This window comes from Manis pentadactyla, chromosome X, assembly GCF_030020395.1.
Source record: "Manis pentadactyla isolate mManPen7 chromosome X, mManPen7.hap1, whole genome shotgun sequence".
NCBI classification, from domain to species: Eukaryota; Metazoa; Chordata; class Mammalia; order Pholidota; family Manidae; genus Manis; species Manis pentadactyla.
In genome coordinates this window covers 150,489,532-150,633,710 of record NC_080038.1, presented here as the reverse complement: position 1 = coordinate 150,633,710, position 144,179 = coordinate 150,489,532, and positions in this window count along the sequence as shown.

The following is a 144,179-nucleotide window of genomic DNA, read 5'->3' as shown; positions in this document are numbered from 1 at the left end:
GACAAAAGTGAGAAAACAGATACATAAACAGACAGATGATTTATACACAGATTGGACTTATATACATACATATAGATGATAGATTAATGAGATAGATACACAGATGATAGTAGATAGATGAAAGACCATAGATAGATATATGACAGATATATAGACAGGTAGATAGATTACATAGATAGATAAAGAGATAGGTAGGTAGGTAGATAGGAAGGCATCATACTAAACAAAGCTATCTTTCCCTCAAGACCATCTACATGCTCCCTTACAAAGACTCACTTGAGATCCAAGGACACACACAAACTACAAGCTGAAGGGCCTGGGAGAGGTACCCAACACAAGTGAAACTGAGAAACAAATAAACAAACAAATGGATTCTGTCTGAGTCCTTAGAGACAGTTAGTAGAAAAAAGCCCTATCTAGCCACTGTGAATTCTTTTTGTTTGGTTTCAGCAGTGCCCAGCCATATATATAGTGGTACAGCAACGTCCTTCTCATTTTTTCTCACCTCAATAAATGAATTGCTGTAATAATATTCATCTGGGCTTTTGAAATCAGTGCGTTTTATGATGTTCACGAAGGTAAAGGAGTAATAGACACCTAAAGAGGGAAGTTTGGACATTCAAATAAACACATCACTCCACTACACACTCTTTGTTCCCAACTACTCCTGTCTAGAAATAGGTGTTCCTTTTTATTTGTCCCTCCTCCTATCAGCGATGATCACGCCAATGTCCCTCAAACTTGGTGTTGAGCAAAGCACCAAGTATACTTCTCTGTATTCAACAGGCCCAGAGGAAGGATACTTGTGGTCTTCAGTGTGGACTTAGTCAATTAATGCGGCTAATTACAGTCAGCAAGCGAGAAGGAGGTAAAAGAGGACAGAGGACAGAGATACGGGTTCACATCCCTGCACCACAATTTACGGGTTTTGTAAGCACAAGTGGCTAACTCGACCTGCAAGTGTCTCAGAGAAGCCAGTAATCTAACTACGGCATAGTTACCTTGAAAAATTTTTGGAAGCATAATGTAGGGAAGTGATGTAGGCCATGTTGTTAAATGTTCTGTACGTAAGGGTAGATAGGCAGACAAAAAGATGATTGATTCTTAGATAGATAGATAGATGACAGATGATAGAATGACAGATGATAGACATGATAGGTAGATAGGAAGATAGATTGATAGACAGATAGATGATAGATAGAAAGATAGATAAATAGAAAGATAGAAGGATAGACAGATAGATAGATAGGTAGATAGAAAGATACATACAGATACATATCAATTAACACAAAGCTATTGCTCATAACCAGGAGATCAATGGTGAAAGCACATATCGAAACTACAAACTAAAAGGAAGAATGAAGTCCAGTTTAAAAACTGCAGTTTTCAGCCATAAGAAGAAAACAAATGCTACCATTTGCAATGACGTGGATGAATCGAGACGGTAGTAGGCTCAGTGAAATATTCCAGGCGGAGAAAGACAAGTACCAAATGATTCCACTCATGTGTGGAGTATAACAACAAAGAAACACTGAAAAAAAAAACAGCAGCAGACTCACAGAACCCGAATGTGGAGTAACAGTTACCAAAGGGAAAAGGACTGGGAAGGGTGGTTGGGAAGGGAGGGATAAGGGTGGGGAGAAAGAAAAGGGTGATTAGGATAAGCATGTATAATGCGTGAGGGCGGGGTCGCATGGTGAGTGCTGTACAACACAGAGAAGACAAGTAGATATTCTACAGCATATTACTACACGCTGAAGGACAGCGACTGTAATGGGGTGTGTGTGGGGGTACATCGTGAACGGGTCTACAGCATTCAAATCTGCTAACTGACAGCAACTGTAAGAGGTTTTTGGGAGGGACTTGGTGAAGGGGGGAGTCTAGCAACCATAATGTTCTTCACGTGATTGTAGATTAATGATAACAAAAACAATTTTTTAAGTGCAATAAGGGCACAGCTCTGAATCATCAGAATAAAAGGACAGGCTTTGAGTGCTCCAAACAAATGACACTGGGTTAAAAGAAGGGATGAAAACTCAAGACCACCTACGTGCTCCCTTACAGGAGACTCTCTTGTGATCCAAGGACACAGACAATCTAAAAGCCGAAGTGGTGTGAACAGGTACCCAAAACAGTGAAACTGATAAACAAACAATCCTAGAATGGATTCTGTTTGAGTCCACAGAGACAGTCAGTAGAAAATAGCCCTATCTGAACAACGTGAATTCTTTTTGTTTGGTTTCAGCATTGCCCAGCCATAGATTTAGTGGTACAGCAACGTCTTTCTCATTTTCTCTCAACTCAACAATTGAATTGCTATAATAGTATACATCTGGACCTTTAAAATCAGTGGGTTTTATGAAGTTCGTGAATGTAAAGAAGTAATAACTATATAAAGAGGGAAGTTTGGACACTGAAATAAACACGTCACTCCACAACACACTCTTTGCTCCCAACTGCTCCTGTCTAGCAACTGGTGTTCCTTTTCATTTGTCGTTCCATCCTATCAGCGGTGATCACGCCGATGTCCCTCAAACATGGTGGTGAGCAAAGCACCAAGTTTATTTTCTGTTAAAAACCTGCCCCGAGGAAGGATACTTGTGGTCTTCAGGGATCCCTTAGTCAATGAATGTGCCTAAATACAGTCAGCAAGTGAGAAGGAGATAAAAGAGGCAGAGGACAGAGACAAGGCTTCATGTCCCTGCACCACAATTTCCTGGTTTTGTAATTTCACGTGGCATACTCGACCTGCAAGTGTCCTGGTGAAACCAGTGCTCTGCCTATGGCCTTGTTAACTTGCAAGATTTTTGGAAGCATAATGTAGGGAAGTGGCATAGGCTATGTGGTAAACTGTTCTGTACACAAGGACAGATGGGGAGAAAAAAAGTTGATTGATTGATTAATAGATAGATAGATAGATAGATAGATAGATAGATAGATAGATAGATAGATAGACAGATAGACAGATAGATAGATATAGGAACATATTGATTAACACAAAGCTATAGCTCATAACCAGGAGAGCAATGGTGAAAGCACATAGCGTAATTAAAAACAAAAAAGAATAATGAAATCCAGTTTAAAAAGTCCACTAAGCAGATATAAAAGTAAACAAATCCTATCATTTGCAAAAACATGGATGGAGCTAGAGGGTATTATGCTCAGTGAAATAGGCCTGGAGGAGAAAGTCAAGTACCAAATGATTTCACTCATGTGTGGAGTATAACAACAAAGAAAAACTGAAGGAAAAAAACGACAGCAGACTCACAGAACCTGACAGTGGACTAACAGTTACCAAAGGGAAAGGGACTGGACAGGGTGGTTGGGAAGATAGGAATAAGGGTGGGGAAAAGAAAGGGGTAATTAGGATTACCATGTATAATGTGTGGAGTGGGGGTTCATTGGGTGGTCTGTACAACACATAGAAGACAATTAGTGATTCTACAGCATATTACTACATGCTGATAGACAGCGACTGTAATAGGGTGAGTGTGGGGGTTATGGTGAAGGGCTTTAGAGCATCCAACTATGCTGATGGGCAGCGACTATAGCGGGATTTTTGGGGGGACTTGGTAAAGGGGGTAGACTAGTGAAAATAATGTTCATCATGTGATTGTATATTAGCGATAAATAAATATTTCATACTGCAGTAACAGCACAGCTCTCAAATATCAGAATAAAAGGACAGGCTTTCAGTGCTCCTATCAAAAGACACAGGGTTGGAAGTAGGGATGAAAATTCAAGACCACCTACGTGCTGCCTTACTGGAGACTCACTTGAGATTCAAGGACAAAGACAAACTACAAGCCGAAGGGGTGGGGACAGGAACCCTGCACAAGTGAAACTGAGAAACAAACAAACAAACATATGGATTCTCTTTGATTACCCAGAGACAGACAGTAGAAAATAGCCATATCTAGCCACCGTGAATTCTTTTTGTTTGGTTTCAGCAGTGCCCAGCCATAGATTTAGTGGTGCAGCAATGTCCTCCTCATTTTCTCTCACCTCAACAACTGAATTGCTGTAATAATATGCCTCTGGGTCTTTGAAATCAGTGGGTTTAATGATGTTCCTGAATGTAAAGATGTAATAACCAGACAAAGAGAGAAGTTTGTACACTCAAATATACACTTCACAACACACTCTTTGCTCCCAACTGCACATATCTAGAAATTGGTGTTCCATTTTATTTGTCCCTCAGTCCTATAAGCGGTGTTCATGCCGATGTCCCTCAAATATTGTGGTGAGCAAAGCACCAAGTTTACTTTCTATGGACAACAGGCCCATTGGATCAATTCTTGTGGTCTTCAGGGAGCACTTAGTCAATGTATGTGGCTAAATATAGTCAACCAGTGAGAAGAATATAAAAGATAATACAGACAAAGGTTCAAGTCCCTGCAGCACCATTTCCTGGTTTTGTAGGTACACGCGGCTAACTCGACCTGCAAGTGTCTCGGTGAACCCAGTGCTCTCCCTATGGCCTAGTGACATTGCAAGATTTTTGGAAGCATAATGTAATGAAGTGACATAGGCTATGTTGCTAAATGTTCTCCACAAAAGGTCAGACAGGCATTCTAAAACATGATTGATTGATTGACAGAGATAGATAGATAGATAGATAGATAGATAGATAGATAGACAGACAGATGGATAGATAGATATAGGTACATATCGATTAACGTAAAGTTATTGCTAATAACGAGGAGAGCAATGGTGAAAGCACATAGCGAAACTAAAGACAAAAGAGAAGACAGAAATCTAGTTTAAAAAGAACAGTAAGCAGCTGTAAGAAGAAAAAAATCCTTCCATTTGAACAACGTGGATGGAGCTAGAGGGTATTTTGCTCTGTGAAAAAGGCCATGCAGAGAAAGACAAGTACCAAATGATTTCACTCATATGTTGAGTATAACAACAAAGAAAAACTGAAGGAAAAAAACAGCAGCAGACTCACAGAACCCAAGAGTGGACTAACAGTTACCAAAGGGAAAGGGACTGGGCAGGGTGGGTGGGAAGGTTTTGATAAATGAGGGGAGAAAAAAAGGGGGCATTAGGATTAGCATGTATAATGTGTGGGTCGGGGGAGCATGGGGAGGGCTGTACAACACAGAGAAGACCAGTAGTGATTCTACAGCATCTTACTACACGCTGATGGAAAGCGACTGTAACGGGGTGTGGGGGGGCATGGTAATGGGTCTACAGCATCCAACTATGCTGATAGTCAGCTACTGTAACGGGGTTTTTGGGGGGGGACGTGGTGTACTTGGTGATCATAATGTTCTTTGCGTGATTGTGGATTAATGATAACAAAAAAAAATTTTTAAGTGCAATAAGGACATAGCTCTCAATTCTCAGAATAAAAGGACAGGCTCTTCAGGACTCCAATGAAAAGACACAGGGTTAAAAGAAGGGATGAAAACTCAAGACCACCTACGTGCTCCCTTACAGGAGACTAACTTGAGATCCAAGGACAAAAATGAACTACAAGTTGAGGGGGTGGAAACATAGCTCTCAACGCTACTATTCCATTTCAGATAGACCTCACTCACATCTAAATGCGTAAATGCACTGAAATTACACCTCCACCTTGACAGCAGAGGGGAGCAGTTTCCACAGAAGCTAGCTGGGCTGCCACCTCAGCAATCCATGGGCCACTGGCCCAGAAGAACCCCGTGTGTCACCAAAAGGCAGTTCCCTTAACCAGTGACTACACGCATACTCTCTGAAGATGGGCCACCAAGCAGGGCCACCGAGGTAACATCGGTGCACAGGCAAAAAGACATACTACTGGGCATGTACCTACCACGGACCCGCAGGCCCACCAGGGTGCTCCCTGCGTGTGGCCTCGTATATTCCCTGCAGCTCATGCAGCCGCCAGAGCAGGAACGGCCCAGGGGCAGAGCAGCTGGAGGGCACTGGGCTTCACAGTTTCAAGAGCGCAGCCCACCAACCACACTATCCACACCCAGCAGACTCGTGCCACCTACGCAGGAGATGTTCAGACCCAAGACCACTCCTCTCAAGACCCATACACACAGCTAACTCACAAAAACAAACACAAGGAATTGAGACTGAGAAGGAAACAGAGGAATCAAAGTGCACCTCGGGACAGAAAGTTGACAAAAGTGAGAAAACAGATATATAGAGAGACAAATGATTGATACATAGATTCGACTGATATACATACATATAGATGATAGATTAATTAGATAGATACACAGATGATAGTAGATAGGTGACAGACCATACATAGATAGATGACACATAGATAGATAGAAAGATTACAGAGATAGGTAAAGAGATAGATAGGTAGGTAGATAGGAAAGCATCATACTAAACTAAGCTATCTTTCACTCAAGATCATGTATGTGCTCCCTTACAGGAGACTCACTTGAGATCCAAGGACATGGACAAATTAAAAGCTGAAGGGGCGGTGACAGGTACCCAAAAAAAGTGAAACTGAGAAACAAACAAAAAAACAAATGGATTCTGTTTGAGTCCCCAGAGACAGTCAGTAGAAAAGAGCCCTATCTGGCCACCATGAATTTTTTTTTTTTTCGGCAGTGCCCAGAAATAGATTCCGTTGTACAGCAAAGTCCTTCTCAATTTTTCTCACCTCAATAACAGAATTGCTGTAATAATATGCATCTGGGCTTTTGAAATCAGTGCGTTTTATGATGTTCACGAAGGTAAAGGAGTAATAACCACTTAAGAGTGAAGGTTGGACACTCAAATAAACACGTCACTCCACAACACACTCTTTGTTCAAAACTGCTCCTGTCTAGAAATAGGTGTTCATTTTTATTTGTCCCTCCTCCTATCAGAGGTGATCACGCCGATGTCCTTCAAACTTGGTGATGAGCAAAGCACCAAGTATACTTTTCTGACTACAACAGGCCCAGAAGAAGGATACTTGTGGTCTTCAGGGAAGACTTAGTCAATTATTGTGGCAAATTAGAGTCAGCAGTCGAGAAGGAGATAAAAGAGGTCAGAGGACAGAGATACGGGTTCAAGTCCCTGGACAACGATTTACTGGTTTTGTAAGGACACGCGGCAGACTCGAACTGCAATTGTCTCAGTGTACCCAGTGCTCTCCATACGTCCTAGTTACTTGGCAAGATTTTTGGAAGCATAATGTAGGGAAGTGACATAGGCGATGTTGTTAAGTTTTCTGTACATAAGGATAGATGGGAAGACAAAAAGATGATTAATTCATAGATACATAGGTAGATGAGAGATTATAGATAGATGATAGACATGATAGATAGATGATAGGAAGATAGATAGATAGATAGATAGATAGATAGATAGATAGATAGATAGATAGATAGAAGGATAGATAGATAGGTAGACAGATAGACAGACAGTTACACAGATTCAGATACATATAGTTTAACACAAAGCTATTGCTCATAACCAACAGATCAATGGTGAAAACACATAGCGAAACTACAAACAAAAAGGAAGAATGAAGTCCAGTTTAAAAAGTGCAGTAAGAAACCATAAGAAGAAAACAAATTCTACCAATTGCAATGACGTGGATGGAGCAGGACGGTAGTATGCTCAGTGAAATAGGCGAAGTGGAGAAAGACAAGTACCAAATGATTTCACTCATGGGTGGAATATAACAACAAAGAAACTCTGAAGGAAAAAAACAGCAGCATACTCACAGAACCCAAAAGCGGACTAACAGTTACCAAAGGGAAAGGGACTGGGCAGGGTGGTTGTGAAGGGAGGGATGAGGGTGTGGAGAAAGAAATGGGAGATTAGGATTAGCATGTATAATGCGTGGGGTCAGGAGGGTTTGGATAGCGCTGTACAACACAGAGAAGACAAGTAAAGATTCTACAGCATCTTATTACACGCAGATGGACTGCGACTGTAATGGTGTGTGTGGGGTGGTTCATGGTGAAGGGGTCTATAGCATCCAACTCTGCTGATTGACAGCATCTGTAAGAGGTTTCTAAGGGTGCATTGGTGAAGGGGGGAGCCAAGTAAATATAATGTTCTTCACGTGATTGTAGATTAATGATAATAAAAAAAATTTTTAAGTGCAATAAGGGCACAGCTCTGAATCATCAGAATAAACGGACAGGCTTTGACTGCTCCAAACAAAAGACACAGGGTTAAAAGCAGGGATGAATATTCAAGACCACCTACGTGCTTCCTCACAGGAGACTCACTTGAGATGCAAGGACAGAGACAAACTACAAGCCGTAGGGGTTGGAACAGGTACCCAACACAAGTGAAACTGATAAAGAAACAATCAAAAATATAGATTCTGTTTGTGTCTCCAGAGATAGTCAGAAGAAAATAGCCCTATCAAGCCACCGTGAATTCTTTTCTTTTTTTTCATCCGTGCCCAGCCATAGATTTAGTGGTACAGCAACGTCCTTCTCATTTTCTCTCACCTCAACAACTGAATTGCTGTAAAAATATGCGTCTGGGCCTTTGAAATCAGTGGGTTTTATGATGTTCACGAATGTAAAGTAATAACCAGATAAAGAGGGAAGTTTGGACACTCAAATATACACTTCACTCCACAACACACAATTTGCTCCCAACTCCACATGTCTAGAAATTGGTGTTCCTTTTTATTTGTCCCTCCCTCCTATCAGAGGTGATCATGCCAATGTCCCTCAAACATGGTTGTGAGCAAAGCAACAAGTTTTCTTTCTGTGGACAACAGGCCCAGAGGAACAATACTTGTGGTCTTCACGGAGCACTTAGTCAATGAATGTGGCTAAATAGAGTCAGCCAGTGAGAAGAAGATAATAGAGGATACAGACACAGGTTCAAGTCCCTGCACAACCATTTACTGGTTTTGTAGGTACACGTGGCTGACTCGACCTGCAAGTGTCTCAGTGAACCGAGTGCTCTTCCTACATCCTAGTTACCTTGAAAGAGTTTTGGAAGCATAATGTATTGAAGTGACATAGGAAATGTTGTTAACTTTTCTGTACATAAGGACAGATGGGCAGACAAAAAGATGATTGATTCATAGATAGGTAGATAGATGAGTGATGATAGATAATAGAAATGATAGATAGGAAGTTAAGCAGATAGATAGATAGATAGATAGTAGGAAAGATAGGTAGATAGATAAATTTATAGATAGATAGATAGATAGATAGATAGATAGGTAGGTAGATAGATAGGTAGATAGACAGATAGATAGATAGATAGTTACAGATACATATCGATTAACAAAAAGCTATTGCTCATAACTGGGAGATAAATGGTGAAAACACATAGTGATACTACAAAACAAAAGGAAGAATGAAATGCAGTTTAAAATGTGCAGTAAGCAGCCATAAGAAGAAAACAAATCCTATTATTTACAATGATGTGGATGGAGCTAGACGGTAGTATGCTCAGTGAAATAGGCCAGGAGGAGAAACACAAGTACCAAATGATTTTACTCATGTGTGGAGTACAACAACAAAGAAAAACTGATGGAAATAAACAGCAGCAGAATCACAGAACCTGAGAGTGGACTAACAGATACCAAAGGGAAAGGTACTTGGCAGGGTGGGTGATAAGGGAGGGTTAAGGGCAGGAAGAAAGAAAGGGAACATTATTATTAGCATGAATAATGCATGGGGTCGGTTGGGCATGGGGAGTGCTGTACAACACAGAGAAGAGAAGTAGTGTTTCTTCAACATATTTCTACACGCTGATGGACAGCGACTGTAACGGGGCTTTTCAGGGGGACTTGGTGTACTTGGTGATCATAATGACATTCACGTGATTGTATATTAATGATAACAAAAAAATTTTTTATGTACAATAAGGACACAGCTCTCAATTGTCACAATAAAAGGACAGACTCTGAGTGCTCCAATCAAAATACACAGGGTAAGACGTAGGGATGAAAACTCAAGACCACCTATGTGCTCCCTTAGTGGAGACTGACTTGAGATCCAAGGATTCAGAAAAACTACAAGCTGAAGGGGCGGGGACAGGTACCCTACAAAAGTGAAACTGTGAAACAAACAAATGGATTCTGTTTGAGTACCCAGAGACAGTCAGTAGAAAAAAGCCCTATCTAGCCACCATGAATTCGTTTGGTTTCAGCAGTGATCAGCGATAGATTTAGTGGTACAGCAACGTCCTACTCATTTTTTCTTAAATCAACAACTGAATTGCTCTTATAATATGCGTCTGGGCTTTGGAAATCAGTGGGTTTTATGATGTTCTTGAATGTAAAGAAGTAATAACCACCTAAAGAGGTAAGTTTGGACAATCAAACAAACACGTAACTCCACAACTCTCTCATTGCTCCCAAGTGCTCCTGTCTAGAAATAGATGTTCCTTTTTATTTGCCCCTCCTCCTATCAGCGGTGCTCACGCCGATGTCCCTCAAACTTGGTGGTGAGCAAAGCACCATGTATACTTTTCTGTCTTCAACAAACCCAGAGGAAGGATACTTGTGGTCTTCAGTGAGCACTTGGTAAATGAATGTGGCTAAATACAGTCAGGAAGCGAGAAGTAGTTATAAGAGGACAGAGGACAGAGATATGGGTGCAAGTCATTGCAGCACCATTTACTGGTTTTGTAAGGACACGTGGCTGACTGGACCTGCAAGTGTCTCAATGAACCCAGTGCTCTCTCTACGGCCCAGTTACTTGCAAGATTTTTGAACGCATAGTGTAGGAAGTGACATAGGCGATGTTGTTAACTGTTCTGTACATAAGGATAGATGGGAAGAGAAAAAGATGATTGATTCATAGATAGATAGATGGATGGTAGATGATAGATAGATACATAGATAGATGATAGACGTGAAAGATAGGTGATAAGAAGATAGATAGGTAGATAGATAGATAGATAGATAGGTAGATAAAAGATAGATAGAAAGATAGAAAGAAAGATAGAAGGATAGATAGATAGTTAGATAGATAGATAGATGATAGATAGATAGACAGATAGATAGACATATAGTAAGAAAGATAGAAGGATGGATAGATAGACAGACAGACGGATGGATAGATAGATACGGATACATATTGATTAACACAAAGCTATTGCTTATAACCAGGAGATCAATGGTAAAAGCACACAGCGAAACTACAAACAAAAAGGAAGAAAGAAATCAAGTTTAAAAAGTGCAGAAAGAAGGCATAAGAAGAAAACAAATCGTACCATTTGCAATGACGTGGAAGAAGCTAGAAGGTAGTATGCTCAGTGAAATAGACCTGGAGGAGAAAGACAAGTACCAAATAATTTCACTCACGTGGAGTATAACAACAAAGAAACACTGAAGGAAAAAAACAGCAGCAGACTCACAAAACCCAAAAGTGGACTAACAGTTACCAAAGGGAAAAGGACTGGGCAGGGTGGTTGGGAAGGGAGGGTAAGGGCGGAGAGAAAGAAATGGGAGATTAGGATTAGCATGTATAATGCATGTGTTCGGAGGGCCATGGGTGGGGCTGTACAACACAGAGAAGACAAGTAGAGATTCTACAGCATCTTACTAAACGATGATGGACAGCGACTGTAACGGGGTGTGTGTGGGGGGACATGGTGAAGTAGTCTACAGCATCCATCTCCGCTGATTGACAGTAACTGCTAGAGGTTTTTGGGGGGGACTTGGTGAAAGGGGGAGCCTAGTAAACATAATGTTCCTCATGTGATTGTTGATTAATGATAACAAAAAAAATTATTTAAGTGCAAAAAGGGCACAGCTCTGAATCATCAGTATAAAAGGACAGGCTTTGAGAACTCCAAATCAAAAGACACAGGGTTAAAAGAAGGGATGAAAACTCAAGATCACCTATGTGATCCCTTACAGGAGACTCACTTGAGATCCAAGGACACAGACAAACTACAAGCCGAAGGGGTGTGGAAAGGTACCCAACACAAGTGAATCCGAAAAACAATCAATCAAATGGACTCTGTTTGTGTCCCCAGAGACAGTCAGTAGAAAATAGCCCTATCTGGCCACCGTGAATGCTTTTTGTTTGGTATCAGCAGTGCCCAGACATAGATTTAGTGGTGCAGCAACATTCTTCTCATTTTCTCTCAACTCAACAACTGAATTGCTGTAATAATATGGGTCTGGGCCTTTGAAATCTGTGGTTTTTATGATGTCCACGAATGTAAAGAAGTGAAAACCAGATAAAGAGGGAAGCTGCACACTCAAATAAACACTTCACTCCACAACACACTCTTTTATCCCAACTGCTCCTGTCTAGAAAGTGGTTTTCCTTTTTATTTCTCCCTCCCTCCTATCAGGGTTTATCATGCCGATGTTCCTAAAATATGGTGGTGAGCAAGCAGCAAGTTTACTTTTCTGTCGACATCAGGCCCAGAGGAAGGATTCTTGTGCTCTTCAGGGAGCGCTTAGTCAATGAATGTGGCTAAATACTGTCAGCAAATGAGAAGGAGATAAAAGAGGAGAGAGGACAGAGACACGAGTAAAAGTCCCTGCACCACCATTTTCTGGTTTTGTAGGTACACTTCTGACTCAACCTGCAAGTGTCTCGGGGAACCCAGGACTCTCCTTACGACCTAGATACCTTGCAAGATTTTTGGAAGCATAACGTAGCGAAGGGACATAGTCTATGTTGTTAACTGTTCTGCATACAAGGACAGATGTTCAGACAAAAAAATGACTGATTGATTGATAGATATATAGACATACAAACAGACAGATAAATATAGGTACATATCGACTAACACAAAGGTATTGCTCATAACCAGGAAAGGAATGGTGAAAGCACATAGCGAAAATACAGACCAAAGAGAAGATAGAAATCCAGTTTAAAAAGTGCAGTAAGCAGCCGTTAGAAGAAAACAAATCCTACCATTTGCAACAATGTGGATGGAGCTAGAGGGTATTATGCTCAGTGAAATAGGCCAGGCGGAGAAAGACAAGTTCCAATTGATTTCACTCATGTGTGGAGTATAACAACAAAGAAAAACTGAAGGAAAAAAACAGCAGCGGACTCACATAACCCGAGAGTGCACTAACAGTTACCAAAGGGATAGTGACTGGGCTAGGTGGGTGGGAAGGGAAGGATAAGGGAGTTAGAAAGGAAGGTGGCATTAGGATTAGCATGTATAATATGTGGGGGCCGTTGCACATGGCGAGGGCTGTACAGCACAGAAAAGTCAATTAGAGATTCTACAGCATCTTACTACATGATGATGGACAGCGACTGTAACGTGGTGTATGGGGGGGGACATGTTGAAGGGTTGTACAGCATCCAACAATGCTGATGGATAGCGACTATAACAGGGTTTGGGGGAAGGACTTGGTGTACTTGGTGATCATAATGTTCTTCGCGTGATTGTAGATTAATGATGACAAAAAAGATATTTTATGTGCAATAAGGACACAGCTCTCAATTGACAGAATAAACGGACAGGCTCTGAGTGCTCCAATCAAAAGACACATGGTTAAAAGAAGGGATGAAAACTCAAGACCACCTACGTGCTCCCTTACAGGAGACTCACTTGGTATCCAAGGACGAAGAATAACTACAAGTTGAGTGGGTGGGAACAGGTACCCTAGACAAGTGAAACTGAAAAAGAAAAACAGAAAAAAGATGTGCTGATGGGATTAATGACCCCGGCTCACATGAGAGTGGATGTGGAATCCTCCTCCCAAAATCAAAATCACATACATATGTACTATTTGGAAATAGAACAACTACATCAAATCGTGGAAGAACAGCAGGGAGGAAAGCTGCTGTGGCAGCCTGTCACCTCAAGGAGAAGTGTGACGTACAGCCCTGGAGATGTGCTCTCTGAGCACGAACCTACTGTACATGTGGTGTGCACAGGAGGATTGGTAGGGTTGGATAGCAAAGAGAGGCAGAAGACTTCGAGAGTCTTGAGATTCCAGCCACTTGTGGAACAACACAGGGATCCACATCCGGCCGCTGTGGGACAAAAGAAAGGTGGACAGTCTGAGAGACTTCCTAACAGCGAGAGAACTGCTAAAGTGGAAAGGCTTCCACAGGGCTCGCCACTCAGTAGAAAGGACAGGTGCGCCAAATTGCATGGGTGCACTCTGCCCGGCAGGCGATGTAGTTTTCAGGAGCTCCGGTCGCTCCATCCCCCTGGCTGCCCTCGCAGCTCTGAGGCCCCTTACTGTGCTGTAACTGGTACATGGCCTGACTCCCCGCCGTCACTGGCCTGCAAAACGCCACCCCCACCTACGGCAGCTTCTCCCTGCATGCTCCACACTCTGGCCCTGGCAGTGGAGATGGGCACTGCAGCTTGGACGCAGGAAAGACCTCTTACCTCCCAGCGGTTCTGGGCACCGGTACCGCGCCCCTAGGACCCCTACCATCCAACCAAGGGCTGTGCATCTCCAGAGACTAAAGCTTCTGGTAGCTAGAGTGCACCACCTACAAATATGAACCTTCAAGGGAACGTGGTAACTGAACTCAAATCAATCTTCGTTAGAAAGAGATCTCAAAATTAACATCAGGAGCATGCTCAGGGAGCTACAGAAAATAAAACAGTCAATGTCACTCGAACGAAATTCTCTCTCTCACTTTCTCCCAGGAGCGCTGCTGAGGCCCTGTTCTGAGAGGGGTGCTGCGACTGCAGAACAGGAATTTCACAGATCTCGGGTCCACCCCAGCCAGTGCCAGGACACTCCCACATGGGCTCTGACTGAACTGCAAAGGGGGGACGCCGCACGTCTAACTCCGCAGAAAAGACAATAGTGCCGCATGCTAGCTTTCCCATCAATGGCTAGAGGCTACATGGCTCCACCGATACCAGGTGAAATCAACACCCCGGGATTCATCTCCTTGGCAATTTTTTTTACCTATGACCCTTGAAAGCAGCACATGGAAAGATACAACCTACCAGTCTCCACAAAACCTCACCTCTCAGTTTTACGCTAGATGTTCCTGCATCACAGCTTCTCTTCATTCCAGTTTTCTCGGCTCGTTGGTGTTAAAAAAAAATTAGTTAGATTTGGAATGAAGTGGTAGGGGGTTTAGTAAGATTCTCTTTGTCCACCATCAGTAGAACCAAAAGACATCCTTCAGTATGGGAGAATATATTCACTGAAGACAGATTTGATAAGGCATTGCCATCCAAAACATGTATGAAGAGCTCATGGACCTGAACATACAAAATGCAAATGAATCCAATTACAAAATGGGCAGAGGATCTGAACAGACACTTCTCCACAGAATCAATTTCAAGTGGCCGACAGGCACATGAAAAGACGCTCCACATTGCTAACCATCAGAGAAATGCCCATTAAAACCACCATGGGGTATCACCTCACAAAAGTTAGGATGGCCACCACCCAGAAGACAGACAACAACAGATGTCGGCAAGGGTGTGGAGAAAGGGGAACCCTCCTACACTGCTGGTGGGAATGTCAGTTAGCTCAACCATTGTGGAAAGCAGTATGGAGGACTCCCCCCCAAAAAAAGAACAAATACCATCTGACCCAGAAATTCCTCTCCTAGGAATTTACCCTAAGAGTGCCGGTGCCCAGTTTGAAAGAGACAGATGCACCCCTATGTTGATCGCAGCACTCTTTACAATACCCAAGAAATGGAAGAAACCTAAGTGTCCATCAGGAGATGAATGCATAAATGCCCTGGCCAGTGGGGAGTTCAACAAGGGCTCGAGGGGAAGTTAAACTGGATGAGAGACAAACCACACACAAAGAAGGAGACCAAGTCGAAAGTCTTATCAAGGTCTCAAAGTTTATTGTTACAAGGTAGATTATATAAGAGCTGGGAGGAGGAAACTGCCCCGGCTGAAGTGGCAAGGATTATCTAGGTTGCTAGGATACCTAAATGAAGAATGTTCTCTGGAAAAGATCATGTGTGGGGGATTACTGAGAAAAGACAGAATGTTTTACTAAGGAGGAGATGTTATCACAGCAGCTGCTTAATCTCTGTCCCAGTGTCTAATCTCAAGCTGGTCAATTGATCTTTCCTAAACGGGGCAGGCTTGAGAAACTAGAAGTCTAGGTGAAAAGGGCGAGACCATTGTTTCTATCGCCTACGGTTCCGACATCTCCTCCCTTCTTTTATACAAAGGAGGGGGAGAGCCGCTATTTAGCGGTGGGCATTAACCAATTGGGGGAGTAGTTACCTGGCTCCTCCAAGACTCCCAATTGACGGGGGTCAACTTTGACCCTTGGTATCTTTTGTTTAGGGGAAAAACGGCGTATTTATTTTAGATACCAACCTCCATGCAAATTAGATTTTTCTCTCAGGGAATTCAGAGGCGGTTCACGGAACTTCCCTTGCGATGCTTACCTTCGCAACCACATTGGTGCCCATATCGCACTCACTTTATTGTGAGCCGATATGCATAGGTCTGAATCCTATGCAGCTTCTAAAGGAGGGGCGTCATCTGGCACATCTTAGCCTTAGTACGCCAGGTCAAGCCAGTGATAGTGGACTTGTATCTGTCTTCAGAAGGCAGTATTGATCTGTTCTCTAATGAAGGTGGTAATTCTCAGGAAGGCCCAAGTTCCAAGGGAGAGCACAAGCATGAGACTAAGGAAGAGTCCTAGTATAGGGAGAAGATAAGGACGAAACCCGCTCATCCCAGTCCATAGGGTATTTTCAAACAATTTTTTCTTTCTTTGCACGAGATCTTTTCGAAGTCTTTTTATTTTGTCACGAACTACTCCGGACTTGACTGCATAGAAGCAGCATTTCTCTTCTAAGGCTAAGCAGATTCCGCCTTGTCCCGTGGTGAGAAGGTCTAGGCCACGCCTGTTCTGTAAGACTACTTCTGCAAGGGAATCTATTTGGTCTTGAAGATCTTGTAAGGTTCTGCGAAGAAGGTGAAAACGCGAGAGTTGATGGGCTTCATCTTTTTATAAAGTGCTGTTAAGAAGTGTGAATATGCCAAAAAGGATCCAGTAAGTGGTAACAAGAATAGTCTGCTGTACAAGGGTCCACTGGGGAGGGGTGGAGGCAGCAAGTCCTATGCCTAAGATAAAGGAAAGGACTAAACCGGCGGCCAGAATCTATGGAGAGACGTAAAAGGATATCTCGGGGGGTGTCACCACCCTGAACATTTGGATAAGATTTTTAAAAATCTTCTGGTAAATCTTTTGGTTTATTCAACCACTCTGGCAGCCAGTGAGCAGCTCCTTCTCTGGTGACGAAAACACAGGCAGATCACCAGCCCCATATTAGTATGGGATCGGGGCCATTCCAATGGGAAGTGAGGGGATCTCTCCACATGACAGTGACATAGTTTTAACAGTTTGTGGGTGCCAAAGGCGATCAGCTGCAGATTTGCCATGAGCGTCCAGAGTTAGAAAATTAAGAATAAACAAGGCATGATGAAGAATATTTCTTGGAGAGCCTTTCATGGGATATAAATCTCCCATTTTTAATTTGTGGAAGGTATCTTTAATAGTTAAACGGGCTCGTTCGACAATCCCTTGACATTGGGGATTGTATGGTATGCCTGTAAAATGCTTAATTTGTAATTGGCGACAAAATTCTTGGAATTTTTTTCCAGTCTATCCAGGACCATTATCAATCTCGATAATCTCGATTTTACCCATGACTCTAAGACAATTGAGTACATGAGCAATAACATTTTTTGAAGCTTCTCCAACATGGAGGCTGGCAAAAATAAATCCACCAAAGGTATCTACAGTAACATGAAGATATTTAAGATTTCCGATGAGGGGACGTGTGTTAAATCCATTTGCCAGATCTCATTGGGAACCAGTCCCCTAGGGTTCACACCCAAGTGAGGAACAGGCAGGAGAGTGACACAATTTGCACATTGTTTAACAATCTGACTGGCTTGTTCTGTAGTAATTATTAAAAGAACACGTAAGGTTTGAGCATTAAGGTGGTGTAAAGAGTGAGCTTTTTTGGTTTGAGCCGCAGGGACAAGCTCAGCGAGAAGGGCAAGTTGGGTAGCTTTATCAGTCACAGCATTGCCTGTGCCTAGAGGTCCAGGAAGACCAGAATGGGCACGAATATGGCTTATATAAAATTTATGTTGCCTGGAATGTATGCACTGCTGGATGGAAAAAAACAGAGGGGTGGCGTTTGTAGTGGGTTTTATATAAGGCATGGTCTCTAAAAGGGGAATGGATTGAGCAATATAAGCACTGTCAGTGTATAGGTTAAAAGGAGTATTTGGGAGTTGTTGAAAAACTTGTAAACTTGCAAAGAGTTCAACCAATTGAGCGGAGTGGAATGGGGATTGTAGGGAAGTGGTTCGATTATCTATGGGTAGGCTGCCACTCCGTTGGAGAAGCCATCAGTGAAAACTAGGGGGCCATGAGGAAGGGGTTGGGAGGAGGTCAATGTAGGGACAACAAATGGTTGGGTCCTTAAAAAATGGAGAATCTTCTTAGCAGGGTAATGATTGTCAAGGGCTCCCTGAAAAGAGGTGCAGGATGTTGCCCATTCATTGTCATTCTCTATCAACCACTGGATTTGGGTAGGGTAGGATAATTTTGTCGACGTCTTTACCGAATACTTTCCTGCTGTGGTGGCGTCCGATATTTATCAGTTCAGCCACCCAGGAGGTATAGGGGATAAGACTTTGGGTGGGGAGGCAGGTAAATGGACCCAGAAAAGGGGCCCCTCTTGCCAGAACACTCCGGTGGGTGTAAAATCAGTAGCACAAATGACTAGGAGAAGAGGCTTCTCGTAAGAGATAAAGGTGACCGTTTGGTTTAGAATTGCGGCTTCCACTGCCTTTAGGGCTTCTAGGGCGGGGGCTGTTAATGAGCGACTGGAAGTAGTATCTGGGTCCCTTTTAAGTATATCAAACAAGGGGTTAAGCTCTCCAGTAGTTAGCTTGAGATAAGGCCTGAGCCCATTATTTTCTCCTAGAAATTTTTTAAAATCATTTAAAGTTTTTAAGCAATCGGTTTTAAGTTGAACCTTTTGTGAAAGAATCTTTTTATGAAAGATTTCAAAGCCTAAAAACAAGTAAGGGTTTTTTAATTGAATTTGATCTGTGGCTATCTGAAGACAGCTCTGGTAAGGGCCCTAGAAAGCTATTGGGAATAAGCGAGGAGTTCAGTGGGGTTAGGACCAGCCATGAGGATGTCGTCCATGTAGTGAATTAAATATGTAGAAGGCCATCTTTGTCTAAATGGGTCTATAATTTGAGCTACAAATTTTTGGCACAGCGTAGGGCTGTTTGCCATTTCTTGGGGCAGAAATTTCCATTGGAATCTTGGCATCAGGCCTTAAAAATTAATCACCGGCAAACTAAATGTAAATTGCTTGCGATCTTTAGGATGTAGGGGGTTTGTGAAAAAGCGATCTTTTAGGTCAATAATGATTTTACAGTATCCCCCAGAAATCACCACAGGAGTGGGGAGGCCTGTTTGAAGGGCCCCCATATGTACCATAGCTTTATTAATTTCTCTAAGATCTTGAAGTAACCTCCAATTTCCTGATTTTTTCTTTATGACAAAAATAGGAGTATTCCAGGGTGAGGTCGTGGGCTCGATATGGCCTGCAGCAAGTTGTTCCTTTACTAACATTGTGGCTGCAGCCAGTTTTTCAGAAGTTAAGGGCCATTGATCAATCCATACAGGCTCTGTTGTTTACAGGATATTTTATCTGCATGGTGTACAGGTATGTCAACGGCAGTTAGGGTAAATTTTCATAGCCAATTCCAGCATGATCAGTTTTTATGGTGACCGGGACTGGCTCTTTTGGGCCGTGAGAGTGTTTGCCCAACCTTTGTCCAGGGCGATAGCCTTGATTGAGCATCTGGTGAGTGACCAGTTCATTAGGGCTGCACATAATAAGCTTCACTTGAGAGAGAATATCTCTGCCCCAGAGGTTGATAGGTAGGCCTGGAACCACGTAGGGCTGGACAGTACCGTTATTGTCTTCTTCATCTTCCCACTGAATAACTTTGGAGCTTTGTAGGGGGTTGGAGTTCTGTCCAATACCTCTAAGGTGAGTCATGTAAGCGGTGAGAGGCCAAGATGTAGGCAATCCTTACTGGAAATAATTGTGGCATCTGCGCCAGTATCTATAAGGCCTTCAAAGTTTTTTCCTTTTAATTTTAACTAAGAAGGGGTCTTTTTTGAGTGATCTCTTGTGCCCGATAAACATCTGATGATCCAAAAGCATGGGGGCCTCTCTTTTGCTTATAGCAAGGATTTTTTTATTCGAGGGGGAGTAATATTAAGAGAGCAATCCATTGGCCAGAGGAAATGGTAATTGGTCCCTGATAGGCTGTAGCCATAAGTTCAATTTCTCCAGTATAATTGTTGTCAATGACTCCTGGAGAAATAGTGAGGCTCTGAATAGTGGAGCTGGCGTGACACAGAATAAGACCAAAGGTGCCTTGTGGCAAATGGCCAAACATCCCCGTTGAAAGAATTTGACTCCCCATTTCTGGGGTCAATATTGACTGGGTGTTGGAACAGAGGTCCAGTCCTGTGCTACCGGCGGTTGCTCGAGAGAGGATAGTGACGCTGGATTTTTGACTGACTGGGAGAAGAACCTGACGACCCCAGGGTTCTGTCCCGGGTAGGTATTTTGGGCCCTGGGGTGGGTCCTGTAACAAGTTTCCCTGCTTCGGAGGCAGAGGATTACCCTGTATATCAGCGTTGGAGCGGTATTCGGAGGCCCAATGTTTACCCCGTTTGCATCGCAGGCACAGGAATGATGGGAGCAATCGTTCGGTCCTAGGGGCTGTGCACTCCCTTGAAAAATGACCTGGTTGCTTGCAATTAAAGCAAGTCTTGGGCCTGACTCCCTGAGTAAACTCTTTAAGAGCTGTTCCTATGGCTATTCCTGTATTGCGAGAGGTTTGGTCATCGGCACAAAGTTTTATAAAAACAGAGACATTTTTGCTGCGGCGATCATGACGCATAACCGCCGCGTGGCAAGCTGGGTTAGCATTTTCAAAAGCAAGATGCTTAATGAATTCATTATCTGTTTCCTCCCTTCCCATGAGGCGTTTGGCGGCCTCTGTAAGGCGGCCTATGAATTCACTGTAAGGTTCCTGCGGCCCCTGTCTAACCTCGGCAAGAGAGGTGACAGCCGACCCGTTAGAAGGGAGGCTCTTCCAGGCCTTAAGGGCTGCATGTTGATTTGTGTGAGTAAGCCTGGAGAAAACTTAGCCTGTTTTTCATTTGTGTCATAGGGGCGATTGCCCAGAAGTTTGTCTAATGTCCAGGATTTGGAAGGACCGCCAGCAGCCATATTGTGGTGGACAGTATCCTGGCATCTTTCAGTGTAACCAGCTTTACATAAGAGAAAGTCACCTCTTCTTAAGATGGCTTTAGTTAACATGCTCCAATCACTAACTGTAAGCCAGTCTTCGCTTAGAGACTCTAACAATGAAATAATAAAGGAGGCAACAGGGCCATATGAGGAAACAGCATTCTTTAAATCTTTCATACTTTTAAATTTAAGGCGGCGGTTCAGCTGAGTCCTAATGGTTGAAGTTGCATTCTCGTCCTCTCCCTAAGTGTTTTCTGACTCAGGCTGAGCTATAGGCTCTTCTGCATCCGTATCTGTCCCTTCTGATTCTCGGGGTTCAGCCTCATTTGACTCTCCCTCAGTCGGTTCTCCCTCGGTCAGTCTAGTTTGGGATCTGGTCACCGGGAAGACATGAAGGGTTATAGTTTCGGTTTTAACTTTCTGAACGGGGGGAGCAGAGGGGAACTTACTTTTATTTTCTGAACAAGGGGGACGGGGGGTAGCTTATTCCTAAGTCAAGGAGACGTAATTGCCTAAGCATTTGTGATATCTCCCTTTTGATGTGAAGCAGTGCCTCAAGGGACTGCACCTCCCGAGAGAGTTTAACAGTGGCTTGTTAAAGGGTGTGGTATGTTATAGGGCGTGGTATATTATAGGGAGGTGGACCTGAACCTAAAGATGATTGAGGGGGCCAATCAAGATTATGCAGCTTAGTGGCGGCATCTTTTAGTTCGGCCTCCTCTTCAGGACAGAGGGGATCATCATCAGGGATGTTGGACTTGAGACCGGACAGCACTGGGTAAATAGATTTTGGGGGGTCTGCTAGACGGCAGATCATTCTTAACCTCGGGCATGGGAATGGAGACAGAGGGACAATAAGAGGCTGGGGAGGAGGGATGAAGTTCCTCGGGGACCTCCTTTTTGTGGAGAGAAGTCTGACTGGTTTTAAACTTTCCCTTCAGATAATTTTCACTATCATCAACAATCTTTGAAACATCTGGGTGACAGTGGCGGACCTGCAACACATCGTTCATGAGATTCCAATAAGAAAATGCCTGTACTGGAACCTTATCAGGGCCAAAGGAATGATAATAGTCATTGTGGCAGTTGCCAACTCGGCGCCACTGTTTTTCATCTATAGTTCCTTCCTGGGGGAACAATGGGCAGACATCCTCTAGCAACATAAGGAAAATAAACTAAATCATTTTTCTTAACCCGTATTCCTCGTGTCTTGAGAGAAGCCTTAAGTCCCTTAACAAATAACTCATGCTTATTTAGTGTTTGCCCCATGATTGCGTCGCTTTCCTTACCTTTATCAATCTGTGTCACAGGCGTGTAATCCTGTGGTGATCTTCATGCGGATCTTCACTCACCGCTGGTGTGCCGATCCAAAGAAAGAAGGACGGCCGTCCATATGAGCGACGTCCAGATCAGGCTTCGTACCTCGAGCCCCACGTTGGGCGCCACATGCCCCGGCCGGTGGGGAGGTCAACAAGGGCTCGAGGGGAAGTTATCCTGGATGAGAGACAAACCAGACACAAAGAAGGAGAACAAGTCGAAAGTCTGATCAAGGTCTCAAAGTTTATTCTTAAAAGGAAGATTATATAGGATCTAGGAGGGGGAAAAAGCCCCAGCTGAAGTGGCAAGGATTATCTAGGTTGCTAGGATACCTATCAGAAGAATGTTCTCTGGAAAAGATCACGGGTGGGGGATTACTGAGAAAAGACAGAAGGTTTAACTAAGGAGGAGATGTTATCACAGCAGCTGCTTAATCTGTATCCCAGCAGTCTAATCGCAAGCTGGGTCAATTGATCTTTCCTAAACGTTGCAGGGTTAAGAAACTAGAGACCTAGGCAAAAAGTGCGAGACCATTGTTTCTATGGCCTACATCTCTCGACAGCTAAAGAAGAGATTGTATATACACACAATGGAATATCATTCAGCCATAAGAAGAAAACTAATCCTACCACCATTTGCAACAACACGGACGGAGCTAGAGGGTGTTATGCTCAGTGAAATAAGCCAGGTGGAGAAAGACAATTATCCAATTATGTCACTCCTCTGTGAGGTATAAGAACAAAGCAAAAATGGGAAGGTAAAAAACAGCAGCAGACTCACAGAACCCAAGAATGGACAAACAGCTACCAAAGGGAAAGGGACCTGGGATTATGGGTGGGAAGGGTTGATACAGGGGTAAAGGGGGCATTACGATCCACACACATAATGTAGGGTGTGGGGTCCACGGGGATTGCAGTATAACACACTGAAGACAGGTAGTGTTTCCATAGCATCTTACTACATTGATGGACAACGACTGTAATGGGGTGTGCGGAGTGGACTTGCTAATGTTGGTAGGGGGGATTAGGGGGAGTCTAGTAAACAAAATGTTGCTCATGTAATTGTACATTACTGACACCAAAAAAAAAAGTGATACTTCTTGAGTGCCCAGAGAGAGAGTCATTAGAAAATAGCCCTTCCTGCCACCGTGGATGCTTTCTCTTCGGATTTGGCAGTGCTCAGTCATAGATTCAGTGGTATAGCGAGGCCCTTCTCATTTTTCCTCAGCTCAACAACTGAATTGCTGTAATAATATGTGTCTGGGCTTTTGAAATAGCGGATTTTATGATGTTTACGAATGTAAAGAAGCAATAACCAGATACCGAGGGAAATTTGCCGAAGGGGCGGGGACAGGTACCCTACACAAGTTAAACTGAGAAACAAACAAACACACAAATGGATTCTGATTGAATCCCAAGAGACAGTCAGTACAAAATAGCCCTATCTAGTCACAATGAATTCTTTTTGTTTGGTTTCAGCGTTGCCCAACCATAGATTTAGTGGTACAGCAATATCCTTCTCATTTATTCTATCCTCAATAATTGAATTGCTGTAATATTATGCATCTGGGCTTTTGAAATCAGTGCATTTTATGATGTTCATTTATGTAAAATAGTAATAACCACCTAAAGACAGAAGTTTGGACACTCAAATAAACATGTCACTCCACAACACACACTTTGTTCCCAACTGCTCTTGTCCAGAAATAGGTGTTCCTTTTTATTTGTCTCTCCTACTATCAGCGGTGATCACACAAATGTCCCTCAAACTTGGTGGTGCTAAAAGCACTAAGTATTCTTTTCTGTCTACAACAGGCCCAGAGGAAGGATACTTGTGGCCTTCAGGGAGGAATTAGTTCATGAATGTGGCTAATTACACTCAGCAAGCAAGAAGGAGGTAAAAGAGGACAGAGGACAGAGATACAGGTTCAAGTCCATGCACCACCATTTACTGGTTTTGTAAGCACACGTAGCTGATTCGACCTGCAAGTGTCTGAGAACCCAGTAATCTAACTATGGCCTAGTCACTTCACAAGATTTTTGTAACCATAATTTAGGGAAGTGACGTAGGCCATGTTGTTATATGTTCTGTACATAAGACAAGATAGGCAGACAGAAAGATGATTGATTCATAGATAGATAGATAGATAGATAGATGACAGATAGATAGATAGATACATAGAGAGATAGGTGATAGACATGATAGACAGATGATAGGAAGATGGATAGATAGACAGATAGATAGATAGATAGATAGATACTTAGATAGATAGAAAGATAGAAGGATAGAGAGATAGAAAGATAGAAGGATAGATAGATAGACAGACAGACAGACAGATAGTTAAATAGGTACAGATACATATTGATTAACAAGAAGCTACTACTCATAACCAGGTGTTCAATTGTGAAAGCACATATTTATACTACAAACAAAAAGGAAGAATTAAATCCAGTTTAAGAAGTGCAGTAAGCAGCCATAAGAAGAAAACAAATCCTACCATTTGCAATGACGTGCATGGAGCTAGATGGTAGTATGCTCAGTGATATAGGCCAGGCAGAGAAAGACAAGTACCAAATGATTTCACTCATCTGTGGAGTATAACAACAAAGAAAAACTGAAGGAAAAAAAACAGCAGCAGACTTACAGAACCCGATAGTGGACGAACAGTTACCAAAGGGAAAGGGACTGGGCAGGGTGGGTGGGTAGGGAGAGATAAGGTCGGGGAGAATGAAAGGGGATACTAGGATTAGCACGTAAAATGCGTGGGGTCGGGGGGCAAAGGGAGAGCTGTACAACACAAAGACAAGTAGACATTGTACAGCATCTTACTACACGCTGATGGACAGCGACTGTAATGGGGTGTGTGGGGAGGGACATGGTGAAGGGGTCTAGAGCAAAGAACTATGCTGATGGACAGAGACTGTAAGAGGTTTTTTGTCGGGCTTGGTGAAGGGGAGAGCCTAGTAAACATAATGTTCTTCACATGATTGTAGATTAATGATAAGAAAAGAAATTTATTAAGTGCAATAAGGGCACAGCGCTGAATCATCAGAATAAAAGGACAGGCTTTGCGTATTCCAAACAAAACATACAGGGTTAAAAGAAGGGATGAAAACTCAAGACCACCTATGTGCTCCCTTACAGGAGAATCACTTGAGATCCAAAGACACAGACAAACTACAATCCGAAGGGGTGGAGACAGGTAACCTACACAACTGAAACAGAAAAACAAATAAACAAATCGATTCTGTTTGAGTCCCCAGAGACAGTTAGTAGAAAATATTCCTATCTGGCCACAATACACTCTGCACGGAAGGCAGGGGAGCTTTCAGGAGCTATGGGCGCTCCATCCCCCTGACTGTCCTAGCAGCTCTGAGGCCCCTTACTGTGCTGTGACTGGTACACGGCCTGCCTCCCCACTGGGACTGGCCTGCAAAACGGCTGACCCCAGCTATGGCAACTTCTCCCTGCATGCTCAGCAAACTGGCACTGGCAGTGGAGACCGGCACTGCGGCAGGGAAGCAGGAAAGACCTCTTTCCTCCTGATGGGTGCGGGCACCGGCACCGCTCCCCTGTGACCTGGACCACACCCCAAGGGCTGAGCATCTCCAGAGATTAAAGCTTCTGGGAGCTAGAGGACACCACCTACAAATATGAACCTTCAAATGAACCTGGTAACTGGACTCCAATCAATCTTCCTGAAAAAGAGATCTCAAAATAAACATCAGGAGCATGCTTAGGGACCTACAGTAAATAAAACTGTCCCTGTTTCCTGAGCGCAATTCTCTCTCACTCTCGCTCTCCTGTGAGCGCTGCTGAGGCCCTGTTCCAAGAGAGGTGCTGCGACAGACCAGCAGTAATGGCACAGCTCTCGGGTCCACCACTTCCGGTGCCAGGACAATACCACACGCGCACTGACTGAACTGCAAACGGGGGATGTCGCCCATATAACTCTGCAGGAAAGGCTACAATGCCGCATGGTAGCTTTCAAATCAATGGCTAGAGGCTACGTGGCTCCACCGATAACAGGTGATGTCAACACCCCGGGCTTCATCTCCTTGGCAATCTTTTTTCCCTATGATATTTGAAAGCAGCACATGGAAAGATACAACCTACGATTCTCCACAACACCTCACCTCTCAGTTTTATGCTACATGTTCCTGCATCAGAGCTTCTCCACTTTGTTCCAGTTTTCTCGGCTGGTTGGAGTTCTGGAAAGAAAATAAAATTACTCAGAGCTGGAATGAAGTGGTGTTGGGTTCAGTAAGATTCTGTATGAACACCATTAGTAGAATCAAAAGACATCCTTCAGTATGGGAGAATATACACACTGATGACATATTTGATAAGGTGTTGCCATCCAAAATATGTATCAAGAGCTCAAGAACCCCAACACACAAAAAGAAAATGAATCCAATTACAAAATGGGCAGAGGATCTGAACAGACACTTCTCCACAGAAGCAATTTCAGGTGGTCGACAGGCACATGAAAAGACGTTCCACATCGCTAACCATCAGAGAAATACACATTAAAACCACAATGGGGTATCACCTAACACCAGTTAGGATGGCCACCAAACAAAATACAGAAAACAGCAGATGTCGGCAAAGGTGTGGAGAAAGGGGAACCCTCCTACACTGCTGGTGGGAATGTCCGTCAGCTCAACCATTGTGGAAAGCAGTATGGAGATACAACAAAAAACCAAAGAACAGAAATACCATTTGACAAAGGAAATCCTTTCCAAGGAATTTATCCTAAGATTGCAGGAGCCCAGTTTGAAAGAGACAGATGCACCCCTATGTTGATCACAGCACTCTTACAATAGCCAAGAAATGGATGCAAACTAAGTGTCCATCCAGAAATGAATGGATAAAGAAGAGGTGGTACATACACACTATGGAATATTATTCAGCCATAATAAGAAAACAAATCCTATCACCATTTGCAAAAACACAGACAGAGCTAGAGGGTGTTATGCTCAGTGAAATAAGCCAGGTGGAGAAAGAAAAGTATCCAAGGATTTCACTCCTCTGTGAGGTATGTGAACAAAGGAAAACGGGAAGGAACAAAATAGCAGCAGACTCACAGAACCCAAGAATGGACTAAAAGGTACCAAAGGGAAAGGGACATGGGAGGATGGGTGGGATGGGAGGGATAAGGGGGTAAAGGGGGCATTACGATCTGCACACATAATGTAGGGGGTGTAGGGCCACGGGTATTGCAGTATAACACACAGAAAACAGGTAGTGATTCTATAGCATCTTACTACATTGATGGACAGCGACTGTAATGGGGTGCGGAGAGTGGACTTGATAATGGGGGGGAGGGGGAGGCAGAGGGAGACTAGTAACCATAATGTTGCTCATGTAATTGCACATTACTGACAACAACAACAAAAAAAGTGATTCTGTTGACTGCCCAGAGAAAGATCAGGAGAAAATATCCCTTCCTGCCCCCGTGGATGCTTTCTGTTTGGTTTTGGCCGTGCCCAGGCATAGATTCAGTGGTATAGCAATGCCCTTCTCATTTTGTCTCACCTCAACAACTGAATTGCTGTAATAATATGCATCAAGGCTTTTGAAATCAGTGGATTTTATGATGTTTACGAATGTAAAGAAGCAATAACCAGATACCGAGGGAAGTTTGGATGCTCAACCGAACACATCACTCCACAACACACTCTTTGCTCCCAACTGCTCCCATCTAGAACTCGGTGTTCCTTTTTACCTGTCCCTCCTCCTATCAGCAGTGACGCCGATGTCCCTCAAACATGGTGGTGAGGAAAGCACCAAGTTTCCTCTTCTGTCTAATACAGGCCTGTGGTACAGGTCCACCCAGAGGAAAAGCAGTAGCAGTGGGAGAAAACCCAAAGACGTAGAAATACAAGATGGTACTGTACAATGAAAACTGACACAAGGGACTTCCGAGACCCATACTTAATTCCATCAGAGACGCGAAAGGAGCCGTCCCCATACAACAAAACTACACCACTACGGAGAAAGCACAGGCAAAGAACAAGAAGAGATCAGGAATCTTACCCCACTGGGCCAGAGAGAGGAGTTTTCACAGCAGCAGCAGCAGTAGCAGTAGCTGGGGCCTGCCCCACACGCTCTGCGCTCATCGCCGTTAAAGATAAGTTCGTGGGCTTGGCTCGCTGAGCCTCTCCCTAAGCACCCAGAGGCATACACAGTGGGGACTGAGGGGTCATCAGTGGCATCTCGCCCACATTTATGTTCCGCATGGTTTGGAACATAACGAACGGTTGGTGGGCGTGCGATCAGCACCAGGTACAACTGAACGGGCAGCTGAGCTTTGAAGCTGAGTACAGTCATTCACTGTCACCACTGTTCAACAGATCCCGTGACCGGAGAAGTGATGTGCACGAGCTGACACACTCACATTTGATAAGGGACGTTCTCACCAAGGACGGAGAATGGAGAGGAGGGCACGCAAGTGAGAGTGCACGGGAAGCCTCCAAGAGGATTTGAATAGAGAGGTGGGTCTTCAACGATCCATGTTCTTCTGCTGGGGTGAAATGTCTTAAAAACCAGAGGCAAGAGGTGGAAACCCCCAGAGGAAATAATTCAGAGGCAAAAAGACACGAGACAGGATCTTTTCAAGGAGCAGGGAGGTTGGCTCATAGGGATGGAAATGTAGACAATGTGAAGACCTGACCCTGAGTTGGGGCTGGAGAATTTCACATTTTATTCTGTAACAACGTCAGTGCTTCCACAGTGAAGCAGTGAGCAAGCAGGGCTTAGGTCCAAAAGGAAAGACCTGAGAACTAGAAGCAGGGTTACTGACACGGGACACGAGCTTCATAGGTTATAACATAAAGGATGAACAGTCAGGATCGCAAATGGACAGGCTGACTACTGAGAGGAGGCAAGGTTGCCCCACAAACTTCCAGCTTGGCTGACGGGCAAGAAGAACGATGCCATCAAGACCAAGAGTCAAAAGGAGAAGTATTTTAAAAATAAAAGTGTTTCCCAGTTTTCTGTGTTGTGTTATTTACGTACGAGACACAGGCCCCCAAAACTAGATCAGAGAGAAAATCTGGGCGGCCAGGCCCAGTCAGAATGCGGGATGTGTCTATGCTGAGACCCGTTGGTCCCCGACCTACGCTTTCTGTGAGAAGCAAAGAAAGAACCTGCCCGCTAGCTAGAAAGGCAAGTTATGGGGTCTGCTCCTTCCTCAGAAGTCAGCCACATGGCTGGCCATGGCCGAGAAGGTTTGCCTGGCTCCAGGTGTCCCAGAGAAGCAGGGAAGGCCCAGGAAAGGGTGGGCCGCGCCCCGGGCAGCCTCTTGTTGGCTCCATGCCGGGCTGTGTTCAGGACATGGTCACCGCGAGCAAGGGGGAGTGGTGGAGGCAAGGAGCTTGCCGCCCGCAACACCCCGGGTGCTGAGCCCATGCAGAGCTTGCAACCGGGCAGGCTGAGTTCTGACAGACACGGGCACTGCAGCCCTCGACTGTCCACATGGTGGCCTCGTTGGTCCGAACACCTGCACTTCCCTCAGCGGGCAATTCCGGGGGCTAGGGATTCTTCTGGGGTTCGCCTTGGGGATGCACCGTGGCTTTGGCCTAGTGTCTCCTCTGGGTGTGGCCAGTGTGCTTACGGCAATGGGGGCGTTGTGCAGCAGCCCCTGGGTGACATCACAGCGGCCCAGGGCTCTTTGTAATTCATCACCTGGCTGACATACATACCAGGCTCGCCCTACCTGGGCAGCTCAGTGCGTGCTTGGCCTGAGAAAGAGTTAGTGGCAAAGGAGACCCTCTCCCTAGATTCAGACCCTTTCTTCAGATCGTTTGGCACACACCACAAACCGTTTTTCCGTGTGGACAGTTTCCTCCTTCCTTAGGATCGTACCCCACCCCGCCGGCCACCTCCCCAGCCCCACCTTCTTTGCCCGCCGATACTTCCGGTCCTCGGGGAGCTGCTCCCTCTCCCTCCTGCCAGGGAGAACCATGCACATGCCCGTTGCCCGTGTCACAGGCTGTTCCACCGGGATCCTGTGCCTTTAGCAGCTGGCTTTTCCCACTTTAACCAGCAGAGATCCCACTACCACTTGGAGCAGTCCTGAGCCTCTTGACCATCCTAGGCTCCCAGCAGACGGCTGGAGAGAGACCACCCAGACGAGCTCCTCCTCTCCAGGGCACATGGGAACCACTACCAGCCCGCCTCGAGGTGTCCTATCTCTGCAAAACCGCCATACAGAGTCAGTCAAAAGACCAGGCCTTTTGCAGCACAAGCACCGGCCCGATGGCTGGCACTGATGCTCTGGACAAGCCGATAGACACGACTACACCACCGCTAGCCATCGTCTTCCGTTTCCCCTAGGCACCGCACGAGACCATGGGCAGCACCACCGCCGGCCTCCTGTGGGCCTCAGACGACCACCACATGGGCGGTCTTCATCTGGTCTTCCCTGGCCCCATACGATGCCGTGGGAGGCACAGATGATGGCCTCGGCTCTCCCCGCAAGGCAGACGATGACCCGATCTGCAAGCCACCGCTTTCGGGAGAGGCACCTACAACTGCCCCCTGGCCCTGGACAAGTCCGTGGGCTACACAGGCGCCATTCTGAAGGCTGATGCTCAAAACGAGCCGATGGACATGATACCATCCTCGATGGCCGTCATCTTCCATTAGCCCCTGACCACACATGAGGCCGTGGGCAGCTCCACCTTCGGCCCAAGGGCCGGCAATGACGCTCAAGGTAAGCACATTCACACGACAACACCCTCGATAGCCGTCATCCTCCGTTGGCAACGGCTCTGCAAGGGACCGTAGGCAGAAAAACCTCCGGCCACCTGTGCACCTTAGACAACTACCACATGAGCGGTCATCGTCTGGTCTCCCCTGGCCCCATATGATGCCATGGGAAGCACAGAAAACTACCTCGGCCCTACCTGTAAGTCAGCCTCGGACCGGATGGGCACTCCACTGCCCTCAGGAAAGGCACATACAACTGCCCTCCGGTCCCAGACAAAGCACAAGGCAGCACAAGTGCCTGCCCGAACACTGACACTGATGCTCAGGATGAGCCGATGTGACACAACACCTCCCTCAATGGCTGTCATCTTCCGGTCACCCCCCAGCCACACACGATTCCGTGGGTAGCTGCACCGCCATCGTCCTGCGCACCTCAGACACCCACAGGATGGGGAGTCATCCTCCCGGCTCCCCTGGACCCACAGGGTGCTGTGGGAGGCACAGACGATGGCCTCGGTCCTACCCGCAAGTCGGACTAGGACCCAATGGCATTCCACCACCATGGGGAAAGGCACCTACTCTATCCCCCGTGCCCCAGATGACGCAGTGGGCAGCACAAATGCTGTCACGAAAGCTCACTCAATCTCTCTATACAAGCCAATGGACACGACGCCACCATCACTAGCCGTCATCTTCTGGTCCCCACCAGGACCCACACTAGGCCACGGGCATCACTACTGCTGGCCTCCTTTGCACCTGAGAAAAACACCACGTGGGCGGTCATCATACGGTCAGACCTGGACCCATACGATGCCATGGGAGGCACAGCCGATTAACTCGGCCCTACCCCTAAATCGGCCTCTGACCCGGTGGACACGCCACAGACCTTGCCAATGGCACCTACAGATCTCCCCTGGCTCCAGACAAGGCCTATGTCCTCCTATTTATTTAACAAAATCTTTCCCACAATATGTGTGTATATTATATACTCACACTAAACCCTGCTCTTGCTAGTATGCCTCTGCTCTGTTTACTCTTTGACCCGGGGACAGTGGAAGAACATACATACATGAGTGATAATGTTCTGAGCCACACTTAAATATGCAACATGTTCCATGCCCCAGTGACTGGGATGTGGAAGTAGCCACGTTTTATGACTGTGCGTGCTCACCGTGAGGTCTGTGTGCTGAGCGTTTAATGGATGACAACCCAGGGGGAGGCAAGCCCAGAGGAAGGAGACCCGGTTGGCTTATGTGGCCCCTTCCCTCTCCTCTCCCACTGCTCTGAGATCACTGGAGGCTAGGGAATCCTGGCTGTGACACAGGAAACCACTCTTATCATTTTGGTTTTTAAACATGCTTAATTCTGTATGTGTGTGCCTTGTGTAACTTAAGACTTTGGCCGATCTTCCTCACACATTCCCACTTCCCAATGAGAGATTGGATTTGGCATCCAGGTCCTCGAGGCTGGAGGAATGACAGAAGGAATTGTTTCTCACTGCTGTGTGATAATTGAAATTTGAAGCTTAGAATTTATCAAGTAGCTTAGTAATATCAGAAAAGGCCCTCCTTAATAACTGCCTGGCCTGACTCTAACCTATACTGCTAACATGTCAAACCACTTTGAGTTACAACTGTGCCCACTTCTCGCTGATCCTAGAGTCTGCAGGGTCTCCACCAGACTTAATACACGCAGAATTATTAACCTGTGAAGACCACGTTCTAGTTGGAGGGGAGGAAAGAGACTATAAACATCTGTAAGTTCTCTGGTAGCTAAGCCAGTAACAAACACTATGAAGAATATAAAGCAGGTTATGGAGGACTGAGATTATAGGCAGAGAGAAGCAGGGCTTTCAAAATAAACAGTGGACAGGGTAAGCCTCACCAGGGAGGTGGGACTTGAACAGTCTAGAAGGAGGTGACAGAAGCAGGTATCTGAGCGTAAAGCATTCCATACAATGGGATAAATTACTGAAAAAGTCAAGAGGAAGGATGCTTGTGGTCTTCAGGGAGCAGTCAGTCAACAAATGCGGCTAGAATACTGTCAAAAAGGTGGGAAAAGAAGACCGGGGACAGAGATATGGGTTGAAGTCCCTGCACCACCATTTACTAGTTTTGTAGTCACATGCTGTTGATACGATGTGCAAATGTCTCAGTGAACCCAGTGCTGTCTGTCTCTAAGTCCTAGTTACCTTGCAGGCTTTTGGAAACATAAGTAGGGAAATGACATATAAACCATCTTGTGAACTGTTCTGTGCATATGGATAGATGGGTAGAAAAAAAGATATTGATAGATAGGACAGATAGACAGATAGATGACAGATTAGATAGGATAGATGATAGGTATAGATAGATCGAATAGATAGATAATAGATAGATAGATGGATGGATAGATAGATAGATAGATAGATAGATAGATAGATAGATAGATAGATAGATAGATAGATAGCCATAATAGATAGCCATGTTGTTAACTGTGTGTAAGGCTGGGGTTACTGATGGGAGGAGCAAGCAAATCGGACACTGATGATGTGACAATGTCTCCGGCTGCTGCCTCCTCCCACATGGGACACTGATTATGTGCCCAAGTTCTTGGCAGTTGCCCACTCCCAACCTGAAAAATATGCTTTGGGCTAGCAAATCCTCATGCTGCTGTAAATCTTTAGCTCTGCCTCCCCCTACCTTCTTTAAAATCTCGCTGCCTCTCTACTTATGTGTGAACTCCCCAGCCTTAATTGCTATAGACTGGGGAAATCTTGCCCAGGTGTTTGCGTTCAAATAAACTACCGGGCCCTTTGTTGCCTCTCTTCACCTTCTTATTTCAGCTAGAATTTATCTTACACTGTTCTATACATAAGGATAGATGGGTAGACAAAATGATGACGAAAGGTAGATGACAGACAGATGACATGTGATAGATTGATTGGAAATAGATACATTAGATAGATGTTAGATATTCATAGATTAGAAGAATAGATTGACAGAGATGACAGATAGATAAGATATATAAAGATGACAGATGATAGACTAGATAGGATAGATGATATAGGTAGGTTAGATTAGACAAATGGATGATATATAGATACAGAGTTATGAACTGAATTTATGGGCCCTCACCTCACCATCTTTCGCTCCTCCTAACACCCCACCGCCACCACACACACACAAACACACACACACACACAAGTTCATATTTGAACTCAGTCAGGGTTGAAGCCCTAACCCCCACTGTCATGGTATTGGGAGGTGAGGCCTTTGGAGGTAATTAGGTTTGGAAGATATCATGAGGGTGTGGGTGGAGCTGCCATTATGCAATCAGTGCTATTTAGAGGAACAGAGGACAGAGCTTTCTCCCTCGACCCTGTGAGGACACAGCAGGAATGCAGCCATATGCAAGCCAGAAGAAGGGACCTCACCAGGAACTGAACCTGACTTGATCTAGGACTTCTGCTTACAGAATTGCGAGAAATCAGTGTCTATCGATTAAGCCCCCACTCAATGACACTCTGGTTATCAGCTTGAGTAGACTAACATAGATATGTAGGTAAACAGAGATGCAATGAGATGATGGATGGAGAGAGCCTATGCATAGATATCTGTGCTTAGGTGCCTGCATAGGTATCTGTGTTTAACCACGTCAGCACTTTGAAGTCTGCTCCCTTTGGGGGGAACACCAGGTGCACAACTTATGCACGTTTCTTTTTTAAAGTGTGGGCTGCAGTTTCCAATAACTTGGGTCTCCGTTAACTCTCAGCCGTGTATATGTGTCTGTGAGTGTGCTTGTGTGTGTGTACACCACTGCCCCTATAGGTCTACTATCACAGGAGTTTCAAAAGTAACAAAAGAACGCAGAATAGGGCAAACATCTTGCAAACTATGACCAGAAAGAGTAAAATTTTTCCACTAGACTCTGGGGATATCTTTGCCAAGTGTTTCTATGCGATTTTAGAAAGATCTTGCTGGAAATGTTGCTGGGACCACTCTGAACCGTCAAGTTAGTTAAGGTAAATAGCGAGAAGAGGAGAGCAGCAAAGACCACCCTCGGTGTGTCTCCTATGCATCAGGCCAAGGTGTACAGGATTTAATTCTACTACACCACTTCATCTCACCATGGCTGACGTGGGATGACCTTATACATCACCTTCATCCGTTAGTAAAAAGTTACTTCAGAATCACCTCCCTTAACAGAAATTAAATAAGTGCGTGGACATAAACATTCCTAGAATTCCTGCCACCATCACCCAACACTTTATACTCAGTACCCTTTTCATATGAACAGAAACATAGCTCTCAACGCTACTATTTCATTTCAGATAGACCTCACTCACATCTAAATGCCTAAATGCACTGAAACTCTACCTCCACCTTGACAGCAGAGGGGAGAAGTTTCCCCACAAGCTAGCTGGCCTGCCACCTCAGCAAGCCCATGGGCCACAAGCCCACAGGAGCCCTGCATGTCACCAATAGGCAGTTCACTTAAACGGTGACTACACGCATGCTCTCTGGAGATGGGTCACCAAGCAGGGCCTCCGAGGTGACATCGGTGCACAGGAATGAAGACCTACTACTGGGCATGCACATGCCCTGGAACACGCAGGCCAGCCATTGTGATCCCTGCGTGGGGCATCGGATATGCTTGGCAGCTCACGCAGCCGCCACAGCAGGAATGGCACAGGCAGAGCAGCCGGAGTGCCCTGTCTTGCACAGGTTGAAGAGCGCAGCCCGCCAATCACACCATCCACACCCAGGAGTCTCGTGCCACCTACGCAGGAGAAGTTCCCACCCAAGGCCAATCCTCTCAAGTCCCAAACACACAGCTAACTCACATAAACAAACACAAGGAATTGAGACTGAGAAGGACATAGAGGAATCAAAGTGCACCTAGTGAAAGAACGTTGACAAAAGTGAGAAAACAGATAAACAGATGATTGATATATGGATTGGATTGATATACATACATATAGATGATAGATTAATCAGATAGATACACAGATGATAGTAGGTAGATGATAGATCATAGATAGATAGATGACAGATAGATAGATAGGTAGATAGATTATATAGATAGTTAAAGAGATAGGTAGGAAGATAGATAAGAAAGCATCATACTAAACAAAGCTATCTTTCACTCAAGACCATCTATGTGCTCCCTTACAGGAGACTCACTTAAGATCCAAGGACACAGACAAACTAAAAGCTGAAGAAGCGTGGACAGGTACCCTTCACAAGTGAAACTGAGAAACAAACAAACAAACCAATGGACTCTGTTTGAGTCACCGGAGACAGTCAGAAGGAAATAGCCCTATCTGGCCAACGTGAATTCTTTTTGCTTCTTTTCAGCAGTGCCCAGCCATAAATTTAGTGGTGAAGCAACATCCTTCCCATTTTCTCTCACCTCAAAAACTGAATTGCTGTAATAATATGCGTCTGGGCCTTTGAAATCAGAGGGTTTTATGATGTTCACGAATGTAAAGATGTAATAACCACATACAGAGGGAAGTTTAGACACTCAAATAAACACGTCACTCCTCAGAACACTCTTTGCTCCCAACTGCTTCTGTCTAGAAGTTGGTGTTCATTTTTATTTTTCCCTCCTCCTATCAGCAGTGATCACACCGATGTCCCTCAAACACGTTGGTAAGCAAAGTACCACGTTTACTTTTCTGTCTACAACAGGCCCAGGAGAAGGATACTTGTGGTCTTCAAGGAGCACTTAGTCAATGAATGTGGCTAAATACAGTCAGCAAGCGAGAAGGAGGTAAAAGAGGACAGAGGACAGAGATACGGGTTCAAGTCCCTGCACCACAATTTACTGGTTTTGTAAGCACACTCGGCTGACTCGACCTGCAAGTGTCTCAGTGTATCTAGTGCTCTCCCTAAGGCCTAGTTACTTTGCAAGATTTTTGGAAACATAATATAGGGAAGTGACATAGGCGATGTTGTTGACTGTTCTGTACATAAGTATAAATGGGAGGACAAAAAGATGAGTGATTCATAGATAGATAGATAGATAGATGACAGATGATAGATAGATGATAGACGTGATAGATAGATGAAAGGAAGATAAATAGATAGATAGATAGGAAGATAGAAGGATAGATAGATAGATTGATAAATAGAGAGAGAGACAGACAGACAGATAGATAGATTCAGATACATATCGATTAACACAAAGTTATTGCTCATAACCGGGATATCAATGGTGAAAGCCCATAGCGAAACTACAGACAAAAACGAAAATGAAATCCAGTTTAAAAAGACAGTAAGCAGCCATAAGAAGAAAATAAATCCTACCATTTGTATTGATGCGGATGGAGCAAGATGGTAGTATGCTCAGTGAAATAGGCCAGGTGGAGTAAGACAAGTACCAAATGATTTCACTCATGTGTGGAGTATAACAACAAAGAAAAACTGAAGGAAAAAAACAGCAGCAGACTCACGGAACCCGAGAGTGGACTAACAGTTACCAAAGAGAAAGGGACTGGACATGGTGGGTGGAAAGGGAGGGATAAGGGTGGGGAGAAAGAAAGGGGACATTACGTTTAGCATGTATAATGCGTGTGCTCAGGGGGTATGGGGAGGGCTGTACAATACAGAGAAGACAAGTAGATATTCTACAGCATCTTACTAAACGCTGATGGAAAGCGACTGTAACAGGGTGTGTGGGGGGGACTTGTTGAAAGGGTCTACAGCATACAACTATGCTGAAGGAGAGAATCTGTAAGAGATTTTTGGTGGGGAATTGGTGAAGTTGGGAGGAGCGTAAACATACTGTTCTTCACGTGATTGTACATTAATGATAACAAAAAAACTTTTTTTAATTGCAATAAGGGCACTGCTCTAAATCATCAGAATGGAAGGACAGGCTTTGAGTGCTCCAAAGAAAACACCAGCTATGTGCTCCCTTACAGGAGACTCACTTGAGATCCAAGGACACAGACAAAATACAAGCCAAAGGGGTGGGGACTGGTACCCTACACAGTGAAAGTGAAAAACAAACAGTCAAACAAATGGATTCTGTTTGAGTTCCCAGAGTCAGTCAGTAGGAAATAGCCCTATCTGGCCACCGTGAATTCTTTTTGTTTGGTTTCAGCAGTGCCCAGCCATAGATTTAGTGGTGCAGGAACATCCTCCTCATTTTCTCTCACCTCAACAACTGAATTGCTGTAATAATATGCGTCTGGGCCTTTGAAATCAGTGGGTTTTATGACGTTCACGAATGTAAAGAAGTAATAACCAGATAAAGAGGGAAGTTTGGACACTCAAATAAACAAGTCACTCCACAACCCATTCTTTGATCCCAACTGCACCTGTTTAGAAATTGTTGTTCCTTTTTATTTGTCCCTCCCTCCTATCAGCGGTAATCACGCTGATGTCCCTCAAAGATGGTGGTGAGCAAAGTACTAAGTTTACTTTCTGTGTACAAGAGGCCCAGAGGAAAATTACTTGGGGTCTTCAGGGAGCACTTAGTCAATGAATGTGTCTAAATACAGTCAGCACGTGAGAAGAAGATAAAAGAGTACAGAGACACAGGCTCAAGTCCCTGTACCACCATTTACTGGTTTTGTATGTACACGCGGCTGACTTGACCTGCAAGTGTCTTGGTGAACCCCGTGCTCTCCTTATGGCCTAGTTACCTTGCAAGATTTTTGGAAGCATAATGTAGGGAAGTGACATGATCTATGTTGTTAACTCTTCTGTACACAAGGTAAGATGGGCATACAAAAAGATGATTGAATGATTGATAGACAGTTATATATGTAGATAGATAGACAGAAAGATGGATAGATAGATATAGGTACATGTCGATTAACACAAAGCTATTGTTCATAACAAGGAGAGCAATGGTGAAAGCACAAAGCGAAACTACAAACCAAAGAGAAGACAGAAATCCAGTTTAAAAAGTGCAGTAAGCAGCAGTAAGAAGAAAACAAATCCTACCATTTGCAACAACGTGGATGGAGCTAGAGGGTATTATGCTCAGTGAAATAGGCCAGGCAGAGAAAGACAAGTACCAAATGATTTCAATCATGTGTGGAGTATAACAACAAAGAAACACTGAAGGAAAAAAACAGCAGCAGACTCACAGAACCCGAGAGTTTACTAACAGTTACCAAAGGGAAAGGGACTGGGCAGGGTGGGTGGGAAGTGAGGGATAAGGGCGGGGAGAAATGAATGGGGCATTAGGATAAGCATGTAAAATGTATGGCGTGATGGGAGCATGGGGAGGGCTGTACAACACAGAGAAGAAAAGTAGAGATTACACAACATCTTACTACACGCTGATGGACAGCAACTCTAACGGGGTGTGTGGTGGGGGACATGGTGAAGGGGTCAACAGCATTCAGCTACGCTGATGGACAGCGACTCTAACGGGGTTTTTGAGGGGGACTTGGTGTACTTGGTGATCATAATGTTCTTTGTGTGATTGTAGATTAATGATAACAAAAAAATTATTTAAGTGTAATAAGTACACAGCACTCAATTGTCAGAATAAAAGGACAGGCTCTGAGTGCTCCAATCAAAAGACGCAGGGATAAAAGATGGGATGGAAACACAAGACCAACTACGTGCTCCATTACAGGAGACTCACTTGAGATCAAAGGGCGAAGACCAACTACAAATTGAGGGGGTGGTGACAGGTACCCTAGACAAGTGAAACTGCAAAAAAAAAAAAAAAAGATGTGCTGATGGGTTTAAAGATGGCGGCTCACGTGAGAGGGGAGGCAGAATCCTCCTACCAAAACGAAAACCACATACATACATACCATATGGAAAGAGAACAACTACACCAAATCCTGGAAGAGCAGCAGGGAAGAAAGCTGCTGCGCCAGGCTGTCACCTCAAGGAGAAGTGTGACATACAGTCCTGGATATGTGCTCTGGAAGCACGAACCTACCATAAACGTGCTGCTCTCTGGAGGACCAGTGGGGTTGGAATGCAAAGACAGACAGGAGACTTCGAGAGACGAGTTTCCAGCCACTTGTGGGACAACACAGGGATCCACATCCAGCCGATGTGGGACAAAAGAAAGGCGGACAGTCTGTGAGACTTCCTAACAGCAAGAGAACTTCTAAAGGGGCAAAGCTTCCACAGGGCTTGCCACTCAGGATAAAGGACAGTTGCGCCAAACTGCCTGGGTGCACTCAGCCCGGCAGGCGGGTGAGCTTTCAGGAGCTCCAGGCACTCCATCCCCCTGGCTGGCCTCTCAGTTCTGAGGCCCCTTACCGTCATGTGACTGGTACACGGCCTGCGTCCCTGCCGGGACCAGCCTGCAAAACGGCCGCCCCCACCTATGGCAGCTTCTCCCTGCATGCTCCACAAACTGGCCCTGGGAGTGGAGACAGGCACTGTGGCCGGGAAGCAGAAAAGTCCTCTTTCATTCCGGCGGGTTGGGCACTGGCACCACACCCGTGGGACGCCTGACATCCCCCCAAGGGCTGAGCATCTCCAGAGAGTAAAGCTTCTGGGAGCTAGAGGGCGCCACCTACAAAGATGAACCTTCAAAGGAACCTGGTAACTACACTCAAATCAATCTTCCTGAGAAAGAGATCTCAAAATAAAATCAGGAGCATGCTCAGGGAGCTACAGAAAATAAAACTGCAGCGTGGAGGCAACATGGCAGCATGAGTAGGACATTGGGAATCTCCTCCCAATAACATATATATTTTTGAAAATACAACAAATACAGCTAATCCTAAAAGACAGACCAGAAGACACAGGACAACAGCCAGACTACAACTACACCAGCGAGAACCCAGTGCCTGGTGAAAGGGGTAAGATAGAAGCCCCAACCCAGCGGGACCCGAGTGCAATTCCCCCCAGCTCCCAGCGGGAGAAGAATAGGAAGAGCGGGAGGGAGACGGAGCCCAAGACTGCTGAACACACAGCTCCAGCCACCCACAACAGAGCACAGAGACAGTGCATGCACGGGATCTCTGGAAACTAGGGAAACAGGGCAGCAAGACCTCTGAGGACATGCTGAAGCTGATGCACCTGTGACAAAAAAAGCGGGGGCTTTATGAAAGTCTTAAAGGGACAGGTACTTAACAGCTGGACGGAAACAACACAGGCCACCGCCCAGCAGATGGAATGTACAGGGAAATCCAGGCGCACTAAACCCCTGGGCAGCAGCTCTGAGACACCTCACAGAGGTAAACCACCAAACAGCCCCCCGTCCATTACCCCTCTGGGCGCTGTGAAAGCATAGAAGCAGCCTAAGGCAAAAGGCCCACAGAAAGGGAAGTTCCTCCATTCTGGCCAGGCAAGACACAAAGAACCAGTCTACACGCAATTACCCAGCACAAGCCACTAGGGGTCGCAGTTGTCCAAGTAAAGAAAGGCCAGTAGCATGTGAAAAGTTTGGCCCTCCCAGCTGACAGTCAATAGCACCTGTCAACATGAAAAGGCAAGAAAACATGATTCAGACAAGACTAACCCAGACAGCTTTGGCAACTGCTACATCTTCCCCTGAGAAGGAACCTGGGGAGATAGATTTAGCCAGTCTTCCTGAAAAGAATTCAAAACAAAAGTCATAACCATGCTGATGGACTTGCAGAGAAATATGCAAGAACTACAGAAGGAGAATACAGAAATAAAAAAAGCTCTGGAAGGACTTCAAAACAGAATGGACGAGATGCAAGAGACCATTAATGGACTAGAAAACAGAGAACAGGAACACAGAGAAGCTGATGCAGAGAGAGATAAAAGGATCTCCAGGAATGAAAGAATTTTAAGAGAGCTGAGTGACCAATCAAAAGGAATAATATAGGTATTATAGGAATACCAGAAGGAGAAGAGACAGAAAAAGGGAGAGAAAGTGTCTTTGAAGAAATAATTGAAGAAAACTTCCCCAAACTAGGGGAAGAAATGGCTTCTCAGACCACAGAGGTACACAGAACTCCCATGACAATGGATCCAAAGAGGGCAACACCAAGACACATAATAATTAAAATGGCAAAGATCAAAGACAAGGACAAAGTATTAATGGCAGCCAGAGAGAAAAAAAAGTTTAAGTACAAAGGAAAACCCATCACGCTATCATCAGACTTCTCAACAGAAACCCTACAGGCCAGAAGAGAATGGCATGATATACTTAATGCAATGAAACAGAAGGGCCTCGAACCAAGACTACTGAATCCAGCACAAATATCATTTAAATATGAAGGAAGGATTAAACAATTCCAAGACAAGCAAAAGTTGAGGGAATTTGCCTCCCACAAACCACCTCTTCAGGGCATCCTACAGGGACTGCTCTAGATGGGAGCACTCCTAAAAGGAGCACAGAACAAAACACCCAACATATGAAGAAGGGAGGAGGAGGAATAAGAAGGGAGAGAAATAAAGAATCATCAGACCGCTTTTATAATAGCTCAACAAGCGAGTTAAGGTAGACAGTAAGATAGTAAAGAAGCTAACCCTAAACCTTTGGTAACCACAGCCTTAAAGCTTGCAATGCAATAAATTCATACCTTTCAATAATCACCCTAAACGTAAATGGACTGAATGCACCGATCAAAAGACACAGAGTAATAGAATGGATAAAAAAGCAAGATCCATCCATATGCTGTTTACAAGAGACTCACCTCAAACCCAAAGACATGCACAGACTTAAAGTCAAGTGATGGAAAAAGATATTTCATGCAAACAAAAGAGAGAAGAAAGCAGGTGTTGCAATTCTGGTATAAGACAAAACAGACTTCTAAATAAAAAACGTAACAAAAGACAAAGAAGGACATTACATAATGATAAAGGGCTCAGTCCATCAAGAGAACAAAACCATTTTAAATTTATATGGACCCTATACAGGAGCCCCAACATACCTGAAACAAAAATTAACAGAACTAGAGGAGGAAATAGAATGCCATGCATTCATTCTAGGAGACTTCAACACAACACTCACTTCAATGGGAGAGGGAATGGGGAGGATGGGTGGGTAGAGAGGGATAAGGGGGGAGTAAAAGGGGGGTATTAAGATTAGCATCCATTGGGGGGTGGGAGAAAGGGGAGGGCTGGACAACACAGAGAAGACAAATAGTGATTCTATAACATTTTGCTACGCTGATGGACAGTGAATGTAAAGGGGGGACCTGGTATAGGGGTGAGCCTAGTAAACAAAGTGTTCATCATGTAAGTGTAGATTAATGATTTAAAAAAAAGCAGGTGTAGATGCACTCATTGCACCAATTCCTGGAATTGTCATGGGAATGAAGAAGGAGATATCTAAGCTGGCCTGTGCATACAGTAAAACAACAAATTTGACTGGATCTATTCTGTTGGAACTCAACCAAGAATTAGGAGAAGTGCAAGTTGTAGCACTCCAAAATCTTACAACTACAGACTATTTACTGTTAAATGAACATATGGGATGTGAACAGTCCCCAGGAATGGGTTGTTTTAATTTGTCTGATTTCTCCCAGACTGTTCAAGTTCAGTTAGACAATATCCACCATATCATAGATAAGTTTTCACAAATGCCTAAGGTGCCTAACTGGTTTTCTTGGTTACACTGGAGATGGCTGATAAATATAGGTCTGCTTTGGGTATGTAACTGTACCCATATTATGTTAATGTGTCTGCGCAATTTAATTAGTAGTTTAAAATCTATACATGCTGAAGTTACACTACAAGAAGATATGTCAAAGAAATAATCAAATCTTCCCATGTTTTCTTCTGCCTGCTACTTCTATAGCATTTCTTCTTCCTTCCTAATTACAAACCTTAAATAGAATTCCTGTCTCATATCAAATTTACCGAGTATCATAATTCCTGCAAGTGCTAAAGATACCTCAAGACAAATGCTGGGCATAGAAGCCACAGGGCATAAATCTGCATAGAAGTAAAAAGCTAACCTTTTCAAACGATAAGGCTTCTCTCTCTCTTACCAAATTTACATCTCCCTGTATGGCCCCGGAAGATGACTGGTTAGCCAGAGACAGGTAAGATTCCTCACGGGAGGAACAACCTAAGACAGGCACAGTCGCAGGGGGGCCATCAGGTGAGAAATTGGGGATCAACAGAGGTGAGGCTGAGAACCTCAACCCCCCTGTTCTGAGAGAAATCTTCTGCATCCGTGGATATTTTATTGCCCTTGTCTAGCTTTTATTAACACATAGTCTACAGGCACACACCCGATCATCTTCATTCGCTCTCTTACAACAGTAAACTGTTCTCTACCTTTATCTTGCATCAACCTACCACTTCAGCTTTTTATTTAAAATAATAATAATAAGGAGAGAAATGTGGTATCCAGCTATAAATCAAGTATAAAAATCAAACGAATATTCATATTTGAACTGATTGTTTATAGTTCATAATGCATGAGCAAAACCGAAAGTTTCTGTGATGACTGCCCTTGTACTGTTCACCATGTAACTTATTCACTATGTAAGAATTTGTTCTGCATGTAAGAACTTGTTTGTTATGCTTCAGAAGATTGGACACTGACGAAAATTAGGCTTGGTGTGGATTCATGATTGGGCATTGAGCACTGACCCCCCTATACAGAATTTTATTTTTATTGTTAACAACCATTTGATCAATAAGTGTGAGAGATGCCCTCTCAAAAAAAAATAAAAAATACAGACTTCCAATTGTAAAATAAATAAGTAACTATGATGTAATGTGTAGCATAAGGAATATAGTCAAAATATTATAACAACTTTGTATGGTGATAGCTGGTATCTAGAATTATCATGTATATAAATGTTGAATCACTGTGTTGTACACCTGATACTAATGTAATACTGTGTGTCAACAACCCTTCAATAAAAAATAATTATCTACAATAAATAAAATAAATAAAATACAAATATAAATAAAAATAAAAAACCCAACACAGTCCTGATTTGGTTGAAAGCAATCATGCAGTCCTACTATTCCCATATCTACCAAAAACACCTTCTAACAGCAAGCAAAGTTACCGGTGGTGCACGTGGTTTCTGTCCCAGTGACACACCAGGTACGCAGGTGTGTGCTGAGTACCACAGAAGCTCCAACATGCACCTACATCATCTTCCACTTGTTTTCCCTAAGGTTCCACTTATTTATTTTTAAAAAGTCAGTTACTGGATTGTGTTGACGAGAAAATTCACATTAGCAGTACCATTGTAAATGTAATGAACAGAGATATCGGGAATCAAAATAAAATGATAAACTTAACCCAGAGGCCAGATTTAAATCTCACCTTCCTGACCTGCCAGATGTAAAAGTGGAAAGGAAACTTCATTTCCAACCCCTGCTGACTCCTCAGAGGTGCTTCTCCGTGGGCTCAGGGGCGGGTCAGTTGTTTGTGGGCCGCCCTACTCAGGGCCAGCCGAGGTCGGACACAGACGAGGAGCACACCGGCCATCCCTAGGGTGGCCCATGGTCAGCTGCTAGCTACTGGGACCAGGACAGGATTTACCAGTTGTCTTGTCTCTTGATTCTCCCCCTGAAAGGCAGGGAAGTAGAAACTTTTATTTCTGGCAATACCTGAATCTACCAAAGTAACATACTTGATGATTTTCTTCCTGAAAATTATGAGTGAAAAGGCTTCCTTTTCTCTTGGGTAGGAACATGGTGGGCCCACTACTGGCCAACCAGCCACAAGAGGAAGTGGGTCCTGCCAGGGTTTCCTTGCCTTCCAATTTCTCAAAAAAAGGGAGAAATCTGTATTTTAAATAAAAGCAACCCACTTAAATTACTTTAGAATTCTGTGCCAGACAAACACCCAGAGCCAATATGGCCTGTGTTCTGTGACCAAATACCTCCTTCCCTGTCCACTTCTGAGAACTGCCCCACGCCCACACAGGGCCTGCAGGCCATGAGATGCTCTGTCCTGCCTGTGTAGGGGCAATTATGCACACTCATGCTATCTGTATCTGTCTCTGGGTGGGCTTTCTGGCCCTCTCATGTGTATGTACTGCAGGGAGGGTAGGAAAGGGGCTCCACCTTTCAGAGCCTGTAGCTGCGAGTGCTGCCTGGGCCTCACAGGGCAGGCTCAGAGTGAGCGATTTCCAGGACAAAAAATGAACAAGATGGGATAAAGCAGAATGGTTCTGAACGGGAGGCTCAAACGCTGCCCCATGGACTTCCACCCTGGCTCAGGATGAACATCTCAGACACTGGAAAATGGTAGGCTGAATCCGTGGGTACCCCCATGGAGCTTCTGTTTCTGAATGGTCAAGTGAAATCAAGAAAACTAAGTTAAATACTAGGATCCACTTTTTATAGATCAACAGTTTCCAGAGAAATTGCTGATGTAATAAATATATATATTTCAGAGGGCATATATTTTATTTATTGATCAAATGGTAGTTACCAACTATAAAACTCTGTATAGGGGACTCAATGCACAATCCTCAATCAACCCGAAGCCTAATTCTCAACAGTCTCCAATCTTCTAAAGTATAATGAACAAGTTCTTACATGGTGAACAAATTCTTACATAGTGAATAAGTTCTTACACGGTGAACAGTGCAAGGGCAGTCATCACAGAAACTTTCAGTTTTGATCACACATTATGAGCCATAAACAATCATGTGAAATATGAATATTCGTTTGATTTTTATACTTGATTTATATGTGGATCCCACATTTCTCACTTTATTATTATTATTATTATTATTATCATTTTAAATAAAATGCTGAAGTGGTAGGTAGATGTAAGATAAAGGTAGAAAACTTAGATAAGTGTTGTAAGAGAGCAAATGTAGATGATCGGGTGTGTGACTGTAGACTATGTGATAATCCAAGCTAGACAAGGGCAATAAAATATCCATGCATGCAGAATATTTCTCTCAAAACAGGGCGGGAGAGGTTTTAAGCCTCACCTCTGTTGATCCCCAGTTTCTCACCTGATGGGGCCCCTGTGACTGGGCCTGCCTTAGGTTGTTCCTCCCTTGAGGAATCTTACCCGTCTCTGGCTAACCAGTCTTCTTCCGGGGCCATACAGGGAGATGTAAAGTTGGGAATTGAGAGAGAAGTATAATTGTTTGAAAAGGTTAGCTTTATACTTCTATGCAGATTTATGCCCTGTGGCTTCTATGCCCACCATTTGTCTTGAGGTAGCTTTAGCACTTGGAGGAATTATGATACTCGGTAAATTTGATATGAGACATGAATTCTATTTAAGGTTTGTAATTAGGAAGGAAGAAGAAAAGCTGTAGAGGTAACAGATGGAAGAAAACATGGGGAGATTATTTCTTTGACATATCTTCTTGTAGAGTAATTTAAGCATTATAGGTTTTAAACTACTAATTAAATTGCACACACACATTAACATAATAGGAGTACAGTTACATAACCAAAGCAGATGTACAATTACCAGCCATCTCCAGTGAGCCAAGAAATCCAGTTAGGCACCCTAGGCATTTGTGAAAATTTGTTTATGATATGATGGATATTGTCCAACTGTACTTGAACAGTCTGAGATAAATCAGACAAATTAAAACAGCCCATTCCTGGGAACTGTTCACATCCCATATGTTCTTCTAACAGTAGATAGTCTGTAGTTGTAAGATTTTGGAGCGCTACAACTTGCACTTCTCCTAAATCTTGGTTTAGTTCCAACAGTGTAGATCCAGTCAAATTTGTTGTTTTACTGTATGCACAGGCCAGCTTAGATATCTCCTTCTTCATTACAATGGAAAGTCCGGGAACCAGTGGGATGAATGCAGCTACAACTGCAGCATCACCTGGGTCCTTGTTGAGGTTTTTTGATCATCATCTTCTTGTATGACTCTTCCAGAGAGTGATGTTGGAAGTTCGTCTTCACATCGTATCTTAGTTCATTTACTGGGTAGACACCTTAGGCTTTGATCCTCTGCATAAATACAAACAGACCCTTTTCCCACACTTTGATCTGCCCTTTATACCATTGTGTGGAACACATTGGAGGTCACCAAACAGGAACTGCTATTTTTTTTAAGAGAAACGTATATTATCGCAAAAGTGTACCTCCATAGCCAATCATCTGACACACTTTAAGTGATCAAAGTTAAGGATATTTAAACCATGCATTAATTGCTGATTTACAGTTAGTTTTATCCTGTCATGGAATAATCCCCCTTTTCTTTTTTTTATCTTTAATCTACACTTACATGAAGAATATTATGTTTACTACACTCTCCCCTATACCAGATCCCCGCTATAAACCCCTTTCCAGTCACTGTCCATCAGCATAGCTAAATGTTGTAGAATCACTACTTGTCTTCTCTGTGTTGTACAGCCCTCCCCTTTCTCCCACCCCCCTATGCATGCTGATCTTAATACCCCCCTTCTTCATCCCAACCCTTATCCCTCCCTACCCACACATCCTCCTCAGTCCCTTTCCCTTTGATACCTGTTAGTCCATTCTTGGGTTCTGTGATTCTGCTGTTGTTTTGTTCCTTCAGTTTTTCCTTTGTTCTTATACTCCACAGATGAGTGAAACCATTTGGTATTTCTCTTTCTCCGCTTGGCTTATTTAACTGAGCATAATACCCTCCAGCTCCATCATGTTGCTGCAAATGGTAGGATTTGCCCTCTTATGGATGAGTAGTATTCCATTGTGTATATGTACCACATCTTCTTTATCCATTCATCTACCGATGGACATTAAGTTGTTTTCAATTCTTGGCTTTTGTAAATAGTGCTGTGATACACATAGGGGTGCATCTGTCTTTCTCAAACTTGATTGCTGCGTTCTTAGGGTAAATTCCTAGGAATGGAAATCCTGGGTCAAATGGTAAGTCTGTTTTGAGCATTTTGATGAACCTCCATACTGCTTTCCACAATGGTTGTACTAGTTTACTTTCCCACCAGCAGTGTAGGAGGGTTCCCTTTCTCCACAGCCTCGCCAACATTTGTTGTTGTTTGTCTTTTGGATGGCAACCATCCTTACTGGTGTGTGGTGATGCCTCATTGTAGTTTTAATTTGCTTTGCTATGATAATTAGTGATGTGGAGCATCTTTTCATGTTTCTGTTGGCCATCTGTATTTCTTTTATAGAGAACTGTCTGTTCAGTTCCTCTGCCCATTTTTTAATTGAATTATTTGATTTTTGCTTGTTGAGGCGTGTGAACTCTTTATATATTTTCGACATCAAGCCTTTATCTGATCTGTCATTCACAAATATACTCTCCCATACTGTAGGGTTCCTTTTTGTTCTATTGATGGTGTCTTTTTCTGTGCAGAAGATTTTCAGCTTAATATAGTCCCACTTGTTCATTTTTGCTGTTGTTTTCCTTGCCCGGGGAGATATGTTCAAGAATAAGTCACTCAAGTTTATGTCTAAGAGGTTTTTGCCTATGTTTTTTTCCACGAGTTTAATGGTTTCATGGCTTACATTCAGATTTTTGATACATTTTGAATTTACTTTTGTATATGGGGTTAGACAAAGGTCCAGTTTCATTCTCCTACATGTAGCTGTCCAGTTTTGCCAGCATTATCTGTTGAAGAGACTGTCATTTTGCCATTGTGTGTCCATGACTCCTTTGTCAAATATTAATAGACCATATATGTTTGGGTTAATGTCTGGAATCTCTAGTCTGTTCCTCTGGTCGGTGGCTCTGTTCTTGTGCCAGTACCAAATTGTGTTGATTACTATTGCTTTATAGTAGAGCTTGACATTGGTGAGTGAGATCCCCTATACTTTATTCTTCTTTCTCAGGATTGCTTTGGCTATTTGGGGTCTTTGGTGGTTCCATATGAATTTTTGAATTATTTGTTCAAGTTCATTGAAGAATGTTGCTGTGAATTTGATAGGGATTGCATCAAATCTGTATATTGCTTTGGGCAGGATGTCCATTTTGACGATATTAATTCTTCCTATCCACGACCATGGGATGAGTTTCCATTTGTAAGTGTCCCTTTTAATTTCTCTTAAGAGTGACTTGTAGTGTTCAGAATATAGGTGATTCACATCTTTGGATAGATTTATTCCTAGGTAGTTTATTCTTTTTTATGCAATTGTGAATGGAATTGCTTTCCTGATATCCCTTTCTATTGGTTCATTGTTCGTGTATGGGAAAGCTACAGATTTCTGTGTGTTAATTTTTATCCTGCAACTTTGCTGTATTCCGATATCAGTTCTAGTAATTTTGGGGTGGAGTCTTTAGGGTTTTCTATGTACAATATCACGTCATCTGCAAATGGTGACAGTTTAACTTCTTCTTTACCAATCTGGATTCCTTGTATTTCTTTGTTTTGTCTGAATGCCATGGCTAGGACCTCCAGTACTATGTTAAATAGCAGTGGAGAGAGTGGGCATCCCTGTCTAGTTCCCGATCTCAGAGGAAAAGCTTTCAGCTTCTCGCTGTTCAGTATAATGTTGTCTGTGTGTTTATGATATATGGCCTTTATTATGTTGAGGAACTTGCCCTCTATTCCCATTTTGCTGAGAGTTTTTATCTTGAATGGATGCTGAATTTTGTCGAATGTTTTTTCAGCTATGGAGATGATCATGTGGTTTTTGTCTTTCTTTTTGTTGATGCGGTGGATGATGTTGATGGATTTTTGAATGTTGTACCATCCTATCATCCCTGGGATGAATCCCACTTGGTCATGGAGTTTGATCCTTTTGATATACTTTTGTATTCGGTTTGCTAATATTTTATTAAGTATTTTTGCATATACATTCATCAGGGTTATTGGTTTGTAATTTTCTTTTTTGGTGTGGTCTTTGCCTGGTTTTGGTAGTAGGGTGATTTTGGCTTCATAGAATGAGTTTGGGAGTATTCCCTCCTCTTCTATTTTTTGGAAAACTTTAAGGAGAATGGGTATTATGTCTTCTCTGTGTGTCTGATAAAATTCTGAAGTAAATCCATCCTGCCCGGGTATTTTGTTCTTTGGTAGTTTTTTTATTACCGTTTCAATTTCTTTGCTCGTAATTGGTTTGTTTAACTTTTGTGTTTCTTCCTTGGTCAGTCTTGGAAGGTTGTATATTTCTAGGAAGTTGTCCATTTCTTCTAGGTTTTTCAGCTTTTTGGCATATAGATTTACATAGTAGTATTTAATAATTCTTTGTATATCTGTGGAGTCTGTCATGATTTTTCCGTTCTCATTTGTGATTCTGTTGGATTGTGTTGATTCTCTTTTTCCCTTAACAACTTTGGCTAGTGGCTTATCTATTTTGTTTTTGTCAAATAACCACCTCTTGGTTTCATTGATGTTTGCTATTGTTTTACTCTTCTCAGTTTTGCTTATTTCTTGGCTTAACTTTATTATGTCCCCCTTCTGCTGATTTAGGCCTCATTTGTTCTTCTTTTTCCAATTTTGATAATTGTGATGTTAGACTATTCATTTGAGATTGTTCTTGCTCCTTCTAGTGTGCCTGGATCGCTATATACGTTCCTCTTAAGAGTGCTTTTGCTGCGTCACACAGAAGTTGGGGCTTAGTGTTGTTGTTGTCATTTGTTTCCATATATTGCTGGATCTCCATTTTGATTTTGTCATTGATCCATTGATTATTTAGGAGCTTGTTGTTTAGCCTCCATGTGTTTGTGAGCCTCTTTACTTTCTTTGTACAGTTTATTTCTAGTTTTCTGCCTTTGTTGTCTGTAAAGTTGGTTGGTAGGATTTCAATCTTTGGAATTTTCTGAGGCTCTTTTTGTGTCCTAGTATGTGGTCTATTCTGGAGAATGTTCCATGTGCACTTGAGAAGAATGTGTATCCTGTTGCTTTAGGATGTAGAGTTCTATAGATGTCTATTAGGTCCATCTGCTCTACTGTGTTGTTCAGTGCTTCACTGTCCTTACTTATTTTCTGCCCAGTGGATCTATCCTTTGGGTTGAGTGGTGTGTTGAAGTCTCCTAGAATGAATGCATTGCAGTCTATTTCCCCCTTTAGTTCTGTTAGTATTTGTTTCACATATGCTGGTGCTCCTGTGTTGGGTGCATATATATTTAGAATGGTTATATCCTCTTGTTGGACTGAGCCCTTTATCATTATGTAGTGTCCTTCTTTGTCTGTTACTTTCTTTGTTTTGAAGTCTATTTTGTCTGATATTAGTACTGCAATCCCTGCTTTCTTCTCGCTGTTGTTTGCTTGAAATATGTTTTCCCATCCCTTGACTTTTAGCCTGTGCATGTCTTTGGGTTTGAGGTGAGTTTCTTGTAAGCAGCATATACATGGGTCTTGCTTTTTTTATCCATTCTGTTACTTTGTGTCTTTTGATTGGTGTATTAAGTCCATTTACATTTAGGGTGACTATTGAAAAATATGTACTTATTGCCATTGCAGGCTTTAGATTTGTGGTTACCAAAGGTTTAAGGTTAGCTTCTTTATTATCTTACTGCCTAAATAAGCTCACTTATTTAGCTGTTATATACACTATCTGGAGATTCTTTTCTTCTCTCCCTTCTTATTCCTCCTCCTCGATTCTTCATATGTTGGGTGTTTTGTGCTGTGCTCTTTCTAGGAGTGCTCCCATCTAGAGCAGTCCCTGTAAGATGTTCTGTAGAGGTGGTTTGTGGAAAGAAAATTCCCTCAGCTTTTGTTTGTCTGGGAATTGTTTAATCCCACCATCATATTTGAATGATAGTTTTGCTGGATACAGTATAGTTGGTGCAAGGCCTTCTGTTTCATTGTATTAAATATATCATGCCATTCTCTTCTGGCCTGTATGGTTTCTGTCAAGAAGTCTGATGTTAGCCTGATGGGTTTTCTTTTATAGGTGACCTTTTTTCTCTAGCTGCCTTAAAACTCTTTCTTTGTCCTTGATCTTTGCCATTTCAATTATTATGTGTCTTGGTTTTGTCCTCCTTGGATCCTTTCTGTTGGGGGTTCTGTGTATTTCCGTGGTCTGTTCGATTTTTTCCTCCCCCAGTTTGGGGAAGTTTTCAGCAATTATTTCTTCTAAGATAGTTTCCATCTCTTTTCCTCTCTCTTCTTCTTCTGGAACCCCTATAATACGGATATTGTTCCTTTTAGATTGGTCACACAATTTTCTTAACATTGTTTCATTCCTGGAGATCCTTTTATCTCTCTCTCTGTCAGCTTCTATGCGTTCCTGTTCTCTGGATTCAATTCCATCAATGGCCTCTTGCATCTTATCCATTCTGCTTATAAACCCTTCCAGAGTTTGTTTCATTTCTGCAATCTCCTTTCGGGCATGTGTGATCTCCCTCCGGACTTCATTCCATTTCTCTTGCGTATTTCTCTACATCTCTGTCAGCGTGTTTATGATTCTCATTTTGAATTCTTTGTCAGGAAGACTGGTTAGGTCTGTCTCCTTCTCTGGTGTTGTCTCTGTGATCTTTGCCTGTAGCTCTGCCTTTTCATGGTGATAGGAATAGTTTGCAGAGCTGGAACAAATGACGGCTGGAAGAACTTCCCTTCTTTTTCGTTTGTGGCCTTCCTCTCCTGGGAGAAAAGCAACCTCTAGTGGCTTGTGCTGGGCAGCTGCGTGCAGACAGGGTTTCTGCTTCCTGCCTGGCTGCTATGGAGTTTATCTCCACTGTGACTGTGGGCGTGGCCTGGTTCGGGCCCCTGCTCCAAAGTGGTGAAGTGGCGTTGGAGAGGGAGCGGCATGGAGACTATTTATCTCTGTAAGGTGCCTCCCTATTCCCTGGAGCCGAGGGGTTAGACTGCCCTGTGATCCCCAGATTCCTTACCTCTGGATATAGTGTCCCGCCCTGCCCCTTTAAGACTTCCAAAAAGCACCCGCTGAAACAAAACAACGACCACAAAAAAGAAATTTAATTAAAAATAAAAGTGGCCACTCGTTTTTCTTTATTCTCCGGTGCCAGCCTCAGGCATCTGCTCACCAGTCTTGCAGCCCTCTTTCCCTAGCATTGGGGTCCCTATCTCTTTAAGACATCCAAAAAGCGCTAGCCAAAACAAAACAGAAAAAACAAAATCTGGCTCACTTTTCTTATGTCCTCTGGGGCCCGGCCTCCGGTGCCCGCTCACTATTGCTGCCTTGTTTTCCTAGTATCCAGGGCCCTGCACACTGGCCCGGATGGCTGGGGCTGTGTGTTCGGAAGTCCTGTGCTCCATCTCCCTCCCGCTCTGCCTATTCTCCTCCTGCCGGGAGTTGGGGGAATGGGCGCTTGGCTCCCACCGCGCTGTGGCTTGTATCTTACCCCATTCATGAGTCGCTGCGTTCTCTCTGCTGCGGATGTGGTCTTGATATTGTCCTGTGTCCTCTTGTCTTCATTCTAGGAGGGGTTGTCTTTGTTATATTTTCATAGATATTTGTGTTTTGGGAGGAGATTTCCACTGTTCTACTCACGACGCCATCTTCCAACCCTCTCCAATGTGCCATGATTTAGATTAACCTCATGCTAGTAACATAATTTGAGTAAATCCGATTTCTACTCTATTAACTACAGGTTTTAAAGAATTGTGTAAAAAAAAAACTTTCTGACATTCAAAAGTTTTTGAGTGTACTGATGAATCTGAAATAAGAGGTTAAATTTTTTTGTCACATTTAAGCAGAGTAGGGGAGTGATAATCTAAAATCTATGATTTATTAATAGTTAATACCTCTTTTCAGAGATAATAACATACAGTATGATGTGAAATAGTTTAAAATAGAAATTTAAAAATCACAACCTATTAAGATATACATTCTTATATTTTGTCCTGAGGCATTGCCCAATAAAAGAGGAAGATCTGTTTTCTTATATTCACTTCACTTCTCAGGCATCTATTTTTAAATATATATATATTAGAGTTCATACTATGAAAGTTAAAAATACAATACTTTAAAAACTCACTATTAAGTCTCTAGATAGCCTTGCTGAATTTCTTATTTTCAAAGATCTGTCTCTGAAGTGCTTGTAAATGCACACCTGCAAATTGCACATTCTGGACAATCAACCTTCTGTAACTATAACAACAATGATCAGATAATATGTCTTTTGAGAAGGCACAGACACACAAAGTGTATTCAAGATAAGTTTGCCCCATTTCAGAAGACAATACATTTTTATTTCAGTTAGGAAAAGGGATGATAAATTCACTTTGCTTGTAGTGCCAACTGCCTATGAAAAGAAAATTTCTGAATTATATAGATATCAGCATAACTGACACTTTTCCTAATGGCACATTTACTGAAACACTACAATTTTAAGAATAAAGCAAGCTAAACAGCTGTTGAAAAGAAAAAAAGGTTACTTCACCTGTACTTGCTTGTGTTCCAGTGAGAACCAGTGTGAGAGACATTCATAAGCTCCTGATAAAATCTACAACTGGCAGAGCCCACAAGAGCCTTTCTTCAGAGCTCACTAGGGAACTCCCGGTTCTACAATGGGATGGTCATGGGCTCAAAAACCATCTCAGACAGAGACAGGGATGTGCTCCATCCACCCAGTGCCCCAGGAGCAGTGAGGAGGGCCCACAGCAGACACACTGGAAGGCTGTCCCACAACCCATGCTCTCTCGTGACACTTCACTGACAGAACAGTACAAGGAGCAAGAAAAGCATGAGGCCCGAATGAACAGTCTCAGCCACAGGTTCTCAGTGAGCCACAGCAAATCTTGTTTCCCACAGAATTTTTTAAAGACATTCTTTCTAAGACTATGAGTTGCTGCAGCTGTGGAAAATGACCACAGGCTCCTTCTAAAAATGTCTTTTAAGCCTGAGGGTAGCCCCTGGGCATTTTCCTCATTTAGTTTATAAGGATCATTAATGCTATATTCCATTTTAGGGAATCTGAGTATAGAAGGAAAACATAGTTGGCAGTTCTAATCCTGGTAGGATATGCGCAATGCAGTTGTCTGAAACAGCTTCATTCAGCAATTTTTAATGCGAAATACAAAAAAAAGAATATGCTGCTGAGGATTTTAAATTCCCAATTCAAACCCTACTGGTAGAAGAAGGAAGAGCAAGCAGGTGTGTCTACAAGCACCAACCGAAATTGCATGGGAAAAGCTTTCTTCTGCTCAACAGGAAAAGAAACCAGTAATAAAATTTTAAGAAATATCAGAGGAGTAAGTGGAAAGAACAAAATTAATTAAGAAAGATAATCTCTTGGCTATTGACATTTACGTCCTTCTTAAACCACAGTAATTTAGTAAAATAGGATTATTTGCCCTCCTCTCACTGCTCACACAACTGAACAGCTCTGTAGAGAACAGTATTTACATGTCTAAAACAATACAAATATAACATGTATTGTATTTTTACTTTAAAATAGTTATTAGTTACAGAAGAGAATGAGAATTACAAACTAACAATTTTCCGTGTATAAATCAAATGGGTGAGATGAGAGAAGTTCTAAGAATGCAAATTTGTTATTTATTTAAGAAAGAAGTAAATACTGTCCTAATTTAAAATCAAGGATTATAGACACTAGTATGAGGGACAGGGTGATCATAAAACTGCAAGCAGAAACTCATAAAAAGATACATCTTGGGGACTTGGGAGAGGTCACATGAAAATAGGGGCAGAGGAAAACTTACTCATAACCTTTGACACTCCTGTAAACAGGCTTTACTGTCTGAACATTGGCATTAACATTGTCCTAGAATCTTAAGCGTTCTGTTTCCTTTTCATTAACTTTGCTGCATAAAGCTAAGAATGAGAGAAAACTTTTAATGGAAAGAAAATCACCAGTTTGGATTACATGAGATAAATGGCTGGAAGCACAACAGGGGTGGCCTTTCAATACTCACAGCACAAGGCATTGTTTTTAAGAAAGACATGCCCCAGGGCCTCATCACTGTAGAACACTGTGGCAGACAACAAAGTAAAGTGAAAATGGAAGACTAAACATTCGGAAAGAAGGTAAGAGAAGTGAAGACCTCCTTGATTAGGTAAGTGATGTTTTAGACAGAATAATACTGATTTTTAAATTCAGATCAAATTTCCTAAGAAAATATTAACTGCAGGATATGCGAGCTTCTAATTGAGGCAATTTCACAAACAGGTTTCATCATAAAAACCAGAAGGTTCAGTAAGATTGCTTTGGAGACACTTGGCTCTGACTGCTATTAGAACAAGTGTGCAAATGCTGGATGAGGTGAGACCCAAAAGAACTGGTTACACACACTCAGCTGAAAACACCTGTAGCTATTGCCCCTTCACATAACAATTTTTGTTGAGTACATTCTGTGTTCCTAGCATCACAACAGGTGACAGACCCTAGAGTAAAGACACCACAGAGCCAGCTGAGGACAAGCACAAGGCACTCAGAGCCTAGCTGAAGGCAAAGACACGAAAAAAAACACACCAAGATAATAAATGTCCTAAGAGTAATAAGGTTTTCTGGGCACGGGGGAGAGAGAAATAATGAGAGTCCTGGTCAATTAAAGGAAGATCAACAAGGCCTGCTCAAATTGGGTTTTGAGACAGAAACAGTACCGACTTATTCAGGAGGTGAAAAGACAGGATTTGGCAACCAACTGGGTAATGAGGTGAGGCAAATGGGGTGGGGCTACTTGCAGGGCTTCACTCTGTAGATGTAGCCATTAACCCTATATTAATAATGTCTACATTTTAAAGACACAGCAAAATCTCCTGTGAACAACAATGAAATTTGGAACTTTAGCTTCCCTTTTTGTCTCTGAAGAGTTATATTAGCACATAACTGCTGCACCCAGTTGGGCTTCAACATAGGTCAAAATTTCTGTCCATCACTACATTCTTTTCAATTCTGCCTAAATATATGCTTAATTTTCATGAAGGATAGTTTGGGAACAGCCAAGCCTGTGTTTCTCAAGTGTGATCACTGAGGAGCCCCAAGAGGTAGCAGGAAATGTGAAAGGACTGTCTACAGCAGGGGTCAGCAATGGAGGAGCCTGTGAGCAAGTGTGCTGTTGTCATTTCTAAAGGGTTAGAAACCAAAACAAAACAACCAAACAGAATATGCAGGAGAGAACTATGTGGCACACAATGTCTAAAGTATTCACCAAATATCCCAACTCATGATATAGGGGATTTGAGGATATACTTTGAAGTATTCCTTGCTAATGTAAAATTTCTTAAATCTTAAATTTCTTAAATTGAATATGGCATTTTAATCTTAAAAATTCAGGGAAATCAGTCAAGGCATCCTGCCTCACAATATATCAGTGTTTGTCTTGCTACTAAAACTTGTTATGTTTCACAATGTATTGAAAATCCTCAAGTCAAATGGATGCTCTGGGCAGAGAGCTATCTTTATTCTGTGACTTTGGGAAGTCCTAGGCCCTGAGAAAAACAATTATGGTTTTGCCAGCAACACAGATAATAATCATCTTAACTTCTCCTAGTTTCCATTTCACCAAGTGACTATTTCTTGACCATGAACTCATCCGGGGCCACCAACATAACCCATCATAGCCTGACAACAGTATGCCCCAAAGTATTTTTTTTGACAGATTACTAAAACAAACAGTGAAATAGCCTAATATGAAAATGTACTTTCTAAAATAACATTCAATCTAACAAACTCTTTGGAATAGCTTGCCAGTTGCAAACTAATATGGCTAGTAACAAACAAAATAGCCTATAGCAGATAAATGATTACATTAACAATAATAATCCTTTAAAGGAATGACATGTATCTAAAATTAAGTTACCTGTATTTGGAAACTATTTTTGTTAGACATCAAAGGAGGGCACAAAATGGTAAATACAGAATGATCCAAAAAAAAGATGTTTGGGGGGACTCAATAATATGGGTGATTGTAGTAAACACACTGTTTTTCAGGTGAAAACTTCATAAGAGAGTATATCAGTAATATCTTAATATTTCAAAAAACACAAAAAACCAAATGTTTGCTGACTTCCTTGAAAGATAAAACTGATTACACCCACTCTTCTTTATCATTCTCATTTTTCTAATATTCACTGCTTTCATATTCATTTTAGGGCTGGGAAAAAGAAATAATGACAAAAAGAGCACTGAGTAACCAGTTCAGTTTGAAAACTTTAAATAACCCTTTCTAACAACTTCCTGTGAGACCGTTATCTAAACAGCATTTCATATATTTATGTGTGGGTATGTGTGTGTGCCACACATACATATGAATAACTCTATTGAATAATATATGTGTGAATCAGGGATTTGAAAATCTGCTAATTAAGAGAGTTGGTCCCTCATGCTTCAAAAGACAAACCCAAATACACTAAATATATCCCTCACAATGATAATCCCAAAAGTCTTACATAAACACTTCACTTGGGAATAACACAGCTTCATAAAACGTAGGAGATTTTGTGGTGCAATTCTGAGCTTCCACCAGTGGTAACAAGATGCTAATACATCTTGTCTTCATTCATGGAAAAGAAAAGGAGAAGAGATGCCACAATGAACCACTGCTGGGTAATGAGCCTTTCTGCTCCTCCTCAAGACCAGCTGCAACCATCTCCAGTCTACTTCAGGCTCCAATTAACTAAGTAAAATGGGGAAATGTTGTCACACTTGGCCCCAAATCATTACTTAGACAAGGAAACTTTTATATAAACTTATTGGGCTACCAATATAACTAATGCTTGGGTACACACTTAATACTCCACAAGTATCATCTAAAATTACAAAAATTCAAAAGTTTTAAAAGATAAATAATCTTTTAAGTTGCTTCATGGAAAATGGCCAAAAGATTATTCTTCTATAAAAACAGTCTTCTTTCTCTCAACTGAGCCTTCCTTTCTTTATAATCAAACAAGACTTACGTGAAAAAATTCTGGAACTGTGTTTTACAATGTGAATAAACTTAACATTACTAAAATGTACAATTAAAAGCAGTTAATATAGTAAATTCTGTAATATTTTTTTACCACAAGAAAAATTTTTAATGAAAAACAAAATTAAAAAAACATTTAATGAAACCCACATCATTTCTTCCCTGAAAAGGTATGACAAGGAAAGAAAGGGGAGCAAATATTCTCCTTTTGTGTAGTAGATGTGTGTGTTTTCATTTCTGGTGCATTCCACACATACGAGTTCCACAGAGATAAAACAAAGTTTAAAAACCTTGAACATGAGGACTTGAGCTTCCTAAAGTCCGAATCAGACACTAAAGCTCCTCAGAGAAGACTAGGTGTTGGGACACCATTTCAAGAGAGAAATCTAGCTCACGGTGGGTCACCAGAGGGAAATAGCAAGATCAACCAGTCTGTGCCAATCTCGTTCTTAACTACAAGCAACAGAAATGAACACTGGCAATTTAAAAGGGAAAGGAAACCGTGGCGGTACAGTAGGAGGTCACAGAATTCACAGTAAAGGCAGAGGACCAGTTTACTTAGAAGGAATTTCCATGAATGTACCCAAGAACACACCTTGCCTTACCCCAGGATCAGCCCATCACCCCTGTGCACTTACTACCACCTCCAACTGGTCCTGTGTTTCTGTGCTGTTCCCTCAGTGTTCAGATTCTGGGGTGGGAAGAACCGAATGGGCATAAAAGGGAGCTTCTTTTCAGTGGAGAATTCCTCACAATAGACAGCATATTCAAATGCTGAGGACAGAGAGAAGGCAATTTTCCACAGTGGATACCAAGGAGCTTAGTAGCCATTTATGACTGCAGGTCTAGCTCATTCCGTTTAAAATAAGTAAGTTTCCAGCGAGTTCCAGGAAACAGAATCTTCATGCTGACTGGATCCTGCCACTTCCGATGCGGTAGGTTTCCACACATTATCACCAGATAAGACTAGTCATAGACCATCATGGTTTAAGCAAGCTGCACAAAAGCAGGTGGAATGAATGAGGCCATGGTTAGTTGCCCTCTAAGCCTTTTGCTTTTATCTGTCAAACCTGCTTGACCTTGATCAGAGCAGACACTGTCTTCCAAACTCATGCCAGAACAGAGTAAGGACAGAGTGTACACCCCAGCATTATGGGGCTAACAATACCCAAGCAGAAAATATGCCATTTATCTGGCACAGTTTGGTCAATATGAAAGCCTCTAACCAGCTTCCAGTCTATCTGAACAAACTCCCACAGATACTGTAGGGCAAAGATGCACAGAGATTTAGAAAGTCACAAAGAGGTGAAAGTAAGGACAGAGAACTTTCATAACATTACATTCTCTTTTCATTCAATACATTTCTCTACTCAAAATCCTTTGAAATTCCTCTGTTCAAAGGGCTTCTACTTTTATGATGATAGAGCAGAGATGTCTCTACCACCTTTATTTTCTTGAAAAGTCAACAGAACAAGCCTTTAGAAAAAACTGAAATCCATTTTTTAAAGCAAATGTAGGAGACATCTAGATACACAACAACATATGCAAAATGTATGTTGAAATGGTGATGAATGTGAGACACAGAGGATGGCCAAACCTCAGTGTCTGAGAAGGCATCATCAACATAAACAGGCTGCAGGACCACCTGTGAAGGTGGCTTGTGGGCAAAGGCAGAAACAGGAGACCATTTGAAAGCCTGTAAAAGGAGCAGTAAGACTCCAAGTCTACTCCACTTTCCCCTTTTTTGTAGAGCAACAATGTCGTAACACCGGCAGTGAAGAAAATAGGGGCGAAAACCAGGTTAGAAAGTACACATGTGCATGTCAGAGCACGAGATCCTCCAGGCCTACAGGAACTCTATCCACACAGGTCAAGAACTCCAGTATCTGGACTGATATTCCCAAAACAAGAGATCAAGGGGCCATCCTATGGGAAAATTAACCCATCTACTGAAAAGACTTACAGATAAACTATTAGTATCTGCAATGAGAATGCCACCTGGGGACCCAGTCACCCTACAAACTCTGGCAGAAAACAAGCCCACAGACATATAGGCGCACGTGCCACAAATGGGCACACTCCATTTCTTGATAGATCTCCAGTGCCTCACCTCTTAAATAAGCGAAAGAGAAGGATCACCAGACATCTGAGCAAGCCCACAATAATTAGGAGAAAAGACCAAAATAACGTGAAAAAAAGTATAATAGTGGAAACAGACAATACTGGTAAAAGAAGAAAACTTCAAGGAAATCATATTTAATATCTCCATTGAGCTAAAATGCTGCATTCATCACATAAGAGCCTATTATTAAATAGAAAAAAATCAGGAAGAATGGAAAAGAAACAAAAAAATCAAGGGAAGGATTCAGAGGTTAAAGAAATCTCACGGAAAGGAGAATAAAAATTTAGAGAAGGGGACAATACAAAAAAAAAGTTAAGAACACTGGAAAGTCAATGTTGAAAAGTTTTATACCAAAATTAATATGCAGTCAAAAAAAAGGGAAAAAGGAGAAAATCTTCAAAGGAAATACTATAAGAACATATTAAATAACTCAAAAACATAATTCTTAGGTTATAAGGACCCACTGAGCACTCAACTCAATGAAGGAAAAATAGTTTACATTGTGGTTAATTCACCAACAATTTCTCGGGAAAACATGAGTAAGATACCTAAAAAACTAGCACAGAAGAAAATGACAAAAACATGCAAAATATCAAGGAAAACGACCTCAGACTTGTCCACTGCAGCACTGGAGAGCAGATGATAATAAATCTGGGTGGCCAGAAAGATTTCCCACCTAGGGTTCTGAACCCAGCAGAACTACCAGGCAGCCTGAGACCACTTTCATGCCTGCAAAGTCTGAGGAAGTTGTCGAAAAAGGCTGGATTTTGTTTGAAGCCTCCTAGCTGTATTTGATAGCCTCACTCCATCACATTACCCTAACCCTAACACTAACCCATTCCCATACCCTAACCCGTTCATGTACTCTATCCATAGTTCTAACCACTTCTCTTCCTATTGTCTTATTTCAAACAAAACCCCTATGACAAACCCTACTCTTCACTCTGTTCCAATCCTCCATTTATTAAATATTAGGCAGTATTATTTTAATCCTAAATATCTAAATTCTTAAATCCCGTGCTCTGAACCCTTAAATTCCAAATGTAAGGTTCTAAATTAACTAAGGGAAGTTACAAGAAAGAAGAACATTACACAAACATGTTTTCCTTGTATACATTAGCAATGAATAATCAAAAAAGGAATTTTTAAATTCTCTACTAAATAATGTTAACATTAATAATATACATGGGAGCAGACTTAATTTAAGTGCAAGTATTATGCATTTAAAATTATAAAACATTGATAATAGGAAAAATAAAGAAAAGCAAAATAAATGTAAGGTCCTGCTGTGGTGATGGCAGACTTAATATCTCTAAGATGGCAATGGCACAAATGCACCCTACAGACTCAATGTGGTTCGTATGAAAATTCCCAAAGCTTTTTAGGAAGAATTGCTCCTGCTGATCCTGTCACATATTAAATTGCAAGGGACCACAATGAGACCTTGAGCAGAATCTTGAAAAAGAAAATCAAAGCTGGAGGCACAGGCTTCCCAAAATCTAATCTTAGTACAAAGTGAACAGTAAATGAAACACTGTGACACTGTCATAAAGATACACAGCTGACCCTTGGACAGTACTCATGTGAACTCCACAGGTCCACTTAAACTGATTTTTCCCCGCAAATATGTTGGGAAAATGTTAAGTCAACAATTTGAAACGTTACCTTTTCTCTAGCTTACTTTACTGTAAGAATATAGCACATAGTAGGTATAATGTACAAAATATTGTTAATCGAGTGTTTATATTATTGGTAAGGCTTCCAGTCAAAATAGGCAATCAGTTTTAGGATAACAAAGGTTTGGCAGAGTCACATGTTTTATGTAGATTGTGATTCTGTGGGGGAGTCAGCACCACTAGCCCCCATGTTGTTCAAGGGACGACTGTATATAAAGATCAACATACCTGAATGGAAATATCCAGTTGATTTCTGACAAGGGTGGACAACATTAACTTATGGAGAGAAAGTGTCTTTCCAGTAAATGGTGCTTGGCAACCTCCTGTCTACATGCAGAAGAATGAAAATGAATCCTAACTTATATCACATACAAAAATTAACTCAAAATACATAACGGCTTACATGTAATAGGTAAAACATGGGGATAAGTCTTCATGACCTTGGATTTAGCTATGGTTTCTCAGATCTGAAACCAAAGTACAAGCAACAAGAGAAAGAATAAATTAATTTCCTCCAAATTAAAATCTTTTCTGCATCAAAAGATTCCAACCAAGAAGTGAAAAAGTCACGGAATAGAGGAAAATATCTGCACACTGTACATCTGACAAGAGCCTGTTATCCAGAATACACCATGAACTTGTACAGTGCAACAAGGCAACATCCCAACTTTTTAAATGGATGAGAGACTCCAAGACATACAAATGCTCCAACAAGCACATGGAAAGGTGTCCCATAGAATTCCCTGCACACACATGGGAATGGCTATATTCAGGAAAACTGAAAATCACACATTGCCAAGGATGCAGAAGAACTGGAGCCCCTAACCTTTGCTTGTGGAAATGTAAAACGTGCAGCCTGTGTACAACACCTTGGTGTTTCCTCATAAAGATAAAATACAATTACTTAATTGTGGTTCTACATCCACTCCTAGATAATACTTCAAAGAAATGACTATGATGTTCAAACAGAAACTGGCCCACGAGTTCTTGGCAGCATTGATCAGCACAGCAAAAAGTCAGAAACAACTCAAATGCCCATCAAGGGGTGAATGGATGGATAAAAACGGGTTGATCCATAAACTGTATTTTTCTGCCATATAGAGTAAGGAAAATGGTCTACAGCCTCCTGGAAAACGGTGTGGAGAGTGGGGAAGGTGTCCCCAGAAACTTGAAGATACAGTTAATATATGAGCAGCAATTCCATTTCAGGGCATCTGCCTAAACAGCAGGGCATCTGACAAAAGCAGGGACTTAGATATTTGGACACCTATGCTCACAACTGCATGACTCACAATGGTTAAAAGTTGGAGAAGACCCACGTGTCCACAGACAAATGGATGAACAAAGTGTCCTCTCCACACAGTGGAGTGAACGAGGGAATCCTGGCACCTGCTGCATGGATGAATCCTAAAGCCAATTTTCTCAGTGAAATGCGCCAGTCACAGAAGGATGAATACTATGTGATCCCACTTACGTGAGATCTGGTGAAGCCCATCTGAGCTAATGTCCCTGGAAGACTTCCAGAAAAAGGAAATGTGATCAGAATAGAAAGACATTTGCACACAGCTGGGGTAGATGGAAACCGCTGTGCTGGGTCTGTGCACTGGATTATCATGTGGAGACCCTAATACTTCCCTCATTTAGGGTCAGGTGGTGGCTCCCTATAAACTTGTCCCTATTTAGGGTAGAGGCCAAGAGAACTTTGTGTGAAGTGGCAGGTGTGGTAAAGTGGGACCATGGGACATTTAGTGTAAAGAGTGTTTGTACTGACACTGCAAGTTTTCTGTGTGCTTGAAATTGCTGGAAAGTAAATTACTTTGCAGAACAACCACGTCGGTCCTGCACCAGAAAAGCAGAGCAGACATCACACCCTGTCACAGAGGCCAAGCCCTCCCCATTCAGTTCACCCGAAGTGGACCACTACTTAGCCTGCGGGAGTCACTACAAGGCACGTGGTAAAATTCCCTTGCAGACACGGGGCTTGGGTGTTGGGACGACCTGGAGTGGAACACTGGGATTTTTAAATTCCAGTTTCCACACTGCTCCACCAAAAACCTGTTACAGCTAAAAATAAAATCAATAATCTAGCAGGATACAAAATCAACATACAGAAGTTGTTTACTTCTGTTCACCAATAACCAACCGTCAGGAAGAGACATTAAGAAAACAATGCCCTTTACAACTGCATCGTAAAGAATGAAGTACCTAAGGAGAAGCCTAACCAATGAGGCGGGAGGCTTGAAGCTTGAGGCCTAAACACTGTGGACACTGCAGACCAGGATGGGGCGGGGGTGGGTTAGGTTATTAGAAGTCCTGTCGACCAACAGGAACCTTCAGACTCCGTGGGACCCCCCCATCGAAATTCCACCACACTTCACAAAGAAGCAAACACCCAACAGACTGGATAGAACCACACAGGACCCCATCCCCACAGACGACATGAGAAAGCAGAGCCCGGGCATCGTGCCGTGACCTCCCACTACACTGTGGACCTGTAGCAACGGAGACCCCATGTTTCGCCCAAGCAGAAGCGGGAGTCTAAACAGAACACCAAGTGCCCTTCATCCCCCAACCTGCTCGGCATGAAGAACCGGCTCACTTGGCCCCGGTCGCAGGCAGTGGGTGTTGGCCACCCTCAAGGAGCCAGGCTGGTTCAGCACCATGCTGTGCCCAGGGGGGCCTCCCAGGTGGACCCCACCTCGGGGACCCTTCGCAAGAAACCACCCTGTGTGCTGGGTGCTCAGCAAAGGCTGAAGCACAGGTAAGCGAGCCGCTTAAGCAGCCAACTCCCCTCCGCCCCCATTCTCATTTCAGAGCCTTGTTAGGAAGGATGCCTGCAGCCTGGAAGGTGTCCCGCAGGTGTGGACAATCCACCCACTGCAAGGGGCCCGAGGCACGCAGCGTGGAGACACAGGCTGCCGGGGAAGCGCTGGACACCACATACCCGCCCCAGCCCTGTCTCAGCACGGGCCCGAACTCTCCCTGAGTGCCGTCCGCCACACCCTGAACTCAGCTGCTCCAGTCGTGGCCCAGACTCCACAAATACTCAGTTAACCATCGCAGGCCTTCCTCTCCCGGCCCCTGAAGAGGAGCGCTCAGTAGGATATGCACGGAAAGCTTCTCCTTACCTTTCCGTACTGCAGCTCCTCAGGAAACCGAGGTGCCCCTGTGGACGCGGCCCGCGGTGTCACGGAGCTGCAGGGGATCCGGAGCAATACCGGCACCGGTCAGAGCCGGGAGAAAAGGCCTGCGTCCTGACAGCGCATGAGCCCTGCTGATCCACAAAGAGGGCAGAGGCGCCGCTTGCGGGTCACGGTGAGCATTGCAAGATGCGTGCTTACAACTCAGTGAAGGTGGTGCCCCCTTGTGGCTAAACTGATGAACCACAAATCTTTGGAAAATCATGCCACAATGGGCACAAATTTCTTGTGTCTTCTCCACTGTAAGAGTGAAATGAATGAAATGAAGTAGGCAAAGGCTTTACAAGTCACACCAAAATTAACTCGAAATTCCCCATAGGCATGTTCCTTAGAAAACTAAAAATAGAAATACCATTTGACCCGGTAATTCCACTCTTAGGAATTTACCCAAAGAATATAGTTTCTCAGATTCCAAAAGACATATGCACCACTATATTTGTTGCAGCACTTTTTACAAGAGCCAAGATATTGAAGCAACCTAAGTGTCCATCAGGAGATCAATGAATAAAGAAGGTGTGGTACATAAACACAATGGAATACTTCTTAGTCATAGGAAAAAACATATCCTACCATAGGCAACAACATAGTTGGAGCTGGAAGATATTATGCTCAGTGAAATAAGCAAGGTGGAGAAAGACAAATGCCAAATGATTTCCCTCATTTGTGGAGTATAACAGCAAAGTAAAAATGAAGGACCAAAACAGCAGCGGACTCACAGACTCCAAGAAGGGACTAGCAGTTACCAAAGGGGAGGGGTGTGGTAGGGCAGGTGAAAATGGAGGGAGAAGGGGATTGAGGGGTATTATGATTGGCACACATTTTGTGGGGGACCACAGAGAAGACAGTGTAGAACAGAGAAGACAAGAAGTGACTCTGCGGCATCTTACTACACTGATGGACAGTGACTGCAATGAGGCATGGACGGGACTTGATAATATGGGCGGATGTAGTGACCGCAGTGTTCTTTCATGTGAAACTTTCATAAGAGTGTATGTCAATAATACTTTAATTAAAAATAATTTTTAGTGGTACACTCATAGAAAAATTTTTCATAGTCAAATTTTAGATGCAAAATTATAAAATTTGTAGGTAAAGCAAGAAAATCTACACAACCTTGATGAACCCAACACCAAAGGCCTATCCACAAAAGAATAATAATCACATGTGCTTTATAGAGTTATAATTTCTACTCTAAAAGACCTTGCTCAGAGAACCCAAACACAAGACACAAACTAAAAGATAATATTTGCAAAATACATTTTTGATAAAGGATTTGTACTCAAGATATACAAAGATACATAAAACAAAAATGAGCCATTAAAAATATTTTACAATTAAAAAAGGTCTCACCATGACATTCAAGAATTGCATCACCAGTATTTATACAACTGCTTTGAAAAACTATGTCCCAACAAAAGCCACCATGCAGTTTTACCTAATAGCTCTATTCATAAAGGCTAAAAACTTAAAGAAATCAGGATGTGTTTCAGCAGATGAATGCTTTGACAAATTGGGGTACATCCATTACATTTCACTACAATTTGTACAGTGAAATGTACAGTGAATTGCCCAGTGAAGCTGGTGCCTTGATCACTGGTGCTCACAGGTGTACCCCAAATGAGAAATGGTTTCTAACAGCTTCTTTGTAATTATGAAGGCTTCGGCCTTGGGCCAGGAGAAGGCTTCATTCTTCCCTGTGGGGTTGGAACATATCGCCCTCCCAGTACACGACATGGATGTGTTTGCCAACCTGGAAGCTCTCCAAAATCCATATTTTGAGACACTTGTATGATGTATTATTAACTCCATTTTTTTCTCCTCCCCTTTCTCTGGAGAATGGAGGGTTGAGGCTGAAAATTCCAACTTTCTAATCATGGCATGGGCTTTCTGCCTGTCAGACACCTGAGCAGAACCCACCCAGAACCACCTACTTAGTATAAAAGAATCTCTTACCCAGGAGATTCCCAAGGATTTAGGAGCCCAGGATCAGGAATGAGGCAAAGACCAGAATATGTTTTCTGTTGTATTTCTGTGTTCATAGTGGCACATCCCAGGAAGAGAGTCAGGAAGTTCTGCTTCTGCTATCATTTTATAAGGAGGATTTACAACAAAAACTGTTTACTTCTTTAAAATGTTATAATGTTTTACCCCAACGTGTATGGATTAGATTCCAACTAAAAGTCTATATGGGTGTAGTGACAAGTATTAGCTTCCACAGCTATTTGAGGGTCTGACCGAGGCAGTTTCTATGACTGTCCATTCGCAGGTCTGGGTGGGGAGTGTAGGCCCCTCCCATGTAGTAGGAGAAAGAACCCTGGGCTCAGAGAAAAAGTCTATCTTACAAAAGAACTGGGACTTTGGTCTAAAGTTGCCATAGAAACACAAGTTAAATTTGAATTTCAGAGAACAAATAATTTTTTGGACATACTTATATTAACAAAATTCTTGCTATCATCTGAACTATATCCTGTGTTTTTACCCCAATACTGGCAGCCCTATCTTAGGCCAGTCATCTAAATGCTTGGAGCTTCAATTTACTCATCTGAGAGATAGAATAATGCGCACTGTAGAGTGCTGTGCTTAGTATCAACTGGGAACACTGCAAGGGCAGGGGGTGTTGTTCTTGACCCTCTTAGGGTTGCTGGGTCTGAAAATGAAACTGACAAAGATTAACCAGAGAAAAGCACACCCATTTATTAATAGGTTTTATGTGATATGGGAGACTTCACAAGGAAGTGAAGACCCAGAGAAGCAGTTGGCCCTGAGCAATTTGTGCTGGGTTTGATAAGGAGTGGACATTTGTGGAGAAATATGACAGGTTCAGGAGTATGAGATAGTGTCGTAAATAGGGGAACTTATCAAGGCCTGCTCATTAAGATTCCTCTTTCTGTCCCTTTGTCTTCAAAGAAAAGGATTTTCCTTTCCTCTTGGTATAGGGAGGGTACCTCTCACATAAGATTTAAGACAATTAAAAACACTTGATTTTTCTAGCTTACCTTACAGTTATAATACAGCACAAAACATGTGTAATGTACAAAGTATGTGTTAACTGTTTATATTATTGGTAAGTCTTCCAGTAAAAATAAGCAATGAGATTAGGATAATACTTAAGTTTGGGGGGAGAGAGATGTTTTATGTGTATTCTGACTCTGCGGGATGTCAGCTATACAACCCCCCATTTTGTTCAAGGGTCAACTGTATGCACAGATCAACAGAAGTGAGTGGAAAGCCCAGAAGTGACCCAAACCATATACAGTCACTTGCTTTCTGACAAGGGTGGACTAAATTAAATTAGGGAAAGAATTGTCTTCCTTGCTAACGGTGCTGGGCAAATAGCTGTCCATATGCAGATGAATGAAACTGAACCCTTAACACATATCACATACAAAAATTAACTCAGAAAAGACAAAGGGCTTACATAATATTTAAAAAACAACAGTGTCTAGAAGAAAACATGAGGATAAATGTTCATGACCTTGGATTTAGCCATGATTTCTCAGATCTGACACCAAAGGACAAGCAACAGAAGAGAGCATAAAATTAAAAACTTTTCTGCGTTAAAAGTCAACAACCAGAAAGTGAAAAAACAGTCACATAATGAAAGGAAATATCTCCACGTTGTACATCTAAAAAGAGCCTGTAACCCAGGAAACACCACAAACTAGTACAAGGAAACAAGAGAAGACAAATATTTAAAGTGGATTAAGATTCCAAGTAAGACATACAAATGTTCAGCAAGCACATGAAGAGGTCTCACACAGCATCAGTTGCTATGGAAATGCAAATTAGACCACAGAGACCCCCACCCAATGCAAGCACATGGCATTGGCCATACTCAGGGAAATTCAAAATCACATGTTACCAAGGATGCATAGGAATTAGAGCCCCTAAACTTGGCTTGTGGAAATATAAAACATGCATCTTGTATACAACAGCTTGGCATTTCCTCATAATATATAATACAGTTACGTAATTGTGGGTAAAGAACCGATCCTAGATAAATACCACAGAGAAATGAAAATGCTGTTCAAACAGAAACTTTCCCAAGAGTTCTTAGCATCACTGCTCACCACAGTAAAAAGGTAGAAACAACTCAAATGCCCATCAAGGGATGAACAGATGAACAAAACAGGGTTGATCCATAAACTACATTATTCTGCCAAATATAGAAATAAAGAAGAATGGTCCAAAGCTGATTTGAAAACACTGTGTGTGAAGAGTGTCCCCCAAAACTCGAGCATAGTTAACATATAATTAGCAATTCCATTTCAGGGCATTTGCGCAAATGACAGGAAAGCAGGGACGTAGATATTTCACACCTCTGTTTACAGCTGCATGAGTAACAACAGCCAAAATGGGGAGACGACCCGGGTGACCACAGACAGATGAAAGCAATGTGGTCTCTACACAGTGGAGTAAACAAGGAGTCCTAGAACCTGCTGCACAGATGGACCCACAAAGCCATTATGCTCATGGAAATGCGCCCCTACAAGAAGGACAAATATTATGTGATCCTGCTTATTCAAGGACCCAGAGAAACCAACTGAGGTAAAGTCTCGGGAACAGTTCCAGAAAAAGGAAACTGCATCAGGATAGTAAGACATGTGCACTAAGCTGGAGCGGATCGTGACAGCTGTGGTGGTTCTGTGCATTGGATTATCATGTGGAGACCCTAATACTTCCCTCATTTGCAGTCAGATGTTGTTTCCCTGGAAGCGTGTCCCTGTTTGGGGTAGACACCACAGAAATTTCGTGTGAAGTGGAAACTGTGGCAAAGTGAGATGCTAGGAAATTCAGTATAAAGTGAATCTGTACTGACACTACAAGTTTTCTGTAGGTTTTAAATTGCTGGAAAGTAAATTAGTTTGCAAAATAACCATAAGAAAAGCACAGCAGACATAACATCCTGTCAAGAGAGGCCAAGCCCTTCCACCCAGTTCAAACAAATGGCACCTTGCAGGGGTCCAGGGCTCATTAGAAAGCCTGTGGGAGGTTCCCCTGCAGCCACTTGGCCTTGGATGTTGGGAAGACCTGGGGTACAAACAGTGGAATTTTAGAATTCCAATTTCCCACCCTACTTCACCAAAGTCCTGTTAGAACTAAAAATGAATTCAGTAAACTTGTAAGATACCAAACCAACTTATAAAAGTCGTTTGCTTGTATTCACTAATAACGAACCATCAGAGATTAAGAAAATAATGCCCTTTACAAGTGCATCATAAAGAAGAAAGTGTTGTGTAAGAATAAAACAACTCCTACCATTTGCAATAACTTGGATGGAGCTAGAGGGTATTATGCTCAGTGAAGTAAGCCAGACGGAAAAAGTGAAGTACCAAATGATTTCACTCATACGTGGAGTGTAAGAATAAAGAAAAAAAAACGGAAGAAACAAACCAGCAGCAGATTCACAGAACACAAGAATGGACTAACAGTTACCAAAGAGAAAGGCCCTGGGGAGGGAGGGTGGGAAGGGAGGGTAAGCGGGGAAAGGCATTATGATTAGCCCACATAATGTGCCAGGAGAGGTATGGGGAGGGCTGTCCAACACAGAGAAGACTAGTGATTCTACAGCATCTTACTACACTGATGGTCAGTGACTGTAATGGGGTGTGTGCTGAGGACTTGATGATGGGGGGAAACTAGTAACCATAATGTTGCTCATGTCATTGTAGAATAATGATACCAAGGAAATAAATAAATAAGACTAAAGTGCTGTGGAAAAAACTGTAGTATTTCCAAAGTATCTCACCTAGCCTTCGTGCATCTCCACATCAGTAGGTGCTTCCAAGAAGTGGAGAGAAATAGTCCATCTCTCTATCAACAGGTAATTACGAGGGCGAGCGAGGGCATATTTGGACTGGAGAAGTTCGGTGGGGCCCCTTCTTCTGAAGCCTGGTTGTGACAGACACGGGCAAGCTGAAGTGGATGACTACTAGTAAGTAAGAAACGGGTTTCTCCCACTTTATTTCTCCCTTTGACTGATTTCGGCTCAAAGGTATTTAGTTCAGGAATTTTCTCCAGAAGTTACAGGTACCTAAGAACAAACTTAACCGAGGAGGTGGGAGACCTGAAAATTGTGGACCCTGCAGATGTGGACGGGAAGAGTTAGGTTGTTACAAGTCCCTCCACACACAGCAATGTGCACAACCCCTGCGACCCTCACCAAAATTCCATCGCACTTCTCACAGAAACTAAGCAAACACCCTGCAGGCTTGGTTGAACTGGACGGGACCCCATCCCCACAGCCGTCCTGGGAAAGCAGAGCAGGAGCATGTCACCCTTTCATCCCATTACAATGCAGTGCTGCAGCAACCGAGACCCCGTGTGGCGCCCAGGCAGTAGCGGGTGTGGTAACAGAACACGGGGCGCCCTCTGCTTCACCAATCCAGCTCTTCCCTTGGAGGCAGCACACGAGGCCCGGGCACAGGCCACGGATGGGGGGCAGCCCTCGGGAAGCTGGGCTGTGTCAGTGCCGTGCTTAGCCTGGGGAGAGTCTCCCAGGCGGACCCCACACTGGGGACTCTTCTCAGGAAAACAACCTGTGTGCTCAGCACACCGCAAGACCTGAACCCCAGGTAAGCAGGCCATTCAGCAACCAAATGCCCTCTGCCCCATTACCATCTCAGAGCCTTGTCAGGAAGGACGTCTGGAGCCTGGAGGGCCTCCCGCCGGTGCGGCCAATCCACCCACCGCACGGGCTCCCGGGGACGCGCTGGGCGAGGCTCACTCGCCCCGGCACGGACTCAGCTGTGTCCCAGACTCACCCGCCCCCTCAACTCCACCCGTCGCGTCAGCCGCTCCCCCAAATTCAACTGAGACCCCTTTCCCTGCCTCAGGCCTTCCTCCACAGGCCCGTGAAGGGGAGCGCTCTGCAGGCGACGCACGGGGAGCTTCTCCTCACCTTTCCGTCCCATGGCTCCTAAGAAAACCGAGTTTTCACGGCGGCCGCGGACGGCAGTGTCCTGGACGGTGCCGCACGGGAGCCTGAGGAATCCCGGCTGCCACCAGAACCAGAAGGATGTCCTGGGCCTGATCGCGCATGCGCCACGCAGGTCCACAGACAGGGCAATGGCGTCGACTGAGGGCCACGGTGGGCGGACTACACCCACTTATTTCTAAGTTTTATGTGATATGGGACGAGGGCTCACAGCTCGAGGAAGGTGGCGCCCCCTCGTGGCTCGATTGATGAATCACAAAATTTTGGAAAATCAAACCCCAATTTGCAGGAATTTCCCATGTCTTGTATAATTTGTTGGAGAACATACAGAATGCAATGAAGGTACGCACAAGCTTTACAGCTTACACAAAAATTCACTCAACATTCTCCATAGACAATTTTTAGGTGCAAAATTATAAAAATTCTATGTAAAAGCAAGAAAATCAATACACTCTTGCTGATGACTTTTAACCCCCAACACCAAAATCCTATACAAAAAAGAAAAAGGATACATCATGTGGGATTTATAGAATTAAGATTTCTACTCTATAAAATCTTGTTCAAAGAACCCAAATACAAATTATGCACTGGGAGAAAATGTTGGCAAATACATATTTTATAAAGTATTTGTACTCAAGATACACAAAAATCCATAAAACAAAAAAGAACCATTAAAAACTATCTTACCATTGAAAAGATAAGTCTCACTTTAGGATCCAAGAATTGCGTCGCTGTTATTTAGACAACTGCTTTGAAAAACTGTGTCTCAACAAAATTCACCATGCAATTTTACACAGTACCTCTATTCATAATGGCTAAAAACCTAAGGAAATCAGGATGTGCTTCAGTAGATAAATGCATTAGCGAACTGGGGTACATCCATTACCTTTCATTAAGACTTGTACGATTTGCCCAGTGAAACTGGTGCCATGTTCAACGGAGGTTACAGAAGGTCTACCCCATGTGAGAAATGGTTTCTAACGCTTTTTTGTTACTGTGAGGGATCTCCCTTGGGCCAGCAGAATGCTTCATTCATCCCTGTGGGGTTGGGACTCATCACCCTCCCAGTACACCACATGGATGTGTTTACCAACCTTGAATCTCTCCAAACTCCAATTGTTGAGACACAGGTATGACCTATTATTAACTCTGTTTTTATCCGCTCCCCTTTCTCTGGAGAATGGAGGGGTGAGGCTGAAAATTCCAAGATTCTAGTCATGGCTTGGGCTTTCTGCCTTTCAGGCACCCAAGCAGAGCCCACCCAGAACCACCTACTTACATTAAAAGATGCTGCTATTACCCAGGAAATTTCCAGGGCTTTAGGAACCCAGTGTCAGGAATGAGGCCCAGACCAATATACACTTTCTATTGTATTTCTGTGTTCATGTTGGCACATCCAGGGAGAGGGTCAGAAAGCTGTATTTCCACTATCCTAGGAGAAGAAGGACTTACAAAAAAAGCTAAGTTGACTTATTAAAAATAGTTGTAATGTTTGACCCCAAGGTGTATGCATTAGATTCCAACTACAAAGCTGATGTGGCTCTAGTGCCAAATGTTAGCTTCCACGGCTATGTGATGGACTGACTGAGGCAGTTTCTATACCTGTCCATTTGCAACTCTGGGTTGGGAGTGTAGACCCCTCCCATGGAGTAGTGGAAAGAGCCCTGGGCTCTGAGGAGAAGCCCGTGTTACACCAGAACTGGTACTTCAGCCTAAAGTTGCCATACAAACACAAGTTAAATTTGAATTTCAGAGAAGTAATTATTTTTTGGACATACCTATGTTAAAATATTTTTTGCTATCATCTGAACTATATCCTGTGTTTTCACCCCATTTAACAGCCCTAACTTAGGCCTGTCATGTAAATGCTTGGAGCTTCAGTTTCCTTATATAAATGATAGTATGATGTCCACTGTAGAGTGCTGTGCTTAGCATCAACTGGGACCACTGCAGGAGCTGGGGAATTATTCTTGACCATCTTAGGGTTGCTGGGTCTGAAAACTAAACTGACAGACAGACTAACCAGAGAAAAGTACACCCACTTATTTATAAGTTTTGTGTGATATGGAAGACTTCACAAGGAAGTGATGACCCACAGAAACAGTTGGCCATGAGCTTTTTTGTGCTTGGTTTGATAATGAGTGGACAGTTAGGGGAAAATAGTACAGGTTAAGGAGTATGAGGTACTGTAATAAATACGGGGAACTTATCAAGGCCTGCTTATTAGGATTCTTCTTTGTGTCCCTATGTCTTCAAAGAAAAGGATTCTTCTTTCCTCTGGGTATAGGGAGGGTACATCTCATAAGGGATATATGATCTGTTTCAGGGGGTAAGGACAGGGAGAAGGTCAGAGTGAACTTCCTGCCTCTTTGATTTTACCAAACACCTTCAGTTTAAAATATTCAACATGCCAAATTACCATAGTTTGGGGTAGCATATCCTGGACCCCATCATTACAGTGGTTGACTTGACCTAGAATCTGTAGTCTTAGCCTCTCCTAGAATCATTCTACAATAGTTATATGTCTGCCTGGAGTAAGACAAATTTGTGTTTTAATTCTTCTACTAAATATTGTTCTTGAATATCCATAAAGTGAGATAATAATAGTATTTACCTCAAATTGTATTTATGAGGCTTAAATGAGTCAATGAATGTAAAATGTTTAGTCCTGGGCATGGTACATAATAAATGCTTAACAAATAATACCTAGTTAACCCTGCAGTTGTGCACATATGATGTAATATCACTCAAATGAATTGAGGAGACTTGGAAATGAATCATTCAACTGAGGATAATTTCCTGAGTCATATTTCAGCACTAAGTGCTGATGGGCAATACTGTTCCTTCCCACTGGTTATCATAAAGAGACATAATTGGACAAGATTAGATGGGGAAGACTTTTACAAGTCTTCCTGAGTATGTAAGAGACAAAGATAACACCTTTGTGATCATTTCTGAAGGGTATAAAACAATTTCCTGAATCTTAGCTCATTTTGTAAACTCAAAATGAACTGACAGCTGATGCCTGCATTTTCCCAGAGGCAAAAATATGCCTCATCTGCAAATGGTGGTTTCACTGCAGCCTTAGGTGTACTACCAGCGGAGGCTAAGACTCTTCCTATTCATCAAATGACGCTGCACCTTGCTGTGTCACAGCATTGTTGAATGGCAAGATGACCTTTCAGGAATTCTCTAGATCACTGATGGCCAAGGAGAATGAATTAACCAAACAGAGCCCATCAGGGGATTTCAGGAAAGGCTATTAATACAGGAAAGCATTAAGATGTAACCACACAGATTGGTGGAAACACAGCTAGATATTAGTGGCAGCAGTTTCAGTTTAAAACATTTCTTTTACCTTGTTTAAAAAATGGATATTTGTTCAGCTGCATCTCCTGTACCGTCAGTGCTGACCTGTCAGGGACCTGAGATCTAATGGAAAAGTGAGCTGATATGCAAATGACAGCATCAGAACCAGGAGCTATCAGAAAAATGCAAAACCTAGCTTTTCTCCCCAACCCTGAGCCTATCACGATTTGGGTTGAAGATTTTTTAATGCTCCTTCTCTCTTTCTCTCTGCTGTTTTCTTTACCAACTTTTTCCATCCTAAAACTTTCAGAACTCAATCTCCATGTTGCTGCCTCCTAACTCATTTCTAACATTTGGTAGGTTTACTTGCAGAAATAATTGTACCTTTCCACAAACTAATGTGCTGGATGTGGAGTGGATAAATATCTGTTTATAGCACTTGAAGGGCAATAGGCAGAGTCACATCAATCAAGTGACTCAGTATGAACTGCCATTTAAGATACCCCGTGGGAGTGATTTTTTGTTCAGTTGAAGTGATTGTCATTTCTTTAAATTTCACATTTCTTCAGATGCAACCAAGGCATGTTAGCTAATGTAAAATGCAGAAGTAAAACATTTATTTATAAAGCAACAGCTTTGAAACAATATAGCATTCACAAGTCAAATACAGTTTCTTATTCTGTGATAAGCATTTGCTAACGTGAGGCTTTATTGTGTAAACCCACCTGCATATGCAATGGTAAACAATTTCCTGACAACTTTGGTTGAGTCATGAAATAGTCTTAAAGCTGAAACATAAGTTACAATTTCTGGTAAAGCCTGGGGTCTTCTGTGAAGCCTCAGGAGTTTGATTTCCCTGGAACATCTTTAGATTACATTGTGGTTCCCAAGCCTCTGTTCTGGTTCCTTTTTTCTCACTTTCTCTTTCTTTCTCCAAGAAAAATTTAGAAAGTCATCATTACTGAACATGTGTTGACTGTTTCCCACCATACTCTCCATGTGTCTTTGCATCCCAGAAGGGGGCAGCTAGGCAGTGGGAATGGCAGTCTGGGGGTCTGATCAGCTGATCAGGCTGATATAACCAGTCTATCACCCTCATCTCCCCTTCTCCTCACTTCCACCCTCTGCCTTCCCACCTTCTTCCACTCTCACCAGGACTTTAGACAAAGGCAATAGAACATGAGCTTTGGGGTCAGGTACACCTGTCTTTGAATCCTCCCACCTCCCAAACTGTGTGACCTGATAAGCTGCCTGCTCCACCCTGTCACTGTTCCTTCATTTGACATGTGGCCAGGGTCATCATTTGACCTGCTATTTCTGGGCAAGTCTAGGAGTATGCTGTTTATCCTGACATACTCATCAATATTGCCTCTGTTCAATGTCTCAAGTATCCTGAACAGACCATAAAAATGAGGCATTTTAGGTGTCTACTATAGTGCCCAGTAAACAGTTCCTTGAGATAATAACTTCTACTGTTATTAATAATTATTTGATGTGATCTTCCCACCAGACCTCAGTGGATTACTTGATGTGATGAGCTGGATGTGAGCTTAGAACTGAAAAATCCACTTTGTTTTTGCACTTTGTTTTAGAAACAAATAACACCCACCTAGTTTTGTTTTACAATCTCAACTGAATGTAGGTCTCACCAGAATAAAGCCACCAAAGCAAGAAGCAGTAATGACCAGTTTAAGGTGGAAAGGAGAATGGAAATTAGGCACAATTTCATTGTGAGCAGGGAAAAATTGACACTTAAAGCAAAAAAATAAAAATAAAGTATTTCAGAGCAGGGAAGAATAAAGGTCAGGCATAGATGGCTTTTCCAAAATTAGTTCTCCTCCGTGAGCTCCGTGGGTAGAGTCTGAGATGAACAGCCTGCCAGCACAGGGCCTTGGGAAGACAGGTGAAGTGTCTCAGCAGAGAGGAGGGTGCCCCAGTGATGCTCAAGGTAAAACATCATCTATAGTGGAAATAGCAGACGAATTCACAGGAAAATCTTTGTTAGGGAGAAAAACAATAACTGGCCTTGTCTTACTTTTTCTGAGTCATCAACCCACTGCCAGACAGATTAACTGCTCAAAGTTATATGCCAGACCCTGGACTACACCCTGGTCATGTGGGATGTGACACACATTCCCTGCCCCAAGTAGCTCAGACTACAGACAAGGAGAGACACATGGCAGTGACAGCACTTTGTGCTGTGGAAAGGCATGCTGTGTAAGTTGGGAAGGGTAACCTCAGTAACAAAGGGCCCCAAGCCCTGTTGCTAGCCACAATAGATGGCATTTCCTGCCGTCATTGCAGAATAGTGCAGGAGTTTGCAAGGTAGTTTTCATGTACTCTAACTATTCCCATGGCCTTAGAGTTTTCTTTTGGATACTTCACATCCAGTCAACAGGTAGAAGAAAGAGGAAACTAGAGGGTGTCACAGGAATATTTTTTGGGCTAGGTTTGGAAGTGGTGCCCACAAGCCATTCGTCAGAGCTGGTCACATTGGCCCCACATAATGCAGTAACTGGGCAGCCATTTTCTGGTAACAATTCTACAGGATGAATGGGGAGAATTAATCTTTTCTGATCAGCCAGCTGTTCATGGGACTTATACATGGAGGTGGTATGTGAGGGCAGTTCAGAGGAGAGAGATAACCCAACTGTGCATGTGTGTGTGTGTGTGTGTATTTCTTGCGTGAGGGGCAGATATTAGCAATATCTCCATGGAATAATTGATATTTTAACCAAGTTTTACAGGAGAAATAGTATTTAACTCATGAAGGGCATTGGGAGAAGGAAGACAGTTTAAATATAAGGAACAGCATGTGCAAAGGTACTGGAGAGTTCATCCCATCATCTAAACAACAAATACTATAAACGTGTCTTTGAAGTGCCAGAATTCATTCAAAATTCTGTAAATGCTGCTGTATACAGAACAGACAAGGCCTCCACTTGCCTCAACCCATATTCTAGTGGAAGGAGACAAACCACACAGAAGCAACTATGTACACAACCCCAAACATCAAATAGCATGTTGTGTGGGAGAAGCGCATGCCTGTAAGTAGGGCTAGATCAAAGGGTGAATGTTGAAAGTGTGGAAAAAGGAAGTGATAAATGATGAGACTGGAGAAGATGGAAAAGGCCAGCCAGGAAGTGGCCTTCATGCATTAATGGGCACCAGCAAGAGGAGACGGGCAGAGCTGTGAATTGTGGAAGCTCCCTGGCTTATGGCAGAGAGACGCCAGGTGTGGGTGCAGAGAGCTTGGTTAAAAGGCGTCTGAATAGAATTGGGATGAAATAGGAGCCATGGTTGGAGGGTTGGAAATGTGAGTGGGTGCAGTGCACACAGGGGAATTGCCCCTCCTTCCAGGTTTCAGGCAGAAAATGGGAAGAATGTGTTTGCATATCCCAGTCCAGTCCTTTTGGTTTGTGTACGTTTTTACTTTTAAAAATTTGTATATATACCCTCACAGAAAAATCTAAAACTTAAAATGTTACCGAGTTATCAGACAGTGCTGGGTACAGAGGAATACATGTACATGTCTGTGTGTACACAGACACATATATATTTATTTCTATGTGCATAGATATATTTTGTAGACTGTGCTCCACCTGTGTGTACACAAGCTCCCCAGCTGTCTCTGCCCCTTTCCACACCGCAGACACTCTCCTCCCTCCACCTGTACTCTGATACCTGCATCAGTTGGAATCACTGTGTGGAAGCCCACACCTTGCTGGGGCTCAAAGGTAGCCCCCCTCGAAATTCCCTCCAAACCCTGATCAGGCTCCGACAACTGATCCCAGGCCAGACCACCACCTACTGAGGATGCCCCCTTCATCCTGCCTGGGCTCTGGGCCCTGCTTCACTCATCACAGCATCCCTACACAACCTCCACAGCCACCTACCTCACTCAGACCTCCTTAGGAGCTCTACAACAACACATTTCCAGAAGAGAAGGGAGGAAAGAACAAGGGCAAGACAAAAAGTTCAAACGCACACATTTTTTTTTAAATCAGAAGATGGAGTTGACAGAGATGGAAGCAAGACTCATGTGTTTTTATTTAATGTTGATTTTTTGACCAAGTAAATCCTTAAATATTTAAACATGAGTTCCTAAAATTGAAAGTAAGTACACTTACATCCCTAATTGGTAACAGATCAAGAAAAAAACTGTTGCAATGCTTTAAGGCAAATGTTTTAGCCTGCTTAGGGGGATGTGTTCTCAGGATAAAAGAAATGTAAAGTTTAACGCAGGAGTTAAAAGCAATAATACTGACATTGTTATTTTAGAACTAATATATGTATTAAAAGATACAGAAATAAATGTTAATATTAGCAAACGTTTTCTGTGTAAGAGAAAAGCAATGTTAGTATAAAAATTTAAGTTAAAGTAGAACTTCAGTATTGTTACATTTGTATAGAAAATTTCAATATGAACAAAGAATTTAAAATATATACCTGTGTATTTTCCCTATTTTTGACCATTGAAGAGCCTAGAAGCTTTGATGACTCAGTGGCAATGAGCACTCTCAGCAGCCAGAGTTTTGTCTTTACCTAGTTTCCCCATGAAAGGAATCAGGGCTCTTTAGCGAAGTGGCTGATTCTGGGTCTGGGAGAGGGAGTGCACTTGGTGAGCTGGGGACACCTTCCTGTGCCTGGAAAATAGGCAGTTTGAAGGTGCTCTTACTGGCCAAAGATGGGAAATCGCAACTTCAAAATGAATGAAATCCACTGACTATATGCAAACTTGTAAGTCTATAAAATGATACTCAGAAAAGAGAAAAACAAAGATAAAACAGGCAAAAAACATTTGAGGTCTACTCCTTACTATTAAAGGGAAAATCCAAATACATAACTATATACTTTGCCTATACAGAAGAAGCCGTTGATGAGATGAATCTCTCCCTTGCTCTTTCTCTCTGACAAAGATGGCCAACTAATAAACATAAAAGGAATGATAAAAATAGAGAAATCAACATTTTGCAACCACTGGTGAAGTCACTGATGGAGGCAAGAATCATCAATGGATGATTAAGCCATTAATTAGGTGATACACTGATGGAGAGATGGATCCCCTAGTACTGCTCAAGTCTGACTCCACAGATTATCTGATGGTTTAAAAAAAGAAATAGAACTTTATGAGGGAGAGATGAGGCTGTCTTTGCTACTGTTAAAGAGTCAGTTAGATGTACCTCATGAGGTAAAGTAATATCATACAGCATCAATGATGATGTCTTGCCTGAAATGTTTAACCTGAATGTAATTCAGCCTCTATATCCACACTCCAGTTACAGAGAATTCATGGGTAAGTGAAATAAGGTAAATGCCACCAAAAATTCAGAAGCTGGACAAATTCAGAAACTAGGCCATTCTGAGGGACATCTGGCCTTGTCTCTTCAACAAGTTAATGTCATGCTAGAGAAAGGGGCAGGGGAGCAAAATTCTAGATTATAAGTGACTTAAGAAATGTGATGAACAAATACTGTGGGGAGTGGATCCTGCTAGGACAAAAGTGGGGGTAACATACAATTTTTGTAGCGATTGGAAAATTTTGAATATGGATCAGATATTAGATGATGATAATAGAAAACTACCATTACTTATGTTAGCTATATAATGGTATTGATTTTAAGAAGGAAAATGTTCTGATTTTCATGATGTCCATTTAACTTATTTAAAATATTTTGGCTAAAAAAATTGATGATGTAAACTTGTCAAAACTGTTAATATCTATTAATCTAGGTAATGGATATGTAGGCAGTCATTATACTCTATTTTCCTGTGTGTTTGGAAATATTTATGATAAAATGTTAAAAGCAATTCTGATTCCTAGGCTCCAACCCAGACCCACCAAATGAACCTAAATCCTTGCTGACATCTGTATTTTACCGCATATCCCATCTCAATGAAGGAATGAGTGAATTAATGACTTTTTCATCTGTTGTAATCTTTCTAAAAAAATGTTTATAATGCCCCTACTAGAAGCCAGGAACTTTTCTAGGTGCTGAAGATTCAACTCTGAATGAAACATACACAATGGATCATAAACCTGTGGAGCGAGGTACGCTGCCTTCTATACAGTAAGCCTCTTTAAAGCCAACCTATTTTTTAAAACTGTTAAATATAACACAAACCCAGAACACTGCCTAAAACAGATGGACAGATTAATGAATTGTTAGGCAGTAATACCGCCACCACCGACAGGACCCAGAGTCCTGCCCATCAGCCAGGAGTATCCCAGGACCCCGCTCACATCCACACCCTCCCCAAGAGCAGGACTCAGAATGCCACTGTGAGGAGCAGAAGCAGAGTTTAGAGCCCAGCCCCCAACATTCCTCTGAGTATTACCTTGCCCCACAAAAGGAAGATCCTACATTTTCCCTTTTGTTCAAAAGGACCTATTTGCAAAATTTCACAGAACATCACAACTCAGACATGTGTATTACACATGTGACTCTCACTTTATAATATCAAGTAAATGCAGCAGCTCCAGGAAAGCTTTTTCCTGATTCACAGCGAATTTCAAGAACATAAAGTCATAAAAGCTGCAAACGCAAAATTCTATGATGGTGGGATGAAGAAATTTAAGTGTTATTTAGAGTAACCTCAGTGTCGGCCTCAAATGAGTAATGGTAATGTCGAGGAGGCTGTCTGCTGTCATGTGGAGTGATGTTAAGAGGTGACCTGAGGTGTTGCTTGTTACTTAGGCTAGTTGAATCAACAAAGAAATAAGCTTTTCTCCATTTTTAATTTTTTTTAATAAAAAATAACTTTAATCTCCGCATATTTTATGACTTTTTCCCTTCTCATCTCTAGGTCTCTCAGACCCAGAGATGACATATAGTGAAAATGGACAATGTGTCCCCTGCCTGACTGTTCTCAGAATGCACAAACCTTGGAAACAATCCAAGGATTGAAAACTAAAGAGACTGCATTTCATGCGGCATTCTCAAACCTCTAACACTAGGTAATTGTAAATTCACAGTGAAACACCACGTAGGCAGACTGCCGTGGGCATTAAGTAAATAATAGGCACACAGTGCAGCTTGGGGCATATCCCAGGACAGGGAGAGTTCAGGGGCATCTGATGAGAGTGGGCAGGTCTCCCCTTTCAGCAACTCCATTTCCTGCCTATGTGGCCTGGGGCCCATGTGGAGCAGTAGCCTCAGCCCCGTGTGAGCAAATGGGGAAGATGCTGATGCCTCCCAGGAATGCGTGAAGACTGATGGCAACTCCCATACACCTGGCGTCCCCAGGGCCACTCTGCCTCCATCCACTACCTCACACCTCCTCGAGGTTTCTACCCCCTTGCTACTCAGGAGCAACTAGAAAATGTAGGAAACGCACGTCTTTTTAAAGGGGGTGCTTTTGCCATTTCTACCCTCACCCCAGACAGGAGGCACCATGATTGCATCCTGAGATGTCTTTTAATAGTTGTAATCACTTCCAACCTCTGTAATCTCTCTAAACCTCAATTTCCTCAAGTACAAAATGAGGATCGAGACGCCCTTACAATGGGACGGAGTGAAGTGTAAATGAGATAGGGCATTTTTGTTTCTCTTAGTGGTGAGTCTGCGATGTTTCCCCAGGCCTGCTGCACAGACAGGACCCACGTCATCCCTCCTGGCATGAACACAGCCGAGACCGTGGGCCTTGGGATGCAGCAGTGGGGCTGAAGGGTGACAGACGTGGCCTCGGGCACATGAAGCAAACTCCTGCCGCAGCCCGGGATCCCCACAGTGAGACCTGTAAAATGTCAGAGACAATCAGGGGCGATCGCTCTATGCTTCTCTCCACCTCTCCCTGCCTTTCCCGGGTGGTGAAGTCTCCCGCTACGGCCTCAGCATCTTCCTTGGGGTTTGGAGCTTGACACTCTATAAGTTTTAATGAGGAATAATAGCCAAATTTGGCTCTTTTTGTTTTCTCTTGTTCAAATACTTGTATTTGTTTGGTCTCTGGATGAAAAATACAAGTGTATCATGTCAGTATTGGGCTGGACATTAAATAAAAGTTAGACAGCATGGAGTGTCGTCAGTGGAGCAATGGGATTTACCCTTGGCTCTGGGGTTCAGGGTATAGTCTTCCTGGCCACTGAGTCACTGGGGGGTGGCATCCTCACCAGGAGCTAGAGGCACAGGCCATTTCTTTCTGGAATCTTCTTAAAGGGCCTGTGGTATCACAAGTGTGTTCTTTACTTTCATGTTTTTAATTTTTTTCATTTAAAAGAATTCCATGTATTCATAATGTTTTTTAAAAAATTGGAAAGCCATATAAGATGAATATGTCATTTTCGGAGAAGCTATTTATTGTGGATCTGACTTTTGGCAGACTTTTTTACTTCAATATTTGATAAATTTTTAGGACTATAAAACAATGGTTTCTTCTATAGGAAGCTATTAAAATGTCAAGGCATTAAAATTTCTATCACTCTTTTTCTCTCCTCTTTTATAGCTATAGATGTAATTTAATGGAGTGAATTATTCCATCTAAAGGCAGACCTAGAAGTAGTAATTCTATGCAGGCTGCCCAGTAAAGGTGGCAATATTGATTGATTGTTTCTTTTGGTAATTGTTGATAGGAATATCTCATAATCATTAATATTTTTAAAGCCTGGTTTACATGATATAGAGTCATGTTACTAGCCCTATATCAATCGTCTGCTCAGAAGAGAATTTTGAAATGTAAGAGCAACTGGGTACATATAAATGTGATATCAAGAAGTATATACCAGGAGGAGGGATTGGAAGATGGCGTCGTGAGTAGAGCAGCGGAAATCTCCTCCCCAAACCACATATATCTATGAAAATATAACAAAGACAACTCTTCCTAGAATAAAGACCAGAGGACACAGGACAATATCCAGACAACATCCACAACTGAGAGAACCCAGCGCCATGCAAAGGCGGTAAGATACAAGCACCAGTCCGGCGGAAGCCGAGCGCCCATACCCCCAACTCCCGGTGGGAGAAGTATAGGCAGAGCGGAAGGGAGAAGGAGCCCAGGACTGCCGAACACCCAGCCCCAGCCATCCTGGGTAGAGTGTAGACACAGTGTGTTTGCAGGGGACCCTGGATACTAGGAAAACAGGGCAGCAAGAACAGTGAGCGGGCACCAGAGGCCTGGCACCGGAGGACACCAGAAAAGCGAGTGACATTTTTTTTTCTGTTTTGTTTTGGCGAGCGCTTTTTGGAAGTCTTAAAGGGATACGGACCCCAATACTAGGGAAACAGGGTAGAAAGTCTGGTGAGAAGATGCCTGAGGCTGGCGCCGGAGAATAAAGTAAAACGAGAGGACAACATTTTTTTTGTTTTCTTAATTGAAAAATTTTTCTTGTTATTCTCGTTGTTTTGTTTTGGCGGGTATTTTTTGGAAGTCTTAAAGGGGCAGGGTGGGACACTTAATCCAGTTGTAGGGAATCTGGGGATCTCTGGGCAAAATAACCCCTGAGCTGCAGGGAGCAGGGAGGCACCTTACAGAGATAAATAGCCTCCCATCCGCTCCCACTCCAACGCAACTCAACCACATTGGAGCAGCTGCCCAAGCCAGGCCACGCCCAGAGCAACAGCGGAGATAAACTCCATAGCAGTTGGGGAGGAAGCAGAAACCGTGTCTGCACGAAGCTACCCAGCACAAGCCACTAGAGGTCGCTGTTATTCCAGGAGAGGAGGGCCACAAACCAACAAGAAGTGATGTCCTTCCAGCCGTCACTCATCCCAGCTCTGCAAACTATTCCTATCACCATGAAAAGGCAAAGCAACAGGCAGTCAAAGATCACAGAGACAGCACCAGAGAAGGAGACAGACCTAACCAGTCTTCCTGACAAAGAATTCAAGATAAAATCATAAACATGCTGACAGAGATGCAGAGAAATACGCAAGAGATATGGGATGAAGTCCGGAGGGAGTTCAAAGATGCCAGAAAAGAGATCACAGGAATGAAACAAACTCTGGAAGGGTTTATAAAAAGAATGGATAGGATGCAAGAGACCACTGATTGAACTGAAACCAGAGAATAGGATCACATAGAAGCTGACATACAGGGAGATAAAAGGATCTCCAGGAATGAAACAATATTAAGAGAACTGTGTGACTAATACAAAAGGAACAATATCCGTATTATAGGGGTTTCTGAAGAAGAAGTGAGTGGAAAAGAGATGGAAAGTATCTTAGAAGAAATAATTGCTGAAAACTTCCCCAAACTGGGGGAGGAAATAATCGAACAGACCACGGAAATACACAGAAACCCCAACAGAAAGGATCCAAGGAGGAAAACATAAAGACACATAACAATTAAAATGGCAAAGATCAAGGACAAGGAAGTAAATTTAAAGGCAGCTAGATAGAAAAAGGTCACCTATAAAACAAAACCCATCAGGCTAACATCAGACTTCTTGACAGAAACCATACAGGCCAGAAGAGAATGGCATGATATATTTAATACAATGAAACAGAAGGGCCTTGAACCAAGGATACTGTATCCAGTACGACTATCATTCAAATATGACGGGATTAAACAATCCCCAGACAAACAAAAGCTGAGGGAATTTGCTTCCCACAAACCACCTCTACAGGACATCTTACAGGGACTGCTCTAGATGGGAGCACTCCTAGAAAGAGCACAGCACAAAACACCCAACGTATGAAGAATCGAGGAGGAGGAATAAGAAGGGAGAGAAGAAAAGAATCTCCAGACAATGTATATAACAGCTCAATAAGCGAGCTAAGTTAGGCAGTAAGATACTAAAGAGGCTAACCTTGAACCTTTGGTAACGACGAATTTGAAGGCTGCAATGGCAATAAGTACATCTCTTTCAATAGTCACCCTAAATGTTAATGGGCTGAATGCACCAACCAAAAGACACAGACTAATAGAATGGATAAACAAGCAAGACCCATCTATATGCTGCTTACAAGAAACTCACCTCAAACCCAAAGACATATACAGACTAAAAGTCAAGGGATGGAAAAACATATTTCAAGCAAACAACAGCGAGAAGAAAGCAGGGGTTGCAGTACTAATATCAGACAAAATAGACTTCAAAACAAAGAAAGTAAGAAGAGATAAAGAAGGACACTTCATAATGATAAAGCTCTCAGACCAACAAGAAGATATAACCACTCGAAATATATATGCACTCAAAACAGGAGCACCAGCATATATGAAACAAATACTAACAGAACTAAAGGGGGAAATATTCTGCAATGCATTCATTTTAGGAGACTTCAACACACCACTCACCGCAAAGGATAGATCCACCGGGCAGAAAATAAGTAAGGACACGGAAGCACTGAACAACACAGTAGAGCAGATTGACCTAATAGACATAGATCGAACGCTACATCCCAAAGCAACAGGATATACATTCTTATCAAGTGCACATGGAACATTGTCCAGAATAGACCACATAATAGGCCACAAAAAGAGCCTCAGAAAATTCCAAAAGATTGAAATCCTACCAACCAACTTTTCAGATCATAAATTCATAAAATTAGAAATAAACCATACAAAGAAAGCAGAGGCTGACAAATATATGGAGACTTAACAACACCCTCCTAAATAATCAAAGGATCAATGACCAAATCAAAATGGAGATCCATCAATATATGGAAACACATGACAACAACAATCCTAAGCCCCAACTTCTGTGCGACACAGCAAAAGCAGTCCTAAGAGGAAAATATATAGTATTACAAATCCAAGCATATTTAAAAAGGGAAGAACAATCCCAAATGAATGGTCTAATGTCACAATTATCGAAATAGGAAAAAGAAGTACAAATGAGTCCTAAGGTCACCAGAAGGAGGGACATAATAAAGATCAGAGAAGAAATAAATAAAACTGAGAAGAATAAAACAATAGCAAAAATCAATTACACCAAAAGCAGGTTCTTCGAGAATATAAACAAAATGGATAAGCCTCTAGATAAACTTATTAAGAAGAAAAGAGAGTCAACACAAATCAACAGTATCAGAAAGGGGAAAGGAAAAATCACGAGAGACCATACAGAAATACAAAGAATTATTAGAGAATACTATGAAAACCTATATGCTAACAAGCTGGGAAACCTAGGAGAAATGAAAAATTTCCTACAAAATACAAGCTTCCAAGACTGAACCAGAAAGAAACAGAAAATCTAAACAGAACAAATTACCGGCAATGAAATTGAAGCGGTAATTAAAAAACTACCAAAGAACAAAACCCCGGGCCAGGTGGATATACCTCGGAATTTTATTAGACATGCAGGGAAGACATAATACCCTTTCTCCTTAGAGTTTTCCAAAAAAATCGACGAGGAGGGGTTACTCCCAAACTCATTCTATGAAACGAATATCACCCTAATACAAAACCAGGCAAATACCCCACCAAAAAAGAAAAATACAGACAAATATCCCTGATGATCGTAGATGCAAAAATACAAAACAAAATATTAGCAAACCAAATTCAAAAATACATCAAAAGGATCATACAACATGACCAAGTGAGATTCATCCCAGGGATGCAAGGATGGTACAACATTCGAAAGTCCATCAACATCATCCACCACATCAACAAAAAGAAAGACAAAAACCACATGATCATCTCCATAGATGATGGAAAAGCATTTGACAAAGTTCAACATCCATTTATGATAAAAACTCTCAGCAAAATGGGAATAGAGGGAAAGTACCTCAATATAATAAAGGCCATGTATGATAAACCCACAGCCAACATTATATTGAACAGCGAGAAGCTGACAGCATTTCCTCTGAGGTCGGGAACTAGACAGGGATGCCCACTCTCTCCACTGTTATTTATCATAGTACTGTAGGCCCTAGCCAGGGCAATCAGACAAAACAAAGAAATACAAGGAATCCGATCGGTAAAGAAGAAGTTAATCTGTCACTATTTGCAGAAGACATGATACTGTACATAAAAAACCTTAAAGACTACACCCCAAAACTACTAGAACTGATATCGGATTACACCAAAGTTGCAGGATACAAAATCAACACACAGAAATCTGTGGCTTTCCTATACACTAACAATGAACCAACAGAAAGAGAAATCAGGAAAACAACTACATTCACAAAAGCATCAAAAAAAATAAAATACTTAGGAATCAACCTAACCAAAGAAGTGAAAGACTTATACTCTGAAAACTACAAGTCACTCTTAAGAGAAATTAAAGGGGACACTAACAGACAGAAACTCATCCCATGCTCGTGTCTAGGAAGATTTAACATCATCAAAATGGCCATGCTGCCCAATGCAATATACAGATTTGATGCAATCTCTATGAAACTACCAGCAACATTCTTCAATAAACTGGAACAAATAATTCAAAAATTCATATAGAAACACCAAAGACCCCGAATAGCCAAAGCAATCTTGAGAAAGGAGAATAAAGTAGGGGGGATCTCACTCCCCAACTTCAAGCTCTATTATAAAGCCATAGTAATCAAGACAATTTGGTACTGGCACAAGAGCAGAGCCACAGACCAATGGAACAGACTAGAGAATCCAGATATTAACCCAGACATATATGGTCAATTAATATTTGATAAAGGAGCCATGGACATACAATGGCGAAATGACAGTCTCTTCAACAGATGGTGCTGGCAAAACAGGACAGCTACATGTAGGAGAATGAAACTGGACCATTGTCTAACCCCATATACAAAAGTAAATTCAAAATGGATCAAAGACCAGAATGTAAGTCATGAAACCATTAAACTCTTGGAAGAAAACATAGGCAAAAACCTCTTAGACATAAACATGAGTGACCTCTTCCTTAACATATCTCCCCAGGCAAGGTAAACAACAGCAAAAATGAATAAGTTGGACTATATTAAGCTGAATAGCTTCTGTATGGCAAAAGACATCATCAATAGAACAAAAAGGAACCCTATAGTATGGGAGAATATATTTGAAAATGACACATCCGATAAAGGCATGATGTCCAGAATATATAAAGAGCTCACTCGCCTCAACAAACATAAAACAAATAACCCAATTAAAAAATGGGCAGAGGAACTGAACAGACAGTTCTCCGAAAAAGAAACACAGATGTCCAACAAACGCATTAAAAAATGCTCCACATCAATTATTATCAAAGAAATGCAAATTAAAACTACAATGAGGTATCACCTCACATTAGTAAGGATGGCTGCCATCCAAAAGACAAACAACAACAAATGTTGGCAAGGCTGTGGAGAAAGGGGAACCCTCCTACACTGCTGGTGGGAATGTAATTTAGTTCAACCATTGTGGAAAGCATTATGGAGGTACATCAAAATGCTTAAAACAGATTTACCATTTGACCCAGGAATTGCCCTCCTAGGAATTTACCCTAAGAATGCAGCAATCAAGTATGAGAAAGATCAGTGCACCCCTATGTTTATCGCAGCACTATTTACAATAGCCAAGAATTGGAAGCAACCTAAATGTCCATCGATAGATGAATGGATAAAGAAGATGTGGTACATATACACAATGGAATACTACTCAGCCATAAGAGAAGGGCAAATCCTACCATTTGCAGCAACATGGATGGAGCTGGAGGGTATTATGCTCAGTGAAACAAGCCAAGCAGAGAAAGAGAAATACCAAATGATTTCACGTATCTGTGGAATATAAGAACAAAGGAAAACTGAAGGAACAAAACAGCAGCAGAATCACAGAACTCAAGAATGGACTAACAGGTACCAAAGGGGAAGGGACTGGGGAAGATGGGTGGGTACATCTTGATAAGGGGGAGAGAAGTAGGGGGGTATTAAGATTAGCATGCATGGGTGGGAAGGAGAAAAGGGAGGGATGTACAACACAGAGAATGCAAGTAGTGATTCTACAACATTTTGCTATGCTGATGGACCGTGACTGTAAAGGGGTTTATGGGGGTACATGGTATAGGAGAGAGCCTAGTAAACATAATATTCATCATCTAAGTATAGATTTGTGATACAAAAAAAAAAAAAAAAGGCAGTTCCTGTGTGTTAACATCCAACTAGACCTACACAAGAGTATAAAGGGCATATAAAAGTGTAGGCAAAGGGACTGTTTGTGTTTATACAGAGGATCAAAGCCTAATTGATCTACCCGAAAATGAACTAAAATATGATATGAAAAAAACTTCCAACATCAGCACTCTCTGGAAGACTCATACCAGAAGATGATCATCAAAACCCCCAAAAAAGATCCACGCAGTGCTTTAGCTGTAGATGCACTCATCCCACCAGTTCTTTGATTTGCCATGGGAATGAAGAAGGAAATATCTAAGCTGGCCTGTGCATACAGTAAAACAACAAATTTGACTGGATCTATACTGTTGGAACTCAACCAAGAATTAGAAGTGCAAATTGTAGCGCTCCAAAATCTTACAACTACAGACTATTTACTGTTAAAAGAACATAAGGGATGTGAACATTCCCCAGGAATGGGTTATTTAAATTCTTTGATTTCTCTCTGACTGTTCAAGTTCAGTTGGACAAAATCGACCATATCATAGATAAGTTTTCACAAATGCCTAAGGTGCCGAACTGGATTTCTTGGTTTCACTGGAGATGGCTGGTAATTACAGGTATGCTTTGGTTATGTAACTATACTCCTATTATGTAAATGTGTGTGCGCAATTTAAGTAGTAGCTTAAAACCTATACATGCTGAAGTTACTCTACAAGAAGATATGTCAAAGAAGTAATCAATCTTCCCATGTTTTCTTCCGCCTGCTACTTCTATTGCTTTTCTTCTTAATTCCTAATTACAACCCTTAAATAAAATTCGTGCCTCATATCAAAGTTACCGAGTATCATAATTCCTCCAAGTGTTAAAGATACCTCAAGACAAATGCTGGGAATAGAAGCTACAGGGCATAAATATGCAAATAAATTAAATGCTAACCATTTCAAACAATAAGGCTTCTCTCTCACTTACCAAATTTACATTTCCCTGTATGGCTCTAGAAGATGACTGGTTAGCCAGAGATGGGTAAGATTCCTTAAGGGAGGAACAACCTAAGACAGGCACAATTGCATTGTGTCATCAGATGAGAAATTGGGGATCAACAGAGGTGAGGCTTAGAACCACACCCCCCCTGTTCTGAGAGAAATCTTCTGCATACGTGGATGTTTTATTGCCCTTGTCTAGCTTGGATTAACACATAGTCTACAGGCACACACCTGATCATCTACATTTGCTCTCTTACAACACTAAACTATGTTTTCTACCTTTACCTTGTATCTACCTACCACTTCAGCTTTTTATTAAAAATAATAATAGTAAAGGGAGAAATGTGGTACTCACATATAAATCAAGTATAAAAATCAAATGAGTATTCATATTTGAACTGACTGTTTATAGTTCATAATGCATGAGCAAAACCGAAAGTTTCTGTGATGACTGCACTTTTACTGATCACCATGTGACTTATTCACTATGTAAGAATTTGTTCTCCATGGAGGAACTTGTTTGTTATGCCTCAGAAGAATGGAGACTGACGAAAACTAGTCTTAGGGTCGATTAATGATTGTCCATTGATCATTGACTTCCCTATACAGAAATTTATTGTTGTTAAAAACCATTTGATCTATAAATATGAGAGATGCCCTAACAAACAAACAAACAAACAAAAAATGTACAAACTTCCAATTGTAAAATAAATAAGTAACCATGATGTAATGTATAGCATAAGGAATATAGTCAAAATATTGTAACAACTTGGTATGGTGATAGCTGGTACCTAGAATTATCATGGATATAAATGTTAAATCAATATATTGTTCGCCTGAAACTAATGTAATGTAATACTGTGTGTCAAATACCCTTCAATAAAAAATAAATATATTAAAAAAAAAGAAATAGATTTATTAGATAGATGGTAGATATTCATAGATTAAATGAAAAGATTGACAGAGATGACAGAATGATTAGATATATATAGATGACAGATGATAGACTAAATAGAATAGAAGACGTAGGGAGGTTATATTAGAAAGATAGATGATAGATAGGTACAGAGTTATGAACTGAATTTTTGGGACCTCACCTCACCATCTTCTGCTCCTCTAACCATCCGCCCCCACAACACACACACACACACACACACACACACACACACACACACACACACACACACATACATACACTCACACAAGTTCATATTTGAACTGAGACAGGGTTGAAGACCTAACCCCCACTGTCATGGTATTGGGAGGTGGGGCCTTTGGAGGTAATTGGGTTTGGAAGATATCATGGGGGTGTGGGTGGAGCTGCCATTATGCAGTCAGTGCTATTAAGAGGAATTGAAAACAGAGCTTTCTCCCTTGACCCTGTGAGGACACAGAATGGATGTGGCCATATGCAAACCAGAAGAAGGGACCACACCAGGAACTGAACCTGCCTTGGTCTTGGACTTCTGCTTTCAGAATAGGGAGAAATCAGTGTCTATGGATGAAAATCCCACTCAATGACACTCTGGTTATCAGTTTGAGCAGGCTAACATAGACATGTAGGAATACAGAGATGCACTTAGACGACGGATAGAGAGAACCTACGCATAGATATACGTGCTAAGCTGTCTGCATAGGTATTTGTATCCAACCACCTCTGCACTTTGAAGTTTGCACCGTATGGGGGAAACACTAGGAGCACAACCTATGCACGTTTCTTTTTTAATGTGTGGGCTGCAGTTTCCGCTAACTGGGGTCTCCGTTAACTCTCAGCCGTGTGTGCGTGTCTTTACGTGTGCATGTGTGTGTGTACACCACTGCCTCTATCGGTCTACAATCACAGGAGATGCAAAAGTAACAAAGGAACGCAGGTAAGGCAAACATCTTGCAAACTATGACCAGAAAGAGTACAATTATCCACTAGCCTCTGGGGCTATCTTTGCCAAGTGTTTCTATGCAGTTTTAGAAAGATATTGCTGGAAATGTTGCTGGGACCATTCTGAACCATCAAGTTAGTTAAGGTAATAAGCCAGGACAGGAGAGCAGCAAAGAGCACAAACGGTGTGTCTCCTACGTATCAGGCCAAGGTGTACAGGCTTTAATTCTACTACACCACTTCATCTCACCATGGCTGACGTTTGATGACCTTATTCAACACCTTCATCTGTGAGTAAAAAGTTACTTCAGAATCACCTCCCTTAACAGAAAATAAATAAGTGCAGAGACATAAACATTCCTAGAATTCCTGCCACCATCACACAACCCTTTATGCTCAGCACCCTTTTAATATGAACGGACATATAGCTCTAAATGCTACTAATCCATTTTAGATAGACCTCACTCACATCTAAATGCCTAAATGCACTGAAACTCAACCTCCACCTTGACAGCAGAGGGGAGCAGTTTTCCCACATGCTAGCTGGCCTGCCACCTTAGCAAGCCCATCGGCCGCCGGCACACAAGAGCACCGCATGTCGCCGAAAGGCAGTTCCCTTAACCAGTGACTACATGCATGGTCTCTGGAGTTGGGCCACCAAGGAGGGCCGCTGAGGTGACATCGGTGCACAGGCATAAAGACCTACTACAGGGCATGCCCCTGAATCGGACCCCGCAGGCCCGCCAGAGTGTTCGCTGCATGGGTCCCACAGCTCACACAGCTGCCACAGCAGGAATGGCCCAGGGGCAGAGCAGCCTGAGGGGCCTGGCCTGCACAGGTTCAAGAGCCCAGCAGCCAACCACTCTATCCAAACCCAGCAGATTCTTACCACCTACGCAGGAGAAGTTCCCACACAAGGCCACTCCTCTCGAGACCCAAACACACAGCTAATTCATATAAACAAACACAAGGAATTGAGACTGAGAACGACAAAGAGGAATCAAAGTGCACCTAGTGACAGAACGTTGACAAAAGTGAGAAAACAGATACATAGACAAATGATTGATACATAGATTGGACTGATATACATACATATGGATGATAGATTAATTAGATAGATACACAGATGATAGAAGATAGATGATAGAACATAGATAGATGATAGACAGATACATAGGTATATAGATTACATAGATAGATAAAGAGATACGTAGGTAGGTAGATAGGAAAGCATCATACTAAACATGCTATCTTTCCCTCAAGACTATCTACATGCTCCCTTACAGGAGACTCACTTGAAATCCAAGTACACAAACTACAATCCAAAGGGGCGGGGACAGGTAGCCTACACAAGTGAAACTGAGAAACAAACAAACAAACAAATGGATTCTGTTTGAGTCCCCAGAGACAGTCAATAGAAAATAGCCTTATCTAGCCAACGTGAATTCTTTTTGTTTGGTATCAGCAGTGTCCAGCCATAGATTTAGTGGTACAGCAATGTCCTTCTCATTTTTTCTCACCTCAATAACTGAATTGCTGAATAATATGTGTCTGGATTTTGAAATCACTGGGTTTTATGATGTTCTTGAATGTAAAGAAGTAATAACCACCTAAAGAGGGAAGTTTGGACACTCAAACAAACACGTAACTCCACAACACTCTCATTGCTCCCAAATGCTCCTGTTTAGAAAAATGTGTTCCTTTTTATTTGTCCCTCCTCCTATTAGCGGTGATCACGCCAATGTCCCTCAAACATGGTGGTGAATAAAACACCAAGTAGAGTGTTCTGTCTTCAACAGGCCCAGAGGAAGGATACTTGTTGTCTTCAGGGAGCACTTATTCAATGAATGTGGCTAAATACAGTCAGCAAGTGAGAAGGAGGTAAAAGAGGACAGAGGTCAGAGATATGGGAGCAAGCCCCTGCACCACCATTTACTGGGTTTGTAAGCACACGCGGCTGTATCGACCTGAAAGTGTCTCAGTGAACCCAGTGCTCTACCTATGGCCTAGTTACCTTGCAAGGTTTTTGGAAGCATAATGTAGGGAAATGACCTAGGCGATGTTGTTAACTGTTCTGTACATAAGGATAGATGGGCAGACAAAAAGACGATTGATTCATAGATAGTTAGATAGATGACAGATGAAAGATGATAGACATGACAGATAGATGATAGGAAGATAGGTAGATAGATAGATAGATAGATAGATAGATAGATAGATAGATAGACTCATAGATAGATACATAGATAGATACATAGATAGATGATAGATAGATAGAAGGAAAGATAGAAGGATGGATAGATAGATAGATAAATAGATAGATAGATAGATAGATAGATAGATAGACAGACAGATAGATAGATAGATAGATAGATAGATAGATAGATAGATAGATAGATAGATAGATAGATAGACTGACAGACAGACAGACAGAGAGACAGACAGACAGACAGACAGACAGACAGACAGACAGACAGACAGACAGACAGACAGATAGATAGATAGATAGATAGATAGATAGATAGATAGATAGATAGATACAGATACACATCGATTAACACAAAGCTATTGCTCATAACCAGGAGATCAATGGTGAAAGCAGATAGAGAAACTACGAACAAAAAGATAGAATGAAGTCCAGTTAAAAATTGCAGTAAGCAGCAATAAGAAGAAAACAAATCCTACCATTTGCAATGATGTGGATGGAGCAAGATGGTACTATGCTCAGTGAAATTTGCCAGGCGGAGAAAGACAAGTAGAAAATGATTTCACTAATGTGTGGAGAACAACAACAAAGAAACACTGTAGGTAAAATACAGCAGCAGACACACAGAACCGAAAAGTGGACTAACAGTTACCAAAGGAAAAGTGAGTGGGCAGGGTGGGTGGGAAGGGTGGGAAAAGGGCGGGGAGAAAGGAAGGGTTCATTAGGATTAGCATTTATAATGTGTGGGGTGGTGGGAGCACGGGGAATGCTGTACAACACAGAGAAGACAAGTAGTGTTTCTACAGCATGTTACTACATGCTTATGGACAGCTACTGTAACGGGGTGTGTGGGTGGACATGGTGAAGGGGTCTAATCATACAACTACGCTGATGGACAGCTTCTCTAACGGGGTTTTTTGGGGGACTTGTACTTGGTGATCATAATGTTCTAGCGTGATTGTAGATTAATGTTAAAAAAAATATTTTTAAGGGCAATAAGTACACAGCTCTCAATTGTCAGAATAAAAGGACAGGCTCTGTGTGCTCTAATCAAAAGACACATGGTTAAAAGACGGGATGGAAACTCAAGACCACCTATGTGCTCCTTTACAGGAGAATCACTTGAGATCCAAGGACGAAGACAAACTACAAATTGAGTTGGTTTGGATAGGTAACCTACACAAGAGAAACTGAAAAAAAAAGTAAAGATGTGCTGATGGGTTTAAAGATGGTGGCTCACGTGAGACGGGAGGCGGAATCCTCCTCCCAAAACCAAAACTACATACTTACATACTATATGGAAATAGAACAACTATACCAAATCCTGGAAGAGCAGCAGGGAACAACGCTGCTGTGGCAGGCTGTCAACTCTAGGAGAAGTGTGATGTACAGTCCTGGAGATGTGCTCTGGGAGCACGAACCTACCATACACGTGCTATGCTCTGGAGAATCGGTGGAGTTGGAAATCAAAGACAGGTAGAAGACTTCGAGGAACTTGAGATTCCAGCCACTTGTGGGACAACACAGGGATCCACATCCAGCCAATGTGGGACAAAAGAAAGGCGGACAGTCTGAGAGACTTCCTAACAGCGAGAGAACTGCTAAAGGGGCAAAGCTCTCACAGGGCTTGCCACTCAGGAGAAAGGACAGGTGCGCCAAAGTGCCCGGGTACATTCTGGACGGCAGTCAGGGGAGCTTTCAGGAGCTCCGGGCACTCCATCCCCCTGGCTGACCTCGCAGCTCCAAGGCAACTTACCGTGCTGTGACTGGTAGACGGCCTGCCTTCCCACTGGCACCGATCTGAAAAATGGCTGCCCCCACCTACGGCAGCTTCTCCCTGCATGCTCCGCCAACTGGCCCTGGCACTGGAGACGGGCACTGTGGCTGGGAAGCACGAAAGACCTCTTTACCCCCAGCGGGGATGGGCACCGGCACTGCTCCCCAGGACACCTGCCATCCGACCAAGGTCTGAGCATCTCCAGAGAGTAACGCTTCTGGGAGCTATAGGGCGCCACCTACAAATATGAAACTTCAAAGGAACCTGGTAAATGGACTCAAATCAATCTTCCTGAAGTAAGTGATCTCAAAATAAACATCAGGAGCATCCTCAGGGAGCTACAGAAAATAAAACCGCAGGGCAGAGAAAACATGGCAGCATGAGTAGGACAGTGGGAATGTCCTCCCATAATCACATATATTTTTTAAAATACAACAAATTCAAATAATCCTAAAAGAGAGACCAGAAGACACAGGACAACAGCCAGACTACAACTACACCAACGAGAACCCAGCGCCTGGTGAAAGGGGTAAGATAGAATCCCCAGCCAGGCATGACCTGAGTGACCCTTCCCCAGCTACCGGCAGGAGAAGAATAGGCAGAGTGGGAGGGAGACGGAGCCCAAGACTGCTGAACAACGAGCCCCAGCCACCTGCACCAGAGCACAGACACAGTGCATGCGCGGGGGGCCCTGGATACTAAGGAAACAGGGCAGCAAGTCCTCTGAGCAGGTGCCGAAGATGATGCCCCTGTGACAAAGAAAAGCGCGGGCTTTTCGAAAGTCTGAAAGGGACAGGGACTTAACAGCTAGAAGGAAACCACACAGGTCACAGACCAGCAGCTGGAAAGTACTGGGAAAACCGGGCACACTAACACCCTGGGCAACAGCTCTGAGACCCCTCATGGAGGTAAACCACCAAGCAGCTACCCCGTCCACTACCAATCCAGGCACTGTGAAAGCAGAGAAGCAGCCTAAGGCAAAACGCCCACAGAAAGGGAAGTTCCTCCACTCCGGCCAGGCAAGACACAAAGACCCAGTCTACACGCAATTACCCAACACAAGCCACGAGGGGTCGCAGTTGTCCCAGTAAAGAAAGGCCAGTAGCATTTGAAAAGTTTGGCCCACCCAGCTGACAGCCAGTAGCACCTGTCCACATGAAAAGGCAAAAAAATATGAACCAGACAAGAGTAACCCAGACAGCTTCGGCATCTGCTACATATTCCCCTGAGTTGGAACCTGGGGAGACAGATTTAGCCAGTCTTCCTAAAAAATAATTAAAACAAAAGTCATAACCATGCTAATGGACTTGCAGAGAAATATGCAAAAACTAAGGAAGGAGAATACAGAAATAAAAAAATCTCTGGAAGGACTTCAAAACAGAATGGACGAGATTCAAGAGACCATTGATGGACTAGAAAACAGAGAACAGGAACGCAGAGAAGCTGGTGCAGAGAGAGATAAAAGGATCTCCAGGAATGAAAGAATTTTAAGAGAGCAGAGTGACCAATCAAAAAGGAATAATATAGGCATTATAGGAATACCAGAAGGAGAGGACAGATAAAGGGATAGAAAGTGTCTTTGAAGAAATTATTGCCGAAAACGTCCCTAAACTAGGGGAAGAAATGGCTTCTCAGACCACAGAGGTACACAGAACTTCCATGACAAGGGATCCAAGGCGGGCAAGACCAAGACACATAATAATTAAAATGGCAAAGATCAAAGACAAGGACAAAGAATTAAAGGAATCCAGAGAGGAAAAAAAGGTTACCTACAAAGGAAAACCCATCAGGCTATCATCAGACTTCTCAACAGAAACACTACAGGATAGAAGAGAATGGCATGATATACTTAATGAAATGAAACAGAAGGGCCTTGAACCAAGACTACTGTATCCAGCACGAATATCATTTAAATATGAAGGAGGGATTAAACAATTCCCAGACAAGCAAAAGTTGAGGGAATTTGCCTCCCACAAACCACCTCATCAGGGCATCCTACAGGGTCTGCTCTACATGGGAGCACTCTTAAAAAGAGCACAGAAAAAAACACCCAACATATGAAAAAGGGAGGAGGATAAATAAGAAGGGAGAGAAATAAAGAATCATCAGACCGCTTTTATAATAGCTCCACAAGTCAGTTAAGTCAGACAGTAAGATAGTAAAGAAGCTAACCCTAAACCTTTGGTAACCACAAACTTAAAGCCTGCAATGCAATAAATTCATACCTTTCAATAATCACCCTAAATGTAAATGGACTGAATGCACCAATCAAGAGACACAGAGTAATAGAATGGATAAAAAAGCAAGATCCATCCATATGCTGCTTACAAGAGACTCACCTCAAACCCAAAGACCTGCACAGACTTAAAGTCAGGGGATGGAAAAAGATATTTCATGCAAACAACAGAGAGAAGAAAGGTGTTGCAATTCTGGTATCAGACAAAACAGACTTCTAAATAAAGAAAGTAACAAAAGACAAAGAAGGACATTACATAATGATAAAGGACTCAGCCCATCATGAGGATATAACCATTATAAATATATATGGACCCAATACAGGCGCACCAACATACCTGAAACAAATATTAACAGAACTAAAGGAGGAAATAGAATGCAATGCATTCATTCTAGGAGAGTTCAACGCACCACTCACTACAAAGGACAGATCCACCAGACAGAAAATAAGTAAGGACACAGAGACACTGAACAACACATTAGAACAGATGGACCTAATAGACTTCTACAGAAGACTACATATGAAAACAACAAGATGCACATTCTTCTCAAGTGCACATGGAACATTCTCCAGAATAGACCACATACTACTCCACATAAAGAGCCACAGTATATTCCCAAAGATTGAAATCTTACCAACCAACTTTTCAGACCACAAAGGCATAGAACGAGAAATAAAGCAAAAAGGCTCACAAACACATGGATGCTAAACAACATGCTCCTAAATAATGAATGGATGAGTGACCAAATGAAAATGGTGATCCAGCAATATAAGGAAACAAATGAGAACAACAACACTAAGCCACAACTTCTGTGGGACACAGCAAAAGCAGTCTTAAGAGGACAGTATATAGCAATCCAGGCATATTTAGAAAAGGAAGAACAATCCCAAATGAATGGTCTACTGTCTCAATTATTGAAATAGGAAAAGAAAAACAAATGAGGCATAAGGTCAGCAGAAGGAGGGACATAATAAATATCAGAGAAGAAATAAATAAAACTGAGAAGAATAAAACAATAGCAAAAATCAATGAAACCAAGAGATGATTCTTTGAGAAAATAAACAAATAGATAAGCCTCTAGCCAGACTTATTAAGATGAAAAGAGAGTCAACCAAATCAACAGTATCAGAAACGAGAAAGGAAAAATCATGAGGGAACCCACTGAAATGCAAAGAATTATTAGAGAGTACTATGAAAACCTATATGCTAACAAGCTGGGAAACCAAGGAGAAATGGATAACCTCCAAGAAAAATACAAACTTCCAAGACTGACCCAGAAAGAAATAGAAAATCTAAACAGACCAATTACCAGCAATGAAATTGAAGCAGTAATCAAAATCTACCAAAGAACAAAAACCCCGGGCCAGATGGATTTACCTCTGAATTTTACTAGACATACAGGGAAGACATAATACCCATTCTTCTTAAAATTTTCCAAAAAATAGAAGAGAAGGGGATACTCCCAAACTCATTCTATGAAGCTAACATCACCCTTATAGCAAACCAAAGTAAAGAAACCAGCAAAAAAGAAAACTACAGACCAATATCCCTGATGAAAGTAGATGCAAAAATACTCAAAAAAATATTAACAAACGGAATTCAAAAATACATCAAAAGGATCATACACCATGACCAAGTGGAATTCATCCCAGTGATGCAAGGATGGTACAACATTCGAAAGTCCATCAACATCATCCAACACATCAATAAAAAGAAAGACAGAAACCACATGATCATCTCCGTAGATGCTGAAAGAGCATTTGACAAAGTTCAACATCCATTCATGATAAAAACTCTCAGCAAAATGGGAATAGACGGCAAGTTCCTCAACACAATAAAGGCCATCTATGATAAACCCACAGCCAACATTATATTGAACAGTGAGAAGATGAAAGCATTTCCTCTGAGATCGGGAACTAGACAGGGATGCCCACTCTCCCCACTGTTTTTTAACATCGTACTGGAGGTCCTAGTCATGGCAATCAGACAAAACAAATAAATACAAGGAATCCACATTGGTAAAGAAGAAGTTAAACTGTTACTATTTGCCAATGACATGACACTGTACATAAAAAACCCTAAAGACTTCAACCAAAAACTACTAGAAATGATATCAGAATACAGCAAATTTGCAGGATACAAAATCAACACACAGAAATCTGTGGCTTTCCTATACACTAACAATGAACCAACAGAAAGAGAAATCATTAAAACAACTCCTTTCACAATTGCATCAAAAAAAAATAAAATACCTCGGACTAAACCAAACAAAAGAAGTGGAAGACATATACTCTGAAGAATACAAGTCAGTCTTAAGAGAAATTAAAGGGGACACTAACAAATGGAAACTCACCCCATGCTCGAGGCTAGGAAGAATTAATATCATCAAAATGGCCATCCTTCCCAAAGCAATATACAGATTTGATGCAATCCCTATGAAACTACCAGCAACATTCTTCAATGAACTGGAACAAATAATTCAAAAATTCATATGGAAACACCAAAGACCCCGAATAGTCAAAGCAATCCTGAGAAAGAAGAATAAAGTAGGGGGGTTCTCACTCCCCATCTTCAAGCTCTATTATAAAGCCATAGTAATCAAGATAATTTGGTACTGTCACAAGAACAGAGCCACAGAGCAGTGGAACAGACTAAAGACTCCAGACATTAACCCAAATATATATGGTCAATTAATATTTGATAAAGAAGCCATGGACATACAATAGTGAAATGACAGTCTCTTCAACAGATGGTGCTGGCAAAACTGGACAGCTACATGTAGGAGAATGAAACTGGACCATCGTCTAACCCCATATACAAAAGTAAACTCAAAATGGATCAAAGACCTGAATGTAAGTCATGAAACCATTAAACTCTTGGAAGAAAACAGAGGCAAAAACCTCTTAGACGTAAACATGAGTGACCTCTTCTTCAACATATATCCCCGCGTAAGGAAAGAACAGCAAAAATGAACAAGTGGGACTATATTAAGCTGAAAACTTCTGAACGGCAAAAGACATCATCAGTAGAACAAAAAGGAACCCTACAGTATCGGAGAATATATTTGAAAATGACACATGCAGTAAAGGCTTGATGTAAAGAATATATAAAGAGCTCACACACCTCAACAAACAAAAAAAAAAATAATCGAATTAAAAAATGGGCAGAGGAACCGAACAGACGGTTCTCAAAAAGAAATACAGATGGCCAACAGACACATGGAAAGATGCTCCACATCACTAATTATCAGAGAAATGCAAATTAAAACTACAGTGAGGTATCACCTCACACAAGTAAGGATGGCTGCCATCCAAAGTACAAACAACAACAAACGTTGGCAAGGCTGTGGAGAAAGGGGAACCCTCCTACACTGCTGGAGGGAATGTAAATTAGTTCAACCATTGTGGAAAGCAGTATGGAGGTACATCAAAATGCTCAAAACAGGCATACCATTTGACACAGGGATTGCACTCCAAGGAATTTAAACTAAGAATGCAGCAATAAAGTATGAGAAAGACCAATGCACCCCTATGTTTATCGCAGCACTGTTTACAATAGCCAATAATTGGAAGCAACCTAAATGTCCATCGATAGATGAATGGAGAAAGAAGATGTGGTACATATATACAATGGAATACTACTCAGCCATAAGAAAATGGCAAATCCTACCATTGAGAGCAACATGGATGGAGCTGCACGGTATTACGCTCAGTGAAATAAGCCAAGCAGAGAAAGAGAAATACCAACTGATTTCACTCATCTGTGGAGTATAATAACAAAGGAAAAACTGAAGGAACAAAACAGCAGCATAATCACAGAACTCAAGAATGGTCTAACAAGTACCAATGGAAAAGGGACTGGGGAGGATGGGTTTGTAGGGAGGATAAGGGGGGGAGAAAAAGGGGGTATTAAGATTAGCATCCATAGGGTGGAGGGAGAAAGGGGAGGACTGCACAACACAGAGAAGGCAAGTTGTGATTCTATAACATTTTGCTATGCTGATGGACAGTGACTATAAAGGGGAATATAGGGGGGACCTGGTATAGGGGTAAGCGATAGTAAACAAAGTGTTCGTCATGTAAGTGTAGATTAGTGATACCAAAAAAAAAAGAAAAAAAGGCAGTTCCTGTGTGGTAACATCCAATGAGTTCTACAAAAGTGTATAAAGGGAATATAAAAGTGTAGTCAAGAGGTCTGTTTGTGTTTATAAAGAGGATCAAGGCCTAATTGGTCTAACCTGAAAATGAACTAAGATACGATATGAAAAAGAACTTCCAACATCAGCACTCTCTGGAAGACTCATACCAGAAGATGATCATCAAAAAAACCAAATAAAGATCAACGCGATGCTACAGCTGTAGATGCCCTCATCCCACCAGTTCCTGGATTTGCCATGGGAATGAAGAAGGAGATATCTAAGCTGGCCTGTGCATACAGTAAAACAACAAATTTGACTGGATCTATACTGTTGGAACTCAACCAAGAATTAGAAGTGCAAATTGTAGTACTCCAAAATCTTACGACGACAGACTATTTACTGTTAAAAGAACATAAGGGATGTGAACATTCCCCAGGAATGGGTTGTTTTAATTTGTCTGATTTCTCTCAGACTGTTCAAGTTCAGTTGGACAATATCCGCCATATCACAGATAAGTTTTCACAAATGCCTAAGGTGACTAACTGGTTTTCTTAGTTTCACTGGAGGTGGCTTGTAATTACAGGTATGCTTTGGTTATGTAACTATCCTCCTATTATGTTAATGTGTGTGCACAATTTAAGAATCAGCTTAAAACCTATACATGCTGAAATTACTCTACAAGAAGATATGTCCAGGAAATAATCAATCTTCCCAGGTTTTCTTCCGCCTGCTACTTCTATAGCTTTTCTTCTTCCTTCCTAATTACAACCCTTAAATAGAATTCATGCCTCATATCAAAGTTACCTAGTATCATAATTCTTCCAAGTCTTAAAGATACCTCAAGACAAATGCTGATCTTAGAAGCTACAGGGCATAAATATGCAAAGAAATAAGAAGCTAACCATTTCAAACAATAAGGCTTCTCTCTCACTTACCAATTTACATTTCCCTGTACGGCTCCAGAAGGTGACTGGTTAGCCAGAGACGGGTAAGATTCCTCAAGGGAGGAACAACCTTAGACAGGCACAGTCGCAGGGGGTCATCAGGTGACAAATTGGAGATCAACAGAGGTGAGGCTTAGAACCTCACCCCCCTGTTCTGAGAGAAATCTTCTCCATACGTGGATGTTTTATTGCCCTTGTCTAGCTTTGATTAACACATAGTCTTCAGGCACACACCTGTTCATCTATATTTGCTCTCTTACAACACTAAACTATGTTTTCTACCTTAATCTTGTATGTACCTACCACTTCAGCATTTTATTACAAATAATAATAATAAAGAGAGAAATGTGGTATTCACATATAAATCAAGTGTAAATATCAAATGAGTATTCATATATGAACTGACTGTTTATAGATCATAATGCATGAGCACAACCGAAAGTTTCTGTGATGACTGCCCTTGTACTGTTCACCATGTAACTTATTCACTATGTAAGAATTTGTTCTCCATGTAAGAACTTGTTTGTTATGCCTCAGAAGATTGGAGACTGAAGAAAATTAGGCTTGGGGTGGATTAATGATTGTGCATTGAGCATTGATTACCCTACACAGAATTTTACTGTTGTTAACAACCATTTGATCTATAAATAAGAGAGATGCCCTCACAAACAAACCAAAGAAAATGTACACACTTGCAATTTTAAAATAAAAAAGTAACCGGGATGTAATATATAGCATAAGGAATAGAGTCAAAATTTTGTAATAACTTGGTATGGTGATAGCTGGTACCTAGAATTATCATGGATATATATGTTAAATCACTATGTTGTACACCTGAAAATAATGTAATGTAATACTGTGTGTCAACTACCCTTCAATAAAAAGTAAATATCTACAAAAAAAAAGAAATAGATGTATTAGATAGATGATAGATATTCATAGATTAGACGAATAGATTGACAGAGATGACAGATAAATAAGATATATTTAGATGACAGATGATAGACTAGACAGAATAGATGATATAGGGAGGTTAGATTAGACAGACAGATGATAGATAGATACAGTTAAGAAATGAATTTTTGAGCCCTCACCTCACCATCTTCCACTCCTCTAAACCCCCACCGCCACCACACACACACACACACACACACACACACACACACACACACACACACAGACACATACACACACACAAGTTCATATTTGAATAGAGACAGGGTTGAAGCCCTAACCCCCACTGTCATAGTATTGGGAGGTGGGGCCTTTGGAGGTAAATGGGTTTGGAAGATATCATGAAGGTGTGGGTGGAGCTGCCATTATGCAATCAGTGCTATTAAGAGGAACAGAGGGCAGAGCTTTCCCCTCGACCCTGTGAGAACACAGCAGGGATGCGGACATATGCAAGTAGGAAGAAGGGACATCACCAGGAACTGAACTGCCTTGGTCTAGGACTTCTGCTTCCAGAATAGCGAGAAATCAGTATCTATGGATGAAACACCCACTCAATGACACTCTGGTTATCAGCTTGAGTAGACAAACATAGATATGTAGGTAAACAGAGATGCACTTAAACGATGGATGGAGAGAGAATATGCATAGATTTATGTGCTTAGCTGTCTGCACAGGTATCTGTGTCCAACCACCTCCGCACTTTGAAGTCTGCTCCGTATGGGGGGAACACCAGGAGCACAACTTTTGCACGTTTCTTTTTTAAAGTGTCGGCTGCAGTTTCCGCTAACTGGGGTCTCCGTTAACTCTCAGCCGTGTGTGTGTGTCTGTGCGTGTGCGTGTGTGTGTGTACACCACTGCACCTATTGGACTACAACCACAGGAGATGCAAAAGAAACAAAGGAATGCAGGATAGGGCAAACATCTTTCAAACACTGACCAGAAAGAATAAAATTTTCCACTAGCCTCTGGGGATATCTTTGCCAAGTGTTTCTATGCAATTTTAGAAAGATATTTCTGGAAATATTGCTGGGACCACTCTGAACCATCAAGTTAGTTATGGTAACAAGCCAGGATAGGAGAGCAGCAAAGAGCGCCTTTGGTGTGTCCCCTATGTATCAGGACAACGTGTACAGGCTTTAATTCTACTACACCACTTCATCACACCATGGATGACGTGGGATGAACTTATGCAACACCTTCATCTGTGAGTAAACAGTTACTTCAGAATCACCTCCCTTAACAGAAAATAAATAAGTGCAGGGACATAAACATTCCTAGAATTCCTGCCACCATCACCCAACACTTTATACTCAGCGCACTTTTCATACGAATGGAAACATAGCTCTCAACGCTAGTATTCCATTTCAGATAGACCTCTCTCACATCTAAATGCCTAAATGCACTGAAACTCCTACCCCACCTTGACAGCAGAGGGGAGCAGTTTCCCCACAAGCTACCTGGCCTGTCCCATCAGCAAGCCCATGTACCACTGGAGCACAAGTGTCCCGCGTGTCACCAAAGGTCAGTTCCCTTAACCAGTGATTACACACATGCTCTCTTGAGATGGACCAACAAGCAGGGCGGCCTAGGTAACATTGGTGCACAGGCAAAAAGACCTACAACTGGGCATGCACCTGCCTCGGACTCCGCAGGACAGCCAGGGTGCTCCCTGCGTGGGGCTTCAGATATGCCTCACAGATCACGCAGTCGTCAGAGCAGGAAAGGCCCAGGGACAGAAGTCCGGATGGCCTTGGCCTGCACAGGTTCAAGAGCCCAGCACGTCAAACAAACCTTCCACACCCAGCAGACTCGTGCCACCTAGACAGGAGAAGTTCTCACCCAAGGCCACTCCTCTCAATACACAAACACACAGCTAACTCACATAAAAAAAACACAAGGAATTGAGACTGAGAAGGACACAGAGGGATCAAAGTGCACCTAGTGACAGATCGATGACAAAAGTGAGAAAACAGATGCATAGACAGATGACAGATACATAGACAGGATTGACATGCACACATATAGATGATAGAATAATTAGACTGACACACAGATGACAGTAGATAGATGTAAAACATAGACAGATGACAGATAGGTAGACAGGTAGATACATTACAAAGATAGATAAAGAGATAGGTCGGTAGGTAGATAGGGAAGCATCAGACTAAACAAAGTTATCTTACAGTCAAGATCATTTAAGGGCTCCCTTAAAGGAGAGTCACTTGAGATCCAAGGACACAGAAAAATTACAAGCCGAAGGGGCCGGGACAGGGACCCTTTACAAGTAAAACTGAGAAACAAACAAATAAATGGATTCTGTTTGAGTTCCCAGAGAGAGTCAGTAGAAAATAGCTCAATTTGCCACCGTGAATTCTTTTTGTTTGGTTTCAGCAGTGCTCAGGCATTGATTTAGTTTTGCAGCAAGTTCCTTCTCATTTCCTCTCACCTCAACAAATGAATTGCTGTATTAATATGCATCTGGGCTTCTAAAATAATTCCTTTTTATGATGTTCACGAGTGTAAAGAAGTAATAACCACCTAAAGAGGGAAGTTTGGACCCTCACATAAACACTTCACTCCACAACACACACTTTGTTCCCAACTGCTCCTGTCCAGAAATAGGTGTTCCTTTATATTTGTCCCTCCACCTATCAGCAGTGATCACGCCGATGTCCCTCAAACATGGTGGTGTGCAAACAACCAACTAAAGTTTTCTGTCGACAACAGGCCCAGACGAAGGATACTTGTGGTGTTCAGGGATCACTTACTCACTGAATGTGGCTAAATAAAGTCACCAAGCGAGCTGGAATTATAAGAGGACAGAGGACAGAGAAACGGGTTCAAGTCCTTTCACTTCCATTTACTGCTTTTGTAAGCACACGCGGCTGACTCTACCTGAAAGTGTATCGGTGAACACAGTGCTCTCCTTATGGCTTAGTTACCTTGCAAGATTTCTGGTAGCATAATGTAGGGAAGAGACATAGGCTATGTTGTTAACTGTTCTGTACAGAAGGATAGATGGGCAGACAAAAAGATGATTGATTCATAGATAGATAGGTAGACAGAAGACAGATGAAAGTTAGATAGATAGGTATATAGATTGATAGATGAAAGACATTGTAGATACATGATAGGAAGATAGATAGATAGATAGATAGATAGATAGATAGATAGATAGATCCATAGATACATACATACATACATATATACAAACATACATACATACATACATAGACAGACCGTTAGATAGATAGATACAGATACATATCAATTGACACAAAGCTATTGTTCATAAACAGGAGTTGAATAGTGAACAACATAGCTAAAATGCAAACAAAAAGGAAGAATGAAATCCAGTTTAAAATGTGAAGTAAGCAGCCTTAATAAGAAAACAATTACTACCGTTTGAGATGACGTGCATGGAGCTAGACGGTAGTATGTTCAGAGAAATAGGCCAGGCGGAGAAAGACAAGTACAAAGTGATTTCACTCAAGTGTGCAGTATAACAACAAAGAAAAACTGAAGGAAATAAACAGCAGCTGTCTCACAGAACCCGAGAGTTCAGTAAAAATTACCAAAGGAAAAAGGACTGGGCAGGGTGGGACTGAAGGGAGGGATAAGTGTGGGGAGGAAGAATGGGGGCATTATGATTAGCATGTATAATGCGTGGGGTCGGGTGAGCATGGGAGTATTGTACAACACAGAGAAGACTAGTACAGATCATATAGCATCTTACTACTCACTGATGGATAGCGACTGTAATGGGGTCCGTGGGGGGGGAAATGGTGAAGGGGTCTACAGCATACAACTAAGCTGATCGACAGGGACTGAAGAGGTTTTTCAGGGGGAATTGGTTGAAGTGGGGCGCATAGTATACATAAAGTTCTTCACGTGATTGTAGATTAATGATAAAAAAATTCTTTAAGTGCAATAAGTGCAGAGTTCTGAATCATCAGAATAAAAGGTCAGGCACTGAGTGCTGCAAACAAAAGAAACAGGGTTAAAAGAAGGGATGAAAAATCAAGACACCTATGTGCTTACTTACAGGAGACACACTTGAGATCCAAGGACACAGACAATCTACAAGAAGAAGGTGTGTGGACAAGTACCATACACGAGTGAAACTGAAAAACAAACAATCAAAGAAATGGATTCTGTTTGAGTCCCCTGAGACAGTCAGAAGAAAATAGCCCTCTCTGGCCACCGTGAATTCTTTTTGTTTGGTATCAGCAGTTCCCAGCCATAGATTTAGTGGTGCAGCAACATACTTCTCATTTTATCTCAACTGAACAACCTAGTTGCTGTAATAATAAGCATCTGGGCCTTTGAAATCTGTGGGTTTTATGATGTTCACGAATGTGAAGATCTAATAACCACCTAAAGAGGGAAGTTTGGACACTCAAATAAACACGTCACTCCACAATACACTCTTAGCTGCCAACTGCTCCTGTCTAGAAATTGGTGTTCCTTTCTATTTGTCCCTCCATCCTATCAGCGGTGATCACGCTGATGTCCTTCAAACATGGTGGTGAGAAAAGCAACAAGTTTACTTTACCGTCGACAACAGGCCCAGAGGAATGATACTTGTGATCTTCAGGGAGCACTTAGTCCATGATTGTGGCTAAATACAGACAGCAAGTTAGAAGGAGATGAAAGAGGACCGAGGATAGAGAAACGGGTTCAAGTCCCAGCACAACCATTTCCAGGTTTTGTAGCTACACGCGACCGACTCGACCAGCAAGTGTCTCGGTGAATCCAGTGCTCTCCCTACAGCCTAGATACTTTGCAGGATTTTTGGAAGCATCGAGTAGGAAAGCGATATAGGATATATGGTAACTATTCTGTACACAAGGACAGATGGGCAGACAAAAAGATGATTGTTCGATTGATTGATAAATTGATAGACAGACAGATAGATATATATAGGTACATATCGATTAACACAAAGCTACTGCTCATTACCAGGAGAGTAATGGTGAAAGCACATAGCGAAACTACAAACAAAAAAGAACAATGAAATACAATTTAAAAAGTGCAGTAAGCAGCCATAAGAAGAAAACAATCCTATCATTTGCAATAACGTGGATGGAGGAAGAGGGTATTAGGCTCAGTCAAATAGGCCAGGCGGAGAAATACATGTAACAAATGATTTCATTCATGTGTGGAGTATGATAACAAAGAAAAACTGAAGGAAAAGACAGCAGCAGACTCACAGAACCTGAGAGTGGACTAACAGTTACCAAAGAGAAAGGGACAGGGGAGAGTTTGTGGGAAGGGAGTACTAAGGGCGGGGAAAAAGAATGGGGGCATTAGGATTAGCAGGTATATATGAAGGGTGGAAGGTCATGGGTAGGGCTGTACAACACAGATAAGACATGTAGTGATTCTACAGCATCTTAGTACATGCTGACGGACAGCGACTGAAACTGGGATTTGGGGGGGACATGGTGAAGGGGGTAGACTGGACAACATAATGTTCTGTATGTGATTGTATATTAATGAGAACAAAAAAAATTTCAAAGTGCAGTAAGAGCACAGCTCTCAAATATCAGAATAAAAGTACAGGCTTTGAGTGCTCCAATCGAAAGACACAGGGTTAGAAGAACTGATGAAAACTCAAGACCATCTACGTGCTCCCTTACTGGAGACTCACTTGAGATCCAAGGACACAGTCAAACTACAAGCTGAAGGGGCGGGGACAGGTAACCTATACAAGTGAAACTGAGAAACAAACAAACAAATGGATCCTGTTTGAGTCCCCAGAGAGAGTCAGTAGAAAATAGCCCTATCTAGCCACCGTGAATTCTTTTTGTTTGATTTCAGCAGTGCTCAGGCATATATTTAGTGGTGCAGCAAGTTCCTTCTCATTTCCTCTCACCTCAACAAATGAACTGCTGTAACAATATGCGTCTGGGCTTTTAAAATCATTGCTTTTTATGATGTTCACGAATGTGAAGAAGTAATAGCCACCTAAGGAGGGAAGTTTGGACCCTCAAGTAAACACTTCACTCCACAACACACTCTTTGTTCCCAACTGCTCCTGTCCAGAAATAGGTGTTCCTTTATATTTGTCCCTGCACCTATCAGCAGTGATCACGCCGATGTCCCTCAAACATGGTGGTGTGCAAAAAACCAAGTACACTTTTCTGTCGACAACCGGACCAGACAAAGGATACTTGTGGTCTTCAGGGATCACTTACTCACTGAATGTGGCTAAATAAAGTCACCAAGCGAGCAGGAAGTATAAGAGGACAGAGGACAGAGATATGGGTTCAAGTCCTTTCACCTTCATTTACTGGTTTTGTAAGCACACGCGGCTGACACTACCTGAAAGTGTATCGGTGAACTCAGTGCTCTACTTATGGCTTAGTTAACTTGAAAGATTTCTGGAAGCATTATGTAGGGAAGAGACATAGGGTATGATGTTAACTGTTCTGTACATAAGGATAGATGGGACGCAAAAAAAAAGATTAATTCATACATAGGTAGGTAGAGAGATGACAGATGAAAGATAGATAGATAGGTACATAGATTGAAAGATGACAGACATCATAGATAGATGATAGGAAGACAGATAGATAGATAGATCCATAGATACATAGATAGACAGACAGACCATTAGATAGATAGATACAGATACATATCGATTGACAGAAAGCTATTGTTCATAAACAGGAGTTGAATGATGAAAAACATAGCTAAACTACAACAAAAAGGAAGAATGAAATCCAGTTTAAAATTGCAGTAAGCAGCCTTAAGAAGAAAACAAATACTACCGTTTGCAATGACGTGCATGGAGCTAGACAGTAGTATGTTCTGAGAAGTAGGCTAGGCGGAGATAGACAAGAACCAAGTGATTTCACTCATGTGTGTAGTATAAAAACAAAGAAAAAACTGAAGGAAAAAAACAGCAGCAGTCTCACAGAACCCGAGAGTTCAGTAAAAGTTACCAAAGGATAAAGGACTAGGCAAGGTGAGTCTGAAGGGAGGGATAAGTGTGGGGAGAAAGAATAGTGGTAATTGGGATTTGCATGTATAATGCGTGGGATCGTTTGTGCATGGGGAGTACTGTACAACACATAGAAGACTAGTACAGATCATATAGCATCTTACAACTCACTGATGGACAGCGACTGTAACGGGGTCTAAGGGGGGTGACATGGTGAAGGGGTCTACAGCATCCAACTACGCTGATTGACAGGGTCTGAAGAGGTTTTTCGGGGGGACTTGCTGAAGTGGGGTGCATAGTAAACATAATGTTCTTCACGTGATTGTAGATTAATGATAAAAAAATTCTTTAAGTGCAATAAGTGCACAGTTCTGAATCATCAGAATAAAAGATCAGGCAATGAGTGCTGCAAACAAGAGACACGGGGTTAAAAGAAGGGATGAAAACTCAACACACCTACGTGCTTACTTACAGGAGACTCACTTGAGATCCAAAGACACAGACAATCTACAAGAAGAAGGTGTGTGGACAAGTACCATACACGAGTGAAACTGAAAAACAAACAATCAAACAAATGGATTCTATTTGAGTCCCCAGAGACAGTCAGCAGAAAATAGCCCTCTCTGGTCACCGTGAATTCTTTTTGTTTGGTATCAGCAGTTCCCAGCCATAGATTTAGTGGTGCAGCAAAATACTTCTCATTTTATCTCACCTCAACAACTGAGTTGCTGTAATAATAAGCATCTGGGCCTTTGAAATCAGTGGGTTTTATGATGTTCAGGAATGTGAAGATATAATAACCAGCTAAAGAGGTAAGCTTGGACACTCAAATAAACACGTCACTCCACAATACACTCTTAGCTCCCAACTGCTCCTGTCTAGAAATTGGTGTTCCTTTTAATTTGACCCTCCGTCCTATTGGCAGTGATCTCGCTGATGTCCTTCAACATGGTGGTGAGTAAAGCAACAAGTTTACTTTTCTTTCAACAAGACGCCCAGAGGAATGATACTTGTGTTCTTCAGTGAGCACTTCGTCAATGAATTTGGCTAAATACAGACAGCAAGTTAGAAGGAGATGAAAGAGGACAGAGGATGGATACGCGGATTCAAGTCCCTGCACCACAATTTCCTGGTTTTGTGGGTTCACAAGGCTGACTTGACCTTCAAGTGCCTTGGCGAACCGAGTGCTCTCAATACGGCCTAGTTACCTTGCAAGATTATTCGAAGCATAATGTAGGGATGTGACTTAGGCTATGTACTTAACTGTTCTGTACACAAGGACAGATGGGGAGAGAAAAAGATGATTGATCGATAGATAGATAGATAGATAGGTATATAGATAGACAGACAGATAGATATAAGTACATATCGATTAACACAAATCTATTGCTCATAACCAGGAAAGCAATGGTGAAAGCACATAGCGAAACTACAAACAAAAGAGAAGAATGAAATCAAGTTTAAAAAGTGCACTAAGCAGATATAAAAGAAAACAAATCCTATCATTTGCAATAACGTGGATGGACTAGAGGGTATTGTGCTCAGTGAAATAGGACAGGTGGAGAAAGACAAGTACCAAATGATTTCATTCATTTGTGGGGTATAACAACAAAGAAAAACTGAAGGAAAATAACAGCAGCAGACTAACAGAACCTGACAGTGGACTAACAGTTACCAAAGGGAAAGGGACTGGGCAGGTAGGGTGGGAAGGTAGGGAAAAGGGTGGGCAGAAAGAAAGGGGGCATTAGGATTAGCATTTATAATGTCTGGGGTGGGGGGAGCATAGGTAGGGCTGTACAACACAAAAGAGAAGTACTATTTCTACAACATCTTACTACACGCCTATGGACAGCGACTGTAATGGGGTGTGTGTGGGGTGAAATGGTGAAGGGGTGTACAGCATCCAACTACGCTGATGGACTGTTACTGTAACAGGGCTTTTGGGGGGGACTTTGTGTACTTGGTGATCATAATGATCTTCGCGTGATTGTAGATTGATGATAACAAAAAAATTTTTGTAAGTGCAATAATGACACACCTCTCAATTGTCAGAATAAAAGGACAGGCTCTGAGTTCTAAAATCAAAAGACACAGGGATAGAGGAAGGGATGAAAACTCAAGATCATCTACGTGCTCCCATTCTCGAGATTCACTTGGGATCCAAGGACACAGACAAACTACAAGCAGAATGGGCAGGTACAGGGACCCTACCCAAGTGAAACTGAGAAACAAACAAACAAATGGATTCTGTTTGAGTCCCCAGAGACAGCCAGTAGAAAATAGCCCTATCTAGGCACCGTGAATTCTTTTTGTTTGGTTTCAGCTGTGCCCAACCATACATTTAGTGGTTCCGCAACATCCTTCTCATGTTTTCTCACCTCAACAACTGAATTGCTGTAATAATATGCGTCTTGGCTTTTGAAATCAGTGGGTTTTATGGTGTTCTTGAATGTAAAGAAGCAATAACCACCTAAAGAGGGAAGTTTGGACACTCAAACATGTAACACCACAACACTGTCATTGCTGCCAAATGCTCCTGTCTAGAAATAGGTGTTCCTTTTTATTTGTCCCTCCTCCTATCAGCGGAGCTCACGTCGATGTCCCTCAAACTCGGTGGATAGCAAAGCATCAAGTATATTTTTCTGTCTTCAACAGGCCCAGAGGAAGGATACTTGTGGTCTTCGGGGAGCACTTATTCCATGAAAGTGGCTGAATACTGTCTTGAAGACAGAAGCAGGTAAAAGAGGATAGAGGACAGAGATATGGGTGCCAGTCCCTGCACCAACATTAACAGGTTTTGTAAGCACACGCGGCTGACTAGACCTGCAAGAGTCTCAATGAACCCAGTGCTCTCCCTACGGCCTAGTTACCTTGCAGGATTTTTGGAAGCATAATGTAGGGAAGTGACATAGGCGATGTTGTTAACTGTTCTGTACATAAGGATAGATGGGAAGAAACAAAGATGATTGATTCAGAAATAGATAGATAGATGACAGATGATAGATAGACGATAGACATGATAGATAGATGACAGGAAGATAGATAGATAGATAGATAGATAGATAGATAGATAGATAGATAGATAGATAGATAGATAGATAGATAGATAGATAGATAGATATAGATAGATAGATAGATAGATAGATAGATAGATAGATAGATAGAAGGATAGATAGAGAGATAGAGAGATAGATAGAAAGAAAGAAAGATAGAAGGATAGAGAGATTGATAGATAGATAGACAGACAGACAGATAGATAGATTCAGATACATATCGATTAACATAAAGCTATTGCTCATAAACAGGAGTTCAATGGTGAAAGCACATAGCGAAACTACAAACAGACAGTTAGAATTAAGTCCAGTTTAAAAACTGCCGTAAGCAGTCATAAGAGGAAAACAAATCCTACCATTTGCAATGATGTGGATGGAGCAAGATGGTATTATGCTAAGTGAAATATGCCAGGTGGAGAAAGACAAGTACCAAATGATTTCACTCGTGTGTGGAGTATAACAACAAATAAACTCTGAAGGCAAAAAACAGCAGCATACTCACAGAACCCAAAAGCGGACTAACAGTTACCAAAGGGAAAGGGACTGGGCAGGGTGGTTGGGAAGGGAAGGATGAGGGTGTGGAGAAAGAAATGGGAGATTAGGATTAGCATGTATAAAGCTTGGGGTCGGGTGGGCTTGGATAGGGCTGTACAACACAGAGAAGACAAGTAAAGTTTCTACAGCATCTTACTACACGCTAATGGACTGCGACTGTAATGCTGTGTGTGGGGTGGTTCATGGTGAAGGGGTCTAGAGCATCCAACTCCGCTGATTGACAGCATCTGTAAGAAGTTTCAAAGGGTGCCTTGGTGAAGGGGGGAGCCAAGTAAACATAATGTTCTTCACGTGATTGTAGATTAATGATAATAAAAAAATTTTTTAAGTGCAATAAGGGCCCAGCTCTGAATCATCAGAATAAAATGAAACAGGCTTTGAGTGCTCCAAACAAAAGACACAGGGTTAAAAGTAGGGATGAATATTCAAAACCACCTACGTGATCCCTCACAGGAAACTCCCTTGAGATGCAAGGACACAGACAAACTACATGTCGAAGTGGTGGGAACAGGTACTCAACACAAGTGAAACTGAAAAACAAACAATCGAACAAATGGATTCTCTTTGTGTCTCCAGAGATAGTCAGTAGGAAATAGCCCTATCAAGCCACCGTGAATTCTTTTTGTTTGGTTTTAGCACTGCCCAGTCATAGATTTAGTGGTACAGCAACGTCCTTCTTATTTTCTCTCACCTCAACAACTGAATTGGTGAAAAAATAAGCATCTGGGCCTTTGAAATCAGTGGGTTTTATGATGTTCATTAATGTAAAGAAACAATATCCAGATAAAGAGGGAAGTTTGGACACTCAAATAAACACGTAACCCCACAACACACTCTTTGCACCCAACTGCTCCTGTCTAGAAATTGGTGTTCCTTTTCATTTGTTGTTCCATCCTATCAGTGGTGATCACGCCGATGTCCCTCAAACACGGTTATGAGCAAAGCAACAAGTTTACTTTTCTGTCGAAAACAGGCCCAGAGGAAGGATACTTGTGGTCTTCAGGGAGCCCTTAGTCAATGAATGTGACTACATACCGTCAGCAAGTGAGAAGTAGATAAAAGAGGAGAGAGGAGAGAGACACGGGTTCAAGTCCCTGCAGCAAAATTTCCTGGTTTAGTAGGAATATGCGGCTGACTCTACCTGCAAATGTCTCGGTGAACCCAGTGCTTTACCTGCAGACTAGTTAGCTTGAAAGATTTTTGGAAGCACAATGTAAGGAAGTGACACAGGTTATCTTGTTAACTGTTTTGTACAAAAGGACAGATGGGCAAACAAAAAGATGATTGACTGATTGATAGACAGATAGATAGATGGATAGACAGACAGATAGATAGATAAAAGTACATTTTGATTAAAACAAAGCTATTGCTCATAACAAGGAGAGCAATGGTGAAATCACATAGCGAAACTACAGACAAAAGAGAAGACAGAAATCCAGTTTAAAAAGTGCAGTAATCAGCAATAAGAAGAAAACAAATCCTACCATTTGCAACAACGTGGATGGAGCTAGTGGGTATTATGCTCAGTGAAATAGGCCAGGTGGAGAAAGAAAAGAACCTAATGATTTCACTCATGTGTGGAGTATAACAACCAAGAAAATCTGAAGAAAAAAATAGCAGCAGACTCACAGAACCCGCGAGTTTGCAAACAGTTACTAAAGGGAAAGGGACTGGGCAGGTTGGGTGAGAAGGAGGGATAAGGGTGGGGAGAAATAAAGGGGGCATTAGTATCAGTGTGTATAATGTGTGTGGTGGGAGTAGCATGGGGAGGACTGTACAACACAGACAGGGCAGTAGGGATAATACACCATCTTACTACATGCTGATGGGCAGCGACTGTAGTTGGTTTTAGATGCGGAATGTTGAATGGGAAGCCTAGTAACCGTAAATTTCTTCAGGTGATTGTAGATTAATGATAACAAAAAAAAATTTTAAGTGCAATAAGGGAACAGCGCTGAATCATCAGAATAAACGGACATTCTTTGAGTGCTCCAATCAAAACACACAGGGTTAGAATAAGGGATGAAAACACAAGACCACGTACGTGCTCCCTTACTGGATACTCACTTGAGATCCAAGGACACAAACCACAAGCTGAAGGGGCGGGAACGGGTACCCTACACAAGTGAAACTGAGAAACAAACAAACAAACAAACAAATGGATTCTGTTTGAGTCCCCACAGACAGCCAGTAGAAAATAGCCCTATCTAGCCACCGTGAATTCTTTTTGATTGGTTTCAGCAGTGCCCAGCCATTGATTTAGTGGTTTAGCAAAGTCCTTCTCATTTTTTCTCACCTCAACAACTGAATTGCTGTAATAATATGAGTCTGGGCTTCTGAAATCAGTGTGTTTTATGATGTTCACAAATGTAAAGAAGTAATAACCCCCTAAAGTGTGAAGTTTGGACACTCAAACAAACACGTAACTCCACAACACTCTCTTTGCTCCCAAATGCTCCTGTCTAGACATAGGTGTTCTTTTTATTTGACCCTCCTCCTATCAGCGGTGATCACGCCGATGTCCCTCAAACATGGTGGTAAGCAAAGCACCAAGTATACTTTACTGTCTACAAGATCCCAGAGGAATGAAACTTGTGATCTTAAGGTAGCACTTAGTCAATGAATGTGGCTAAATACAGTCAGCAATCGAGAAGGAGGGAAAAGAGGACAGATGACAGAGAGATGGGTTCAAGTCCCTGCACCACCATTTACTGGTTTTGTAAGGACACGATGCTGACTCGACCTGCAATTGTCTCAGTGAACCCAGTGCTCTCAATACAGCCTACTCATCTTGCACTGTTTTTGGAAGCATAATGTTGGAAAGTGACATACGCTATGTTGTTAACTGTTCTGTACATAAGAATAGATGGGCACACAAAAAGATGGTAGATTCATAGATACATAGATGACAGATGATTGATAGATAGATGATAGTCATGAAAGATAGGCAGATAGATAGATAGATAGATAGATAGATAGATAGATAGATAGATAGATAGATAGATAGATAGATAGATAGAAAGATAGATAGATAGATAGGTAGGTAGGTAGATAGAAAGATATTAGGAAATATAGGTATATAGACAGATAAATAGATAGATTGATAGACAAATAGATAGACAGATAGACAGACAGACAGACAGATAGTTAGATAGATAGATAGATAGATAGATAGATAGATAGATAGATAGATAGATAGATAGATAGATAGATAGACAGATAGTTACATAGGTAGATAGGTTGTAGACAGACAGACAGACAGATAGATAGATAGATAGATAGATAGATAGATAGATAGATAGATAGATAGATACAGATACATATCGATTAACACAAAGCTATTGCTCATAACCAGGAGATAAATGGTGAAAACTCATAGTGATACTACAAACAAAAAGGAAGAATGAAATCCAGTTTAAAGTGTGCAGTAAGCAGCCATAAGAAGAAAACAAATCCTACCATTTACAATGATGTGGATGGAGTTAGACGGTAGTATGCTCAGTGAAATAGGCCAGGAGGAGAAAGACAAGTACCAAATGATTTTACTCATGTGTAGAGTACAACAACATAGAAAAACTGATGGAAAAAAACAGCAGCAGAATCACAGAACCCGAGAGTGGACTAACAGATACCAAAGGGAAATGTACTGGGCAGGGTGGGTGATAAGGGAGGGATAAGGGCAGGAAGAAAGAAAGGGGATATTATTATTAGCATGAGAAATGCATGCGGTCGGTTGGGCATGGGGAGTGCTGTACAACACAGAGAAGAAAAGTAGAGATTCTACAACATCTTACTACACGCTGATGGACAGCGAATGTAACGGGGTGTGTGTGTGGGTTCATGGTGAAGTAGTCTAGAGCATCCAACTATGCTGATGGAGACATTCTGTAAGAGGTTTTGGGGCGGACTTGGTGAAGGGGGCATCGTAGTAAACATAATGTTCTTCATATGATTGTAGAATAATGATAAAAAAAAAAGAATTTTAAAGTGCAATAAGGGCACAGCTCTGAATCATCAGTGTTAAAGGACAGGCTTTGAGTGCTCCAAACAAAAGACACAGGGTTAAAAGAAGGGATGAAAACTCAAGAACACCTACGTGCTCTCTTACAGGAGACCCACTTGAGATCCAAGTACGCAGACAAACTACAAGCCGTAGGGGTGCTGAGAGGTACAAAACACAATTGAATCCAAAAAACAATCAATCAAATGGATTCTGTGTGTGTCCCCAGAGACAGTCAGTAGAAAATAGCCCTATCTGGCCACTGTGAATGCTTTCTGTTTGGTATCAGCATTGCCCAGACATAGATTTAGTGGTGCAGCAACATCCTTCTCATTTTCTCTCAACTCAACAACTGAATTGCTGTAATAATATGGGTCTGGGCCTTTGAAATCAGTGGGTTTATGATGTCCACGAATGTAAAGAAGTAATAACCAGATAAAGAGGGAAGTTTGGACACTCAAATAAACACTTCACTCCACAACACACTCTTTTATCCCAACTGCTCCTGTCTAGAAAGTGGTGTTCCTTTTTATTTGTCCCTCCCTCCTATCAGGGTTTATCACGCCGATTTTCCTCAAATATGGTGGTGAGCAAGCAGCAAGTTTACTTTTCTGTCGACATCAGGCCCATAGGAAGGATTCTTGTGGTCTTCAGGGAGCCCTTAGTCAATGAATGTGGCTAAATACAGTCAGCAAGTGAGAAGGAGATAAAAGAGGAGAGAGGACAGAGACACGAGTACAAGTCCCTGCACCACCATTTCCTGGTTTTGTAGGTACACTTCTGACTCAACCTGCAAGTGTCTCGGGGAACCCAGGACTCTCCTTAAGACCTAGTTATCTTGCAAGATTTTTGGAAGCATAACGTAGTGAAGGGACATAGTCAATGTTGTTAACTGTTCTGCATACAAGGACAGATGTTCAGACAAAAAGATGACTGATTGATAGATAGTTAGACATACAGACAGATAGATAAGTATAGATACATATCGTCAAACACAAAGGTATTGCTCATAACCAGGAAAGCAATGATGAAAGCACATAGCGAAACTACAAACTAAAAGGAAGAATGAAGTCCAGTTTAAAAACTGCCGTTTGCAGCCATAAGAAGAAAACAAATGCTACCATTTGCAATGACATGGATGGAGCGAGACGGTAGTATGCTCAGTGAAATATTCCAGGCGGAGATAGACAAGTACAAAATGATTTCACTCATGTGTGGAGTATAACAACAAAGAAACACTGAAAAAAAAAAACAGCAGTAGACTCACAGAACCCGAATGTTGGGTAACAGTTACCAAAGGGAAAAAGACTGAGAAGGGTGGTTGGGAAGGGAGGGATAAGGGTGGGGAGAAAGAAAAGGGAGATTAGGATAAGCATGTGTAATGCGTGAGGGAGGGGTCGCATGGCGAGAGCTGTACAACACAGAGAAGAGAAGTAGGTATTCTACAGCATCTTACTACACGTTGAAGGACAGCGACTGTAATGGGGTGTGGGGGGGTACTTCATAAACGGGTCTACAGCATCCATCTCTGCTAACTGACAGCAACTGTAAGAGGTTTTTGGGAGGGACTTGGTGAAGGGGGATAGTCTAGGAAACATAATGTTCTTCACGTGATTGTAGATTAATGATAACAAAAACAATTTTTTAAGTGCAATAAGGGCACAGCTCTGAATCATCAGAATAAAAGGACAGGCTTTGAGTGCTCCAAACAAATGACACAGGGTTAAAAGAAGGGATGAAAACTCAAACCACCTTCGTGCTCCCTTACAGGAGACTCTCTTGAGATCCAAGGACCCAGACAATCTAAAAGCCGAAAGGGTGTGTACAGGTACCCAACACAGTGAAACTGAAAAACAAACAATCCTAGAATGGATTCTGTTTGAGTCTACAGAGACAGTCAGTAGAAAATAGCCCTATCTGGCCAACGTGAATTCTTTTTGTTTGGTTTCAGCATTGCCCAGCCATAGATTTAGTGGTACAGGAATGTCTTTCTCATTTTCTCTCAACTCAACAATTGAATTGCTGTAAAAGTATACGTCTGGACCTTTGAGATCAGTGGGTTTTATGAAGTTCATGAATGTAAAGAAGTAATAACTATATAAAGAGGGAAGTTTGGACACTGAAATAAACACATCACTCCACAACACACTCTTTGCTCCCAACTGCTCCTGTCTAGCAACTGGTGTTCCTTTTCATTTGTCGTTCCATCCTATCAGCGGTGATCACGCCGATGTCCCTCAAACATGGTGGTGAGCAAAGCACCAAGTTTTCTTTCAGTGGACAACAGGCCCAGAGGAGCAATTCTTGTGGTCTTCACGGAGCACTTAGTCAATGAATATGGCTAAATAGAGTCAGCCAGTGAGAAGATAATAGAGGATACAGACACAGGTTCAAGTCCCTGCACAACCATTTACTGGTTTTGTAGGTACACGTGGCTGACTCGACCTACAAGTCTCTCGGTGAACCGAGTGCTCTTCCTACAGCCTAGTTACCTTGAAAGATTTTTGGAAGCATAATGTAGGGAAGTGACAAAGGCGATGTTGTTAACTGTTCTGTACATAAGGATAGATGGCCAGACAGAAAGATGATTGATTCATAGATAGATAGCTAGACAGACGACAGATGAAAGATAGATAGATAGGTACATAGATTGATGATAGACATCATAGATAGATGATAGGAAGATAGATAGATAGATAGATAGACAGACAGACAGATGGATAGATAGATATAGGTACATATTGATTAACGTAAAGTTATTGCTAATAACGAGGAGAGCAATGGTGAAAGCACATAGCGAAACTACAGACAAAAGAGAAGACAGAAATCTAGTTTAAAAAGTACAGTAAGCAGCCGTAAGAAGAAAAAAATCCTAATATTTGAACAACGTGGATGGAGCTGGAGGGTATTATGCTCAGTGAAAAAGGCCATGTGGAGAAAGACAAGTACCAAATGATTTCACTCATGTGTTGAGTATAACAACAAAGAAAAACTGAAGGAAAAAAACAGCAGCGGACTCACAGAACCCAAGAGTGGACTAACAGTTACCAAAGGGAAAGGGACTAGGCAGGGTGGGTGGGAAGTGTTTGATAAATGTGGGGTGAAAGAAAGGGGGCATTAGGATTAGCATGTATAATGTGTGGGTGGGGGGAGCATGGGGAGGGCTGTACAACACAGAGAAGACCAGTAGTGATTCTACAGCATCTTACTACACGCTGATGGAAAGCGACTGTAACGCGGTGTGGGGGGGACATGGTGAAGGGGTCTACAGCATCCAACTATGCTGAAGGAGAGCGACTGTAATGGGGTTTTGGGGGGGACGTGGTGTACTTGGTGAACATAATGTTCTTTGCGTGATTGTGGATTAATGATAACAAAAAAAATTTTTTTAAGTGCAATAAGGACATAGCTCTCAATTCTCAGAATAAAAGGACAGGCTCTTCAATACTCCAATGAAAATACACAGGGATAAAAGAAGGGATGAAAACTCAAGACCACCTACGTGCTCCCTTACAGGAGATTAACTTGAGATCCAAGGACGAAGATGAACTACAAGTTGAGGGCTGGAAACATAGCTCTCAACGCTACTATTCCATTTCAGATAGACCTCACTCACATCTAAATGCGTAAATGCACTGAAATTCCACCTCCACCTTGACAGCAGAGTGGAGCAGTTTCCCCACAAGCTAGCTGGGCTGCCACCTCAGCAAGTCCATGGGCCACTGGCCCAGAAGGACCCCGCGTGTCACCAAAAGGCAGTTCCCTTAACCAGTGTTTACACACATACTCTCTGAAGATGGGCCACCAAGCAGGGCCACCGAGGTAACATCGGTGCACAGGCAAAAAGACATACTACTGGGCATGTACCTACCACGGACCCCGCAGGCCCGCCTGGGTGCTCCCTGCATGGGGCCTCGGATATTCCCTGCAGCTCATGCAGCCGCCACAGCAGGAACGGCCCAGGGGCAGAGCAGTTGGAGGGCACCGGGATGCACAATTTCAAGAGCGCAGCCCACCAACCACACTATCCACACCCAGCACACTCGTGCCACCTACGCAGTAGAAGTTCCCACCCAAGGCCACTCCTCTCAAGACCCAAACACACAGCTAACTCACAAAAACAAACACAAGGAATTGAGACTGAGAAGGACACAGAGGAATCAAAGTGCACCTAGGGACAGAACGTTGACAATAGTGAGAAAACAGATATATAGACAGACAAATGATTGATACATAGATTCGACTGATATATATACATATAGATGATAGATTAATTAGATAGATACACAGATGATAGTAGATAGATGACAGACCATACATAGATAGATGATAGATAGATAGATAGAAAGATTACATAGATAGGTAAAGAGATAGATAGGTAGGTAGATAGGAAAGCAACATACTAAACTAAGATATCTTTCACTCAAGATCATGTATGTGCTCCCTTACAGGAGACTCACTTGAGATCCCAGGACACGGACAAATTAAACCTGAAGGGGCGGAAACAGGTACCCAAAAATAGTGAAACTGAGAAACAAACAAACAAATGGATTCTGTTTGAGTCCCCAGAGACAGTCAGTAGAAAATAGCCCTAGCTGGCCACCATGAATTTTTTTTTGTTTGATTTCAGCAGTGCCCAGAAATAGATACCGTTGTACAGCAAAGTGCTTCTCAATTTTTCTCACCTCAATAACAGAATTGCTGTAATAATATGTGGCTGGGCTTTTGAAATCAGTGCGTTTTATGATGTTCATGAATGTAAAAATGTAATAACCACTTAAGAGTGAAGGTTGGACACTCAAATAAACACGTCACTCCACAACACACTCTTTGTTCAAAACTGCTCCTGTCTAGAAATAGGTGTTCATTTTTATTTGTCCCTCCTCCTATCAGAGGTGATCACGCCGATGTCCTTCATGCTTGGTGATGAGCAAAGCACCAAGTATGCTTTTCTGACTACAACAGGCCCAGAGGAAGTATACTTGTGGTGTTCAGGGAAGACTTAGTCAATTATTGTGGCAAATTAGAGTCAGCAGGCGAGAAAGAGGTAAAAGAGGACAGAGGACAGAGATATGGGTTCAAGTCCCTGGACAACCATTTACTGGTTTTGTAAGCACACGCGGCAGAATCGACCTGCAATTGTCTCAGTGTACCCAGTGCTCTCCATACGTCCTAGTTACTTGGCAAGATTTTTGGAAGCATAATGTAGGGAAGTGACATAGGCGATGTTGTTATCTGTTCTGTACATAAGGATAAATGGGAAGACAAAAAGATGATTGATTCATAGATAAATAGATAGATGAGAGATTATAGATAGATGATAGACACGATACATAGATGATAGGAAGATAGATAGAGAGATACATAGATAGAAAGATAGAAGGATAGATAGATAGATAGATTGATAGATAGACAGACAGTTACACAGATTCAGATAGATATCGATTAACACAAAGCTATTGCTCATAACCAACAGATCAATGGTGAAAGCACTTAGGGAAACTACAAACAAAAAGGAAGAATGAAGTCCAGTTTAAAAAGTGCAGTAAGTAGCCATAAGAAGAAAACAAATCCTACCATTTGCAAGGATGTGGATGTAGCTAGACGGTAGCATGCTCAGAGATATATAGTAGGTGGAGAAAGACAAGTAGCCAATGATTTCACTCATGTGTGGAGTATAACAACAAAGAAAAACTGGAGGAAATAAACAGCAGCAGACTCACAGAACCCGAGAGTTCAATAACAGTTACCAAAGGGAAAGGGAATGGGCAGGGTGTGTGGGAAGGGAGGTATAAGGGCAGGGAGAAGAAAGGGGACATTAGGATTAACATGTATAATGCGTGGGCTCGTGGGGGCAAAGGGAGGGATGTACAACACAGAGAAGACAAGTAGAGATTCTACAGCATTTACTACACGCTGATGGACAGCGACTGTAATGGGGTGTTTGTGGGGGAACATGGTGAAGCAGTCTACAGCATACAAAAATGCTTATGGACAACGACGGAAAGAGGTTTTGTTGGGGACTTGGTGAAGGTGGGAGCCTAGTAAATATGATGTTCTTCACGTGATTGCAGATTAATGATAAAAAAAATGTTTTTAATTGCAATATGGGCACAGCAATAAAACAGGATTTGCCAGCTCCAAACAAAAGACACAGGGTTAAAAGAAGGGATGAAAAGTCAAGTCCACCTTCGTGCTCCCTTACAGGAGACTCTCTTGAGATCCAAGGACACAGACAATCTAAAAGCCGAAGGGGTGTGTACAGGTACCCAACACAGTGAAACTGAAAAACAAACAATCCTAGAATGGATTCTGTTTGAGTCCACAGAGACAGTCAGTAGAAAATAGCCCTATCTGGCCATCGTGAATTCTTTTAGTTTGGTTTCAGCATTGCCCTGCCATAGATTTAGTGGTACAGCAACGTCTTTCTCATTTTCTCTCAACTCAACAATTGAATTGCTGTAAAAGTATACATCTGGACCTTTGAGATCAGTGGGTTTTATGAAGTTCATGAATGTAAAGAAGTAGTAACTATATAAAGAGGGAAGTTTGGACACTGAAATAAACACGTCACTCCACAACACACTCTTTGCTCCCAACTGCTCCTGTCTAGCAACTGGTGTTCCTTTTCATTTGTCGTTCCATCCTATCAGCGGTGATCACGCCGATGTCCCTCAAACATGGTGGTGAGCAAAGCACCAAGTTTTCTTTCAGTGGACAACAGGCCCAGAGGAGCAATTCTTGTGGTCTTCACGGAGCACGTAGTCAATGAATGTGGCTAAATAGAGTCAGCCAGTGAGAAGAAGATAATAGAGGATACAGACACAGGTTCAAGTCCCTGCACAACCATTTACTGGTTTTGTAGGTACACGTGGCTGACTCGACCTACAAGTATCTCGGTGAACCGAGTGCTCTTCCTACAGCCTAGTTACCTTGAAAGATTTTTGGAAGCATAATGTAGGGAAGTGACAAAGGCGATGTTGTTAACTGTTCTGTACATAAGGATAGATGGCCAGACAGCAAGATGATGGATTCATAGATAGATAGCTAGACAGACGACAGATGAAAGATAGATAGATAGGTACATAGATTGATGACAGACATCATAGATAGATGATAGGAAGATAGATAGATAAACAGACAGACAGATGGATAGATAGATATAGGTACATATTGATTAACGTAAAGTTATTGCTAATAACGAGGAGAGCAATGGTGAAAGAACATAGCGAAACTACAGACAAAAGAGAAGACAGAAATCTAGTTTAAAAAGTACAGTAAGCAGCCGTAAGAAGAAAAAAATCCTACCATTTGAACAACGTGGTTGGTGCTAGAGGATATTATTCTCAGTGAAAAAGGCCATGCGGAGAAAGACACGTACCAAATGATTTCACTCATGTGTTGAGTATAACAAGAAAGAAAAACTGAAGGAAAAAAACAGCAGCAGACTCACAGAACCCAAGAGTCGACTAACAGCCTGCAAAGGGAAAGGGACAAGGCAGGGTGGGTGGGAAGGGTTTGATAAATGTGGGGTGAAAGAAAGGGGGCATTAGGATTAGCATGTATAATGTGTGGGTGGGGGGAGCATGGGCAGGGCTCAACAACACAGAGAAGACCAGTAGTGATTCTACAGCATCTTACTACACGCTGATTTAAAGCGACTGTAACAGGGTGTGGGGGGGACATGGTGAAGGGGTCTACAGCATCCAACTATGCTGATGGACAGCTACTGTAATGGGGTTTTTGGGGGGACGTGGTGTACTTGGTAAACATGATGTTCTTTCGTGATTGTGGTTTAATGATAAAAAAAAAATTTTTTTTAAGTGCAATAAGGACATAGCTCTCAATTCTCAGAATAAAAGGACAGGCTCTTCAGGACTCCAATGAAAAGACACAGGGTTAAAAGAAGGGATGAAAACTCAAGACCACCTACGTGCTCCCTTACAGGAGACTAACTTGAGATCCAAGGACGAAGATGAACTACAAGTTGAGGGGGTGGAAACATAGCTCTCAACGCTACTATTCCATTCCAGATAGACCTCACTCACATCTAAATGCGTAAATGCACTGAAATTCCACCTCCACCTTGACAGCAGAGGGGAGCAGTTTCCCCACAAGCTAGCTGGGCTGCGACCTCAGCAAGTCCATGGGCCACTGGCCCAGAAGGGCCCCGCGTGTCACCAAAAGGCAGTTCCCTTAACCAGTGACTACACACGTACTCTCTGAAGATGGGCCACCAAGCAGGGCCACCGAGGTAACATCGGTGCACAGGAAAAAAGACATACTACTGGGCATGTACCTACCACGGACCACGCAGGCCCGCCAGGGTGCTCCCTGCATGGGGCCTCGGATATCCCCTGCAGCTCATGCAGCCGCCACAGCAGGAATGGCCCAGGGGCAGAGCAGCTGGAGGGCACTGGGCTGCACAGTTTCAAGAGCGCAGCCCAACAACCACACTATCCACACCCAGCAGACTCGTGCCACTTACGCAGGAGAAGTTCCCACCCAAGGCCACTCCTCTCAAGACCCAAACACACAGCTAACTCACAAAAACAAACACAAGGAATTGAGAGTGAGAGGGACACAGAGGAATCAAAGTGCACCTAGGGACAGAACGTTGACAAAAGTGAGAAAACAGATATATAGACAGACAAATGATTGATACATAGATTCGACTGATATACATACATATAGATGACAGATTAATTAGATAGATACACAGATGATAGTAGATAGATGACAGACCATACATCGATAGATGACAGATAGATAGATAGAAAGATTACATAGATAGGTAAAGAGATAGATAGGTAGATAGGAAAGCATCTTACTAAACTAAGCTATCTTTCACTCAAGATCATGTATGTGCTCCCTTACAGGAGACTCACTTGAGATCCCAGGACACGGACAAATTAAAAGCTGAAGGGGCGGTGACAGGTACCCAAAAAAAGTGAAACTGAGAAGCAAACAAACAAACAAATGGATTCTGTTTGAGTCCCCAGAGACAGTCAGTAGAAAATAGCCCTAGCTTGCCACCATGAATTTTTTTTTGTTTGGTTTCAGCAGTACCCAGAAATAGATTCCGTTGTACAGCAAAGTCCTTCTCAATTTTTCTCACCTCAATAACAGAATTGCTGTAATTAAATGCCTCTGGGCTTTTGAAATCAGTGCGTTTTATGATGTTCATGAATGTAAAAAAGAAATAACCACTTAAGAGTGAAGGTTGGACACTCAAATAAACACGTCACTCCACAACACACTCTTTGTTCAAAACTGCTCCTGTCTAGAAATAGGTGTTCATTTTTATTTGTCCCTCCTCCTATCAGAGGTGATCACGCCAATGTCCTTCATACTTGGTGATGAGCAAAGCACCAAGTATGCTTTTCTGACTACAACAGGCCCAGAGGAAGGATACTTGTGGTCTTCAGGGAAGACTTAGTCAATTATTGTGGCAAATCAGAGTCAGCAGGCGAGAAGGAGGTAAAAGAGGACAGAGGACAGAGATATGGGTTCAAGTCCCTGGACAACCATTTACTGGTTTTGTAAGCACACGCGGCAGACTCGACCTGCAATTGTCTCAGTGTACCCAGTGATCACCATACGTCCTAGTTACTTGGCAAGATTTTTGGAAGCATAATGTAGGGAAGTGACATAGGCGATGTTGTTAACTGTTCTGTACATAAGGATAGATGGGAAGACAAAAAGATGATTGATTCATAGATACATAGATAGATGAGAGATTATAGATAGATGATAGACACGATAGATAGATGATAGGAAGATAGAGAGATACATAGAGAGAAAGATAGAAGGATAGATAGATAGATTGATAGATAGACAGACAGTTACACAGATTCAGATAGATATCGATTAACACAAAGCTATTGCTCATAACCAACAGATCAATGGTGAAAGCACATAGGGAAACTACAAACAAAAAGGAAGAATGAAGTCCAGTTTAAAAAGTGCAGTAAGCAGATATAAGAAGAAAACAAATCCTACCATTTGCAAGGATGTGGATGTAGCTAGACGGTAGCATGCTCAGTGATATATTCCAGGTGGAGAAAGACAAGTAGCCAATGATTTCACTGATGTGTGGAGTATAACAACAAAGAAAAACTGGAGGAAATAAACAGCAGCAGACTCACAGAACCCGAGAGTTCACTAACAGTTACCAAAGGGAAGGCAATGGGCAGGGTGTGTGGGAAGGGAGGGATAAGGGCAGGGAGAAGAAAGGGGACATTAGGAGTAACATGTATAATGCGTGGGCTTGGGGTGCAAAGGGAGGGATGTACAAACCAGAGAAGACAAGTAGAGATTCTACAGCATTTACTACACGCTGACGGACAGCGACTGTAATGGGGTGTTTGTGGGGGGACATGGTGAAGCAGTCTACAGCATACAACAATGCTTATAGACAACGACGGTAAGAGGTTTTGTTGGGGACTTGGTGAAGGTGGGAGCCTAGTAAATATGATGTTCTTCACGTGATTGCAGATTAATGATAAAAAAATGTTTTTAATTGCAGTATGGGCACAGCAATAAAACAGGCTTTGCGAGCTCCAAACAAAAGACACAGGGTTAAAAGAAGGGATGAAAACTCAAGATCACCTAAGTGCTCCCCTATAGGAGACTCACTTGAGATCCAAAGACACAGACAAACTACAATCCGAAGGGGTGGGGACAGCAACCCTACACAAGTGTAACTGAAAAGCAAACAAACAAACAAATGGATTTTGTTTGAGTCCCCAGAGACAGTCAGTAGAAAATAGCCCTATCTAGAGACCGTCAATTCTTTTTGTTTGGTTTCAGCAGTGCCCAGCCATAGATTTAGTGGTACAGCAACGTCCTTCTCATTTTTTCTCACCTCAACAACTGAATTGCTGTAATAATATGTGTCTGGGCTTTTGAAATCAGTGGATTTCATGATGTTCTTGAAAGTAAAGTAGTAATAACCACCTAAAGAGGATAGTTTGGACACTCAAACAAACACGTAACTCCACAACACTCTCTTTGCTCCCAAATGCTGCTGCCTAGAAATAGGTGTTCTTTTTATTTGTCCCTCCTCCTATCAGCGGTGATCATGCCATTGTCCCTCAAACTTGGTGGTGAGCAAAGCACCAAGTATACTTTTCGGTCTAAACAGGCCCAGAGGAAGGATAGTTGTGGTCTTCTGGAAGCACTTAGTCAACGAATGTGGCTGAATACAGTCAGCAAGCGAGAAGGAGGTAAAAGAGGACAGAGGACAGAGATATGGGTGCAAGTACCTGCACCACCATAAATTACTGGATTTGTAAGCACAAGCGGCTGACTCGACCTGCAAGTGTCTCAGTGAACCCAGTGCTCTCCCTAAGGACTAGTTACTTTGCAATATTTTTGGAAGCATAATGTAGGGAACTGACATAGGCGATGTTGTTAACTGTCCTGTACATAAGGATAGATGGCCAGACAGGAAGATGATTGTTTCATAGATAGATAGATAGATGACAGATGACAGATAGGCAGACGATAGACATGATAGGTAGATAGGATGATAGATTGATAGACAGATAGATGATAGATAGATAGATAGATAGAAAGATAGATAGATAGATAGAAAGATAGAAGAATAGACAGATAGACAGATAGAAAGATACATACAGATACATAATAAATAACACAAAGCTATTGCTCATAACCAGGAGATCAATGGTGAAAGCACATAGCGAAACTTCAAACTAAAAGGAAGAATGAAGTCCAGTTTAAAAACTGCCGTTTGCAGCTATAAGAAGAAAACAATTGCTACCATTTGCAATGACGTGGATGGAGCGAGACTGTAGTATGCTCAGTGAAATATTCCAGGCGGAGAAAGACAAGTACCAAATGATTTCACTCATGTGTGGAGTATAACAACAAAGAAACACTGAAAAAACAAAACAGCAGCAGACTCACAGAACCCGAATGTGGAGTAACAGTTACCAAAGGGAAAAGGACTGAGAAGGGTGGTTGGGAAGGGAGGGATAAGGGTGGGGAGAAAGAAAACGGAGATTAGGATAAGCATGTATAATGCGTGAGGGCGGGGTCGCATGGCGAGTGCTGTACAACACAGAGAAGACAAGTAGATATTCTACAGCATCTTACTACACGCTGAAGGACAGTGACTGTAATGGTGTGTGTGGGGGGTACATCGTGAATGGGTCTACAGCATCCATCTCTGCTAACTGACAGCAACTGTAAGAGGTTTTTGGGAGGGACTTGGTGAAGGGGGGAGTCTAGTAAACATAATGTTCTTCACGTGATTGTAGATTAATGATAACAAAAACAAATTTTTAAGTGCAATAAGGGCACAGCTCTGAATCATCAGAATAAAAGGACAGGCTTTGAGTGCTCCAAACAAATGACACAGGGTTAAAAGAAGGAATGAAAACTCAAGACCACCTTCATGCTCCCTTACAGGAGACTCTCTTGAGATCCAAGGACACAGACAATCTAAAAGCCGAAGGGGTGTGTACAGGTACCCAACACAGTGAAACTGAAAAACAAACAATCCTAGAATGGATTCTGTTTGAGTCCACAGAGACAGTCAGTAGAAAATAGCCCTATCTGGCCAACGTGAATTCTTTTTGTTTGGTTTCAGCATTGCCCAGCCATAGATTTAGTGGTACAGCAACGTCTTTCTCATTTTCTCTCAACTCAACAATTGAATTGCTGTAAAAGTATACGTCTGGACCTTTGAGATCAGTGGGTTTTATGAAGTTCATGAATGTAAAGAAGTAATAACTATATAAAGAGGGAAGTTTGGACACTGAAATAAACACGTCACTCCACAACACACTCTTTGCTCCCAACTGCTCCTGTCTAGCAACTGGTGTTCCTTTTCATTTGTCGTTCCATCCTATCAGCAGTGATCACGCCGATGTCCCTCAAACATGGTGGTGAGCAAAGCACCAAGTTTTCTTTCTGTGGACAACAGGCCCAGAGGAACAATACTTGTGGTCTTCACGGAGCACTTAGTCAATGAATGTGGCTAAATAGAGTCAGCCAGTGAGAAGAAGATAATAGAGCATACAGACACAGGTTCAAGTCCCTGCACAACCATTTACTGGTTTTGTAGGTACACGTGGCTGACTCGACCTGCAAGGGTCTCGGTGAACCGAGTGCTCTTCCTACAGCCTAATTACCTTGAAAGATTTTTGGAAGCATAATGTAGGGAAGTGACAAAGGCGATGTTGTTAACTGTTCTGTACATAAGGATAGATGGGCAGACAAAAAGATGATTGATTCATAGATAGATAGCTAGACAGACGACAGATGAAAGATAGATAGATAGGTACATAGATTGATGATAGACATCATAGATAGATGATAGGAAAATAGATAGATAGATAGATAGATAGATAGATAGATAGATAGATAGACAGACAGACAGACGGATAGATAGATATAGGTACATATTGATTAACGTAAAGTTATTGCTAATAACGAGGAGAGCAATGGTGAAAGCACATAGCGAAACTACAGACAAAAGAGAAGACAGAAATCAAGTTTAAAAAGTACAGTAAGCAGCCGTAAGAAGAAAAAAATCCTACCATTTGAACAACGTGGATGGAGCTAGAGGATATTATGCTCAGTGAAAAAGGCCATGCGGAGAAAGACAAGTACCAAATGATTTCACTCATGTGTTGAGTATAACAACAAAGAAAAACTGAAGGAAAAAAACAGCAGCCGACTCACAGAACCCAAGAGTGGACTAACAGCTAGCAAAGGGTAAGGAACTAGGCAGGGTGGGTGGGAAGGGTTTGATAAATGTGGGGAAAAAGAAAGGGGGCATTAGGATTAGCATGTATAATGTGTGGGTGGGGGGAGCATGGGGAGGGCTGTACAACACAGAGAAGACCAGTAGTGATTCTACAGCATCTTACTACACGCTGATTTAAAGCGACTGTAACGGGGTGTGGGGGGGACATGGTGAAGGGGTCTACAGCATCCAACTATGCTGATGGACAGCTACTGTAATGGGGTTTTTGGGTGGGACTTGGTGTACTTGGTGAACATAATGTTCTTTTTCGTGATTGTGGATTAATGATAACAAAAAAATTTTTTAAAGTGCAATAAGGACATAGCTCTCAATTCTAAGAATAAAAGGACAGGCTCTTCAGGATTCCAATGAAAAGACACAGAAGGGATGAAAACTCAAGACCACCTACGTGCTCCCTTACAGGAGACTAACTTGAGATCCAAGGACGAAGATGAACTACAAGTTGAGGGGGTGGAAACATAGCTCTCAACGCTACTATTCCATTTCAGATAGACCTCACTCACATCTAAATGCGTAAATGCACTGAAATTCCACCTCCACCTTGACAGCAGAGTGGAGCAGTTTCCCCACAAGCTAGCTGGGCTGCCACCTCAGCAAGTCCATGGGCCACTGGCCCAGAAGGACCCCGCGTGTCACCAAAAGGCAGTTCCCTTAACCAGTGACTACACACATACTCTCTGAAGATGGGCCACCAAGCAGGGCCACCGAGGTAACATCGGTGCACAGGAAAAAAGACATACTACTGGGCATGTACCTACCACGGACCCCGCAGGCCCGCCAGGGTGCTCCCTGCATGGGGCCTCGGATATCCCCTGCAGCTCATGCAGCCGCCACAGCAGGAACGGCCCAGGGGCAGAGCAGCTGGAGGGCACTGGGCTGCACAGTTTCAAGAGCGCAGCCCACCAACCACACTATCCACACCCAGCAGACTCGTGCCACCTACGCAGGAGAAGTTCCCACCCAAGGCCACTCCTCTCAAGACCCAAACACACAGCTAACTCACAAAAACAAACACAAGGAATTGAGACTGAGAAGGACACAGAGGAATCAAAGTGCACCTAGGGACAGAACGTTGACAAAAGTGAGAAAACAGATATATAGACAGACAAATGATTGATACATAGATTCGACTGATATACATACATATAGATGATAGATCAATTAGATAGATACACAGATGATAGTAGATAGATGACAGACCATACATCGATAGATGACAGATAGATAGATAGAAAGATTACATAGATAGGTAAAGAGATAGATAGGTAGGTAGATAGGAAAGCATCTTACTAAACTAAGCTATCTTTCACTCAAGATCATGTATGTGCTCCCTTACAGGAGACTCACTTGAGATCCCAGGACACGGACAAATTAAAAGCTGAAGGGTGGTGACAGGTACCCAAAAAAAGTGAAACTGAGAAACAAACAAACAAACAAATGGATTCTGTTTGAGTCCCCAGAGACAGTCAGTAGAAAATAGCCCTAGCTGGCCACCATGAATTTTTTTTTGTTTGGTTTCAGCAGTGCCCAGAAATAGATTCCGTTGTACAGCAAAGTCCTTCTCAATTTTTCTCACCTCAGTAACAGAATTGCTGTAATAAAATGCGTCTGGGCTTTTGAAATCAGTGCGTTTTATGATGTTCATGAATGTAAAAAAGAAATAACCACTTAAGAGTGAAGGTTGGACACTCAAATAAACACGTCACTCCACAACACACTCTTTGTTCAAAACTGCTCCTGTCTAGAAATAGGTGTTCATTTTTATTTGTCCCTCCTCCTATCAGAGGTGATCACGCCAATGTCCTTCATACTTGGTGATGAGCAAAGCACCAAGTATGCTTTTCTGACTACAACAGGCCCAGAGGAAGGATACTTGTGGTCTTCAGGGAAGACTTAGTCAATTATTGTGGCAAATCAGAGTCAGCAGGCGAGAAGGAGGTAAAAGAGGACAGAGGACAGAGATATGGGTTCAAGTCCCTGGACAACCATTTACTGGTTTTGTAAGCACACGCGGCAGACTCGACCTGCAATTGTCTCAGTGTACCCAGTGCTCACCATACGTCCTAGTTACTTGGCAAGATTTTTGGAAGCATAATGTAGGGAAGTGACATAGGCGATGTTGTTAACTGTTCTGTACATAAGGATAGATGGGAAGACAAAAAGATGATTGATTCATAGATACATAGATAGATGAGAGATTATAGATAGATGATAGACACGATAGATAGATGATAGGAAGATAGAGAGATACATAGAGAGAAAGATAGAAGTATAGATAGATAGATTGATAGATAGACAGTTACACAGATTCAGATAGATATCGATTAACACAAAGCTATTGCTCATAACCAACAGATCAATGGTGAAAGCACATAGGGAAACTACAAACAAAAAGGAAGAATGAAGTCCAGTTTAAAAAGTGCAGTAAGCAGCCATAAGAAGAAAACAAATCCTACCATTTGTAAGGATGTGAATGTAGCTAGACGGTAGCATGCTCAGTGATATATACCAGGTTTAGAAAGACAAGTAGCAAATGATTTCACTCATGTGTGGAGTATAACAACAAAGAAAAACAGGAGGAAATAAACAGCAACAGACTCACAGAACCCGAGAGTTCAATAACAGTTACCAAAGGGAAAGGGAATGGGCAGGGTGTGTGGGAAGTGAGGGATAAGGGCAGGGAGAAGAAAGGGGACATTAGGATTAACATGTATAATGGGTGGGCTCAGGGGGGCAAAGGGAGGGATTTACAACACAGAGAAGACAAGTAGAGATTCTACAGCATTTACTATACGCTGACGGACAGCGACTGTAATGGGGTGTTTGTGGGGGGACATGGTGAAGCAGTCTACAGCATACAACAATGCTTATGGACAACGACTGTAAGAGGTTTTGTTGGGGACTTGGTGAAGGTGGGAGCCTAGTAAATATGATGTTCTTCACGTGATTGCAGATTAATGATAAAATAAAATGTTTTTAAGTGCAATATGGGCACAGCAATAAAACAGGCTTTGCGAGCTCCAAACAAAAGACACAGGGTTAAAAGAAGGGATGAAAACTCAAGATCACCTAAGTGCTCCCCTATAGGAGACTCACTTGAGATCCAAAGACACAGACAAACTACAATCCGAAGGGGTGGGGACAGCAACCCTACACAAGTGTAACTGAAAAGCAAACAAACAAACAAATGGATTTTGTTTGAGTCCCCAGAGACAGTCAGTAGAAAATAGCCCTATCTAGAGACCGTGAATTCTTTTTGTTTGGTTTCAGCAGTGCCCAGCCATAGATTTAGTGGTACAGCAACGTCCTTCTCATTTTTTCTCACCTCAACAACTGAATTGCTGTAATAATATGTGTCTGGGCATTTGAAATCAGTGGATTTTATGATGTTCTTGAAAGTAAAGTAGTAATAACCACCTAAAGAGGATAGTTTGGACACTCAAACAAACACGTAACTCCACAACACTCTCTTTGCTCCCAAATGCTGCTGCCTAGAAATAGGTGTTCTTTTTATTTGTCCCTCCTCCTATCAGCGGTGATCATGCCATTGTCCCTCAAACTTGGTGGTGAGCAAAGCACCAAGTATACTTTTCGGTCTAAACAGGCCCAGAGGAAGGATAGTTGTGGTCTTCTGGAAGCACTTAGTCAACGAATGTGGCTGAATACAGTCAGCAAGCGAGAAGGAGGTAAAAGAGGACAGAGGACAGAGAGATGGGTGCAAGTCCATGCACCACCATAAATTACTGGATTTGTAAGCACAAGCGGCTGACTCGACCTGGAAGCGTCTCAGTGAACCCAGTGCTCTCCCTAAGGACTAGCTACTTTGCAATATTTTTGGAAGCATAATGTAGGGAAGTGACATAGGCGATGTTGTTAACTGTCCTGTACATAAGGATAGATGGTCAGACAAAAAGATGATTGATTCATAGATAGATAGAAAGATGACAGATGACAGATAGACCGACGATAGACATGATAGGTAGATAGGAACATAGATTGATAGATAGATGATAGATAGATAGATAGATAGAAAGATAGATAGATAGAAAGATAGAAGGATAGACAGATAGATTGATAGAAAGATACATACAGATACATATTAAATAACACAAAGCTAATGCTCATAAAAAGGAGATCAATGGTGAAAGCACATAGCGAAACAACAAACTAAAAGGAAGAATGAAGTCCAGTTTAAAAACTGCCTTTTGCAGCCATAAGAAGAAAACAAATGCTACCATTTGCAATGACGTGGATGGAGCGAGACGGTAGTATGCTCAGTGAAATATTCCAGGCGGAGAAAGACAAGTACCAAATGATTTCACTCATGTGTGGAGTATAACAACAAAGAAACACTGAAAAAAACAAAACAGCAGCAGACTCACAGAACCCGAATGTGGAGTAACAGTTACCAAAGGGAAAAGGACTGAGAAGGGTGGTTGGGAAGGGAGGGATAAGGGTGGGGAGAAAGAAAACGGAGATTAGGATAAGCATGTATAATGCGTGAGGGCGGGGTCGCATGGCGAGTGCTGTACAACACAGAGAAGACAAGTAGATATTCTACAACATCTTACTACACGCTGAAGGACAGTGACTGTAATGGTGTGTGTGTGTGGGTACATCGTGAATGGGTCTACAGCATCCATCTCTGCTAACTGACAGCAACTGTAAGAGGTTTTTGGGAGGGACTTGGTGAAGGGGGGAGTCTAGTAAACATAATGTTCTTCACGTGATTGTAGATTAATGATAACAAAAACAAATTTTTAAGTGCAATAAGGGCACAGCTCTGAATCATCAGAATAAAAGGACAGGCTTTGAGTGCTCCAAACAAATGACACAGGGTTAAAAGAAGGAATGAAAACTCAAGACCACCTTCATGCTCCCTTACAGGAGACTCTCTTGAGATCCAAGGACACAGACAATCTAAAAGCCGAAGGGGTGTGTACAGGTACCCAACACAGTGAAACTGAAAAACAAGCAATCCTAGAATGGATTCTGTTTGAGTCCACAGAGACAGTCAGTAGAAAATAGCCCTATCTGGCCAACGTGAATTCTTTTTGTTTGGTTTCAGCATTGCCCAGCCATAGATTTAGTGGTACAGCAACGTCTTTCTCATTTTCTCTCAACTCAACAATTGAATTGCTGTAAAAGTATACGTCTGGACCTTTGAGATCAGTGGGTTTTATGAAGTTCATGAATGTAAAGAAGTAATAACTATATAAAGAGGGAAGTTTGGACACTGAAATAAACACGTCACTCCACAACACACTCTTTGCTCCCAACTGCTCCTGTCTAGCAACTGGTGTTCCTTTTCATTTGTCGTTCCATCCTATCAGCAGTGATCACGCCGATGTCCCTCAAACATGGTGGTGAGCAAAGCACCAAGTTTTCTTTCTGTGGACAACAGGCCCAGAGGAACAATACTTGTGGTCTTCACGGAGCACTTAGTCAATGAATGTGGCTAAATAGAGTCAGCCAGTGAGAAGAAGATAATAGAGCATACAGACACAGGTTCAAGTCCCTGCACAACCATTTACTGGTTTTGTAGGTACACGTGGCTGACTCGACCTGCAAGGGTCTCGGTGAACCGAGTGCTCTTCCTACAGCCTAATTACCTTGAAAGATTTTTGGAAGCATAATGTAGGGAAGTGACAAAGGCGATGTTGTTAACTGTTCTGTACATAAGGATAGATGGGCAGACAAAAAGATGATTGATTCATAGATAGATAGCTAGACAGACGACAGATGAAAGATAGATAGATAGGTACATAGATTGATGATAGACATCATAGATAGATGATAGGAAGATAGATAGATAGATAGATAGATAGATAGATAGATAGATAGATAGATAGATAGACAGACAGACAGATGGATAGATAGATATAGGTACATACTGATTAACGTAAAGTTATTGCTAATAACGAGGAGAGCAATGGTGAAAGCACATAGCGAAACTACAGACAAAAGAGAAGACAGAAATCAAGTTTAAAAAGTACAGTAAGCAGCCGTAAGAAGAAAAAAATCCTACCATTTGAACAACGTGGATGGAGCTAGAGGATATTATGCTCAGTGAAAAAGGCCATGCGGAGAAAGACAAGTACCAAATGATTTCACTCATGTGTTGAGTATAACAACAAAGAAAAACTGAAGGAAAAAAACAGCAGCCGACTCACAGAACCCAAGAGTGGACTAACAGCTAGCAAAGGGTAAGGAACTAGGCAGGGTGGGTGGGAAGGGTTTGACAAATGTGGGGAAAAAGAAAGGGGGCATTAGGATTAGCATGTATAATGTGTGGGTGGGGGGAGCATGGGGAGGGCTGTACAACACAGAGAAGACCAGTAGTGATTCTACAGCATCTTACTACACGCTGATTTAAAGCGACTGTAACGGGGTGTGGGGGTGACATGGTGAAGGGGTCTACAGCATCCAACTATGCTGATGGACAGCTACTGTAATGGGGTTTTTGGGGGGGACATGGTGTACTTGGTGAACATAATGTTCTTTTTCGTGATTGTGGATTAATGATAACAAAAAAATTTTTTAAAGTGCAATAAGGACATAGCTCTCAATTCTAAGAATAAAAGGACAGGCTCTTCAGGATTCCAATGAAAAGACACAGGGTTAAAAGAAGGGATGAAAACTCAAGACCACCTACGTGCTCCCTTACAGGAGACTAACTTGAGATCCAAGGACGAAGATGAACTACAAGTTGAGGGGGTGGAAACATAGCTCTCAACGCTACTATTCCATTTCAGATAGACCTCACTCACATCTAAATGCGTAAATGCACTGAAATTCCACCTCCACCTTGACAGCAGAGTGGAGCAGTTTCCCCACAAGCTAGCTGGGCTGCCACCTCAGCAAGTCCATGGGCCACTGGCCCAGAAGGACCCCGCGTGTCACCAAAAGGCAGTTCCCTTAACCAGTGACTACACACATACTCTCTGAAGATGGGCCACCAAGCAGGGCCACCGAGGTAACATCGGTGCACAGGTAAAAAGACATACTACTGGGCATGTACCTACCATGGACCCCGCAGGCCCGCCAGGGTGCTCCCTGCATGGGGCCTCGGATATCCCCTGCAGCTCATGCAGCCGCCACAGCAGGAACGGCCCAGGGGCAGAGCAGCTGGAGGGCACTGGGCTGCACAGTTTCAAGAGCGCAGCCCACCAACCACACTATCCACACCCAGCAGACTCGTGCCACCTACGCAGGAGAAGTTCCCACCCAAGGCCACTCCTCTCAAGACCCAAACACACAGCTAACTCACAAAAACAAACACAAGGAATTGAGACTGAGAAGGACACAGAGGAATCAAAGTGCACCTAGGGACAGAACGTTGACAAAAGTGAGAAAACAGATATATAGACAGACAAATGATTGATACATAGATTCGACTGATATACATACATATAGATGATAGATTAATTAGATAGATACACAGATGATAGTAGATAGATGACAGACCATACATCGATAGATGACAGATAGATAGATAGAAAGATTACATAGATAGGTAAAGAGATAGATAGGTAGGTAGATAGGAAAGCATCTTACTAAACTAAGCTATCTTTCACTCAAGATCATGTATGTGCTCCCTTACAGGAGACTCACTTGAGATCCCAGGACACGGACAAATTAAAAGCTGAAGGGCGGTGACAGGTACCCAAAAAAAGTGAAACTGAGAAACAAACAAACAAACAAATGGATTCTGTTTGAGTCCCCAGAGACAGTCAGTAGAAAATAGCCCTAGCTGGCCACCATGAATTTTTTTTTGTTTGGTTTCAGCAGTGCCCAGAAATAGATTCCGTTGTACAGCAAAGTCCTTCTCAATTTTTCTCACCTCAGTAACAGAATTGCTGTAATAAAATGCGTCTGGGCTTTTGAAATCAGTGCGTTTTATGATGTTCATGAATGTAAAAAAGAAATAACCACTTAAGAGTGAAGGTTGGACACTCAAATAAACACGTCACTCCACAACACACTCTTTGTTCAAAACTGCTCCTGTCTAGAAATAGGTGTTCATTTTTATTTGTCCCTCCTCCTATCAGAGGTGATCACGCCAATGTCCTTCATACTTGGTGATGAGCAAAGCACCAAGTATGCTTTTCTGACTACAACAGGCCCAGAGGAAGGATACTTGTGGTCTTCAGGGAAGACTTAGTCAATTATTGTGGCAAATCAGAGTCAGCAGGCGAGAAGGAGGTAAAAGAGGACAGAGGACAGAGATATGGGTTCAAGTCCCTGGACAACCATTTACTGGTTTTGTAAGCACACGCGGCAGACTCGACCTGCAATTGTCTCAGTGTACCCAGTGCTCACCATACGTCCTAGTTACTTGGCAAGATTTTTGGAAGCATAATGTAGGGAAGTGACATAGGCGATGTTGTTAACTGTTCTGTACATAAGGATAGATGGGAAGACAAAAAGATGATTGATTCATAGATACATAGATAGATGAGAGATTATAGATAGATGATAGACACGATAGATAGATGATAGGAAGATAGAGAGATACATAGAGAGAAAGATAGAAGGATAGTTAGATAGATTGACAGATAGTCTGACAGTTACACAGATTCAGATAGATATCGATTAACACAAAGCTATTGCTCATAACCAACAGATCAATGGTGAAAGCACATAGGGAAACTACAAACAAAAAGGAAGAATGAAGTCCAGTTTAAAAAGTGCAGTAAGCAGCCATAAGAAGAAAACAAATCCTACCATTTGTAAGGATGTGAATGTAGCTA